This window comes from Rhinatrema bivittatum, chromosome 9, assembly GCF_901001135.1.
Source record: "Rhinatrema bivittatum chromosome 9, aRhiBiv1.1, whole genome shotgun sequence".
Taxonomy (NCBI): Eukaryota; Metazoa; Chordata; class Amphibia; order Gymnophiona; family Rhinatrematidae; genus Rhinatrema; species Rhinatrema bivittatum.
The window spans coordinates 34,389,492-34,508,929 of record NC_042623.1 but is presented as its reverse complement, the minus strand read 5'-3'; the positions used below and the strand labels follow the sequence as shown (position 1 = coordinate 34,508,929).

Genomic DNA, 119,438 nt, shown 5'->3' with positions numbered 1-119,438 from the left:
AGTGAGAGCCTGTGGGTGTGTGTGTATGAGCCTGCATGTGAGCCTGTGTGTGTGGGGGGGAATATGAACCTGTGTGTGAGAGCTTATGTGTGTCTGTGAGGGGGAATGGGAACCTGCATGTGAGAGCCCAAGCTTATATGTGTGTGTATGTGGGAGTGGGAACCTGTATGTGATAGACCATGAGAGAGCGAGAGCCTGCTTGTTGAGAGAGCATGTGAGAGGGGGAGCCTGTGTGTATGTGAGAGCATGCAAGAGTGGGAGCCTGTGTGAGAGAAAGCATGTGTTTGAGAGAGTGCATATGAGAAAGAATCTGTGTGTGTGTGTGTTATGAAGGAGGAAGGAAAGAAGACAAGCGGAGAAAGAAGAAACAGAATAAAAGAGATCCTGAAAAAGGAATTAGGTAAAGACGGACAAGGAGAACAAAGAGACAACAAAGGTAGTATTTTGGCTAGAGTGTAGTTTCTCAATAGGGATTTGTAGCAATTCTGCTTGTTCTGTTTGCCCACTATGTAGTGTATTAATGATCTAGGGCTTGGTGTAATGTTTGCCTTTGCTGCCTTTTGTAGATAAGGTTATTGCTGTTTGAGACCTGAGAGTTACTGCTGTTATGGTATGGCATGGGAATATTCTAGGTGGCGTTTGCTTTTTGTTTTTTTTTTTTTGTAGGGATTTGTTTTACTTCACATTGGAGAAAGTTTGTTTTGCTGTCATGGAGGTGGCACCAGCATTTGAATATATGTTTTTTTGCATGTTCTAGTTCTGTTCTGTTTTATTGTACCGTAGTTATGATATTTTCTGAATTTTTGGAAAGAGGATTCATAAAAGAATACATTGATATTTGTTTTATTATGTAATTGGATCTGATGTTTTTGTTAAACTTCTGTTACTTTTTACATGATGTGTATTTAAAATCTGTAATAAATATAAATTAAATATAGATTAATAAGGTATTTTTAATGTTGGTAAGTGCTTGAAATAATAAAATTAAAATATTTTAAAGCATCACTCATGATGAAACTACTAAGAAATCCATTGTCAGATGCACTCTAAGGCATTATTTATTGATAAGAGTACATGTAGTAGGGCCTAAACTTATATGTCAATTGCCCACCCATGTTAACCTTGGGCCCCCAAAAAATTCATTTCTGGCTACGCCAATGCTTATCGTAGTCACTTAAATCGCCATAGGCAGAAAGAGCAAAAAGAACTAGGCATTAAGGTTAAAACTTTAGAACAAAAACATAAATTGCAGGGCTCCACTACAATATTTAAAGAATTAACTTTAGCCAGAGACAAACTGAAGCAATGGCACATATTAAAAACAGAAAAGTTGCTTTGCTATTCTAAATAGAAGTATTATGAACATGGGGGGAAGACGGGGTCATTATTGGCAAAATTGATTAAAGGACGGCAAGAAGCCTCGGCCATTTATGGTATAAAAGATGCACGGGGGAATGTTCGACATTTACCTGTGGAAATTAATAAGCAGTTTGCTACATACTTCTCTGTGCCCAGCCTGCTCCAGATGAAGCTGAGATCACTGCTTTTTTTGAGCCCCTGGGGTTACCTAGACTCACCAAGGAAGACGCTGTTGAGATCTCGGCTCCGATTTTAGGGGAAGAGGTTCTACGGGCTATGAAGGCGCTAGCGGGTGGCAAGAGCCCGGGGCCTGATGACTTCCCAGTTGAGTTCTACAAGGCCTTTGCAGATCAGGATGTTCCTCATTTGGGAGATTTATTTAATCATCTGTGTAGACCTGGGGCAGATGTTGACAGAAGCTCTTATTGTCCTGATATATAAAAAAATCTACAGACCCTCTGGAATGCTCTTCATATAGACCAGTCTCCTTAATAAATACAGATGTGAAGCTTTTAGCAAAAACTCCTTCAGTTTAGATTGGAGGATATAATGCTAACCCTTATTCACCCAGATCAGACTAGCTTTCTGAAAGGTTGTTTATCAAATAATAATAACAGCATATAATTAATATCTTACATATGATGGCTAAAAAGAATTTGGAGTTATTTTATCAACGGATGCAGAAAATACATTTGATAGAGTTTTGTGGCCCTTTATGTTTCTGATGTTGAGACACTTTCGGTTTCCAGAGGCATTTATGTCCTGGATACAGGCTTTATATATGGGACCGAGAGCTTGGGTGGTCTCAGGTGGGGTTTTGTTGGACCCATTTGATATCAGCAGGGGGACGAAGTAGGGATGCCCCCTATCACCCTATTTATTTAATTTGGTAATCGAACCGTTGGTGCAGGCTCTTCATGGTTCTAAGACTAGGGAATACAATTGGGAGGAGGTCATCAAAAGATCTCTTTATATGCAGATGATGCACTTTTATATATCACTAGTAAACCACGATCATCTGAGAAAGAATGTTTTTGGATGGACACTTAGGTAGGTATGGAAAAATTTATATAAAAAGTACAGTTCAATTGCACTATCACATGTGAAATGAAAACTTTAAAAAAATATTGCATAGTGATTGACCTATGATTAAATGTAAGGCGGAGTCATAAAGTTGTTTTCATGACAAAACGATGAAGCCTATTATGAGGGTCAAACTAATATTGGTTCATTAAGGTATAACAATGAGATTTTTGGACTTTAAGGCACTTTTATAGATAGCAGATATTCCAAAATCTATTCCTGCCCTGAGGGAATTATTAGATCTTCATGGATCTCTGTCTGGATATACTATAAATTACTCAAATTCTGAGATAATGATGGTGGGGACAGCGGGTACAAACATTAGGGAGGTGGTTATGTTCCAAAAGGCACAAAATGGGTTCGGATATTTAGGGTTATGAATCTCAAGGGATCTCTCGAAGCTGTACAAGGATAATTATGACCCGTTATTAGCGAAAATAAAAAAGGATTTGGAGGGGTGGACCTAACTCCCTATTTCGTTGTTGGGGAGGGTTAATGCACCTGCCAGTGATGTGCCAGAGTCTACATTTCGAACTCTTAGGGGTATACTTTCTAGTTTTCTGTGGCAGGGAAAGCCTCCCCAGCTAAGACATACAGAATTAGTGAGGCATAGGGATGCAGGAGGCTTGAGCCTTCCCGAATTACAGTAGTATTACTGGGTGTGTCGATTCACATGCCTGGGAGTTAGGTTGGGAGCTGATCCATCACAGTCCTATTTTAAAATCGGTTGTCTGGGGGCATGGAATCAAAGTCCATATGGTAAGATTCTGGAGAGAGATCCAACGTCACCAGCCACTGCCAGAGGGAGCCGTATCTTTAAATTACTTTTTTAGTGAGAAATCCGCAGTGCATGTTCTCTCCTGACATGGAAAGGTGGGCAGTGGCAGGGGCCAGCTGGTGGAAGATGATAATCTAAAATCTTTTAAGGATTTAATGAATGAGTTCCAGATCCCTTCCTTCAATAGATATTTATATTTACAATTATGCAGAAGCCTTGCAAAGACATTGCCATTGGACTTTGTTCTGGAGGAATGTTAGGGGGTAGAAGGGGTATTATGTTATAAAAGGAGGGCGCAACACCTGATTCCGATGTTATATCTCTCTATCAGATTAGGGATGGGTAGGGTAGAGACTGCTAATGGTTTGATGTAACAATGGAACGTTGACTTAAGTACAAGCAGCTATGATGGAAAACATTGGAAATCTATCTGGAGACGTTCACATAAAATTACCATATGTCATAAAGGACAAGAGTTGATATATAAGCTGCTGCATTGATTGTATCGAACTCCTGTTTTCTTTGCTAGAATTGGTATGTCTGGGACAGATTGCTGGGGGGGGGGGGTGTTGTGGGAGGGAAGGAATGTATATGCATATGTGGTAGGGCTGTCAACTGGTACAATTCTTTTAGTCAGAGGATACGGATTGTATCACAGAAATATGCTTTGAAAGCAGGAACAATGCAAGGGGATTAGGTGCCCTATGCACCTCCTGCCTTGCGCCCGATGCCGCCATCCCCCCTCCCTGTGGTAGCGCAGGAGGTGGCGTTACCACTCCTATCTTCTTCTCTGTTTTTGGGGCAGCACACAGCCTGCGTAATCTCCACTCCTCTTTGGCGTCGCCACTCACAGCCCCACATGACTTGCACCCCCTATTTGTCAGCGCCCTAGGTCCAGGCTTAGTTCGCCTACTGCTTCCGCCAGCCCTGCCTGAAGGGGTGCAGCCGAATCCTGCATTGTATCTTCTGGTACAGTGGCCAGATTGGCACAGCATGCGGGGACATCGTAGGCTGGCGGGCTACTTTCTGCATGCGGCAAGGCTCACGCTGGCTCATATGTGGAAGTGTTCTCCGGTACTTACTTGCTGGAAGATATTGCTCAGATGGAGAAACTTACATGCCTGTTGAGAGATCCAGCGGATGCCTGTGATAAGGAATGGGACTTGTACTGGACCTGGCGAGAAAAAGAAGCTCTGTCGTGAGGACGGGCAAGCTTTCTACATCATGGGGTATGGGGTATTGGGGGGAACTGTTGGGGGTAAAAGAAGTATCATCCTCGATTCTTTTTGCAATTTACACTGATTGTTTGCTCTGTTTTGGTTTGAAGTGAACCTATTGTGTACAGTTGTGGCTTTAAAATAAAAAGGCCCCTGTATGCGTCTGCGAGGGACGCCCAGGTCAACTTTCTCCTATCCACCCCCAAGCAGGCGGTGTGGGGCTGGAGGCAGGTGAGAGGGCCGGGGGCAGTCCCCTGGAGTGCGGGGCCTTGTTTAAGGCCATGGTGCGCGCCCGGGTAAAAGCGGAGCACTTCTCTGCCACGCTCACCGGCCGGGTGGAGGAGGAATTCGCTCTGCTCCCCTCCCTCTCCTGCCCATTTCTCCTTAATCCTGAATATTTACTTTGGTTCTGTTTGATTCTTTTCCTTTTCCACTTTTCGGGTGTCCCCCCACCCCCTCCTTCTTCATTCTACTCTTTACCCCATTTGACCCCCCTTTTTCTTTTGAAATTGGCCGTCGGCGCACCCATCGAGGATGGAAGGAAGTGGGAGCGCCCCCCACCCCCCGATTCGGCCAGCAAACCCCCCTCCCCCCAACATAGAGAAGGAGAAATAGGGAACCAGATACATGGCGAGCGGTGGCTGCGAGATGTGAGTGCCCCTCACCCCCTGTCCCTACCCCCGTCCCTATACTTTAGGGAATCCCTGTCCCTTTGAGGCCCATCTCCCCTCCCTGTCCTACCTCCTCCCTGCCCAATGTCAGATTTAGGGTTTTGGCGCCCCTAGACACTGTTGGTGCTGTTGCCCCCTGTCATCTCCTTCTTGCCCCGCACCCCCAAAGTTGGACAGCAGGGGTCAGAAGGTCTAAGACACAATCCCTCCCCCCCCCCCCCTCAGTTTCCTGTGGCAACTCAGATGTGGATCCTGTGGCAAAAAATGTAAAAATTCAGAAGCAAACTGGCAAACCTTTTCCACCTTTTACATTACATTATGAAACTAAAGTAGTTTTACACTATATTTATTAGTACAATTTATATTATTTTTATTGGAAAACAGCGAATCTTCAGCCAGTCTGCTGCCCCCCCCCTGCCCCCAGATTTCTGCTGCCCTAGGCACAGGCCCGGTGTACCTACTGACAAATCTAGGACTATCCCTGCCTCATACTTTAGGGGTACTAAAAACAGGGGTGGAACTAGAGGCCCTCTCCCCATCCCTGTTTTAGGGGTGGCTTAGAATGCCCCCCATTTACATACAGATTCATTCAGACACAGCTGAGATAGGGTTTTTGTTCATTCTTTAATTTTTGTTTTTCTGAATTTCAAAGTCTCTGGTGCTGCTTTAGAAGGCGCCTGAGAAAGGTTGCAACACCAAAGGGAGTGGGATGGCCTTTGACCACCTGACCTCAGAACTCAAGCTTTGAAATAGAGCCTTGTCAGTCCCAAGATGCTTCTGCATTGAGTCACCCTTGACTCCTTGCCGTAGCCCAGTCCTGCAAACTCCAGTCTTCGAGTGCCACAAACAGGCCAGGTTTTCAGGATATCCACAATGAATATGCAGGCAATTGATTTGCATATAATGGAGGCAGTGTATGCAAATCTTTCTCATGCATATTCATTGTAGATATCCTGAAAATCTGGCCTGTTTGTGGCACTCGAGGACTGCAGTTCACCATCACTGCCCTAGCCACTCTTGCTTTGTGGCCTCCTGGCTTTCTGACTTAAGGCTTGCCTTGTGGCCTCTAGGCCTTCTGACCTCAGCCTTGCATGTCATGCCTCGTGACTTCCAGGCCTTCTGACCTTTTCTTTACCTTGCCTTGTGGCCCCAGACCTTCTGACCCTTGCCTTGCCTTGTGCCCTTTTGACCTTCTTGCCTCTTGCCCTGTTTTCTGACTCAAATAATCCTAGTCTTGATCTGTGGCCAGTCTAGGCCTCTCCTTGTTCTGCCCCTCGGGGCCTTCCTCTATCGCTGCCTTCAGGCTTTATGTTCCATGTTCTCTGTTGTCCTTGTCTTGTCTTGTCCTTTCTTGTCTTAGTCTGCTCCTGTCCAAACCTCAGTTCCAGTCTCACTTGCTCGTGGTTTGAGTCCTAGCTTCGGTTCCAGCCTTACCTGCACTCTGTTCCAGTCTAAGCCTTGCACCAGCCTTAACTTACCAACATGTCTAGGCCTTGCTTCAGTTGTTCCAGGCTGTCCAGGCCTTGCTCCAGCTTTACCAGACTGCCCAAGCCTTGCTCCAGCCTCGCCCTGCTGCCCCGTGCCAATCCGGGTCTGGTGTTCCCCATGCTCTGCCTGGACTGGAGCTTAACAAAAATATTGTACATGAGCTTTTGAGATCTCATAGGTCCCTTCTTCAAATGTCAATAATGTTTCTAATGTGACATCTGAAGAATAGACCTATGAGCTCTCATACAATATTTCTGGATAATTCTTACATTGATTTAAAAAAAGTAAATTCTTTGTTTTGTACTTGGTGTTTGCAACTTAAAATGACAAAATAGTATTTTTGTCTGTTTTTGTCAAAGTGGAGGTGCTGTTTAATGTGCTTTATTTGAATGGTGAAAAGTAAGGGGAAGGAAATGCTCTAGTGCTTCTGTTCTCCGCACATTTTTGGGAGAGTTTCTGCGGATGCAGAGATTTTCTTTTTTTTTTTTTTTTTTACAGACCCAGAGGTGCAGGGTATCTTCTGGAGTTCTATCCACAGACTTCACATCTATTCAGTCGAATTGATTAAATGAATCTATTGAATCATTTTAAATGTTTATGAAATTTATAACATTCACCAGAAAATTAACAACCTTGTAAGAAAGTTATTCATTATAGCTACAACATAGACAGCCACCAATATAGAGGAAACATATTATTAGCCATTTTGAATCTCAAGTCAACAATAAACTTGGGCGAGAAGGAGAAGAATATAGAAAAGGGTGTTGTGTCTGTGGACCCTTGTACTGAGGCAAAATTGATGACTCCTGCAGGGAGATCCACCTGCCAACAATGAGAACTGCAGGTTCTCATTGTTGGCAGGTGGATCTAGACGAAGCAGAGACCAATCAGGATCTTCACCTATACCTGCCCATGTTCCCCTAGGGTTGAACCTTTGGGTGCTGGGGCCAGCAGGACTTAGGTGCAGTCTCTGCTGACGGCAATAGAGAAGCTCCTCAGTGAGCTAGGGTCGTATGATGGTGGTAGTCAGGCGTATCCGAGGTCAGAGGCAGGTAGAGGTCCAGGGTATCCGTGATCCAGGCCAAAGTCAAAACCAGGTAACCGTCCTAAGGAGAAGGAGAGGGACAGATAGGCAGGGCAGCAGGCAAGGGCAAAAACAAGCAGGATGAAGACTGAGGACAAGCTGGAGCAATTGGTTCAGGAACCAACAAGAGAGGGAGCTATTTTAGATTTAATTCTTAGTGGAACACAGGATTTGGTGAGAGAGGTAACGGCGGTGGGGCCACTTGGCAACAGTGATCATAACATGAACAAATTTAAACTAATATTTATTTTTATTTTATTTATTTATATTCCACTTTTCACACTTTTTTCAGCACTTCAAAGTGGATTACATTCAGGTACTGTAGGTATTTCCCTATCCCAAGAGGGCTTACAATCTAACGGGCCAATACAGAAAAACGTGCGGGAGAGCCAGCGAGCGCCCGCTCTCCTGGCGCGCACCCAGGCCACTCTCCTGGGCGCGCGATTCAGCAGGGTGGCCTATGCAAATGAGGGCCCATGGTAAAAAGAGGCGCTAGGGACACTAGCACATCCCTAGCACCTCCTTTTTCACAGGAGCGGCGGCTGTCAGCGGGTTTGACAGCCGACGCTCAATTTTGCCGGCGTCGGTTCTCAAACCCGATGACAGCCACGGGTTCAGAAAATGGATGCCGGCATAATTGAGCATCCGTCTTCCAACCAGCGGGCCGATTTTTAATTTTTACTTATTTTTTTTACTTTTGCGGCCTCCGACTTAATATCGCTATGATATTAAGTTCTGTACACTTCCCCGGCGCCGGCAGAAATTAACGCCAGCCTTTGGGCAGCCAAGCCGCACATTTTACTTTCTGTATCGCGTGGGAATAACTAATAGGGCCATCAACATGCATTTGCAGGCGCTATTAGTTTCGTGGGGGTTGGACGCGCGTTTTCATCACACTTTTACCCCTTACTGAATAAGGGGTAAAGCTAGCACGTCGAAAACACGCTTCCAAATGCAGGTTAACAGTACTGTATCGGCCTGTAAGTTTGTACCTGAGGTAATGGAGGGTAAAGCGACTTGCCCAAGGTCACAAGGAGCGACAGCAGGACTTGAACGCTGGTCTCCTGGTTTATAGCCCACTGCTCTAACCACTAGGCTACTCCTCCACTCCAGGAGTGAAGGGGGACAATAAGTAAATCTGCAGCTCTAACACTAAACTTTCAAAAGGGAAAGTTTGATAAAATGAGGAAAATAGAAATAAACTGAAAGATGCAGTTGCAAAGGTTAAAAGTGTTCAACAGGCATGGGCATTGTTTAAAAATACAATCCTAGAGGCGCAGTCCATATGTATTCCACACATTAAGAAAGGTGGAAGGAAGGCAAAACAATTACCATCATGGTTAAAAGGTGAGGTGAAAAACGCTATTTTAGCAAAAAAAAAAATCCTTCAAAAATTGGAAGAAGGATCCATCTGAAGAAAATAGGATAAAACATAAGCATTGTCAAGTTAAGTGTAAAACATTGATAAGACAGGCAAAGAGAGAATTTGAAATGAAGTTGGCCATAGAGGCAAAAACTCATAATAAAAAATATATCTGAAGCAAGAAACCTGTGAGGGAGTCGGTTGGACCATTAGATGACCGAGGGGTTAAAGGGGCTCTTAGGGAAGATAAGGCCATTGCTGAAAGACTAAATGAATTCTTTCTTTCCGTGTTTACTAATGAGGATATTGGGGAGATACCAGTTCTGGAGATGGTTTTCAGGGGTGATGAGTCAGACGAACTGAACGAAATCATTGTGAATCTGGAAGATGTAGTAGGCCAGATTGACAAACTAAAGAGTAGCAAATCACCTGGACCGGATGGTATGCATCCTAGGGTACTGAAGAAACTCAAAAATGAAATTTCTGATCTATTACTTAGAATTTGTAACCTATCATTAAAATCATCCATTGTACCTGAAGACTGGAGGGTGGCCAATGTAACCCCAATATTTAAAAAAGGCTCCAGGGGCGATCCGGGTAACTATAGACCAGTGAGCCTGACTTCAGTGCCGGGAAAAATAATGGAAACTATTCTCAAGATCAAAATTGTAGAGCATATAGAAAGACATGGTTTAATGGAACACAGTCAACATGGGTTTACCCAAGGGAAGCCTTGCCTAACAAATCTGCTTAATTTTTTTTGAAGGAGTTAATAAACATGTGGATAAAGGTGAACCGGTAGATGTAGTGTATTTGGATTTTCAGAAGGTGTTTGAAAAAGTCCCTCATGAGAGGCTTCTAAGAAAACTAAAAAGTCATGGGATAAGAGGCGATGTCCTTTCGTGGATTAAAAACTGGTTAAAAGACAGGAAACAGGACAATTTTCTCAGTGGAAGGGAGTGACCAGTGGAGTGCCTCATGGATCTGAACTTGGACCGGTGCTTTTGAATATATATATAAATGATCTGGAAAGGAATACGATGAGTGAGGTTATCAAATTTGCGGATGATACAAAATTATTTAGGGTAGTTAAATCACAAGCGGATTATGATACATTACAGGAGGACCTTGCAAGACCGGAAGATTGGGCATCCAAATGGCAGATGAAATTTGTTTCCCTGTATGTGTTGCATACAGGGAAAAATAACCCTTGCTGTAGTTACACGATGTTAGGTTCCATATTAGGAGCTACCACCCAGGAAAAAGATCTAGGCATCGTAGTGGATAATACTTTAAAATCGTTGGCTCAGTGTGCTGCAGCAGTCAAAAAAGCAAACAGAATGTTAGGAATTATTGGGAAGGGAATGGTTAATAAAACAGAAAATGTCATAATGCCTCTGTATCGCTCCTTGGTGAAACCGCACCTTGAATTCTGTGTACAATTCTGGTCGCCGCATCTCAAAAAAGATATAGTTGCGATGAAGAAGGTACAGAGAAGGGCAACCAAAATGATAAAGGGGATGGAACAGCTCCCCTATGAGGAAAGGCTGAAGAGGTTAGGGCTGTTCAGCTTGGAGAAGAGACGGCTGAGGGGGGATATGATAGAGGTCTTTAAGATCATGAAAGGTCTTGAATGAGTAGATGTGAATGGGTTATTTACACTTTCGAATAATAGAAGGACTAGGGGGCATTCCATGAAGTTAGCAAGTAGCACATTTAAGACTAATCGGAGAAAATTCTTTTTCACTCAATGCACAATAAAGCTCTGGAATTTGTTGCCAGAGGATGTGGTTAGTGCAGTTAGTCTAGCTGGGTTCAAAAAAGGTTTGGATACGTTGTTGGAGGAGAAGTCCATTGACAGCTATTAATCAAGTTTACTTAGGGAATAGCCACTGCTATTAATTGCATCAGTAGCATGGGATCTTCTTAATGTTTGGTTAATTGCCAGGTTCTTATGGCCTGGTTTGGCCTCTGTTGGAAACAGGATGCTGGGCTTAATGGACCTTGGTCTGACCCAGCATGGCAATTTCTTATGTTTCTTATGTTCTTATGAAGACTGAACGCAGGGAAGCAACACGCACTACCAAGGAGTAGCTGGACTTGTTGCTGAGGCAGTAAAAGAAGGCCAGGGGGAACCCTTTATAGGGCTTGGAGTGTGAGCTCATCAGCAGGCGCTGTGAGGATTTTCCTGCCGCGGGTCCTTTAAAAGAAATAAGGTCAGGCGCGCAAGCACCTAAGGAGGAGCGTGGTTGGATGGGCCCAGCAGCGTCCTGCCACGTGCAGAGCTGGCGGCATCAGGCCATGGCTGGAGCCTATCAAGATGGCTCAGCTGGGGAAGTGAGTGCAGCGATTCATGGGGACAGCCTGTGAACTGACAAATGTTACAAAGGGAAGCCATTGAATCATTTTAATAGCAGTTTTACTGGTGAGTTGACACTAGCCAAGGGTTTCTGTATTGCATAGCATGAACATTTTCTTGCAATACCTTTATTACCAACTTACAGCTCCCAGATGCATTTGGAGTCACACCAAGGTATGCTAGAGCAACTCAAAATTCTTCTGTGATGACTTCTTAGCATTGTCACTATAGTGGCCCTAGTCTTGAACCATTTGAACTAGATCTCATGAGCTTGAGGGTGAAATCTGAAGCAGCTGACATTCAAGGTCAATACACAGGAACAGAAATAAGAAACAGAAGCATGGTCAGACAGGCAGAGTCAAGGCAGAGCTCGTTCAGGATTGAGAGACAGGCCAAAGGACTGGACAGGTAGAGTTCATACAGTGTTAAGAGTCAAGCAGAGGTCAGGGTAGGCAGCAGGTGAAAGAAGAATCAGGAGACAAGTAGGTCTCAGGAGGAAGTCAGGAACAGGACCAGCAACCCACTGCAACTCAAGGATCCAAACCTGTTGCTCAGGAATCTGCTTAGAGGACTGAGCTTCTTTTATATCAGAGCAGCAATGATGTCCTTAGGGCAAGCCACAGGATATCCTGGGTGCTGAACCTATAAAATTGCTGACTAGGAGGGGTCCCTTAGAGCAGCCAGAAGCAGCAGAAGATCAGGATGCTGGGCACCTTGATGGACTCGGGATCTTGAGATACAGCATGCCAACCATGGTGCAGTGCCCTGTGCTCAGCAGCATGTTACCATAGGATAGGAACGGTAGTGGAGGGAGTGATACCCCATTTGGATCAGTTCCTTATCTGAGTTTCCAGGAACGGCCAGGCCCCTGCTCCTTATAAATGCAGCCTACATCATTTCAGTATGGCATTTTGGTTAGGGGTCCGAGAGAGGAGTAGTGTTTTTCTTGAGTTGTTCCCCTGCTTGGAAGGGTTTCACAGCCTGAGCCAATACCCTAGTGCAAAGGGAACCTACTTTGGTGCTGCTTTCATATTTTTGGTTGTAGAGTTTTGGATGTTGTTGCCCTTTTTGGAGTTTCCTCCTGTGAGAGCTCTGGTACCCCGAGCTGGAGGATTTAGAGAGTCTGACAGGTTAGATCAGCAGGTACGGAAGAATCCACTGCTCTCCAGCCTACAACAAGGGGGTTGGCAGGAGGTTTCCAGAGTTTTGACATTTTTGCGAAGAGTTTTTTCCGAGTTCCCCGGAGGAAGTTTATGTCCTCCCTTTCTTCCTGAAGAGGGGACACCTGTAGAGAGAGATGCTATGTTCCCTGCTACTGGACTTCTCCTAAGAAAAATCCCATTAAGACAACTGAAGAGGAGAACTCTGAGTAAGACCTAAAATTCTACTAAGAATGCCCATGCCCACCTGGGAAATTTACTTATTCAAGCCCTGAAGAGTGAGAGTTTTTACTGCCTAATATTGAGAGAAACTTGCACAGATAAAATTGGAGAACTGTAAATTCCATCTGTTGTAGGGGTGGACCTTTAGCCCGAGGTGGAGTTGGCGCTTCCCGTGAGGAAGCACACACAGGTCCCCACTGTCAGGAGGCGGAGTTGAATGGGAAGCGGAGGCCAACTGGAGCTTCGTCAATACTAGCCCTCGTTCCCTGCAGGTTGAGCCCTTGGGTACCGGGGCCAGCTGGTCTTAGGCGGGCATCCGTGTGATTGATCCTGAGGCGAGTGTCCATGGCAAGGAGCCAGAAAGAAGCAGAGATGCAGGGTCCAACGGAGCTGGGCCTGGTTCCAGAAGCGCGGACAGGCTAAAGCAGCCTAGAAGCCAGGAACACGTTACGTCCGGGCTTGTAGGCAAGAGTCTAAGAAAGGCCAAGTCCAAAGTAGTCAGCTGAAGGCAGGGTCAGGTTCAAGCTGAAGTCAGGGTAGGCAGCTGGAGACAAGGTCAGGTCCAAGCCAGGGAATCTGTCCAGAGCGTGGTCAGGAACAAGCAAGGGTCAAAGCCAAGGAATCCATCCAAAGCGTGGGCAGGAACAAGTGAAGGTCAAAGCCAAGGAATCCGTCCAAAGCTAGGGTCAAAGCTAAGGAATCCGTCCAAAGGGTAGTCAGGAAACAGGAAGCTGGAACTGGAGCACAAGGACTGGAACAGGAACACAAGACTGGAACAAGGTCAGGTACAGAAACAGGAACACAAACAAGCAGCAACTAAGCACACGACAGGAAGCGTGGAGACCTGTTGCCAAGGCAAAGACCGAATGGAGGAGCCTGTCTTAAATAGTAAGGCCTGAAGACGTCATCATCTAGGGCCGTGGGAAGGTTTCCCACTGTGGCCCCTTTAAAGTCAGTGAAGGCGCATGCGCCTAAGGCGGACAGACTTGGAACTAGGTGATGGCGGCATCTCCCCTTCACGCATGTGGGGAGACCCGACTGAGACCGGAGGAAGCTGCGGAGCTGCCGGAGGAACCTGGGATCGTAGCAGGAGCACCAGCGAGTAGGCGACTCCCTACCACTGCCAAACAGGAAGGAGCAAGTCTAAAACCTGGGCATTGGGGGTGAGCAGAGCCGGTTGTGGGCCTGCCGCGGCCAGGAAATGCAATACCATCTTGTGCCAAGAACTGATGTGAACAGTGCCAATTTGCTATTTGAGAACTCTACAGTAAAGATTTATTGTTTGGGCACTCACTCTGAGCCTCCAGTATATTTTTTTGGCTTTCACATCCATTAAAATTGAAAGAGAACAGTTACCACCACCTCCAGTGCAGCAACTAAAGAGTCACCACCGTTGCCTTCAGCCTTGCAGGATTTAGTCCTTCCCCATTTGGAAAAGAACCCTGTCCCAGGATCTCTGGGCTGTTTGGAGTGGGAGTCTGCCCTGGAACCCTTGTGGGTCACTGCCCTCTTGGCCCCTAAACCAGAGAGGGGGGGTTATGCTTCCTTTTGAGCCACATGGCAGTAGCAAACTTTCTGGTGCGAAAACCATCTTAAGCAGTCACCTTATCTCACTGCTCCACTGCTGTCAGATGGGAATCGAAAGTAGACTGGGGTTTACTGGCAGTACATTTCCAGGAAAGTGAAAGCAAAGAGAGGGGCCTCACTTGGGAGGAAACTGCATGGAATATTTTCCCTGAGCCTGGCTTAATTCCAGCCTCTCTTGTATATATATTCTTAGGTTTGCCCAAGTCTGAAATTCTCCAGATCACATTCCACTGGGAAGAAGTCAAGGTAAGAAGTACTGTCAGCACAGGTGGAAGTGCCTGATGCATATTGACAGAGCAACCACTTTGCTTTCTTAAGGGCACACCCCAATCCTTGCAGGGAGCATAAAACAAAAGTTTGACTGCCACGTGCGGCCCACAGCTTGTTTTGCAGTAGCCACTGTCAGATGGCACAGAATTCTAGGAATGACTCAGTGATATACATTCTGGACTAGACACTCAGCTACAGCTAGGAAGAGAATAAGAATATCAGAGTGTATTCTTTTAAACTTAAATGTGAAATTTATTTTATTTTGTATCATTCGTAAATTCTGTATTAGTGTCTGCAATAATGTCCTGGTGTTCTCTCCTCTCATTACTAGTGCGGTGCGTCGCGCTCAGGCTCTGACTCTCCTGCAGAATACAGAAGTGGTGAGTGACGAGCAGGTGTGTGCCAGTATATGCAGATATGTGTAAATATATGTACATGCCTATATATCAAGGAATGTTCAGAAGAAAAGGTTGAAGTGCCTAGCTACTGCTTTTGTCTCTGAGCCTTGACTAGAATGTAAACTCTACAGAGCAGGGACTGGCTCTTGTGTGTCCTGTACGGAGCTGTGTACATCTGATGATGCTATAGAAATGATTACTAGACGTTCTGCACTGTCTTTAGTGCCGTCTCTTTGTCATTACATCTTTTGTAAAATAAGAGGGATTTCTATATAAACAGGGAGCTCCTGCCACCTGCATACTCTTCTGTCTTTACTGCTCAGGCTTAACAAATCCAAAGTGTTATTAGTCTGTGATGGTTTGCCCCATCCTTCAGTTGCCCTCCAGTAATTAAGAGTTGCATTTTGTGCTACAGCTTTATGCGTGCTTGTATATGGTGTGGAAGATCTCAGTGACAGCGCTGCACACACTGCCACGCTGAAGCCCTGGCTTCTAGTCCCAGGTCAGGGCTTCTGTTCCGCAGGTTAGCCAGGGCTGGGGATGCTGCAGAGGCAGCACTCATAGCCCCCGGGGGAGGGGTGGGAGTCCCTGTCACCATTCAGCGGGGATATATGTGTACCAGGTCCCCCTGCTCGACGGCTCTCACCTCAATGGCTGGGCTAAGTAAGCTGGGAGGAGCCATAAAAATAGGGAGAACGGTGCTAGTTGACAATGAAAGCTCATGGCTCTGTAGCCAACTAGAGTCCAGTTCAAATTGATCTGGAAACCCAACAAAACAAGAAGAAACTGCTGGGCGAAACTCCCCCAAACATACAGTTATTTTACTGAAAATATAAGCACTGAAAGCCAAGAACTTTTCTTTCAAAATGGTTTAGAGTTGTATTAAAAATCTCAGATTAAGCTGAATTTGTACCTGCCCAATGGACATGGAGTGTAAAGGAGCAGTCGCTTCCATCTCACTTTGTCTGCTATATTGTTGAATTTAATATAAAAAAAATAAGTGCACATCTCTAAAAAACACCAAAATCCCTGCCAGGAGTAATTTTGATCTTTGGTGTCTCTGTTTTAATTATCCTTCCTGTACCTGTCTCTTATTTTTCAGGTCTGGAGCACCAGTGGTAGCTTCTCTCAAATAGTGCTTTTTTTTTTTTTTATCCCCCAGGTCACGAAGGAGAATCCTTTTCACTTTCTTCCTGAAACCCAGGAAACTGACAGCAGTAAGGAATGTATGCATAGCTGAAGTCTAAGTGGCCGCATAAGCCAAAAACTAGAAAAACAAAAACAAAACCCAGCCCTTTCCTAGGTTATATCTGACAGTGCCCTTCCTTAAATAACCCAGAATCAGGCTAAGAGGCGGAGACCTGCACTCGATAGACCGATAAGGACTGCTGCTTCTCGCTGCCAGATAAATCGGTATTTATCTGGTGGCAGAGGCTGCCGCCACTTGTCAGGAACTGTCCTCTTTCCTTTCTTGTGTTAAAATGTGCGTTCAGCACATTTTTAACTCCTGATGTATTAGCACATCATTAGCTTACTGCACTGGGAGTTTAAAAAAAATGAACCTGAGTGTTAAAAACGTGCGCTGGAAAGAACTAAGTCTAACACCTTCCAATCAAAAAAAGGACTATGTAACTAGGGTCAATCATTTTTTTTTTTTTAATTTTATTTTATTAAAGTTTTGCAAACATACACCAGCTGATTAATCCCAATATCCCTACTCTCCCAAACCCACTGAAAGCCCTCACTTATCTGTCCACGAATGTCTCACTGTGATCCTTGTCCCAGGTTTGAAATAATGCCCAAACTCGAACATATGAGGATATCTTCTGCCTGCACAAGACTGTTAATTGCTCCATCTATTATATTCCCCACAATTTGACATAAAACCAAATCTTCCTCTTTTAGGTGGTTTACTGCAAAAAACACAATTCTAACTGAAAAAAAATATTTAAAAATCAGTTTGTTCATTATATACTTTTGATTTTACACCGTTGATGAATACATTATTACCCATCTCCTTGCATCATATTCTCATGACATCATCACTACATAGAGCCAATCAGGCAGGAGATTTATTCCTTCATATAAGGATATACTGATTAGTAATTAGTATGATGTAAGCTGTAATATGCCCCTGTCCTCCATTTTAGATCTTATCCTCCATTTTAGATCCAAGGATTTACCCTTCATCTTAGATGGAGCATCATGTGATGTGTTTCACTTTTTCAACAGAAAAATATGTTTCTCTTCTACAAAAAGGGGAGCAATTGTAGTTTCACAATTATCTAATACCCCAGGAGTGGGCTTAAAATAATTGTTGTTTTCAGACAGTTATGACTTAATCTTTCATTTCTTAATCAGATAAGACTTTAGACAGACGCAAAAACAAATTGCTTAGCCCAGCTATTTGTTACACAGCAATACTCTTCACATAATTGGCCTAATAATGAAGACACTAAGACATCCTTTTCTAATCTAATTCTGCAGTTCCAGAATCCTATCATTTTTGGACAAGCCCTCCATATGTGGCCCATAGTTCCCACTCTGTCACAATCACTCCAGCATTGATCAGAAGTCGTTTTCTAAATCCATTTCAATCTATAAGGGGTGTAATACTAATGATGATATACTTTAAAGGAATTTTCTGTTAATTGAGCAATCCAGCTCATTCTTCAGTTCCTCCCGCCTCCTTCCTTTCTTCCCCGACACAGCACAACTCCTTATACATCTTAGATATGAAACCCTTGCGGAGCAAACCATCCTTACCTTTTTTACGAGGAAGTAGCATAAAGTAACCCATTTTTTGCCCCCATTGTGCTTAATATAACGTTTTACCTGCAAGAACACATGATACACCTCTAATACATTGAATTTTTCCCTCAATGCGGTAAAGCTCAATAATCCTTGACAATTTAAAAGTTGCCCTAAATGTGTCAAACCAGCTATTTCCCATCTCTTAAAACTAAGCCCTTCATTCTCCACCTGAAATTCCCCATTTTACCTAAGTGGTATAAGCAGAGTATACTGTCCTCATGAAGAAATGTTATCCCTAATTAATTAATGTATTTGAAAATATTTATAGCCCACTACTCATAGTTTGGAGCTGGTTGCAAAAAGCATAGATATGGAATCCCACATTGCAATAGAGAATGGATTACACACTATTCTAGAACTGCACATTTTCTATAAAATCCAAGGGCAAAATGAAATAAGAGTTGCCCCCAAGTAATGTTGCTCCATTTGAACCCATTGTTTCATTGTCAGTCCCCCATGCCACCCAGCATAGCCCTCACCTGTGTCACCCAAGAATAGCTATCTACTTTCGGGACCCCCCAATCCCCTCTGTCCTTTTGGTAAATACAGAATTGTTTTGGAAATCCAAACGAATTCCAAAATATTTCTTCTGGATTTTATTTAACATGGTAGTAGGATTTGGCGTTGGGATCTTCTGAAACAAATAGTGCAATATCAACTGTTCTTCCCAGCCACGAAATACTGGTATTTGTCTGATGTAATTGCCTGTATTAAAGAAGCGTGACTTACTTGCGCCATCTGCTGATCACCCCTAGTAATCTTCAACCCTAAATATTTTATGTAATGTTGAGACCATTTAAAGTGAAAACTATTCTTTAACTGGTCCTCCAAAGATACAGGAATGTTTAAATTTTCAGATTTTCTTGTATTTATCTGGAATTTCGCCACCTTCCCATACCAATACAGTTCTGATATTAAAATAAATAAAGAGATGACAGGACGAGCCAAACTGAACATATCACCTGCAATGAAAGATATTTTATAAACCTCTACCCCATCCGAATACCCTGGATATCCAAATTTCTCCTAATTCTCTTCACTAATGGCTCCATTACTAAAGTGAAGAGGGGAGGGGATAAAGGGCATCCTTGCCTGGTTCCTCTATTCAGAGCGAAGGCATCTGGGTATTCACCATTGAACTTGATGCATGCTTGAGGGAAATCATGTATTTTCCATGTCCATGTACTGAAATTATCATCCAAAATCACCTTCCACAATACCCCATCCAGCCCAGGAGATTTATCAGCTTTTAAACTCTTACTAGCTGCTTGTATTTCAAAGTCTGTTATCTCCCTATTTAAACCTTCAAGCTGGGTAAATAAATTTTTAGCGGAGAATCATCAGTTTCCTCATCTCTTACAGAGTCATCAACTGAATACAGATTCTGATAATATTCCAGGAATTTTCCCAAAATCTGATTAGGTTCATTCACTAAGGATAACTCCAATACATGCGCAGGCACGCCAATGAACGGACGTAGAGGAGTGAACATGTGCAATCGGATGTGCACACTATATACAATGGGGTAGATCTTTAAAAATTACACGATCGCGTACTTTTGTTCGCGCACCAGGCGCAAACAAAAGTACGCTGGATTTTATAAGATACGCGCGTAGCCGCGCGTATCTTATAAAATCCGGGGTCGGCGCGTGCAAGGGGGTGCACATTTGTGCAACCTGCGCACGCCGAGCCCAGCGGCGCTGCCTGTTCCCTCTGAGGCCGCTCCGATTTCGGAGCGGCCTCAGAGGGAACTTTCCTTCGCCCTCCCCCCACCTTCCCCTCCCTTCCCCTACCTAACCCCCCCACACACACCTTTGTCGGCAAAGTTACGCCTGCTTTCAGCAGGCGTAACTTTGCGCGTGCCGGCCAGTAGCCCCGCTCCGTCCTCCGGTCCCGGGGGCTGGTCCAGAGGCCTCGACCACGCCCCTGGGCCGGCGCCAGGCCCCCGGGCCCGCCCCCAAAACGCCGCGTCATTTCGGGAACGCCCCCGAACACGCCCCCTCCCACCCCTTTTCGAAAGCCCCGGGACTTACACGCGTCCCGGGGCTTTACATGTGCCGGCAGCCTATGCAAAATAGGCTCGCCGGCGCGCAAGGGCCCTGCGCGCGTAAATCCGGAAGGATTTACGCGCGCAGGGCTTTTAAAATCTGCCCCAATATGCTTAAATCTACCCAACAGCATGTTCACATATGTAAAAGATACGCAGCATTTATTTTAAACAGAGTCGAATAAGTAGCATTTTTAATACTTATCTGGCTGTATTATTTAGCTGGATAAGCAGTGGCTTTTGAGGCTAATCTGGCTAAGTGGCAGCAAAGCCACCACTTACTCGGAGAAGTCAAAATTTATCTGGATAAGTGGCGCAAATCTCCTACAAGCGAGTATTTGTGTTCCCTATTTTAATCATTTATACATCGAGATTTAACGTGCAAAATTTCCTTAGCAATTGTCTGCTTTTGTGTGTATAAGTCATCAAATGTTGTAACATGCATGCATGAAGGAAGTTACCAGTTTTACCAGTTAGGCCACCAGTTTGTTCAGTCTATCTCTAGGTCATCAAGACCCTCCTTGTTCTTCAGCCCAAACTCCCCCCCCCCCAGTTTACCTTGACCCCTCACCCAGTCTGTATTTGGCTATAAAGAGTTTAATTCTGACTTACACCAGATAATTATCATATGTACGTGCATCGCTTTTGCAGGTTATAAATAGCAATTTATATGCATAAATGTTGGCCCCGCCCCAGAAAGCTCCTGTTCCATCACTTTTTTATACAAGCAGATTTATTTGCACAACCATTACTTGTGCGTGTACGGTTAAGGTTTATAAAATAGCATTTATGCGAATATGTGCTATTTGTGCTTGCAGCTGCTAATTTGTACGCGTGCAACTCTTTGAAAATTCACTTTTAACTGTCCTTCCCCATCCCTAATGTGATGTACTTGAGCTTGGGCAATTTGTTTCTTTAATTTAAAAGCTAATAATGTAGAAGCTTTGTCACCATGCTCAAAATAGGTTTGCTTTGCCTGCATCATTTGATTATATGGTCAACGATCAAAGTTTTTATTTGTACCCGTAACTGCTTTCAGACTAGAAAGGAAGGCTTATGAGGCTGCTGCGTGTGTGTCCCTAATAATCTTTTTCAGAACATAAGGGGGTCATGAGGACTCTGACAGGATTTTTTCTTTTTGGATCCATGCACACGCTTGTCCCTTAAAGTAGGCTCCTTTAGTTCTGTGTGGGATTTCTTGTTTCTTTTTTTTTAATCCGTGGTTTCCATCTCAGTTGAAATCAGACCTGGGACCTGGCACAACAAGTCTTCATTCACAATTACCTGGGAATGTTTCCTCTGTTTTTAGGGCCCCCTCCCAACATAGTTAGACTGACCACTGCAGTGCCAGTCCTTGACTGGGACAATGTACCAAAGCTCCTTCTGGAATTCTGCAATCATGGTTCCCAAATCCAAACACTAGGTGTCACCATTGTGCAATGTCTGGGATTCCCTCCCCAGCATTCCCAGCTCCAACCAACCAGGGGAGTGAAAGATCTGAGAAGAGAGTCACAACCAGGTCCCTCTGCCCAGCAGTGCACAGCACTGCCACTGAGCCAGCAGGCCATTCTGTTTAGGGTCAGTCTGATGTTGCAGGTCTATTTTATACAGAGATAAGAGATGTGATGGGGAAAACTGAAGTACATGAAGCATTACAAAAGAAATGTACCTACACAGTAAATGGATCAGTATAGTTTCTACCCCTTGTGGGAAGGGGAGAGACAGAAATAGGGCAGGGATTTCTAAACTACAGAGCATGGATGAATTTTATCCAGTTTATGGCAACAGGAGGAGAAGGATTAGGTTACATGCAACCTGTGGTGGAAGCAGGAGGAGAAGCCGTGGAATTGAGTTCAGTCACTCTGTCAGCTCTGACACCAGAAACCAATACTGGCACTTAGAGGACGTGCAAAAACTGGAAGTGGCATTACCTCTTGCAGCTGATCTCACGATGCATGAGGTCAGCAGAGAGAGGAAATGTGATTTGCAATTTTTACAGACACTCAAGTATAGTTGGTATTGGAGCTGTCAGAAGTGCCAAGGGGTTCCCAGCCCCCACCAAAAGGAGAAGATCAATGTGGCAGCAGTGGCACTGTAAATATAGAAGCGCTGAATCCTGATAGGGGTTCCCAACCCCCTCTGGCAAAAGCAAGAGACCTGGATAAGAGGAAGAGAAGGGTGTGTGGGAGAGGGTAGGGGAGAGGAAGGGAAAAGAGTGGGAGGAGGAGAGTGAGGAAGTGAGAGGAGAAAAAGGGAAAACAGAGAACGGGAGAAAGGGAGAGGGGGGTGGATGAAAGGATTGAGAAAGCAGAGGAAGTACAGATAGCAAGAGTTTATTGGGGGGGGGGGGGGGGCTTGTAAGTGCGAAAGTGTGTGACATGAAAACACACCACCCTGACATTCATGCACCCCTAACACCTCCAGGGGCAGATGCTGAGGCAGGGGGTAGGATTCCCGGGGGTGAGGTAGGATTACCAATGTCCCAGAAATATTTTTTACTGATTCCCTATCTGAAATACAAACATGGGAACCCTACACTCTGCCTCCCCCTTCCCCAGCATTTCATATCACAAAAAGGGCCAAATTCCAGGAGAGATCACCCTCCCTGCCACCTCCCCCCAGCCACCTTTCACTTAAAAAGATCGGGGACCCCTGTTGTAGGATGAAGGGGCTGGCTCTGAAGGGAGTGTGCAGTGGTAGAAGTACAGAGGGGTGGGGATGGGACACAGCTGATGCAATTTTAGCTGGGATGGGCTAGGCCTTGATCAGCTAACTCAAGCCCAGGTGACTCCCATACAGTATGAGAAATGCATGGGCTGAAATTAACTGAGCCACACAGGTTCCTCTTGATGGGTGCAGTCACTTGATTACTCCCCATCCCCCATTTCCTGGATCCTGTCATCAGAAGGACTCCACGCACCAGGTCTGCACCAGGGCCCAAATGATCTTTGCTCTGCTCCTGGAAAGATGAGATAAGGTAACAGAAGATCACATTGCAGGCTCCACTTCATGCACGCTGTCTTTATTAGAGCTTGATGTTTTCAGTCCCAAAATAGGAGTCTTCTGTCATGTATCACTACAAAATCTGCAGCATAATTCTTCTTTTCTAGTGCTCTGCTTAAGTGCTGTACATCCCTCTAGTAGTGGGTATGCATGCTCCTCAATGTATTGTTTCAGGGTTTCTCTTCGAGTTGCTCTGCTTCCCTTGCACTGCTCAGCAGGAGGAGCTCGGGCAGCATATGTAGGAGGGAGGCAGTGCTGCTCCTCTTCTGTGGCGCACTGCAAAGGCATCGAGCTGCTGAAGGGTTTTTAATATTTGAACTGTGCTCAGCTAAGGATGGAGAGGGAAGGCAGAGGGGACAAAGTGGATAAAAACATGACAGGAGGGAAAGGAGTGGAACAGAAGGGCACAGGGGAGAGAGGAGTGAAAGACAGAGGGGAACAGGGAAGGAAGAGGTAAACGGCAGGGGACATAACAGAGGCAGGGGAGAGTGAGAGAGGCACAGGGGGAGGGAAGGACAAATGACAGGGACGAAATGGAGAGAGGGCAAAATGAAAGGGAGGACAGAGAGGCAGAAGGGAGGGAGGGGAAAAGGACAGAAGTACAGATTATGTTCACTTGGAGCAATAAATTGTGGTTCCTGTGTTAGACGACTTGGATACGTGGAATTAAGGGTCAACAAACAAACTGCGAGTGATGCCCTTTTATTGGACTAACTTAATATATCTGTAACTAGTTTTCAAGAGTTATCCTCTCTTTTTTTCAGGTCAGTGAAGGGAGCATACAGAGAGAGAAAGAGGGCACCAGGTGGAAAAGGCAGAGTCCTGTAAACAGGAAGCTCGGATCTGAGGAGGAGCTAAGAGACAAGGAAAGATTGTGGTGAGGAGGAATAATCCAGGAGGAAGTAAAAGCAGGCGCTGGCTTCTTCTGCTACACATGATGGTGCTAGAACAGCTACTGAAAAACAGATATACATTTGCTCACTGGCGATATTTGTTGAATACCCTATAAAAAATATTCAGACAAGTTAAGGGCCTTTTTAGAACATTCATAAATGCTCTAAACTCTATGCCCTGTCCTGCTTTGTCAGAGTGAGTCACCTAAATTTATACATCAGACACAAGAAACAAACAAAAGGCAGGATTGTTTCCCCTCTACAGCAGAATACCTGGAAACATCTGGGTTTGTTTTTAGCACAAAGGTGGAGCAGGACCCAGAAAGAATATAGAAGTAGAAAAAAATAGCAGGACTGATGCAACTTGCTTGACAAAACCTAAATATCTTACTATTCAATCCCCTTCTGGCTGTAATTAATATGGGTGAATAAAACCCTGTTCCTCATCATCCTGTCAAACCAGTGCAGACAAGTGGGCTTGTCCTTCCTACCAGCAGATGGCGGCAGAGGGCAAACTGTTTTGTCTTACATCCCTCCCTATAAAGGCTGGTGCAGCAGGGAAGGTGTCAGTGGCTTCTTGGGGAATGGTAGGAAGCCTGTGCCTGAGTGGTAGGGAGGCTCAGATAGGGCTCTGGATGGGTCAAGAATGTTGCCAGTTGGATGGTTAAGAAGTAATTTCATAATTTTTTCTGTCAGAAACAAAGCACGAACAGAAAAGGATTCCACAGTGAGCCAGTGAGAATCAGAACCACCTGAAGAAGATGAGGCAACAGATGGGAGAAATCTAAGGCTCTTGGAAAGAGTCGACTAAACGTAACAGTAAAGAGTGACCTTTCTAGGAGAAATATATCCAGTTTCTTAGATCACCCGCTCCAATCTGCTACTAAGATGACAGCTAACATACGTCCTAGTACGAGCATAGGGTCTGTGTCTACCAGTGCTTCACAGCTGATCAGTATAGTTGATACTTTTGACAGAAAAGGTGCAGCCAATGCTGAGGGTATCTACACAGGAGCTGATGCATATGCCTACTGTGAGAATGAGCCAGGGAAGCGGATCCCCAAAGCCGGAGTATATGCAGAGGCTGGTGTAGGTAGGGCTTCAGCTAAATTCAGTATCTTTGATGCAGAGGCCAAAGGCCCCAATGTAAGAGCTGAAGCTCAAGCAAGTCTTTTAGGGGTAGAGGCTATGGTCAGGGCTGAAGTGGCAAGCGCATCTGCTAGTGCTGGGCCATTCAAAGCTAAATTAGGCTTGGGTGTTGACACTGGAGTCTCAGCTGGAGTGGATGGTCTAGAGGTTAAAATCCTGGGGACTGGTTTCAGTATTGGCACCTAAACTACTAGTGATTCCATTCTGGGTTCAGAAGTGCCTTGTAGTATCATGTGATCAGTAAAACGAGGGGCAAGCACACAGATTCTAAGAAATATTTTATGCCTGAAATTTTTATTGCCTACAGAGAATCCAGCTGCACTGATGTATACGGCCTTCCAAAAAATTAGCCATTACCAGCTTAGAAAATGTCAATGAACTAGTTATAAAACCAGCGGATAAAGAAGGGGCGATTGTAATTTTGGATCAGAAAAAATGTGACTGATATTGAAAGACAGTTATCAGATATAACATTTTATTCTAAAATTGATAAAAATCCCACCAATACAATTAAACAAGAAATTGATTCTGTTTTATCGATAGCAAAGTCCGCTGGTTTTCTTACTAAAAATAAAATAGCATTCTCACAGTAGAGCATCCTGTCATGCCCACTATCTATATTTTGCCCAAAATACATAAATCCCTAACAGAACTCCCCCCCGGGAGGCCAATAATATCAGCCATAGGATCTCTTTTAGAACCATTGTCAGTTTTTATAAATGTTTTTCTAAAATCTAATGTCCCAAAGATCCCATCGTATGTAAGGGATTCTTCTTATATTATTAAGATTTTAGAAAACCTTCCAACAATTCATGAAGATATTATGTTGGCCACATTTGATGATGAATCTTTATATACGAATGTTCCACAGAAAGAAGCTTTGGAAATAATTGAGGAATATATCAGCAATAGGAGTACACGCAAACGGATTCCCACACGCTTCATAATGGATCTGGTGACAACTGTCCTGACAAAAAACTTTTTCACATTCAATAAACAAGTCTTTATTCATATCAAAGGTGGGGCGATTGGGTCCGCTATGGCCCCCTCAAGTACAAATGTATATGTCGCTAAGTTTGAAGAATGCTATTTGAGAAATCATGCATATGCTAAGAACATCTTAGTGTGGAAAAGATACTTAAATGACATTTTTGTTATATGGAAAGGGAATGAAGAAAGTCTGTCTGATTTTCATGTATGGCTCAATAGTTTAGACCAAAATTTAAAATTCAATATGATTTTCAATAGAACAACAATTCTGTTTTTGGATATTTTGATAACCCACAGAGACGGCAGATTCAGTACAGACATATATAGGAAACCCACAGATATTAACACATTTTTAAAATATGAGAGTTGTCATAGCAGATGTCTCATTAACAATTTACCTTATTTTCAATTCTTAATACTTAGGAGACTTTGCACAATTGATTAAACATTTAATATTAGGTCAGCAGAAATGAAAGCGTGGTTCATTGAAATAAATTATCCTGAGATATGTATAGATCAAGATTTCATACGGGCATTAAAACAAAACAGAGAACTTTTGAAACCCAAATCAAAATCCCAGAATGATAACATTGTTTGTCCCATCACATTCACTCACATGTCCAAGATTATTAGGAAGATTTTGAAAAAACACTGGCTTGTTTTACAAATTTTACCAGTGTTCAAAGAAAAGTTGTTCCTACAGGCCGCCTGACAACCCGCCTGACAACCCACAGAGCTGCGGCTAGTACCTTTGCTCTGCATTACCTATTACAATATGCTACTAACCCCCCTCGTGTCTACAATTAGTTAGACTTCTCATGCTGTCCCTCCCTCCCCCCCCCGCCCTGCTAAAACTTTCTCTGAAACACTCCTCTGTTACCATTTTGATCGATCGAAATCCTGTAACACTCTTATGCCTACCCAGATACTCAATCATTCTATGGACTCCTTTTCTAACCAAATTATGGACGATATACCATTGAATCCTGTAAATAGTTTCTCAGTTATCCAGGTTATCTTGTTATTGTTAGTTTTTGTATGCTTTGTTCCTGTTCTATGTAAAGGCATTGCCAAATAGTTATGTTATATGTAAACTGATACGATGTGCAAACAGCTGTCGGTATATAAAATTCTCTAAATAAATAAATAAATAAATAAAAGGATATCATAATCGCTAATAAGCAAGAGAAAAATCTAACAGATTTAATGCCTCCTTCTGCATTACCAGAAACTTATGTAATGGATATAAGACTGGCAGGACACAGACCATGTGGATAATCCAGTGTATGTAATGTCAATATGAAAATTAGGGGCCGGATTTTAAAAGTTCTACACGCATAAATCACCTTATGTGCGCCGGGCCCATTTTCAAAAGGCCCTGCAACGCGTATAAATACCCAGGATACGAATAAGTCCCAGGGCTTTACTAAAGGGGTGGTCCGGGGGCGTGGCCAGAGGCCTCCAACACAGTGGCCATTTACTGCTATGTCAGAGGATCGCGTGAAGGCAGGCTGCCAGCGCGCGCAACCTGCGCCTGCCTGGAGGCAGGCGCAAAAGGTATGATAAGAATTGGGGGGGGGGGGTTAGAGTACGGCTAGGGAGGAAAGATTAGGTTAGGGGGAATGGAAGTTCCCTCACAGGCCGCTCCGATTTCAGAACAGACGGGAGGGAACGGGGGAAGGCGGCTCGGCGCGCACAAGGTGCACAATTGTGCACCCCCTTGCGTGCGCCGACCCCCGATTTTATGTTAAAAATGTTTTTTATTAGCATTTATCAAATACAAATACAACAACACGGGGATGCTGTGTTCTGATACATCCCCAGACCATACCACTGGAATGCTGAACCATAAAATTAGCCCCTAATTTCTCCCCCCCCTTCCCCACCCTCCCTTAGCCAACCCCCAAACAAACAATGCCTGGCATTCAGGTGCAAGAGCTGGTAAGAAATCCAAATCAGAAAAAAAAATGCAAAAAGACTTTAGTCATTCAGAATCCGACTCCTAGATCTGTGTGGAAGAGCTTGTATGTATGAGTCCCACGTAGATAAGAAACGCCTCCAGTGTAAAGGTGAGCTGCGAGAGAACAGATTATCCATATGCATCATAGAATGAAAATAATTCCTCCAAGTCCAAAAAGAAGGTGGGTCTTCGCTCCACTAACCCAAGAGAATCACCCTCTTCTCCACCAAACTTGCCTTCTGAATCAGCAGACGTGGACCCAGATCTCTAAAACGCAAGGGGGGAATACAGCCAAATAAGAGTCAAAGTGGAGCCACTGGTATGGAGACACCTAAAAGGCCTGCCATGTATCCAGCAATACGGCTCCAATAGCATTTGATAAATGGACAGGACCAAAAGGCATGTGACAAGGTTCCCACCGCCGTCTTACATCTGCCACATGAAGCAGAGGTGGAGAAAGTCAGCTGGTGGGCTAACTGAGCAGACACATAAGCCCTACCCAAGAATTTATATTGTAGCTCCCGGTAATACATATTAGGAGAGATCTTGGCCACTCTTCCAAAACAGAATCGAAGAATTGAGTGAGGTACAATAAACTCCCCATCCTTGTTCCATCAATCTACCATTATGGAAAAGACATCCACCCGCAAAGTATTCTTTACACATTTATAATAAACAGAGAGCGAGGGAGTCTGTTCCTTTTCAAAGCCAAATACTTATTCAACTGGTGGAAAGTCGATTGTTGCAGGAAAGCTGGAGGTAGTGATTGAAGATAGTGATGGATTTGTAAGTATGAAAAAGTATGTTGTCCCCCAAGTCCATACATAATTTGCAATTCTGCAAAGGACAGGGTCCTCCCCTCCCCCGTAATCAACTGTCCCAGTTGCGTAATACTGTTTGCCACCCATCCACGGAAAACCCAAGACTGAGAACCGGTCAACATTGCCTACAATGGGCAGTAAGTAAGCACAAGTCTGAGGTACATGCAGTAGTTTAGAAAGCTTCAACCATGCTTGTCAGATAGGCTTAGTAATAATAGACTGAACTAAAAAAGTTGGAAGTTTATTTGCCTCAGCTTGTAGAACACATTTAAGATCTATTCAGGCATTTTAAAGCCAGATCTGCTATTACATTGATATAAGAAGATTTATTTAGTAACCAGTCTCTGGCTATGCGCAGATTACTCGCCAAATTATATATAGCTAAGTCCGGGACCCCTAAACCATCCGCACCCCAATGTTCCTGCAACCACATAAGCAGTATACAGGCCTTTTCACCTTTCCACAGGAATTTCCGCAAAGACCGGTCTAGTAGAGACAAATCCTTGTGTGTGAGCTGAAGGGATAAGTTCTGAAGAATGTACAACCATTTGGGGAGAATTACCATTTTAAACAAGTTTCTCTGACACCCCCCCCCCCCCCCCCCCTCCCAAGGGCAGCAGTAAAGTTTTCCAATTATTCAATGTATCATATGTATATTGCAAAAGTTGTGGAATATTAAATTTGTATACCAGGCTGGGGTCGCTAGGTATTTGAACACCTAAGTTACGGATAGGCTTGCCTGCCCACTGCAGAGGGAAGGGATCTCTCCATCTCTCCTGCAGAGTATCAGGAAAAGCCAAGGCCGAGGATTTACCTTCCTTTAGGCGTAGCCCAGAAAAAAACTCAAAAAGCCCACAGCAATTGTAAAAGGGAGTACAAAGAAGTCAATGGGTCTGTGAGAAATATTAGGAGGTTATCGGCAAAAGCTGCACACTTAAAGACCTCTGAGTGAAACCGAATGCCCCTGACCACCCGATTTGCCTGTAGTGCTAACAACAAAGGCTCAAGCTGTAATATAAATAACAGAGGGGATAGGGGGCATCCCTGCCTTATGCCTCGCATGACGGGAAAGGGTTCAGATTGCGCGCAATTGGCTAGAATGGTCGCCATGAGATCACGAAATAAAAGCTGTATAACGTCATAAAAGAGACCTTCAAAACCCATTCACAGCAATATATAAATTAAATATTTCCACTCCACCCGATCAAACGCCTTCTCGGGATCAAAGCTAATAGCTAAGTATGGGGTATTCATTTGCTGACACATACCCATAGACGCCAGTACCCATCTTATGTTGGAGAGAGCATAACGCTTCCTCACAAAGCCCACTTGACTACTCTCAATCAACGAAGGAAGTACAGCAGCCAATCGATCGGCCATAATTTTAGCCAGCAATTTTTGATCAAAATTTAGCAAGGAGATCGAGCGATAAGATTCGGAAAGCAAGAGATCTTTGCCCACTTTAGCAATGAGAGTAATATGGGCAAGATAAGCAGTAACAGGATAGGAGCCAACTCTGATAAGTTCTGAAAACAAAGAAGACAAGGGGAATGCAAGTTTCTCATTAAGACATTTTTAAAACTCAGCAGAATAACCATCAGGTCCTGGGGTCTTAAGACGCTTGGACCAACGAATAGCCAGTCGGACCAACTCTGCTGATATAGGACAATTGAGCTCCTCCTTTTGGGCAGCTGTTAGGCACGGAAGTTTTAAGGAGGAGCAAAATCTTGCACATGCCACCTCACTCCAATCCTCTGTCTTGTAAAGATTAGAATAATAGTCTCTAAAAAGACGCAATTAGAGGGAGTGTTAGTCACCACCGGACCCTCCAGGGTCCACAGCCCTGGTATAAAGCGCATAGTATGGGCAGACTTAATCAAGTGGAACATCAACCTGCCCACTTTATTGCTATATTGATATAATTTGAATTGATAATACAAAAGGCTTTTCTTAGCCCGTGATGTAGTAAAAAAGTCAATGCACATTGTATGGAAAGATAATCCTCCCAAGCCTTCTGAGAGCTAGATTGAACCACCTGAGCTTTGGCACGATGTAATTGGTTACTGAGCATCAAGATACGCTGATTCAAAGTTTTCTGTCTGTGGACACTATAAGAAATTATGTCCCCCCGAAGGACCGTTTTGGCAGCATACCAAAATAGAATAGGTTGATCCCGATGTTCTTGGTTTAACTTCACAATTCCGACCACTTCCCGTCTAGATACTTATAAAAGTGCGCATCCTCAGCTACATAATAGGGAAATCTCCAAATCCGGGTAGCAGCTGGGGAATGCGCAAGCTGTAAATCGACTCAGACCGGGGCATGATCAGAAATAATAATGTCATCAATTCCCACTTCTTGAATATACGAAAAGGCATGGCTGCTTGTAAGGAAGTAGTCTAGCCTAGAAAAAGTAGCGTGGGCCCGAGAGAGATGTGTAAAATCCCTCTCCCCTGGATGCAGAGTTCGCCAAGCATCTACCAAATGTAGAGAGCTTTCCAACAAAGATGGACTCTGGCCTATGCTAGCTTCGTGACAACGATTATGAAAAGCTTCCAGCTGGGGGTCTCAGACAGTATTAAAATCCTCACCCACAACAATCATCTCGGCCATGTAGGGAAGCAAAATTTGATAAATCTCTCGAAAAAAACTGGGGTTATAATTATTAGGGGCATATAGATTACATAGTACCAGGGTGGTATTATAGAGTTCCGACACCAAAATGATAAAATGTCCCATTGGATCTTTAATTTCTTTTTGGATCTGGATCGGTAATTGCTTGTTACAGCAGATTTAGAAGTGGCTGATGCGTAGTGGACACCCCCATCCAATTCCTACCTAATTTAACATGTTCTGTCTGTATCAGTAAGATGAGTCTCTTGTAAAAAAAAAAAGCTGAATCTGCCGATTTCCTTTTTAATATAGTCAATATTTTGGAGCGTTTTATCGGTGAATTAATTACACACACATTCCATGATATTATCTGAGTCGGAATACTAGGAGTCCCAGATAGTAAAGATATACAAATGCAGATCTGTCAGGAACGTCTGAGTGACGATCCTCCCAGCATAGATCACCACTATCAACTTGTGCGTCTGATTTATCGTTGTACCTGCTCTAGTGCAATACTTACTTGTAGGAGCATAAGTGTCAGTTGAGAGTATTAACTCCTCTGCCCTTGTACCTTCCCTCTTCAGCCCCCCACCCATCTCCCCCCCATCCCATCTCCAAGCCTGAAACTTCAGAACAGAGAACACCACCATGCACTCAACCCCCTCCCCCACTTCCACCCCATCCACATCGCATTCCAAACAAAGGATTCAAGGTAGTCCACAGGACATAGTCACTGTAAATGTTCAAAAACAACAACAATAACAACAAAAAAAGGAAGTCCCAATGTTCCAGCAAATACCGCTTTTTTAAGATGAAAGAACCGCCTGCGCTAAACACGCCTGAGTTATGCACGCACGGTCCCAATCGAGGTATTCAAAAAAAAACCAACTTCACGAGAATTCCACAAAAATTTGAAGGACTTCCTCAACGAAATGCCTGTAACCGCAGTTAGGTTCCTGGTAATTCTCAAAAAAAAAGAAAAACTGAGCATCAGTCCTATCCAGAGGCATATGAGAAAAAAAATAAAAATGAACCAAAGAGGTTCCCAATGCACAGCAAATGTCACTGTTGACACACTAAAAAAAAAAACCTTGCGCGGAGCACGCCTAAAACAGGCAAGTCCTGTCAGACAATTATAATTCAAAAAACCCCAAAAATGTAAAGATCTCACATAATCTCGAAGGGATTCCGCAGTGGCATGCACTTCACCTCGATTAGATTCTCATTAGTCCCAAAAAACTGAACAAACATTACTGCTGGGTTGAAAGTGTAAGAAACAACAAAACTCCAGCTCCAACCTGCGCCATTCTCTCCCCTGCCGGAGGTTTCAGCCAGGCTCCTCCATCCCCGACTGGTCTGGGGCCTGTGTGAAGGTGCGTGCCTCCTCCGCAGTGATGAGCCAATGGATGCCTGTTGGGGTAGTGCAAGCGGGCAGGATAAACCAAAGTGACGCGGAGGCCCAGATTGATGAGTTTAGAGCAGAACGGGGCCATGACTCGGCATTGCGCAGACATTCCTGCCGAAAAATCTTGAAATACCAAGATTATTTGCTGATCATAAGTAAGAGACCGTCCCGTGCAAAGAGCTCTCAAAATTTCACATTTATGTGCTTAGTTAAGCAGTTTTGTGATGACAACCCTTGGGTGAGTGGAGTTTACCTTTTTAAGGCTGAGACGATGCGCCCTCTCCACCCGCATGGTCCCGTGCATAGCAGTGAGGCCCAGTTCCTCTTTCAGCCAAGTTTCTAAAAAGGATGGCAGGTCTTTTTCCTCGAGCGACTTTGGGAGGCAGATGAATCGCAGGTTAGACCTGCATGAGCAGTTCTCCAGATCTTTGAGGTGAGTCGCCTGTTTCACCAGTGATGCCCGCAGGGCCGAGATGTCCGCTTGCGCAGTCAGGAGGCCATCTTTGTAGGTCAGAGACCCTCTGCTCTACCTCGGAGAATCGAGTCTCATAGCCAGCCAGGGCAGCCGAGAGTTCCGATAATTTGCCAGAGATAACTTTTAGCTCTGGTCCCAGCACTTCGACAACCGCCTCATTTATATTAGCCAGCACTGCCGCCAGTAGAGTAGTCGCTAAGACATCTGCCTCTGAGGATAACGAGAGTTCTAGGCCTCATGGCTTCTTTCTATCTTTTTTATCTCTTTCTTCACTACTCGAGAGGTCATCGTCCAATTTATCACAAGCCGGAGTCTTAGATAAGCACCACGGGAGAAATTAAACTGCTAATAGCTAATTTTGTGGATGTGGATGGGGTTGGTTGCAGAGGCCAGGTGCTGAGAGGGAAACTTACATCTGCTTCTCTCGCTGCATCACGTGATCTCCCCCTGATTTTATAACATGTGTATGCATGTTATAAAATCTGGCGTACATGTGTGGCGCCGGGTAGCGCGCGCACATGTATGTCCACGTGCAACTTTTAAAATCTACCCCTAAAAGTATAACCATTAATACAACAAACAAAGAATTTAATCTAAAATGTTTTACCAATTGTCAAAGTGAGGGTGTTGTTTATACTGCTGTCTGCCCTTGCAAAAAGATATACATTGGTAAAACTATTAGAACCCTTAATAAGGGAATCATTAAGCACAGAAGTGCTGAGAACAGAAAAATTGAGGGCAAACCACTTGTTGAACACTCCATTTTAGCTCAACATAAACATTTTGTGTTATACTCAAACCACTAATTAGATGGAGAGGTGGCGACGTAAATAAATATTATTGAGATTGGATCAAAAATATTTATTTATTTATTTATTTATTTATTTATTTATTTATTTATTTAAGGTTTTTATATACCGGCATTCATGAAAACACATCATGCTGGTTTACATAAAACAGGAGTGCAATAGATACATCAAACTGGAACTGTTGTGCCGGAAGGTACAGTTACAATTAACAAGGGTAGAGGAACTGGGAGAAGGAGGAAATGAAAGGATAGATTAGTAGCGATTACACTATATACAAGCTATATACAATTTCAACACTATATACAAGCTATATATGATTTCAACACTCTGGTACCTCATGGTCTTAATCAAGAAATAGAGTTTTCTGCATTTTTATAAATGGTTCAGCTAATATTAATTAAATCTTATGTTCATATATAGGGTTATTAATTGTACTATGTTTTATTATGTCATAATGATTATACATAGATACTATATATATTTTCTTTTTGATATTTCAAATTTTTTCTTTTTTGATATTTCAATTTTATAATTTTATATTTTTATAATTTTACTAAATTATGAAGATATTTTATTCTCTACCTTTATTTACAATTTTAATTTTATATTATATATCCTTATGAGCATAATATTTTTTAATAACTTTTATATGTTAACATGGGCATTTCCCTATATATTTATATATTTCTTTCTCCGTTTTGCCTCCATTTTTAATTGGCTTCTTTTCTGGTATTTTATATGGTGACTAGCTCAAAATAATAGGGGTTAATTTACATGGAGTTCAGATTTCGATTTCACTAGCTTTTTTGCCTATAAATTGATGATTTTAAACATATAAAAGAGATAGGTTCGAGCTGGCCTTCAGTTCAAAAGAATACTTCCGGTTTTGCAGACCCTGTGATACGAGGATACAGCATCTGCCCAGTGCAGTTTAGTACAAAGTCTTTTGAACAGCACTGGTATTTTCACATTATGAGGTAGATTTTAAAAGGTGCACGTGGGCGTATATGTGCGCGCTCTACCCGGCGTGCACACATGTACGCCCAATTTTATAACATGCACGTGCAGGCGCGCACATGTTATTAAATCGGGGATCAGCATGCATAAGGGGGTGTACGATTGTGCACCTTGCGCGTACCGAGCCCGCTCCGAGCCACGCTACCTTCCCCCATTCCCTACCCCCCCGCCCCACCCTACCTCTCCCGCCCTTTCACCCCTACCTTTTTCTTGTTTTCGATTTTGTTCTAAAACTTACTTCAGCACATGGCATCACTTCAGAGCTTGTTCAATACTACTTTAGAAGGCACCTGAGAAAGGTTGCAACACCAAAGGAAGTGGGGCACCCTTTGGACACCTGACCCCAGAACTCAAGCTTTGAAATAGAGCCTTGTCAGTCCCAAGATGCTTCTGCATTGAGTCACCCTTGGCTCCTTGCCCTAGCCCAGTCATACAGACTCCAGTCCTTGAGTGTCATAAACAGGCCAGGTTTTCAGGATATCTACAATGAATATGCATGAGATAGATTTGCATATAATGGAGGCAGTGCATGTAAATTTATCTCATGCATATTCATTGTAGATATCCTGAAAACCTGGCCTGCTTGAGGCATTCGAGGACTGCAGTTCACCATCACTGCCCTAGCCACTCTTGCCTTGCGGCCTTCCCAGGCCTTGCCTCGTGGCCTCCTGGCTTTCTGACCTCAGTCTTGCCTTGAGGCCCCAGGCCTTCTGACCCTTGTCTTGCCTTATGCCTGTTGGACCTTCTTGCTTCTTGCCCTGCTTTCTGACTTTAATAGTCATAGGCTTCATCTGTGGCCAACCTAGCCCTCTCCTTGTTCTGCCCCTTGGGGCCTTCCTCTATTGCTGCCTTCAGGCATTATGTTCCATGTTCTCTGTTGTCCTTGTCTTGTCCTGTCTTGTCTTAGTCTGTTTCTTTCCAAACCTCAGTTCCCGTCTCACTTGCACGTGGTTCGAGTCCAAGACTCGGTTCCAGCCTTACCTGCACTCTGTTCCAGTCTAAGCCTTGCACCAGTCTTAACTTACCAACATGTCTAGGCCTTGCTCCAGCTGTTTCAGCCTGTCCAGGCTTTGCTCCAACTTTATCAGACTATCCGAGCCTTGCTCCAGCCTCGCCCTGCTGCCCCGTGCCAATCCGGGTCTGGTGTTCCCCATGCTCTGCCTGGACTGGAGTCTAACAAAAATATTGAACATGAGCTTTTGAGATCTCATAGGTCCCTTCTTCAAATGTCAATAATGTTTCTAATGTGACATCAGAGAGTAGACCTATGAGCTCACGTAAAATATTTTTGGATAATTCTTACATTAATTTTAAAAAAGCCAATTCTATGTTTTGTACTTGGTGGTTTGCAACTTAAAATGACAAAATAGTATTTTTCTCTGTTTTTGCCAAGGTGGAGGTGCTGTTTAATGTGCTTTATTTGAATGGTGAAAAGTAAGGGGAAGGAAATGCTCTAGCGCTTCTGTTCTCCGCACATTTTTGGGAGAGTTTCTGCGGATGCAGAGTTTTTGGTTTTTTTTTTTTTTTTTACAGAACCAGAGGTGCAGGGTTTCTATCCACAGATTTCACATCTATTCAGAAGAATTGATTAAATGAAGCTATTGAATCATTTTAAATGTTTATGAAATGTATAATATTCAACAGAAAATTAACATCCTGGTAAGAAAGTTATTCATTATAGCTACAACATAGACAGCCACCAATATAGAGGAAACACATTATTAGCCATTTTGAATCTCAAGTCAACAATAAACATAGAAGGGAAGGAGAAGAATATAGAGAAGGGTGTTGTGTCTGTGGACCCTTGTGCTGAGGCAAGATTGATGACTCCTGCAGGGAGGAGAAATGCCAGTTCTCATTGTTGGCAGGTGGATTTAGATGAAGTAGAGACCAGTCAGGATCTTCACCCATGTTCCCATAGGGTTGAGCCTTTGGGGGCCGGGGCCAGCAGGATTTAGGTGCAGTCTCTGCTTTAGGCAGTAGGGAAGGTCCGCAGTGAGCTAGGGGTGTATGCAGGTGGCGGTCAGGGGTATCCGAGGTCAACGCAATAGAATCAGGTAGAACTCCAGCGTATCTGTGGTCCAGGCCGAAGTCAAAACCAGGTATCTGTCCTAAGGAGAAGAAGTGGGACAGATAGGCAGGGCAGCAGGCAAGGGCAAAAACAAGCAGGATGAAGACTGAGGACAAGCTGGAGGAAGACTGAACGCAGGGAGGCAACACATACTACTGAGGAGTAGCTGGACTTGTTGCTGAGGCAGTAAAACCAGGCCATGGAGAGCCCTTTATAGGGCTTGGAGTGTTAGCTCAACAGCGGACACTGTAAGGACTTTCCCACTGTGGGTCCTTTAAAAAGAGTAACGTCAGGCACGCATGTACCTAAGGAGGAGTGTGGCTGGGTGGGTCCGGCGGCATCAGTGTTGGAACTGTGGACCCTTGAGCCAGCTAAAGAGCTGATGGATCCACTGATGGGAGACCCTCTAGTGGTTCTTGTAGCCGGGAGGCGGTGCAGGACTAGGAGACCTGTCAGGAGCTTCACCTATACCAGCCCTTGTTTCCCGCAGGTTGAGCCCTTGGGTGCCGGGGCCGGCGGGACTTTGGTGGAGGGAAATCCAGTAGGCAGTCCGCGTCGAGGCTGGCAGAGGTCCGTAAGAACGAAGACAGTCCAGGAGTCGAGGCAGGCAGCAACAGTGCAACACGTTAAGCAGGACAGAGGTCGGGGCAGGCAGAAGGCAAGCAGGAGCCAGAGAACACGCCAAAGGTCAGGACGGGCAGAAGACAGAAGAATCAAGATACTAGGCCAAAGTCAGAACCGAGGAGAAACCGAAAGCAGGGACAGGAGAAGGAGTGGAACCACAGGAGCAGGAACACAGAAACTCAGGCACTGGAACAAGCAAGAACATAGGAACGGAGACTGGAACAAGCAGGAACACAGGAAGAAGCAACTAGCTACTCTCATGAGCTGACCTGTTGCCAAGCCAAAGAAAAGGTGCCTGGCGTGGCCTTAAATAGGCCCCAGCTGATGACGTCCGATTTGGGGCCGGGCCGAGGTTTCCCTCTGTGGCCCCTTTAAGAATCGGGCTTGGCCGCGTGCACGCAAGTGCCTAAGGGGGCGGAGTCCATGAGGAGAATGGCGGTGTCTCCTTTGTGGGGAGGATGCTGCGGCAAAGCCCCGGAGCGGCCTGTGTAGGCCCGGAGAGGATTGAAGCTGACACTGGCGTCTGCCGGTAAGGGAAGGGGGACCGCGGCCGGGATTCCCAACAGCCAGGTCATGGCAGGAGCCCATCAGGATGGCTCGGCTGGGGAGGTGAGTGCAATGGTTTGTGGGGACAGCCTGAATTGCCAGATGTAACAAAGGGAAGCCATTGAATCATTTTAATAGCAGTTTTTCTGGTGGATTGACACTGGCCAAGGGTTTCTGTATTACATAGCATGAACATTTTCTTGCAGTATCTTTATTACCAACTTACAGCTCCCAGATGCATTTGGAGTCACACCAAGGTATGCTAGAGCAACTCACGAACAGGACCAGCAACACACTGGTACTCAAGGATCCAAACCTGTTGCTCAGGCATCTGCTCAAAGGACTGATCTTCTTTTATATCAGAGCAGCAATGATGTCCTTAGGGCAAGCCACAGGAAATCCTGGGTGCTGGGCCTATAAAACTGCTGACTTGGAGGGTTCCCTTAGAGCAGCCAGAAGCAGCAGAAGATCAGGATGCTGGGCACCTTGATGGACTCTGGATCTTGAGATACAGCATGCGAACCATGGTGCAGTGCCCTGTGGTCAGCAGCATGTTACCATAGGATAGGAACGGTAGTGGAGAGAGTGATACCCCATTTGGAACAGCTCTTCCACTGAGTTTCCAGGAATGGCCAGGCCCCTGCTCCTTATAAATGCAGCCTGCATCATTTCAGTGTGGCATTTTGGTTAGGGGTCCGAGAGAGGATTAGTGTTTTTCTTGAGTTGTTCCCCTGCTTGGAAGGGTTTCACAGCCTGAGCCAATCCCCTAGTGCAAAGGGGACCAGCGCCTACTTTGGTGCTGCTTTCATATTTTTGGTTGTAGATTTTTGGATGTTGTTTCCCTTTTTGGGGTTTCCTTCTGTGAGAGCTCTGGTACCCCTGGCTGGAGGATTTAGGGAGTCTGACAGGTTAGATCAGGAGGTACGGAAGAATCCACTGCTCTCCAGCCCACAACAAGGGGGTTGGCAGGAGCTTTCCAGAGTTTCAACGTTTTTGTAAAGAGGATTTTCAGAGTTCCCTGGAGGAAGTTTGTGTCCTCCCTTTCTTCCTGAAGAGGGGACACCTGTAGAGAGAGATGCTATGTTCCCTGCTACTGGACTTCTCCTAAGAAAAATCCCATTAAGACAACTGAAGAGGAAAACTGAGTAAAACCTAAAATTCTACTTTAGGGACTCCCATCTGGCATCTTCACCCTGGGAAGGAGACACTTTGGGGAGACTGTACAAAGACTAATCAGTTTGTGTCATCAGTAGTTTTGGAGGGGAACCTTACTTATCCAAGCCCTGGAGAGTGAGAGATTTCCCTGCCTAATACTGCACAGATAAAACTGGAGAACTGTAAATTCCATCTTGTGCCAAGAACTGATGTGAACAGTGCCAATTTGCTATTTGAGAACTCTACAGTAAAGATTTATTTTTGGGCACTCACTCTGAGCCTCCAGTGTATATTTTTGGCTTTCACATTCTTTAAAGTTGAAAGAGAACAGTTACCACCACCCCCAGTGCAGCAACCAAAGGGTCACTCCCGTCATCTTGGGCCTTGCAGGATTTAGTCCTTCCCTGTTTGGAAAAGAACCCTAGCCCGGGATCTCTGGGCTGTTTGGAGTGGGAGTCTGCCCTGGAAGCCTTGTGGGCCCCTGCCCTCCTGGCCCCTTTTTCAGCCACATGGCAGTAGCAAACTTTCTGGTGCAATAACCAACTTAAGCAGTCACCTTATCTCACTGCTCCACTGCTGTCAGATGGGAACCGAAAGCAGACTGGGGTTTACTGGCAGTACATTTCCAGGAAAGTGAAAGCAAAGAGAGGGGCCTCACTTGGGAGGAAGCTGCATGGAATATTTTCCCTGAGCCTGGCTTAATTCCAGCCTCTCTTGTATATATATTCTTAGGTTTGCCCAAGTCTGAAATTCTCCAGACCACAGTCCACTGGGAAGAAGTCAAGGTAAGAAGTACTGTCAGCACAGGTGGAAGTGCCTGATGCATATTGACAGAGCAACCTCTTTGCTTTCTTAAGGGCACACCCCAATCCTTGCAGGGAGCATAAAACAAAAGTTTGACTGCCACGTGCGGCCCACAGCTTGTTCTGCAGTAGCCACTGTCAGATGGCACAGAATTCTAGGAATGACTCAGTGAGATACATTCTGGACTAGACACTCAGCTACAGCTAGGAAGAGAATAAGAATATCAGAGTGTATTCTTTTAAACTTAAATGTGAAATTTATTTTTTTTAATCATTCATAAATTCTGTCTTAATGTCTGCAGTAATGTGCTGGTGTTCTCTCCTCTCATTATTAGTGCGGTGCGTCGCGCTCAGGCTCTGATTCTCCTGCAGAATACGAAAGAGGTGAGTGATGAGCAGGTGTGTGCTGGTAAATTCAGATATGTGCAAATATATGTACATGCATATATATTTATATCAAGGTTGAAGTGGCTATCTACTGCTTTTGTCTCTGTGCCATGACTAGAATGTAAACTCTACAGAGCAGGGACTGGCTCTTGTGTGTACCTGTACGGAGCTGCGTACATCTGATAATGCTATAGAAATGAGACTAGACATTCTGCACTGTCTTTAGTGCCGTCTCTTTGTTATTACATCTTTTGTAAAATAAAAGAGATTTCTATATAAACAGGGAGCTCCTGCCACCTGCATACTCTTCTGTCTTTACTGCTCAGGCTTAACAAATCCAAAGTGTTATTAGTCTGTGATGTTTGCCCCATCATTCAGTTGCCCTCCAGTAATTAAGGGGCAGATTTTCAAAGGGCTACGCGCATAACCGCCGAAAAGCTGCCCCTTCCACTCCCTGCGCGCGCCGAGCCTATGTTGCATAGGCTCAGCGGCGCGCGCAAGCCCCGGGACATGAGTAAGTCCCGGGGTTTTCCTGGGGGGGCGTGTCTGGGGCGTGTCGCGGCTGGCTCATCATCGAGAGGCGTTCCCAGGGCAGGGCCGTGGGTGTGGTTCCGGCCCAGGGGGCGTTCTGGGGGCGTGGACGTGGCCTCCGGACCAACCCCCGGACCGGAACATGGTGCGCCAGCACGTGCAAGTTACGCCTGCCTTGGGCAGGCGTAACTTTTGAAATAAAGGTGGGGGGGAATTAGTTAGGGCCGGGGGGCGGGTTAGTTAGGGGAAGGAAAGGGAAGGCAGGAGCTCTGGAAAGAAAGTTCCCTCTAAGGCCGTTCCGATTTCGGAGCGGCCTCGGACGGAACGGAGGCAGGGTGCGTGGCTTGGCACGTGCGGGCTGCCAATTTTGCGCAGCCTTGTGAGCGCCGACCCCGGATTTTGAAAGATACGCGTGGCTACATGCGTATCTTGTAAAATCCGGCGTACTTTTGTTTGCGCCGGTTGCGGCTTTATGCGTGCTTGTATATGGTGTGGAAGATCTCAGTGACAGCGCTGCACACTGCCACGCTGAAGCCCCGGCTTCTATTCCCAGGTCTGGTTAGCCAGGGTTGGGGATGCTGCAGAGGCAGCACTCATAGCCCCTGGGGGAGAGGTGGAAGTCCCTGTCGCCATTCAGCGGGGATATATGTGTACCAGGTCCCCCTGCTCGACGGCTCTTGCCTCAATGGCTGGGCTAAGTAAGCTAGGAGGAGCCATAAAAATAGGGAGAACGGTGCTAGTTGACAATGAAAGCTCATGGCTCTGTAGCCAACTAGAGTCCAGTTCAAACTGATCTGGAAACCCAACAAAACAAGAAGAAACTGCTGGGCCAAAACCCCCCAAACATACAGTTATTTTACTGAAAATATAAGCACTCAATGGCAAGAACTTTTCTTTCAAAATGGTTTAGAGTTGTATTAAAAATCTCAGATTAAGCTGAATTTGTACCTGCTCAATGGGCATGGAGTGTAAAGGAGCAGTCGCTTCCATCTCACTTTGTCTGCTATATTGTTGAATTTAATATAAAACAAAATAAGTGCACATCTCTAAAAAACACCAAAATCCCTGCCAGGAGTAATTTTGATCTTTGCTGTCTCTGTTTTAATTATCCTTCCTGTAACTGTCTCTTATTTTTCAGGTCTGGAGCACCAGTGGAGCTTCTCTCAAATAGTGCTTTTTTTTTTTTATCCCCCAGGTCACGAAGGAGAATCCTTTTCACTTTCTTCCTGAAACCCAGGAAACTGACAGCAGTAAGGAATGTATGCGTAGCTGAAGTCTAAGTGGCCGCATAAGCCAAAAACTAGAAAAACAAAAACAAAACCCAACCCTTTCCTAGGTTATATCTGACAGTGCCCTTCCTTAAATAACCCAGAATCAGGCTAAGAGGCGGTGACCTGCACTCGATAGACCGATAAGGACTGCTGCTTCTCGCTGCCAGATAAATCGGTATTTATCTGACTATGTGGTGGCAGCGGTTGCCGCCACTTGCCAGGGACGGTCCTCCTTCCTTTCTTGTATTAAAATGTACGTTTGGCCTGTGCTGAATGCACATTTTATAGTTTTTGCACGTTTTTAACTCCTGATGAATTAGCATATCATTATCTTACTGCACTGCGAATTAAAAAAAATGTACCTGGCTATTAAAAATGTGCACTGGAAAGGGCTAAATGTAACAGCTTCCAGTCAAAAAAAGGACTCTGTAACTAGGGTCAATCGTTTTGGTTTTTTTTAATTTAATTTTATTAAAATTTTGCAAACATACACCAGCTGATTAATCCCAATATCCCTACTCTCCCAAACCCACTGAAAGCCCTCGCTTATCTGTCCACGAATGTCTCACTGTGATCCTTGTCCCAGGTTTGAAATAATGCCCAAACTCGAACATATGAGGATATCTTCTGCCTGCACAAGACTGTTAATTGCTCCATCTATTATATTCCCCACAATTTGACATAAAACTAGATCTTTCTCTCTTAGATGGTTTATTGCAAAAAGCACAATATTAACAGAAAAAAAAGATTTAAAAAAAACAGTTTGTTCCCTGCATCTTACACAGGCAGCTCATTATATACTTTTGATTTTACATCGTTGATGAATACATTATTACCCATCTCCTTGCATCATATTCTCATGACATCATCACCACATAGAGCCAATCAGGCAGGAGATTTATTCCTACATATAACGATATACTGATTAGTAATTAGTATGATGTAAGCTGTAAGGAATGGCGGCTGATAATGTTAGGAAAATTATATGGCGGGTCCATAAAAAACATCTACCTACGGCTCTGCTTTCCATAGATGCTGAAAGGGCATTTGACCTTATCCATTGGCCTTTTCTGTTCCAAATGCTTAGAAAGATGGCATTATGCCCTTTTTTCCTTCAGTGGATCCAGAAATTGTATAATAATAATCCCAAAGCCAGGGTTAAGGTTAATGGGGGTAATGGGGCAGCCTTTGATATTGGCAGGGGCACTCTGCAGGGGTGCCCACTCTGTTTCTTGAGCCCTTCGCAGCCAGAATTCATTCAACATCCCTTATTCAAGGAGTGAGTTTGGGTTCTAATAATTTTAAATTATCACTATTTGCTGATGACATAATGTTTACCCTTACGAACCCAAGGCATTCTTTGAAAGGGGTCAAGCATGAGTTGAGATGTTTTAGTAAATTAAAATTTTTTTTTTTTACATGAATATCGGTATATAAAAAAAAAAAAAAAAAAAAAAAAAAGCTAAATAAATAAATAAATTCTGAGAAATCGGAATTGCTTAATATCAATTTGTCATCCTCTGAGGTCCAGGTGATTAAGGAGACCTTCCCTTTTAGATGGGCCAAATCCAGCCTTAAATATTTAGGGATTTATCTAGGATCCCATGTGGCAGAGTTGTACGAGCTTAATTATGTTCCCCTCTTGAGAAATATAGATAACGATCTCAGTAAATGGGACAGGGGTATGTTCTCCTGGCTTAGTCGGATTGCTGTCCTAAAAATGAATGTCCTACCGAAGTTTTTATATCTTTTCTCAACTCTACCAATGTACATTCCTGTCCGCACACTCTGCATTTCGCAGAAAAAGGTATTTGATTTTTTTTTTTTTTTTTATATTTTTATTAATTTCAAAAATAACAGAGGATATATACAGAACATACTGTTCAGATAGAATACATCCAGTATAGTTAAAGATTACAATAACTCAATAACTTTTAAAGGCAATATAATACAACAACCATAATCTGGATTAAGATCTAGGCAATCTGGGGGGACAAGAATGTTATACAAAGCAGAAAAACAAGGAAATAAAACAAAAATTTATTTAAAGCCTTAGAGTTAACTGGACTTCTCTCTACTATGCCTTACCCCCCCCTGTAGGTTCCTGTGAGTGGGAGTCTAGGAATACTCGTAACTGATTTGGTTCTCTAAAAATATATCTATCGTTATTAAATACCACAGCACATACACATGGAAAACGTAAAGAGTACTTAGCTCCCTTCGCCCTTGCCTCCTCTCTCATTTCAAGGAATTTTTTTCTCTTAATCTGAGTGTTCTTAGTGAAGTCGGGAAAAATTTTTATCGGATATCCATAGAATTTCAGTGTTTGATTTCGGAAAAAAGTTTTCAAAATTAAGTCTCTTTCTGAAGGAGTAGATAGTTGAACGAACAACGTTGCTCTATCTTCCACCACAAGATCCTGTGATTGTTCCAATATTGCGGTCAAATCAAATGTAGCTTCCTGATCTCGGCTGTTTTCTCCTTGATTTAATACAGCAGCTGGCTGTGTAAAGTAGTATATCTTTTCAATTTTTGGTAGATCTTTTTCGTTCAGCTTTAAATTATTCAAAAGATAATTTCTGAATAATTCTCGATGAGAAAGCAGACGCATTTTTGGGAAATTAACAATCCTTATGTTATTCCTTCTTAGCTGGTTCTCTATCACTTCCATTTTCTCTTTTTGAAGATTATCTGATTTTATTAAGTTCACTTGTATATTTTCCACTTTTGTAAGTTTTTTCTCCATTCCTCCAACTTCAGACTCCATTTTTTCCACTCTTCCTTCAAGGACCTGGTTTTTGGAAATGCTCTCTTTTACCATGGTAGTTAGGGATACAATTGCCTTTTCCATAGAGGAAATAGCTTTTAATATTTCTTCCAACGTTGTTTTCGATGACATGGATTTAGAGACTCCACAAATCACCCGGATACTCCCCTCGTCCCTCTCATCCTGCAGGGGGTTAGCACTCTCACCGAGTCGATACTGCGGCTCCCCCGGTTGTCCCCTGGGGCCCGATCTTTCTAGGCCCTCCGAGGGTAACGGGATATCCCCGTCCCCTCTCTGGGATTCAGCCTCACTGGGGGTTACCGGCTTCATTGCTAGCAGATCTGATGAAATTTCTATAAGATCTTCCCTTATACTCGGTGGGGCTGGAACGGGTGGGGCACCGGGACTTAGTGAGATCTCCGTGGCCAAGGAACTCAGCGTCTGCTCTTCGGTGAGATTTCCAGCGGCCGCACTCACCAGCTCTGAGACCAGTCCGGAAAACGCTTCGTCTATCCGAGGTTGTCGTACTGAGGAAATCGGAGTCGAGGTAACATTCTTTATTTTAGCTTTACGCTTGGTATGAGGCATTATGCACTAAGGAAATCGAGTTTGTCCAGGAAAATTTTCGCCAAAAGAAAGAGCACACCTCAGAGGCACAGCGTTTCCGTTCACTCTTTGGCGGCCATCTTGCCCCCCCCCCCCCCCGCTAAAGGTATTTGATTTTATATGGAAGCGATGCCCTCCCAGAGTTTCCCGACAATTAATCCTCTCTAGGTCACAGGGTGGACTGGGGGTACCTAATATTTCTAACTATTACGCTGCTTCCCAGTTAAGAGGGTTATTAGACTTTAATCGTCATATCTCCGTAAAACAATGGGTACAACGTGAGCGGTCAATAATTGGGGAGATGTCTATTCAAGCAATGCCCTGGCAGCCACAGGCATCCTAGCACCCTTTAATAAAGTTACTTTGGACAACTAGGACTACTTTAAAAGTCTGGACCCATTGGAAAAAAACATTAATGGGGACTTCCAATATTTTTATCAATCGTCTTTATTTCACAACATGCACTTTCCAGTGGGTTACCAAACTTAGGAGGTCATTTATCAAAATGCGCTAAGGCATTTTCACATGCGTTAAGGGCCTATCACATGCGAAAAGCCCCATTAACGCATGCGATAGGCCCTTAACGCATGCGAAAACGCCTTTAATGCATGCGATAGCACCATATTGTATTGTGCTTTGCAAATCTGAAAAAGAGGTGGAGTGGGCTGGGTTTGCCAGTCTGGAAAGTGCTATTACACAGACTTAATGCTGATTTTAACTACACCTTTTTCAGTAGTGTTAAGCTGTGTGAGAGCTTATGTTATGGGGTGGTAAGATGTTAGTGCATTTTTTTATGTCTCCTGAAAGGCCTGTGATGTCTCCTGGAGCACCAGCCTAGCCATCTGGGGGGGGGGAGGGGGGGGGGGGGGAGGGAGAGAGAGAGAGAGAGAGAGAGACACTGAGACTAGCTATAATGCCCTCTCCCTAGATAGGTATTTGTATCCCTATGGGAGGCCCACCTAGTAACTCGAGGTGAGGTTTAGGTATTAGAGTAGGGGTTAGGGGCCACTTTGACATTCAAGGTACGAACAGAACAGTGGTCTCTTGTGAAGATTTGATGAGCTACGGAGAGAGGAAACTCACCCAAAGATTGCATCAGTAGCATGGGATCTTCTTGGTGTTTGGGTACTTGCCAGGTTCTTGTGGCCTGGTTTGGCCTCTGTTGGAAACAGGATGCTGGGCTTGATGGACCCTTGGTCTGTCCCAGCATGGCAATTTCTTATGTTCTTATAATTAAACATCTCCTTCAGAGGTTGCACCCCCAAGCTGGCCAAAAGTTCCTTTTGGGCCCAACGAGCGTTCCGGCGCGACCCCGCGGGGAATCACGTGACGCCGCGTCACTCGACGTGGCGCCGACGTCACGTGCTCCTCGCAAAGGATTGCAGAAATGGCGTCCTCACTCCTCGCTGGATCACCAGGGAGTTGTGGTAAGTCTTTGGGGGGGGATTAAGGAAGGTGAGGGGTTTAAATTTCCCACATATCCAACATAGCTATGTTGGATATGTGGGAAATCCGATCGTTTATGTCTCATCACTTTTTTAAGTTAAAAAAAAAATATAAGTAGCGTTTTACATATGCGGTCAATACGAATGCACACCCCTAATAGGCACTCACGGCACTCCCACCACAAAAGGTCGGCAAAGATTCAGAACTCTGCTGCCCGTTTATTAACAGGAGCATCCATGAGACATCATATCACCCCCATCCTGTATGGGTTACATTGGTTGCCCATCAAGTTTAGGGTGAAATACAAAATCTTATCATTAATTCATACGTTAATATACGATCCGGATTCAACCTGGCTTTGCACCTCATTGCGGTTATACAAGCCTACTAGAAATCTTAGATCTACTTCTAAGTATCTGCTTGAGGTGCCCACAGTCAGATTGGCTAGATTAAATATAACAAGAGAGAGAGCCTTTTCAGTGGCGGGACCCATTCTTTGGAACTCGATTCCAAATTCCCTGAGATCAATTATGGATCACAAGGAATTCAAGAAGGCTCTAAAAACCTATCTATTTAAAATAGCTTATGCAGGAATTGAGGAAGTGAATACCTCTACTCAAAGCTCCTTATAATATCAGTATCGGTCTATGATACATATCTGGAGCTTAATAGACTATTTGTTGATAACTATATGATAATGAGGACCTTGGTTTTGTAATTCTTCTTAAATTTCTGACTTTTCTTGTTTTGTTAAAAAAAAAAATTTTCTTTTTAGTTAAGTTATGTAGAGTGTTAGGGATTATAATTATACAATGTATTTATTTTCAATCTTTACTATTTTCTGTTTATTTATTTTTGTTTCTATTTTTCTTTAGTATTATTATTTTTATCTTTATAATTTGAAGTTGTGAACCGTTTTGGTCGGATACTCTCCGTGAAAATCGGTATATAAAATGTTTTAAATAAATAAAATAAAAATAAATAAAGAGGAGTGCAACATGGGAAGTAAGCCCTTCAACTTCTAAATCACCCCATATACCAATTTCAAATACCTACTCCCATAGAGAGGTAATACAAGTTGCTTCCTCTAACGCTTCTACAGCTTCAGAGGATTCGATGGACATCATATGCGACAAAAAACAGAAAGACCATAAAGTATCCAGTACTTTACCTCAGAACACTCCAATGCAACCTAAAGCATGTGGGTCACAAGAACCAGATGATCATACAATAATGCCCCCTCGTACAAAAGAGGCATTTTATCAATTGTCCCAATCCTTAGCAGGATTTTATGAATCTCTTCAGTCATCATTCAAAATGACTAATCTTGCTTCTGTCAGTTCTCCGGAACATAAGACACAGACCAATAGAAAGCAGTCGGTGGAGCCTCCAACATCTCCCAGAGCAAACCGACCAGCTTCAGCAAATTATAAACAGGATATATCTTTTGATTCTCCTTTACCGCAAACATCCCCATCATCATCTACGGGATTCCCATCGGATCTGCAGGAACAACCTCAGAAACCGTATTCCCCTCCGGAAGACCTTACATATCCAAAATTTATAGAAAAATTGGATTCAATACTGCATCTAGAGGTCCAAAAAGAGACAGACCCTAGATCAGAAACTCTCGGTCTCCTAAAGATTTTCGATACTCCAGGAGAACCAACATCTCTTCCACCACAAGAACTCCTGCATTCAGTCTTACAAAAATCCTGGGAAACTCCAACAGATGCAGATATGGCACTTGTTGCAAAGTCTGAAAATGTTATTGCAATTCATGCTAACTTAGCTCTTCACATAGGTAATTAGCACAAATTGCAATAAACTGTATATTAGCATAAAACACACCCCTTTTGCTATCGTATGTGATACAAATCACATTTTGATAAATCCAGGCCAAAGTTATTCCATCAGTAGTATAATAAGGACCTCATCACAATTGATCACTTAATGTCGAAGGGTAACTTATCAAAAGCAGAGTTTGAGTGTCCTTATCAATTTGATTCTACAAATTGTTTGGCATTCGCACAAGCTTCACATTTTGTAAACTCAATAAGGAAGGCGAAAACTTTACGTAGCAGTAGGTCTCTTTTTGAATACATGTATGTAAATGCTGACTCTATTCATGGCTCTATATCTAAAATGTATAAATTATTGTTTGATACAGAACCATGACTTTTCTCTCATATTGCAAAATGGGAAGCTGATCTGGGACGGAAAATTGAGGGGAAAGAGTGGGAAAAAATTACACACTCAGCTGATAAATGCTCTATATCTGCCAGTTTACAGGAGAATTGCTATAAAATGATCTATAGATGGTACTTAACCCCCAACAAACTTCATACAATCTACCCTCATCTTCCCAACATGTGCTGGTGTCTCTGCAGAGAATTAGGATCATATTCCATACATGGTGGAGCTGTCAGCGATATCCCCTTTTGGACAAGCTATTTGCATGGCTTAGTGAAGTGTTGAATGTAATGATAACTCCATCCCCAGAGTTAGCATTGCTTAACTTGCCTGCTGCTGAATTGAGTAAGCATCAGCAGAAGTTTTGCGCCCAGGTTTTTATTGCAACGCGTAGCGTTATAGCCTCCAGGTGGAAAAGTGCATATATATCGTGCATTAAGGAAGTTATCCAAAAATTACATGTAAATTATCGCCTAGCTTCCTTAACCGCAACTAAACACAAGCGGATGTCTTCTTTCTTGCTGATATGGAAGCCCTTTTTGGATTTTTGTCTGTAATAATTATGATTGTTAACAGGTTCAACTTATCTGCTTTCCTAATTGAAGGGTGTATTGGACATCATGTGGCAATCCCTTGTACCCAGAAAGTATATTTTCTTTCCTTGTAACTGGTCTTACATTTTTATGTTTATGTTGTGGGGATATTTTCTTGGATCAATGTCTGATCACTGGAATCCGAGTTTTGTGCGCTATTAATGGACTCTGTTAGGGTTGTGAGGGGAGAGAGGACTACTTAAGAATCAACGTTGTGTATTAATGCATGGCCTGTGTTTGAAGGCCTTTGTTTGTACAATTTAACAAATCCAATAAAACTTAAATTACAAAAATAAAAATGTAACATCTGTATTTAATAATGATACTGGTCTATAAGATCCACAACTAGTTTTATCCCTGCATTCTTTTTCTACACTTTTTTAAAAGTAAAAAAAAAATCTCTGCTGGCTGCTTTTAAGACTGACTGATGCCGATATGCTCGGCATCAGTTTTTCATGAGCCGACTGCAGTAATGAAAACCGATGCCGACTGCTGTAATGGAAAGCGACCCTAGCACTTCTTTGCTAGCACCACCCCCTAATTTGCGTATTCCATGGTGCTCCCCTTGTGGGCGCCATGCGTGCGTTAAGAAAGCGGGTGCTGAAAAGTCAGCGCCTGCTTTCCGCGAATAATATTGCATTGGCCCCATTGGCTTTACTAGAGCTTGATATATTCATTCCCAAAATAGGAGTCTTCTGTCAGGTACCACTACAAAATCTGCAGCATAATTCTTCTTTTCTAGTGCTCTGCTTAAGTGCTGTACATCCCTCTAGTTAGTGGGTATGCATGCTCCTCAATGTATTGTTTCAGGGTTTCTCTTCGAGTTGCTGTGCTTCCCTTGCACTGCTCAGCAGGAGGAGCTCGGGCAGCATATGTAGGAGGGAGGCAGTGCTGCTCCTCTTCTGTGGCGCACTGCAAAGGCATCGAGCTGCTGAGGGGTTTTTAATATTTGAACTGTGCTCAGCTATGGATGGAGAGGGAAGGCAGAGGGGACAAAGTGGATAAAAACATGACAGGAGGGAAAGGAGTGGAACAGAAGGGCACAGGGGAGAGAGGAGTGAAAGACAAAGGGGAACAGGGAAGGAAGAGGTAAACGGCAGGGGACATAACAGAGGCAGGGGAGAGTGAGAGAGGCACAGGGGGAGGGAAGGACAAATGACAGGGACGAAATGGAGAGAGGGCGAAATGAAAGGGAGGACAGAGAGGCAGAAGAGAAGGAGGGGAAAAGGACAGAGGTACAGATTATGTTCACTTGTAGCAATAAATTGTGGTTCCTGTGTTAGACAACTTGGATACGTGGAATTAAGGGTCAACAAACAAACTGCGGGTGATGCCCTTTTATTGGACTAACTTAATACATCTGTAACTAGTTTTCAAGAGTTATCCTCTCTTTTTTTCAGGTCAGTGAAGGGAGCATTCAGAGAGAGAAAGAGGGCACCAGGTGGAAAAGGCAGAGTCCTGTAAACAGGAAGCTCGGATCTGAGGAGGAGGTAAGAGACAAGGAAAGATTGTGGTGAGGAGGAATAATCCAGGAGGAAGTAAAAGCAGGCGCTGGCTTCTTCTGCTACACATGATGGTGCTAGAACAGCTACTGAAAAACAGATATACATTTGCTCACTGGCGATATTTGTTGAATACCCTATAAAAAATATTCAGACAAGTTAAGGGACGAGGCTTTAAGAAATGCTTAATAAATGCTCTCAACTCTATGCCCTGACCTGCTTTGTCAGAGTGAGTCACCTAAATTTATACATCAGACACAAGAAACAAACAAAAGGCAGGATTGTTTCCCCTCTACAGCAGAATACCTGGAACATCTGGGTTTGTTTTTAGCACAAAGGTGAAGCAGGACCCAGAAAGAATATAGAAGTTTGTAGTACAAAAAAAATAGCAGGACTAATGCAACTTACTTGACAAAACCTAAATATCTTACTATTCAATCCCCTTCTGGCTGTAATTAATATGGGTGAATAAAACCCTGTTCCTCATCATCCTGCCAATCCAGTCCAGACAAGTGGGCTTGTCCTTCCTACCAGCAGATGGTGGTAGAGGGCAAAATGTTTTGTCTTACGTCCCACCCTATAAAGGCTGGTGCAGCAGGGAAGGTGTCAGTGGCTTCTTGGGAAATGCTGGGAAGCCTGTGCCTGAGTAGTAGGGAGGCTCAGATAGGTCTCTGGATGGGTCGACGATGTTGCCAGTTGGATGGTTAAGAAGTAATTTCATAATTTTTTCTGTCAGAAACAAAGCACGAACAGAAAAGGATTCCACAATGAGCCAGTGGGGATCAGAACCACCTGAAGAAGAAGAAGACGAAGAAGCGTCAACAGGATGGGAGAAATCTAAGGCTCTTGGAAGGTGTGGGCTAAAAATAACAGTAAAGAGTGACCTTTCTAGAAGAAATATATCCAATTTCTTAGATCGCCCGGTCCAATCTGCTGCTAAGATAAGAAGGACAGTTAACAAACGTCCTAAGACGAGCATAGGTTCTGTGTCTGCCAGTGCTTCACAGCTGATCAGTATAGTTGATACTTTTGACAGAAAAGGTGCAGCCAATGCTGAGGGTATCTACACAGGAGCTGATGCATATGCCTACTGTGAGGATAAGCCAGGGAAGCGGATCCCCAAAGCCGGAGTATATGCAGAGGCTGGTGTAGGTAGGGCTTCAGCTGAATTCAGTGTCTTTGATGCAGAGGCCAAAGGCCCCAATGCAAGAGCTGAAGCTCAAGCAAGTCTTTTAGGGGTAGGGGCTATGGCCAGGGCTGAAGTGGCAAGTGCATCTGCCAGTGCTGGGCCATTCAAAGCTAAATTAGGCTTGGGTGTTGACACTGGAGTCTCAGCTGGAGTGGATGGTCTAGAGGCGAAAATCCTGGGGACTGGTATTAGTATTGGCCCCAAAACTAGCGTTTCCATTCTGGGTTCAGAAGCGTCTTGTAGTATCATGTGATCAGTTAAAACAAGGGGCAAGCACACAGATTCTAAGAAATATTTTTTGCCTCAAATCATTTTTATTGCTGACAGAGAATCCAGCTGCACTGATGTATATGGCTTTCTTTGAGGCAGAGATCTCAGCTCTAACTCCTGCTGCTTGTACTCTGAAGTGAAACCAAGCACGTCATCATGATGCATTATTCTTATATTATAACCACATTCCTTCTGAATTACTATAAGAATAGGATAAGGTAGGTCAAGATACTTGGTTTGTCTTCCCTTATACTTGAAACCTGAGAGGTAGTCCTGAAGAAGAATATTAAAGAGACTTTCAGTATGGCACATTCCACGATACGCAAACAGGAGCCTAACAAGACAGACGGAACTTGAGAGAGAGACCAGTGGCTACCGGTACCCAGTCAAAATTCCTTCAACATTGCACATACTGGGGGGGAGTGGGGGGGCACAAACTCCAACAGATGCAGATGTGGGACCCAAGATAACAGGCACTCCTCCCTGGTACCAAGGGTTTGTCAATCAATTTGAGGTCAACAAGGCACTCCATCCAAGCCCCACCAATCCATGAAGTCAAGAAGGTACCATGTATAGGCTGCCAAAATATCCACTAATGAACTAAGAGACAGTGTAGCATAGTGAGCGAACATCTATAAATTAAGGAGTTTTTGGGAAGCAAGCCAATTATTCAACCACATCTCCAGCTGCCAACAGCAGATACACCAGATGTTAAGAATATAAGAAATTGCCATACTGGGTCAGATCAAGGGTTCATCAAGTCCAGCATCCTGTTTCCAACAGTGGTCAATCCAGGCCACATGTACCCAAACACTAAGTACTACTACTGAGGCCAGTAATAGCAGTGGCTATTCCCTAACTCAACTTGATTAACAGCAGTTAATGATCTTTTCCTCCAAGAACTAATACAAACCTTTTTCAAACCCAGCAACACTAACTGCTCTAACCACATCCTCTGGCAACAAATTCCAGAGCTTGAGTAAAAAATAATTTTCTCTGATTCATTTTAAATGTGCTACTTGCTAACTTCATTGAGTGCTCCCTAGTCCCCTATTATCCAAAAGAGTAAATAACCAATTCATATTTACCTGTTCTAGACCTCTCATGATTTTAAAGACCTCTATCATATCCCCCCTCAGCAGCAAACATGACCCTAACCCCTAAGAGGCATCTCAGAGTGCCAGGTGCAAGGACGACAAACCAAGAGGGCATTAGAGAGTGAAAGCAATGGGATAGATAAATATAAGAGGTACACTGTATCCATTTGATGAAAATATAGAATAAATTGCACATAAATTATTCAAGGTGTGAGTGCATGTGTTTGCTTGTATGAGCTGCAGCATCAGTAGTTGCTCATACGTTTTCTTTGTCCAGTACACACATAAGTCGGTCCACCAGGTGCTTGTTAAAGGAACCACCTACCTGATATTGCCTTCCCCATATAATTTTTCTATGGCAATATGGGAAAGAGATTTGTTTGCCTTTCTCCCCTTCCTCAAGTTGCTTTTTGTGTAGAGGATTGGAAAGCTGAATGACTGCCATTACTCCGGCCGATTCTGGTTCCGATTCACATCTCTAATATTTAAGTCTTCCCAAAATGTTAACTTTATCTTAATGTTTATTTATTTATTTATTTATTTTAAAACTCGTCTATGCCGTCGTTAAGTTAGATAACCATCACAACGGTTTACAGAAAGGCACGATAAAGAAAATTATAAATGGTATAGATTACAAATTAAACATGTGCCATCATAGTACGGTAACATATTTTAATACAATAAACTATGTGTTTAAGTTAAGTCTATATGTTGGTTAGGAAACTGTTAAGCGACTCAAATCTAACATTAATATGCATTTGTAGGTAAAAAACAAACAACTGCTTGCTTGGTGCGTCTTTATCAACTGTTTTTCTCCTTCTCTTTGTCTTTATAAAAAGCTTGTTTAAAGAGCCAGGTTTTCAGGTTAGGTTTGAATATTTTCAGATTTCTCTGCAGCCTTATCTCGATTGGCATATCCAGGATATTCCCTAATTGAGGGGAAGAATAATCTTCTGGGTCCAGTGCATTGGTTAAAGTTCAAGCCCATATTAAAAGTCAGTGTAAACAGCACTGATAATCTCCTGGTTGTAAACAGCAGTAATAAGCATGCTGGAATTAGTCATAGTTTCCAACATAACGTTTTCTGATGATTTATCTATGTGATGAAAAGGTTCTTTACAGCATCAAAATGCACAGTTTCTAATATTTAATAAATGTATTACCATTATCTTTCATTCAATTGATTTTTGTTGTTTACCAGTTGTCAAATATAGTCATTCTCCTGGCCAGTCGGATAGTGGGGCTGAATTCCCTCCCAACAGGTGGCGGGCAAATCCTCTAATCAATCCATCAATCCAAGTGAATTTTATGAAAAGGTCCCAGTTCTCATATGTCCTCTGTAGTTCTTTCTTCTCCTCCTTCCTGCTAGTGATACTTGTGACTTATCTAGTTTTACTCCTCTTTTTCTAAAATCTCCTTGAGATGAAATGGATCACAGAGTGGGTCCCTGAGGTCTTATCTCCCATTTCACTCCTTCTCCCTTAAGATGACTTCAATGTCATCCTTCTTAGAGAATGCTGATGATCTTTCACTCTTTCTCAGTGAAAGACATTCTGCCTCTTGATGTTGAATAAAACTGATGAATCCCTGGGCCTCAGGGTACTCAATAAAAATATAACTCCTTACTAAAACAACAAAACCAAAAATGCAGCATGGAAAGGGCAGAAAATTTCCCCCTCAGGAAAAGAAAGGTGTCGAAAAGGCTTAGTATTTAAATGGATACAGGTGCTCTGTCTCCATCCTCTACCCAGGCCTCAACCACTGAAACCTCAGTCTCCTCTTCCAGTAAAATAATTAAAAAACAAAACAGGGATCAGCAAGGGACATGCTGCCCCGGTACAGTCAAATCAAGCTTCCATGTCTTAAAATGGTGGCAGGTTGTTTTTTTTTTGTTTGTTTTGGTTTTTTTTAATCTTCTAGGAACCCACCATCCTAGGCTCTCACATGGAGGAGCTATCCACTCCCTCTCACACTTACTAACTCTGTCTCCCCACCTACTTTTTTGTTTTTTCAGATGAAACCATTATTCTGTGGTAGAGAACCTTTAGAATCTCTACAGTTACATAGTAACAGCAAATGATGGCAGATAATTGCCTCTTATTCCCAGTTTTGTTTTCTAGTCTTTTGCAAATAATTTCTAACATCGTGTTTGTGTTTGGCTGCCACTGCAGAATACACTGAGGATTTTATTTTATTATTTATTTTATTTAAAGCTTTTCTATACCGGCATTCATGATACAATCATAACATGCCGGTTTACAAATAACAGAGGGTGCAATAATTTTGTTCTTTTAACCAGTGCAGAGGAAGCAAAAAGTTACAATATAACAAGGTTGTTGAAACTGGGGGGAAGAAGACAAGAATAGTCAAGAATATAAATCTTTACAGAGGTAGATTATTTACATTGTGCAGTAATGTCTCTTTATGGATATTATTTACATTGTGCAGTAAGGTCTCTCAATGGATATTAGACTCTGGAGGGCTTGATTGCCATAGGATCTCTCCTTGGATATTAGACTTGTTTAAATAGCCAAGTCTTAAGCCTTTTTCTGAATGTTAATAGGCAAGGTTCAAGTCTGAGATCAGGTGGTAAGGTATTCCAAAGAGCGGGGCCCGCTGTAGAGAAGGCCCAGTCTCTGAGTGTAAATGTAAATAATTTCAGCCTAATGTCCACAATTTACTGTACCTGAAAGTGACTCGCCTTGAGCTACCAATGAAAAGGCATGAGCTAAGTTTAAAAAATGTCTTCCTATTTACCCTTTCAAATAGTACTAGAACTAACTGACCAGAGGAAATATTGGCTGAATCATCTAGGGTAGCAGAGGTTGGATATGTAGGAAAGGGGGAGAGTGCTGGGGTCAAGAATGGGAAGGGGGAAGGGAAAGAGAACTGGGATCGAGCCTTGTGAGAGGAAAGCGGAAGAGTGCTGGGTTCAGGCCTGGGGAAGGAGGCATAGGGGTAGAGTGCCGGGGGGGGGGGGGGAATACCTGGAGGCAGAGTAAGACCCATTGCAGGGGTAAACAGCACAGGTGGCCGCTGTTTAGGAACAGGAACCCCCTTCAATGGCACTGTTGGTCTCCAAGAACGGAAGTTATTTCTAAAAGGGAACGTAAGCTCCAACAACCGGACAAGAGGAGCCATGGGAGCTGAAATGACAGCGGTGGTACCCACCCATCATTCCCCAGCCTGGCGTTGAGAGAAAGTGGGTGTGGGTGGGTGGGTGGCAAAGAGAAAAAGTTGGTATGCACATGCAAGTCCTCCCTCTACCCCATGCTAATCCACATCAATCTCAAGGTGACCAGAACTCAAAAGTAACCAAGTAATGGAGGAATCTGCGGATTGGTAGTTATGGAACGTGAAGTTAAGTAAAGGAGGAGCTATGCTCGGAAGGAATGTAGGAGGAGGGGGGGCGTGCTGTGGATAGGCAAAAAAGAAAGAGAATGTGAGCCGATAAAGACGGGGAATAAAGTAATTGGGCAATGAGAGAATTGTGACGGAAAAACAGATTGAAGAAATAACGGAATTTGGAACTGCAAGAAGGCGCCAAAGTCCGGAAGATTTCAGTCTGTCCCCCTCCTGCCTGTTGGTGACGCCCCAGCGCGCATAAGAGTCGGAGAGCGCATGCGTGGTTTCCAAGTTCCGGAGCGGCGTGCTTCGCTGTTGCTAGGTAACGGTTGGCAGGTGCCGGGAAGATGGTTGCTAGGAGAGATGTAAACAATGGTGCGGGTAAATCTCAGCGCGTGCACTCCGCAGGGACAGTGCAGCGTCCGCCGCCGCGCGCACATCCGGGGCACAGAGACCCTGCGCCGAAGAGCGTTCCGCGGACCCTGCTGACAGGTGAGTCCCCGCGGCTGCCTCCGCTCCCGGGCACGTTCTGCAGCCGCTGTCAGTCCTCATGCACTAACTGTCCATACCTCTCCCACTGTGCCCGTGCAGGACTCTCAGCATCTCAAACTGTCCCATCGCCCTGCTGTGCCACTGTCCCCACCAAACTGAAAGGAATTGAAGTGCCAGGTTTCAGCTGTCTGCACAAACTCCATGTAAAGCCAAATAAAACAAATCCCGCTTCAAGATAGACATGTTACCAGTTTTCAGTTAGCACCGACTAAAAGATAACAAAAACATATCACTTCAGCAAACTAGGCTTATCCACTGATTTTTTTTTTTCCAGAATTGGAAGATCCAGTATTATCTTTACCACATTGCATGCATGGATTGTAGTTCTGATTTCTCTGTTGATGTTCCCTATGATATGCAGAACTGCAAGTCCATGCATTCCTCGCGTAAAGCCAATACTGGAAAAAAATTGAGCCAGTAAAGGTGACCATAACCCAAACTACTTTTAGGGTAAGATATATCACTACAATTTCTGTAGGTATGTGGAAAAATATGTGCATGTATACTGGATAAGTGATAGCTTAGACAGAAAGGGATGAATTAACACAGGTTTGTGTTGATATATTTCTACTGATTTCACAAGGATTTTTGTAAAGAATTTCCAATTAGTGAATATAAATTAACTTGTCCAAAAGGATACTACTACCATAATTGGGTAATACAATGTATCTATTAATACAACAATAAAGGTTATAATAATTACAGCACCTGTGATACATAATGATCTACTAGTTTCCAGATTTCCTGAAAGTTTCAGCATCTATTAGATGTAGATATTATTCATTTTATGGGTACAACAATTTCATATTTGATGCCATTTTAGGACACTTACCACAGTCACAATGTTTAATAGAGGTGTTGAATTAAAGCACGTAACATGGATTTATCATCAGTAGTTTTTGATGAAAAAAATAGTAGATTCAAGGAAATATTAATTATATGGAAGGCATCACCTCAGAGGGATTTAGTTTCCTAGCTGTATCAATGAACTGAACAGCTGTTGAATGAGTAATACTGAGCTTAAGGTGATATCATGGAATGTCCGTAGTATTAATTATCCCATACATGAACCAAGATTTATTATATAAGCTAAATCTAGAGAATGAGTCCCAGACTCAAAACTGCCATATAATTGACCTGGACACAATAGTCATAACACTTATTTAACAACTAGCATTGATTAAAAACTTTGTTACCGAACCTAATGGCACCTGTGTAAACTGTTAGATTTTAATAAAATTACTTTTTGTGCCTTACTGTAAACCGTTGTGACGGTACCCACCTTAATGACGGTATAGAAAAGATTTAAAATAAATAAATAAAATAAATATTTAAATTCTTTGTGCACAGATGTCGCTTTCATGCAGGAATCCATTGGACAGGGCTGAACTTGTTAAACTGAAGCACAAATGAATGAAACACGCTAAGAGCATTCCTTTACTTTGAAGCAAAGGGGTGTAGCTGTTTTGGTCAGGAAGGGGGCATGTTTCAGATTCAGAAAATCTTTACTGCTTCTGAAGGGGAATGAGTGGCTTAGTAGCCAGAGAGCAATATCTGGTGATTGCATGCTAGTGCCTTAATATTGACTCTGTAATCTGATCATGAAACTGAAATGTAATGCTAGGATGTGACTTGAACAAGGTAATGGATCCTTATCTAGACAAGTCTGCTATTACAGACATTATTGCTACTGCTTATCATTTCTATAGCACCAGGGGTAGGCAACCTCCAATCCCTGTGGACACCAATCTGCTTGGGATTTCAGGATATCCCTAATGAATATGCATGAGATATATTTGCACACTGGCATATTGGCAGCTGTGGTTGTATTTATCCCGGGGAGATTTGGCGTCTGTGATCCATGCGTTTATTGTGGATAGAATTAATTAGTGTAATTCATGTTATTATCATGGGCTGCCAGCAAAACCTCTTAAACATCTGCAGCTTCTTCAGAGTACGAACGCTAAGCTGTTAGTTGGGACTTGGAAGTATCATCATGTTACTTCAGAGGTAAGCAATTCCAGTCCTGGGATGCCACAAAGAGGTCTGGTTTCCAGGATAACCATAATCAATATGCATGAGCTATATCTGAATATAATGGAGGCAGTGCATGCAAATCTAGCTCGTGCTTATTCATTGCGGATATTATTTATATCCTGAAAAACCAGACTGAAGTTGCCCATTCCTGTTCTTTAAGAGCTTTACTGAATATCAGAAGAGGCTAGGATCAAAATCACTGATTTTTAAGTGCGTTCATCAGAGTCTTCCTGAATAGTTGGCCAACGCATAGACTAGGCATGAGCCTGTTTGGGTGCTAAGGTCTTCCCAGCAGACTTTGTTAGGGCTTCCTGCTTTGGCTGATCTTAAATTGATCCTTACCCACTGTACAAATTCGGTATTAAGGCCCGGTGTAGGTAACCGCTGAGGTAAGGACTCAGCTGAACTATGTGAAATGTAGGAAATCTATTTATTTAATTATTTTAAAACATTTTGTGTACCACTGATACAAAGTGAGATCTAGGCGATTTACAGAATGTAAACATACATAATTAAAAACATAAAATAACAATACGAAGTTATCATAACAACATAGGACTTGCTATACTTTTTAAATAAATGACATAAAAAGAATATCAGTTGGAGTGTGATGTGTTAAAAGCAATGGACCATAGATGGGTTTTTAATTTTTGTCTGAATTCTTTGGAGTCGGTCAGGAGTCTTAAGGACGCTGAAATGGAGTTCCAAAGAGATGGACCTGCTACTGAGAAAGCTCGTTTTCTGGTTAGGTCAAGCCTAGCTGTTTTGGCTTTTTGCTTCAGTATTTTTAGGGGAGTAAGTCGGAGATGGAATGCAGGCTTGGGGTGGTCTTAGGGAAGTCTTGAGTTTTATCTTAAGTGAAGTTAGTGCAGTGAAGAGGTCCAGTTCAGCAATGTTGTAGCTGTGTTTTGCGTGTATGTTTTGTTTTGCAAGTTGTTTATATGATGTTTGTGTTATTTTAAGAGATGTACATACTTTGGATGATTTATTGTAATCTGTAAAGTGATTCATAAATGCTTTTAAATAAATAAATAAATAAATAAATAAATAAAATACATATCCTGAATGCAGTGTTGTTATTTTTATGTATTGATATGATTGTTTTCAGTATTTTAAGACCATACCTCCTGCTGATGTCTTCAGGTGAAGGTCAAGTAACCGTTATATAAATGTAAGGAGACCCCCAGATTTGCCTCTTACTAGAGTAGTTGCCCTAGGTCGAGTGGAATCAGTATAGTCTGGACTGACCCTGCCCCGTGAGTGATGCCAGATTAGAGTAGGGAGGCCTAGAGAAGTCTTGACTCTCCCCAGTGAGAGGTGTCTTAGGTATGACAAAAGTCCTTGGTTCAGTGAGTGCAGGGGGAATCCGGAGAAGTCGGAGTGATGCTGGTGTGGACGTGGTGAGGGGGTGCCTGAAGATGACGTGTTCCTGTGCCAGGAAGGTGGCTGGCTCCCAGATCTTGAAGGAAGGGGGAGGAGCCTTGGGTTGAAGAGAGGGAATTCCTAAGAGACTGCTCCATCTATACCATTTTCTAGGTTTTTGAGACAGTATGATAAAAAGTGTGTGTGTCTGTGTGGGGGGGGGGGGGGGGGGGGGGGACATACAGCTAGGCGTGGGTGACTGATCACTTTCCAGTCTCTTTGTAGTTTAAACTGATCAGCATACTTGTGTTGTCTAGATGGAATTTGAACCGCCAGCCTTTTTGAGGGCAATTTTCAAAAGCCATTTGCTCGTGTGAATGGCTGCTTAGACAGGTAAATTGGCTATTTGAAAACTGCCCAGCCTGTATGCAGGTAACTTTACCTGTGTTTTCCTGGCGTCGTTCCCAGGGTTAAACTGGTTGAGGCAGTAACATGCAGGGAGGATAACTTTAAAACCTAAGGGGTAGATTTTCAAAGGGGTACGCGCGTAAGATACACGCGTACCCCCCGAAAACCTACCCAACCCCCCTAAGCCCGCTGAGCCTATTTTGCATAGGCTCGGCGGCGCATGCAAGCCCCGGGACGCGCATAAGTCCCGGGGCTTGCATGGAGGGGCGTGTCGGGGGCGTGTCGGGGGACGTGCCGGGAGTGATGCGCCATTTCGGGGGCGTGTCGAGAGTGACACGGCGTTTCGGGGGCGGCGCCGCAGGCGTGGTTTTGGCCCGGGGGCATGGCCGCAGCCTCCGGACCAGCCTCCAGACCAGAACATGGAGTGCAGCAGCCGGCCCGGCGCGTGCAAAGTTACGCCTGCTTTCAGCCTAACTTTAGATAGGGCCGGGGGGATGGGTTAGGTAGGGGAAGGGAAGGGAAGGTGCAGGGGGTGGAAGGAAAGTTCCCTCTGAGGCCGCTCCGATTTCGGAGCGGCCTCGGAGGGAACGGAGGCAGGCTGCACGGCTCGGCACTCGCAGGCTGCCGATTTTGGGCAGCCTTGTGCGCGCCGACCCCGGATTTTAATGGATACGTGCGGCTACGCACATATCTATTAAAATCCCGCGTACTCTTGTTCGCGCCTGGTGCGCGAACAAAAGTACACATGTGCGCAGATTTATAAAATCTGCCCCTAAGCACGTACGCCAACATACACATATATATGGGCATGCGCAAATCTACTGTAGTATTTTATAACCTGCACATATACAATGGGCCGGATTTTAAATGCCCTGCGTGCGTAAATCCGGCCGGATTTACGCACGCAGGGCCCTTGCGCGCCGGCGCGCCTATTTTGCATAGGCCACTGGCGTGCGCACAGCCCCAGGATGCACGTAAGTCCCGGGGCTTCGTAAAAGGGGCGGGAAGGGGGCGTGTCCAGGGGCGGGACCTGGGGCATGGCGCTGGCCCGGGGGTGTGGTCGAGGCCTCCGGACCAGCCCCCGGGTCGGGTGATGGTGCGCCAACAGCCCGCTGGCGCACGCAGATTTACGCCTGCTTTCAGCAGGCGTAAATCTGGCAACAAAGGTAGGGGAGGTTTAGATAGGGCCGGGGGGGTGGGTTAGGTAGGGGAAGGGAGGGGCGAAGGAAAGTTCCCTCCGAGGCCGCTCCAATTTCGGAGTGGACTTGGAGGGAACAGACAATGCGCGCCGGGCTCGGCACGCGCAGGTTGCACAAATGTGCACCCTCTTGTGCGCGCCGACCCTGGATTTTATAAGATACGCGCGACTACGCGCGTATCTTATAAAATCCAGTGTACTTTTGTTCGCGCCTGGTGCGCGAACAAAAGTACGCCCTTGCGCAAATTTATTAAATCTACCCCAATGTATGCAGGTTATAAAATACACATAAATGTACTCAGATACATACACTGGATATAAAAACTACGCAAATACATTACTTCACTTATTTGGACAAGTTCCGAGTTATGCAGCTAAGTAGGAGCACTTATAAGAATAAGTTCTGATTTATCCAGCTAAGTAGTGACAAATCCACTACTTATCCAGATAAGTCTAAAACGTGCTATTTATCTGGCTGAGTCAGATAGCCAGAAAAGTCTAAAAAACGCTACTTATCTGATTATCTGTCCTGATGGATAAGTAGCATTTTAAGGCTTATCTGCCTATGGTGAATTGGAACTTGTCCAGATAAGAGCCATTACTTAGAAGGATAACTCGGAATTTATCTGGATAAGAAGAAGCAAAGCCGCTACTTAGCTGGATAAGTCAGAATTTAGCCAGATAAGTGTGAACAATTGGTAAATCCATGCATTTTTACTTCCAATTTTAAAGTTATATGCGAGTAGACACATAAATTAGATGCATTTACCCCCATAAGTTGGCTTTTATGTGCATAGGATGGAGAGATTTTCTAACATGCACACAGCAATGAAATAACAAGTTTTAACATTTAGTCTGCTAGTTTTCACAGTCCATCTGCAGACCATCAAGACCCTCCTGGCTCTTCAACTTGAATTCCCCCCAGTTCACCCAGACCTCCCACCCAGCCAGTATTTCACTTTTATGGCATTTATGATCACTTACTTCAGATATTGAGGATTAAATATACGTGCATAAGCTGCCTGATTTACATGTGTAAATTGTTTAAAAAATAGCAACTTACTTGCGAAAATGTTGGCCCCACCCTGGAATGCCCCAGTCCATTCCTTTTTTATTCGTGCACCCTTATTTATGCATGCATGTTTGAGATTTATAAAATATCATATATTCACATATATGCAATTTCACATGTGTGCAATTTTTTATGCATGCAACTTTTGAAAATTCACCTTTTTTCATGAGAAAGGTACCCACAGAGAAAGCAAACGTCAGTGGGTCCTTTGTCTTGGGCACTTTTCAGAGGGAACGTGCACGCTTACAAAATTCCGCTGGGAAGAGTTTGCAACAGAACACAGAGTTTTCAAAAATTGTCCTCATGATGAAATCTTGCAGTAAGAGATAAGATAGCGGAAGGACTGAGATATTTCCAGGAGAACGACACTACCAGGTGTTCTGCACAAATGCTGTGGGATTCCAGCAAAGTGGCTCTCATAGGAGCAGTGACTTCTCAAGCTTCCGCTGTGATTAAAGGTTAACACGGCAGCCACACTACTTAAGAAAGCTACAGGTCCTACTTTGGGCCTGAGATCAGAATTGTAAAGTTTAGAGAAGCGTTTTAGGAGGGTCCCTTCTTTTGCCAACCTTCAGCCTTCAGAAACCGAGCAAAGCTAAAATTTGAACTGAACAAAATTTTTCTTTCTTAAAACTGAATTATTAGTGTGCTATAGCAAAAGTAGATTTTATCCCCACGAGAAGAGCAGTAGTAAAATGTTATCCCATTCGATGAACAATTGAAATGTGGAGAGATTGATTGCTGCTTTTAGGGGCTTGATTACCAACCTGAGCTAGTCAGTGAAGAGTTTGCTGGTCCCTGAATGTGGCAGAAACGCCAAGAGGTAGATAAAGGGCCTTACTGAGTTTGTTAGAGCACTTCCTTCCCTCTCCATGAGGAGAACTGGCAGTGGATAATCCCAGTTGCAGCTCCACAAACTACTAGTGTTATTAACAAGCTATCAGATCCTGAGATCCCCAGGATCTCATTCCTGCAGCATGTTGTAAACATTTCAGGGAAATTCGGTGCCAAAACGTGCAGGACTGTATAATGAGAGTTTGGAGAGAGGGGAGCTGCCTGACTTTACCTATCAAGCCATGATAACTTTGATACCATAAAAACTCAAAATTATAGACCTGTTTCCCTTCTGAATGAAGGGTGTGCAGGTCTTTGTTTGTTTTGTTTTCATTTCACTGGTAGAGAGGGCTCTGTTTCATTTTTTTAATTTTTGTTTTAGTGCATGCTATTTTCCAACAGCAAAAGATAAAAGTAGAGAGATCCCCCCCCCCCCCCCCAGGGCTTCTCCCCACCCCAATACCCATATGTGTGTGAGGTCCAAAGGGGGCAGGATCGAAGCCCCAGTCACTCTAAATGGCGCCAGCTGGACCTCCGTGCTATTTTGGAATTCAGCACTGATGGGCCAGCAGCAACTGGGGATGGCCCCGCCCCCTTTGGACTCCGCCCTGTGGGTAAGAAGAAATGGGGATAATGCAAAGTCTGGGGGCTTTGTCTTTAACTTTTCTAGTGGGTTTAGTCGGTGGGGGGGGGGGGGGCCTTTGAAAATACAACAAAAAAAGAAAAAAGAAAAATATTTAATTCATTTTTCTTTTATTTTGTTTACAATAATGAAACAAAAACACATCCATATTCTGAATGTGGATCTAAAAATGTTTAGACCAAAATATTAGCAGAGAGACTTCACAGAATGATCAGATCTGTGTTATCCACTCAGATTAAATGGGATTTATTTAGTGGACAATCCTCTGTTGATCAGCTTTCTTGTGTGAAAGGTCTCTTCTTTCATAGAAAAAAAGAGGCTTGGTATCATTAGATGCAGACAAAACATTTGACAAGTGGAATAGGCATTCCTGGACAAGGTCCTAAGGGACATTTTGTTTAGGTATTCAGGGCAAGTAATCTGATGCAAAGGTAGTAGCAAATGTTCCTCTCTAAGGTATGAACCCAAAAGATGAAACTCACCAACAAAGTGAAAAAATATATAAATCTAGATGGGATCACTCTGTAAAATTATTTCTCTATATGATGTGAAGGGAAAACATCATACTGGTTCTGCCTTTTTTTTTTTCACAATAGAAGTTGCTTGATATCATTTATTTTCCTTTATAAATCTTTAGTTTTTTACTTTAAACCACAGTGTGCCCCCTCACCATGTATTTTTCTGTGCTGTAAGGACACACCACATTTCATCTGTGTACAGGTACATGCTATGGGTGTCTGCTTTCCCCGCTATTATTTGTAACTCCTATTGAACCACCAGTTATAGGAGGAAAAAAGGCTCCAGTAGGAGGGGTAGATGATAAGCTATTATTGTATGCAAATAGCTATACTTATATAGAACTAGAATATTGCAACAGATAAGGACTGCAAGGGCCATCTGGTCTGCCCAATTTACTTAAGGACCCTCAAGATTCAGGTAGAATATTTAAAGAAGCTTGTAGAAGCTTTTGGGGACATCTCAATTTATAAAGTTAGCGAGTCAACCTCTGACGTTCTGATGCTGAACAGGGACTCAGAGTGGGTTGTTATTCTTAACCTGGGTACGGCTAGGATGGTGTCCAAACTGAAATATACAAGGGTGAACATAAGTGAGAATAATAGACCAAGGTAGGTTGCTATGGAGCAAGAGACTTTAAAAGCACAAAGGTTGCAGTTGAAAAGGTGGGTGGGAGAATGTTATGTTTGATAAATATTGAAATTGTAGAGTTGTGTTTTATGTGTCGGAATTGTAAGCCAACTTATGAATTATTGGGAAAGGTGGTGATATCAAAATGAATAAACCCTTTTAACACTTTTAGACAGGATCTGTCAAGACTAGAGCACACAGGGACAGGGTTGGAAGTCTGGCCATTGGGGCCTCCCAGGAAAGATGTAAAACATCTCAACCCCTCATGTCTCCCTGTCTTCTCTTGTCAGGAGGAACCTTCATTTGAAAGGATCTGTGAATAAGCTATTGCAAGTATTAAGCATTTCACACCTATTTTCATTGATAATACTCTTTAATCCTTCTAGGACCTACGAGGGGAATTTGACTTGGCTGCAAGAAATTTCTGAAGATACTTGCAGCTGAAGAGCCTGCCTGGCCAAAAGGGGTTTTCTCAGGAATGTTTCCTAGCTTAAAACAGGCTTGGATACATTTGGGTTTTGGGGAGATTCTGGGATTGCTTTAAGGGATTACAGTCTCTTGGGGTGAGGATCTGAGAATGTGGGTCAATTGAAGTTGGTATGGGAGGAGTAAGGGGAGTAGTTTTAAAAAGATTGGGACAGGCCATTGACAAGGTGAATGGACCATACGAGAGTGTCAGATACTAAGATGGTGTCTTATAAATGTTTTCCTGTACTTTATTGGAACAGAACTCATATTAACAGGATGCTAGCCTAGGACTGCTGGAGGGGATGTGGACAGAGTGGGACTTACATTTATATGGTTTGGTTTTGCCCACAGGTTCAGAAGTTATGGGAAAAAGTTGTTAATTTTATGGCGCATTTGGTCTCAGAAGAGATCCACAGAGAACCAGGTCAGGCCCTAATGAGTACTGATACAGAGGGAAGGGCCAAGGGACAAATATTCGGCAGTGGTTTGTTACGCACATTCTTTGCTGTAATCTACTGCACTAATTGTTTATTTATACTAATGTGCATCGCATGATAAAGCCACTACATTGTACTATCTCAACAATTCTATCTGCAACACGTCTTGCTGGAAAAGCATGTTGTAAATAAACAGTGATGATGATACCACTATTATTGGTGCAGAGAATATTTCTGAGAAACTGGAAGGTGATCAGGCTGGACTTCTTCAGAGATGGGCAGATCATGATATCACTAACTGCTTCACTGGAAGAGCCCATTACATATGTGAAAAATTTAATTAATTTCATTTCACAAAGTTTGGGACAGAACCTTATATGTCAGAGGACTCATTGGTCCCTCTGGATTATGCAGTAGATTTAAGACGTGCATTATCCAGGTATTGGGACTGTGTGCACGTGTTGGTGTGTGTGTGGGTGGAGGAGGAGTGGGTGGTGGGAAGAGGTTCAGGAGAAGGGCTTCTGTAGTGGAGATTGCTTTCTCTTGCTTCTTTGCATACATTGTTCTGGAATATGCGACTGGTACAATAACTCAAGATGTGTATTGGAGCAATTTTTTTCTTCAATACAAATTATTGATTATTAAAAAAAAAAAAAAAAAGTCAATTTACCATACTATTCAAACGAACAGAATGGCTGCTAGGCCCCGTGTGCTCCATATGATCCAGCAACAGCAGCCCAACTTGTGCAAGCACCGTCAAGCTCCTGTGCTGGTACCTCAGGTGTGACGAAGGAGGAAATCTGGAGCACTTCAGCATCAATAATGTAGTAATGGTTCCGAGCATGGGTCTTGGGAGATCAGCACCATGCTCGTTGCTATCACTGTGCTGCTCCTGTTTGAAGAACTTGGAGCTCCCTATAGCCTGTAGCTCTGGTGCAGGAGAGGCACAGTTGCTTGCACAAGTTGTAGTGGTGTTTCTTGGAACTTTCAAGGAGCTGATGGTGGTTAGAGGTGCAGTGATAGCCTGCTTGCCCATCCCCAGGCTTGGTAGGCAGAGAAGAAGGAAAAGACAGAGGTGGGGAAAGAAGAGAAGACAGAGGGCTGGGAGCAAGTGTGAGAGAGGGAGAGAGAGTGATAAAGGGATAAGAGAAGGGGAGAGAACGTGATGAGAAGCAGGGATGAGATGGGGAGAGAGCATGATGGAGGACTGGGGCTATGAAAAATGGAGAGGTGAAAGGCTTTGAAGGGTATAAGAGGATGAAAAGTCAGATAAAGGCGATGGAGAGTGATGTAGAGCTAGGAGGGAGAAAGGGATAAATGGCGTGCTGGGAGGTGATATCAGCGAGAGGACAGAGAGAAATGGAAGGCTGAGAGAAGAGATGAGGAATATGGGTAAGATAGATAGGACAGAGTGATGAGGGCTGGGATAAGGGATGAAAGACAGGGTAGATTAAGAAATGGGGTTTGGATGAGAGTCAGAGAGAGGATTTTTTTGTACAGATTCACAAACTTCTGCTTGTGTCTTAAAAACGAACTTCTCACAGGCAAATCAACAAATGTTGGTTGATAAGGATTGTGCTAGACTAGAGGACTAAGACAGATGTCTCTCTTGTTTGGTCGCAGTCACAGCCTTCATGCTGAGCCCCTCAGTCCCTACCTCGCCTGCAAGCAGATAAATCCAGCAGAAATACAGCATGGGCACAGATCCTTGGGTGGGAACATGGAGGCCTCACCGGGCCAGAGGGCCCATTGCGGCTATGTACGGCAGCCCAGGACCCAAGTACGGCCTTCCTAGCAACACAGGTGAGTGCTGCAGCCAAAGCCGATGCTGAGGGCTCAAGGAAGGGATTAAGATGTGTTTTACGAATGCCGGTATATAAAAGCTATAAATAAATAAATAAATAAGATATCCTGTTCTTGCACAAGATCTCTCTCTCTCTCTTTCTGTCGCGACCCCTCTCTGTACGGCTTTCTTTCATCTAGTGTTGCCAACTCCTACTTGAAGAAAGCCACTAGATCCACTGTGAAAAATCTGAAAATTGGGTAAAAAGTAGCTGAAACCATGCTCTTGCTCTCTCAGAAACAGACACACAAATATTCACAATCTCTGTCACACACACTTCCTTAGAAACCCTCGGACACACACGCGCTTTCTCAGATACTTGGACATGCGCACACTGTCTCGGACACACACACTTTCTCTTTTATTTCTGACACACACACACACACACATCTACTATTGCTCATGTGCTCACTTAGTCCTTGGACGGGCTAACAGCATCATCATGTAAAGTTCTGTGCTTGCCGCCAGTCCTCGCCAAGCCTGCAGCAGGCACCTTTACGCTTCCTCCTCTCTCTTCAGGACATTCACGGTGGGGGTGTCCGTGGCCCACTGGACTGCCCTGCTCTGACTAGTATGACAGAAAACTTCCTCTCACTACCAGCAGCACAGCAAAAAAAAAAAAAAAGACTGAGGATAAAACATAGCTCTTTCCTTGTCTTCTGTTCTTCTGCTGCTGTCCGTCTGTCGTACGGTGATAATAAAGTTGCTGCAGCTCTTGGTTTATTTGTGTTTTTTTTCTTTCTCCTTCTAGCAGAGAGAGAGAGCTGGGCTGTTCAGATTCTCCGGTGGGGGACAGAGGAGAGACTGAACCAGCAGAGCCTGTTCTGAGGTGTGAGGGGCTGTGGTGAGAGGAGAGAGAGTGGAATCAGCCAGCATTACACTCTATAGTCAGACGAGGTCTCGCTCTCGTGCACTTTCCTGCCCCGTTCTAGACAGAGGAGGGCTCACGCTCCTGCACTTTTCTGCTTCCAGATATGCTCTGTAATTAGGGAGCCAGGTGGAAATTTTACAGCTGTGAAAAAGTCCCTAGACTTGTGGCTAAATTGTCCAAAAATAGCTAAATTAGCTCCCTGTCTCATTCACAGTTCAAAAATCTCCATTTGGTTCAAAATGTCGCCAGCCAAATTTAGCTACAAAATAGCTAAAGTGGCAACACTTCTTTCACCCTCTCAGTCTCTCTCTCTCTCTCTCTCTGGTGCAGATTCAGGAAACTCTATTGGCATTACAATTTGTGTTTGTATTGTGAAAGTAATACATAGAGGGGTAAATTTTCAAAGACCGAGGGCGGATTTAATAAGCTTTTCCCCCCTAGAGAGTAAATCAGATCCTCAGTCACCTTTTACCTGGGTAAAACTAGAATTAACCTGCATACGCCAGGCATATTGTGAATTTTCATTCACCTGCACGTACACCCGTCCTTTCATAACCTGCACAAACCTGGCTGGAGGTGGGGAGGGGGCAGGCATTGCATGGATATATGGGTTGGATGTACACCCCTACCTCACATTTTCAAAAGGTCTGCACAGAGAGACAGCCTGCCACGAACACCCCCAACTTCACACTCCCATTTTGCAACCTATACATGGATAAAGCGGTGCGGCAGCTGTGTTAGTCCACCTGAATGCATGCGAATACAGGTCAATTAAATAAAAATGGGTATAAGGTGATATCTTATTTATTTATTTATTTATTTGTTGCTTTTATATACCGACATTCGATCGAGATCTCACATCGGTTTACATATAACTAAACAAATAAGACACGATCTGCTTATTTTACATTGTAACATGGTAACTGATAAGAACGAACATATGACTAAACAAATAAGACACGATCTGCTTATTTTACATTGTAACATGGTAACTGATAAGAACGAACATATGACTAAACAAATAAGACACGATCTGCTTATTTTACATTGTAACATATCTTATCATCGGCTTGTGTGTTCAGACAAGGTCATCTTTTGCTCTAACCTCATTTTATTTTGAACTGAGGAAGGGAGTATTAGCTCCCAAAAAACTAGTCAAGAAATGGATTAAATTAGTGCAATAAAAAGATATCGCCTTATTTGGGGGGTTTTTTTGTTTATTGATCTTTATTTCGTCCCACCAACATCAGATTAGATTTAGCATAATTAATTAAAAATCCAGAGACTGCCCCAAACCTCTCTATGAGGTCCATTAATGCTGGTAATGACCCCAACAAGTTAGTCAAATATAATAAAGCATCGTCTGCATATAGCAAAATTTTATGAGAAATGTTACATGTAAATCCAACAATCCTCTTCGAGTTTCTAACAGCCTGAACCAATGGTTCTATTGCAAGGTCAAATTATAACAGGGATAGGGGCATCCCTGTCTTGTTCCCCTACCAATTATAAAAGGTGCCAAGACAATTCCATTAGCCAATACCCTTGCAGTAGGAGTCGTATACAATGCATGTATCCAAGAGATAAACGTCTCTTGAAGGTCACGGTGTTTTAAAACAGCGAACAAATATGATCAGGAGAGGTGGTCGAAGGCCTTATGTGCATCCACTGAATTCACAGCCCCTGCTACTGCTTTTTGAGAGGCCAGATGTAATATATTAAACAATCGCCTTGTATTATTTGTAGACACCCTCCCCTTAATAAACCCCGTTTGGTCCTCAAGGACCAACGTAGGCATAATGCCTTCAAGTCGATCCTGAGAGATTTTTGCCAGAAGTTTGATATCATTATTAATTAGTTAGGTCTGTAAGAGGAACACTCCAACGGATCTCTAGTTGCTTTGCAAATCAAGACTATGAGGGCTTCCATGAGGGTACCACCCCTGGCTCCAGGGGTCCTTAGATAGTTAAATAACTCACACAGATAAGGAACCAACTCATCTATAAATGCCTTATAAAATTCTAATGGATAATTAACCTGGCTATGTTGCCTTTTCTCTCTCCTGGGTCACCTGTAACTCGGAGGATTTGCCAGTTGAGCTCTATATTAGCCAACACCCTGTTTTTGGGACTCTCCCTATTGCACCTTTGTTTGAAAACCCAATTTGGGGGGGCGCTGTTTGCATCCAATGTGAGAGGACGCATGTCGGCTCAGCTCCGTCCCCTCCGGGCCTGTTAACACCCGAAACAAGCTTTAATTACCTTACTTTTTTGGCGATTTAACTTTAAAGAATAACTGCTCTTCACAACTAGCTCTCGCTATGACCAGCAAGCGGAAACCGACAGATCTCCGGCAGTTTTCCTACAGGAAACTCTCCCCTGACTTAGGCCAAGATGGCGCCGAGAGCAGGGACGTGGACCTGGGCTGCGCAGGCGATTCGGCAGATGGGGTGCGTGATCCTCCAGAAAATGAACCGGGTACTTCAACCTCGGCACTTTCCCACGAGGAAGCCAGGCGTTGGTTTATGGAATTGAGAGCCGACATGAAGCAATATAAAATTGATATAATGGCGTCGGTGGCCGACCTTAAAGAGGATCTAGCAGCCTTGGGAAATCGGGTAGACGAGACTGAAAATCGTATTGATGGCCACGGGGATGCCATCAATAGCCTGGCGACCCGACAAGACAAAGCTACCGCTGATTTAAAAGCGCTACAAGACAAAATTGAGGACTTGGACAATCGAGGAAGGAGGAACAATGTGAGGATCAGAGGGGTCTCTGAAACCCCCGAGTATGCAGAAGCGCAGCAGATTGCCGCACAAATCTGCACCTTTATCCTTAATGAGGGTGAAGAGGGCCAGCCGGGGAGCACGGATGCCCCTTTAAAAATCAGTTTTGAACGCGCTCACCGAGCGTTGGGGCCTCGCAGGGACCAACAGCCCCGTGATATTGTTCTTTGTTTCTCCAGCTTTCCATTAAAGGAATGTGTCCTTAGAGAGGCAAGGCAACTGAAAACTATCCAGTGGCATAATTGTCACATTTCTCTCTTTCAGGACTTAGCACCCCTCATGCTTAAAAAGCGATATGAACTGCGTGAAGTGACAGCTGCTTTGAGAGATCGGGAAATCCGCTATCGATGGACATATCCCTTCGGACTAACTTTCCAATACCAGGGAACTACCTACTGAATTGTTTCTCTAGAGGACGCAGCAGCAATCTTCCATAAGGCCCAGCTGCCTATATCGTTTACCACTTCCAAGATGGCGGACCGTCCACCTTCTCGTGACACAGCTCCAAGATGGCAGAGAGCTGGGAAGGGCGGCAAGAGGCTGCGCTGCTAGCCAGAGGGCACGGGATCACAAACCTCTGAACCTGACTGAAGGAGAACTGCTTTTACAGTCATCACTCTTCTCAGAAGTGTTATAACAGTTCTTGTACACTACCTGATGCATATCGCTGCAGGTCTGGAGTATGTAGTGCACGTTCTTGTTTGATTACAGTTGTGCTGGTTATTCATTATGTATAGCTCATACATAGCATCCATGATGTGCGCCAACAGCACTGGGGGGTTTCTCTTTGTGATTCTATATCAATATTAACAGGCATGGGCTCGGAGGGGGGTGGGTGGGATTTACATGTTTATTCCTCTGCTTGGATGGCCGCAGATCCTCCAGATTTAGTATTCCATAGCAGGACTTGGAATACAGCAGGATGTACAGGGCTCATGACCGTTCACATAGGTAGCGATATTAGTGGGAAGCATGAGAGGTTGAGGTTTGGCTATCTTTGGTGGGAGTTTGCAGCACGAGGGGTGGGGGAATCTGGGATGCTTGAATGCAGGAGGGGTCTGTGCGATACAGAGGTTACAACCTTACCATATTATGGCGTCTAAACTATTGTCCCTGAATGTAAAAGATCTTAATTCCCTCCAGAAAAGGCAGTTGTTCAAGAGAGAACTTACTAGGCAGGCAGCTGACATTATTTTTATTCAGGAAACGCATGTTAGAAAATCACATGAACATTTGCTAAAATTTCCACGCTTTTCTACCTCTTTTTGGGCTGCTAGTACGCCTGAACATAAATACACCGGGGTGGGTATTTTGTACTCCTCCTCATTTGTCCATGAGCAGATCCTGGTGGTCACGGATCCTCATGGCAGATATATACTTAATAAGATCAAAATTGATAAACGGATCTTCACTATTCTCAATGTGTATTTCCCCAACCATCACCAGGTGTCTTTCATAAACCAACTGTGTACATTATTGCATCGACATGCAGAGGGGGAGGTGGTCGTAGGAGGCGACTTTAACTTTGTATTGGATCCCACTAAGGATTCCAGCTCTGGTATTCAGTCCCATATAGCGGCACGGCGAGCTTGGTATGGTGCTCTGGATAAATGGGGATTGGTGGATATCTGGCGGACTAGACATGACCATTCCCGCTCGTATACGTTCTATTCCAACCCCCACTCCACGTATACTCGCATTGACTATATCTTCCTATCTGCCTCTATGCAGGCTAGAGTACAGAAAACTGATATCGATAACATTACATGGTCTGACCATGCCCCTGTCTAGGTGGTTTGCAATCTGGAAGATCTAGGCGGTGGGCTTCGCACATGGAGACTCAGTGACAGTCTCTTTAAGGACCCTTCCTTTACAGCAGCCATCTCAAAACAGCTTCAGGATTATTTTAGTATTAATCAAACGGAGGGTATGTCACCCCTTACAGTCTGGGAGTGCTCTAAAGCAGTAAGTCGGGGTTCTTGCATTGCCCGGGCGACTTTCTGCAACAAAGAGAGGGACGCCCGTAGGGCTCAACTAAACCTGGAACTCACTGACTTAACTAGGCGGCATAGCAGCACCCAATCAGGGCGGCTCTATCAAAAATGTCTGGCGGTGCAGGCTCAGCTAAGGGCGTTGGAAGACACGGCTATTAGCCACTATTTTACCCTTCTTAAACAACAGTATTTTGAGGGAGGTAATAAGGCGGGCAAGCTGCTGGCTAGATAGCTGCGTGCAGCCCAAGCTCAGACGATAATAGCCAAGATAAAGGACACCCAGGGCCAGGTCGTTACCTCTTCGGAGGATATACGCCAGTCATTTACCGACTTTTATTCCAAACTTTATTCCTGTGACAAGACCATTGCTCCTGATACTATTGACGATTATTTATCATCTATCGCTTTGCCCCAGCTTACCCCTTTACAAAAGGAGGTCCTAGATAAACCCATATCACAGCTGGAAGTGTTAGCAGCTATCAAGATGCTAAAAGCTGGGAAGGCCCCAGGGCTCGACGGCTATACAAGTATCTACTATCGTAAGTTTGCCCAGATATTAGCTGGCCCACTGAGCCTAGCGTTTAACTCCCTACTGGAGGGTTCAGAATTCACCTCAGACGCTAATACAGCGGGCATTACAGTGTTGGCCAAACCGGGTTGGGACCCCACTCAGTGCAGTTCATACAGGCCGATATCCTTAATTAATATTGATTTGAAGATATTGGCCAGAATATTGGCCGCCCGGTTGAATGGGGTTTTGCCGGGACTCATACACAATGATCAAGTGGGTTTTGTCCCGGGAAGGCTAGCAGCGGATAATGTCCGCAGGATAGTGAATATTATAGATCTGGTACACCATGAAGACCTCCCAGCTATTCTCCTTGCACTGGACGCTGAGAAGGCCTTTGATCTTGTCCATTGGGACTTCCTTTTCCACACATTACAGGTCATGGGATTTGGGACCTCCTTTATTGCTTGGATTCGTAAAATGTATGCTCATCCCGCGGCCAGAGTTAAGGTAACGGGAGCTAATGTCCTCAGTTTATGATTCAGAGAGTGACTAGACACTAGACAGGGGTGTCCTCTCTCCCCTCTCCTGTTTGCCATCTTTCTTGAACCGTTCGCTAGCCGCATTAGAGGCAATGCGGGGATACGGGGAATTTCCAAGGGTGGTGCCCATTTTAAAATCTCCCTCTTCGCTGATGACGTTATGTTCACCCTCACTGATCCTGAAGTGTCGTTGCAGGGGGTTATGGATGAGTTGGGTGAATTTACCGCACGTTCAGGAATGAAAATCAACTTTGAAAAGTCAGAGATACTTAATCTCTCTCTGTCTCCTAATGTAGTCAAGGTCCTACAGGAGAGGTTCCCTTTTAAATGGGCCATCACATCTCTAAAGTATTTAGGGGTCCATTTGGGACCGCACACTGACTTATTATATGAATTAAACTATCGTTCCCTGCTTGTTAAAATTCAGAGCGACGTGGATAAATGGTTAGAACATACCCACTCCTGGTTAGGTAGGTTGGCCATTATTAAGATGAATGTGCTGCCTCGTTTTCCTTATTTTTTTACCACGATCCCTATATATCTCCCTGCCATTCTGCTCCGCAAATGGCAACAACTACTGGGGCATTTCATATGGCAGCGTTGGCCCCCTAGGATAGCCAGGGCCACCCTGTTTCAGGCCAGAGCTCGGGGGGCATTACAAGTGCCCAACCTCGTTTGGTATTACGGTGCAGCACAACTCAGGGCGCTAGTTGCTTTCCATGCCCGAGGCGATATCCCGCAGTGGGCTAAGTTGGAACAAGCATACTTGGCTCGCTTCCCAATAGATGCCCTTCCCTGGCAACCCCAGTCACTTTGGGTAGATAATCTACCCATGACATATGCTCTGCGCACTACCATGAAGATATGGCGACGATGGAAATCGGTGCTGGTGGGTCCGGAGCGTTTCTCCATGATGACCCACCTATTTACTAATGTAGTGGTACCTCTGCGGGACTGCTCCATGGCCCACCAGCAGTGGGTGCGGGTGGGGGTTTTTAGACTGGGACATGTTTATCAACAGGATGCCATGGTTTCACATGAGCACCTACGTGATGTGCATGCTCTCGATACAGTTGACTTTCTTCTTTACGCCAAGGTATATCATTTCACGCTTAAGGGGATTCGGGAGGGACTGATCAGATCTAAGGGCACGCTTTTTAAAATGTTTTGTAAAAATGCCTCCACCCTGCGGGGAGTGATTTCCAAGATAAATGCCCTCCTAAATAACCGAAAGCTAGGTTCGCTTCGGCACCAAACTTTATGGGAAGAGGACTTTCAGACCTCCTTGGACGATGAGGATTGGGAACAAATCTATGCAGCTGCACATAAGTGCTCCATTTCCACGGGACTTCAAGAAAATTGTTATAAACTGATATACCGGTGGCATTACTCGCCAGTCGCCCTCCATAAGTTTATCCCAGACATCCCCGATACTTGTTGGAGAGGGTGTACCACTAAGGGTACTTACTATCATATTTGGTGGCAATGTCCCATCGTAGCCAAGTGCTGGAAGGAGGTGTTTGCCTGGTTGTTCCAGATTCTGCAATACCAGCTAACAATTGAACCTTGGCATGCGCTGTTGGGTTTACCACTAACAGAAACTTCACAATCCGCACAAAAATTGGCTTTACAAGTTTTTATTGCAACACGAGCGGAGAATGCTCTCTATTGGAAGCAAAAAAACACACCACCCTTAGCTAACATTATGCAACGCTTACACTCCTACTATCAGCTGAACAAGCTTACAGCCTTACATCAGGATCGCATATTAGCATTTCAAAGAATTTGGAAACCTTACTCGGACTGGCTGGAGGCTCAGAAGGTCTGTTTGACGTAAGCTACAAGAGATCACTGGAGCAGCTGGAGGAGCATACCACGAAATTCCTGGAGATGGTTTTCTGCCCACACTTTCGAAAACAGTGACTCCTCACACCCCATTTGAATATCATATCTGCCACGACTGCCTTTCGCTGGACACTCCCAAATTGCCACAAAGATGAGGACTGTTACTTCTCGTGCTTAGACTTTAACTATTTTCATATTTACTTTTCAGTTTGCAATGTTGTTTGGCTAAAAATCTTGCTGTGCGCTGCCCTGTGATCTGGTTATGGGAAAGGGAGGGGAGGGTATGAAAGGGGAATTTTCACTTAGGAGAGTGAAACAAGGTATACCAGTTGCATACATTACCCATGATCAATATAGTACACTGTTTGTTACGTGTGCCTTATATAGTGGACATTTTCATATGTTTTCGGATGCGTATTCTGTGTTATGTTGTTCACTACTGGTTACCGATAAAAACCGTTTAAATACAAAAAATAAAAATAAAAAAGAAAACCCAATTTTATCCAGTTTTACCTTTTCCCCAACCTTTTGGAATTGGAGGGATAAGGGCTTAGTCTTTGTCTCTCAATTGTGGGAGGTCGATGCTTTCATAGATTTTTCTGAATTAATGGAGGAATATGATGTAGACCTAGGCTTGAGGGCTAACTTTCTTCAATTAAGAGAAGCTTTAGCGCAACATTTTAATCTGGCTGACCCTTTGCAACCCTTGACTGGAGTGAAAGCTTTTCTGATTGACCCTGGAGACAATCATATGGGGATAGCTATGTTTTATAAAGGCCTTTTAAGGGGAAGGTATGGCTCTTCCACTGTGCCCTCCTTGAATGCCACGTGGAACAAGGATTTGGGATTGGAACTGGGTACTCAAGCCTGGAAAAGTATCTGGCTATCAGCTCATCATATAAATATTTGTGCCAGAAGTACTGAACTTATGGTTAAGCTGCTCCATAGAACATATCGTACGCCAGTGTACTATTCTAAGTTTACCTCTGATTTGAGTTCTGTGTGTTGGCAGGGTTGCGGACAGATGGGAGTGTATGTACATATGTGGTGGTACTGCCCTTCTGTGAGTCAGTTCTGGTTACTGACATTCTCAATATCCCGGTTCATTTTATGCCTTTGTTGGGTTTGTTGGACAGATGGACAGGTTCGCTTCTTCCTCAAAAATTTCGTAAGCTGGTGTTGCACTCACCAACCGCGGAACCCCTAGGCTGGCTCCATTTGCCCGGCAACGCCTCCCTGCCGTGGGTCTTTGGCTTCAGTGGCCTGCCTTTCCTGTTCAACTCTGCTCGCACTCTCGGACGCCAGGGCTCTTCAGCCTCACCAGCGCATGGGACACCCCCAGCTTCCGGACCCGCCCAGGCTTCCCCTGGGCATGCGCGGATGGTGCTGGCCGCAATTTAAAAGGCCAACGACGGCAAACCTGTGCCTGCCCCGGAGGATGACGTCATCATCTCGGGCCTATTTAAGGTTTGGGCCATACCCAGACAGCTTGGCAACGAGTCTCCTGCGTTGCTTCCTCTCGTGATCCTGCGCTACTTCTGGAAGGACTTCGATTCCAGTTCCTGACTCCTGTTCCAGTTCCTGACTCCTGTTCTAGTTCCTGGTTCCTGCTCCTAGTATCTTTTCCCCTCGGACGGATCTCTCTGTCTTCTGGACCTCGGATCGGACTTCACCTTGTCTGCTAACCACCAGCCATTGGCCCTCGGTCTGGTCGTCACCTTGCCTACTAGCCACCAGCCATTGGCCCTCGGTCTGGCCTTCACCTTGCCTACTAGCCACCAGCCATTGGCCCTCAGTCAGGCCTTCACCTCACTTGCTAGCCACTGGTACCTGGACCTTGGTCTGGCCCTTACCTTGCCAGCCAACCATCTGCCTTTGAACCTCGCTCCGGCTACACCCTCGGACCCTCTGAACTTACGCTAGTGTATCTCCACAGGGGCCCACCTAAGACCAGCCGGCCCCGGTACCCAAGGGCTCAACCTGCAGGGGACGTGGACTGGTATTGGCTAAGCTCCAGCTGGCCCCTGTCTTCCTCCAGCTTTGCCTCCTGACGTTGGTGACCTGCAGGGGGTTTCCCCCTCAGGTAGCGTCAACACCAAATCAGGCTAAGGGTCCACATTCTACGTTGTGGTTCCTACAGTTGGTTGGACAACTGTTGCTGGCAGCACAATTGCAACTTTTTGGAAATTTCACCCTAACATGGCTCATTGGAAAGCACATGTGCGAGAGATGGCTGATTTGGAAAAGATTCTGCTTGCCTTAAATGGGGAATCTTTTAAATATGAGAATGTTTGGGGTATATATCATCAGTATTATGGTCATTCCAGGTCATATCTACTCATTGTAATATACTGTGAATAATTTGAAATATCTTCTGGGATTGCTTTTGAAACTCTGTATGTGCTGCATTCTTTTCTCTCTGTTGTATGCCAAAACATTATGCTAAATAAAGAGTTCTAAAAAAAAATAATTCTAACGGATATCCAGCGGGGTCAGGGCTCTTCCCTCCCATCAGCACCTTTATGGCCCGTGAGACCTCATCTAGAGTGACATCTACGAATAACAAGTCTGCCTCTTCTGCCTCGATACAAGGCAGCCCCAGAGGATCTGAAAAGGATGAAATCACATGTTCTTCCTGATCAGGTTGCGCCTGGTAAAATCTAGTAAAATGTGATGCAAACAATTTATCAGTGTCTGTGGGAATTTGCTTAATAGTCCCTTGGTTAAAGCCAAATACCACATATTATGGAACTATCCCTCCCAGCCTGTATCACCTTGGCCAGCAGTGAACCTGCTTTACCCCCATGTTTATATCTTTGCCATGAAAAACGCATTCATTTTTCAATAGCATCAACTTGCAATTCTTTGAGTTCATTCCTCGCCAGGCCCAATTTTTTAAGTGCCTTACGGGAGCAGTCGGATTTGTGTTTCTACTCCTAAAACTGGATTTGCTTTTCCAGCTCTGCCTGCTTAAGTTTTCTCTGCTTATATTGATAGCTCGCATATGAAATCATATGCCTTCTGAGCACGGCCTTCAAGGATGCCCATCTCAAAGTAGGATCGAATTCTGATGAGGGGTTCTGCACATCAAAATCTGCGACAATCTTGTCTCTGAAATCTTTCTTTCCCAACAAGGATACATTAAGCCTCCAAGGTCTGGAGGTACTCATGGGACCACAGGATTAAAATGAGAAACTGCATGATCTGAGATTGTACACATTAAGATATCAGGTTCTAAAACAGAAACAGCCATCAACCTATTGCAGAGAAAAAAATCAATCCGGCTGATGTTTGATATCTAGGGGAGTAAGATGTGTAATTTCTGCTATTTGGGTTCTTCTCCCTTCAAATGTCTATTTATTTATTTATTTATTTATTTATTTTTATATACCGAAATTCTTGTAGGGACTACAAATCACTCCGGTTTACATAAAACGAAAACGAAAAACTGCCCAACAGAGAGAGGGGCTTTACATAGAACAGTAGCACCGATGGAACAATATAACTGGATGACAATTAAACATATTAAACATAGTGATAAATAAATATTATAGCTTAACATAGTAATAAATAAAAATTATATTATATGATATAATCTATACAGTCTACCAGATTAAACATATGCATTAGGTCCTAAAACCCACTCCCATGATCAGTTTGATAGCCCCTCACTCCGGATCTGTCTAAGACTCTACACATAAGTTCAGTCCCCTCCTATACATAACCTTCTTGTGTCATGTCCCACTAGGACTTTCCATATTTTGTTTTAGAAGTCTGCCTGGCCTACATTGGGCCCATAGATATTAACATAAGTAAACAATTGCCCATATAGGTTCCCCTCCAAAATCTGGATCACTTCAAGTTCTGTGTACCTGCAAGGATAGACTTTTATGTACCAGAATGCAGACATCTTTACATTTAGATGAAAAAGAAGCAACATACACCTGGCCTACCCAAGCTATTTTAAGCTTCTCATGTTCGTGGTCCATTAGATGTATCTCCTGCAGAAAAGTTATAGCTTCCCCTTTCTGTTTTAGAAATTGCAGTAACCTGCATCTTTTTACGGGGGTAGCTATTCCACGAACATTTAGAGATATAATTTTAATATCAACCATGTTCAAAAATCTGTATTGTAATAGCATACAATACAGACAGAAATTGTAAGCCCGTAGTACCACTGCTTTGTATCACTCTCACAAAACATGTTGAAACTGAAACAATATCATCATAGCTGGACTTTGAGCAGGTGCTTTCTTTTAACAAGTCTCCTTTCCCCTTCCTGACTCCCACCTCTATCTTACCCCTTTTAACATCCCCACGTCCCCTCCATTTTTTTTCTCTTCCCCACCTACCTTTCACACCAGAACCCCCTCTTAATCCCCCTTTACTCTGTACCAACATTTTAGTAATCATATTGCCAACATCCTTCCCTTCCCCTCTCTATCCCTTAACCACCGTTCTTCTGCTGCAGTCCCCCCCACCCCAACTCTTCCCCCTGCTCCAACAACCCTTCCAATTAACCCATGAACCTATTAAACTTTTCCCCTCATGTCACCTTCCCACTCAGAAAAGGGCTCTGGTGACTCGCACAGATCTTATTAATAACCTTGTCAAAAAAGGTACATATATCAACATATATAATAACTAAAATTGACAAAGTATAATGATATACTGCAGCATTCCCTAGAGGCGAAAAGTGGGCCTGGGGGTGTGCTGCTCGCCAGCCAAGCTAAAAAGAAAAAACTAAGGTAAAACAAAAAAGAAGAGTGCAGAACATCATATTTAGTTTCTGGGTTTTGCAACGGCAGTACTCTGAAAACAAAGTCAAAGGTGAAATCAAACTTGCTAGCACACTTTCCCACCACATGAAAAGTCTCTGCAGCAGAGAGCCAGTCGCTAGCGTTAGGCTGAAATACGTTCCGCAGTCTGATGTAATCAATATGTCTGGTATCCAAAAATATGACTCTCCTTCTGCACCAGACAAAAAAAAATGTTCATTTGTCCAGAGTTCGTAACTTTCGAGGCTGCTCTGGTTATAATGTCCCCACAAAAACGCTGCTCCATTAGTGAAAAAAAAAACATTTTTGTAATCAAGCGGTTGCTCCAGAGCTTCACCACCAAAAAAAAAAAAAAAAAGACCAGCGAAATAAAAGTAGATCTACGGTTTATCTCATGCAAGGGGGTCATGCAGCATAAATCAGTTATGCACTCTTGCATATCTTTGCCCCCTCGGCTACGTGCTTCATCTTCCACGCTCTCACATCTTACCGGCCATTTGAACATCCGTTCTTTTCCAAAATTCCCACATTTGCCTCTGACAAAAAGTTTTGGGCTGCTTCTACTGTATCGAGAAAAAGAGTTTTACTGCCTGCTATCACCTTCACATGGACGGGATAGAGTAGCGGATAGGAATATCCTTTTGCCTGCAGGCCGCATTTCACCTCCTGAAAGCCTGTTTGTCATCACTTATGAGAATCAAATAATATTTCTTTCTGGTGACCTCACTTTAGCCATAATACGGGCTTTATCAAGAAAGCTATCCATTTGGTTAATAACTGCCTTTGGTCTGCTGCCAGATTCAGGAGGAGGTGCCAACGCCTGGTGAACCTGCTCAGTCTTCATAAGGCCTTTCTGGGTCTCCATGCTTAAGACCTCCGGCAGCCATTTTGAAATAAAAGCAACCGGGTTTTTACCTTTGACATTTTTGGGCAGGCCGATTATATGAATGTTCTTTCTCCGGCCGCAGTCTTCAATGTCGTCTACCTTTCTCAGGCAGCGCAGCATATTTTTTCTCTAAAGCATCCTCTTTGAACGAGGATAAGTAATCAGGATTTCTACCTTCTCTACTCTGTCCATAGTTTAGCTGATGCAAGTTGCGTTTTCTTGAAGAGGACACTAAAGTCACCACCATGTCCACCACCGCTGCCAGTTTTGCATTAATATTATCAGTCAACTTTTGTGAAAATTTGCCAAACATTTTTTGCAGGGATTTCATATTATGGATCGGGGTTGCCAAGGCCGGCCAGTTCTCTTCTGACCCCGCATCCTCTGCCTGACTCTCCTTATCCGCTGCTGTGTTTTGCAAAACCTGCTGGGAGTTACCCGGTTTCTCAGTCCACATTGCCAGTATTGACTTCTTAGACATATTAACAATATTTCTTTGTTGATGTAGCAGAGGAGAACTATAAAATAATAAGCAACAATGATTCAAACTGAAGGAGCTAAGCCAAAGCACGTCTGTGTCTTAGCTGAGCATCATGTGATTCCTAAGTACATTTCTCTTTGACTTTCTTCAGTGTTGCACTGCATGCAGAGTCCGGCTTCTTGAGGTTTCCAGTTCAGTTTGTATCTGCATGCTTCTATTTCCAGCTTGCAGTCACTTGTTCTGTATTTGGTGAGGGTCTGACTGTGCTCTGCATGTGTGACAGAGGTGAGGTATTCTACTGGTGTGTATGTTCTGTGTAGAGATAACTAACATAGAAACATAGAAATGGCAGCAGAAAAGGGCCAACTGGTCCATCCAGTCTGCCCAGGAAGCTTCTTATGGTAGTATCTGCCATGCCGTGCAGGTTGCCCCCATGTTTCTCTTAAGGGTAGCAACTGCTGCCCTATACAGTTATCCCAAGCTTACGGATTTGGCCATAGAAGCAGTCCTGCGTTTTTTCTCTTATGTCTGCACATCAGTACCACAGGCTGTAACAAAGTCATGGATTGTGTTGGTTGTCTCTGAATCTAATTTCTCTTTCCCGCCACTCTCCTCCTCCTCCCTGTTGAAGCAGAAGGCGATGTTGCAGTTGTATCAAAATCATCAAGGCTTATTGGTAGTAATCCCATGTGTTCTATAAAGGGTAATAGCTGCTGCTCCATGCAGGTTACCCCCATGCTCATCAGATGCCCAGACCGTAAAGGTCGGAGCCCTCGTTGCTTGCTGTCTGAATCCAGTTCCCCTATTCCCCTTGCTATACACCTTGCTGTGTTTTTCAATTTGCTCCTCCCCATAGAAAGCATATTTTGAGTTACTGATGAAACTCAGATGTAACTGCTATCAAATAATTTTAGTAATAGTTTTGCTTGTGGGTTGCAACTGGCCAGGATATTCCTCATTGCCTAGAAGAAGACACTCATAACTTTTTCTTGTAGAGCCTTTACAACTCTCAGATTCACCTCCTGCATCTCTCTCTCTCTTCTGTGTGTCACTCTGTCTCGCTCCCTCTCTGGATTGAACTCTTTCATTTCCTGCACACACAAACACTCTCTCTCTCTATTGCTTTTTCTCTACAGTGCTGTCCGTATCACTCATGCTTGTTGACTTCCTGCGTTAATTTTTCTGCATTGCTTTCTCTGCATTGGTTTTCTCTCTGCATTGCTTTTCTCTGCATTGCTTTCTCTCTCTTTCCGTATGACACAGTCCACTTAATCTGTCTCTGGGTGGAAGTGCTCCTCTCTTCTCTCCAGCCTCTCCACCCTGCCTTACTTTGTTTCCCCTCTTGTCTGTTGCAGGTTATACAGGGCATGATCCATCAAAGAACCGAGCACCAGCATACAGCATTGCCAGCCGACATATAAAGTTTGTGGAAGACTGCTCGCCAGGGCCTGGGTATCTAGTTCCACCTCACATGACAATGAGGGGAAAAGATGGGATCCCCGCCTATTCCCTTTATGGTCGTCCGAAAGACATCAGCCCATTCAACACTCCTGGTCCAGGTTTGTGCTTCATGTTGTCTATGAGAAGTGTGCCGGACTGTCAACTGTGGGGAGAGAGTGCCCAAGTGCTGGACATGAAGAGGAGATGGTGCAGCATTGCTGGTTGGGGAGAAAGGCGGAGGGAAGAGAGTGCAAGAGCCTTGACAGTAGGGGAAGAGGGAGCAAGAGCACCGACTGCGAGAAGAGAATGTCAAGAGAACCAGCTTTGAGGATGAAGGTGCAGAAGTGCCAGCTGTGGGGGGAGAGAGAGCGTGGAAGAGGCAGCTGTCGAAGAAGAGGGTGCAGGAGCACAGACTGTTGAGAGAGAGAGGATGGTAGGACTGCTGGCTGTGAGGTGAAAGTGCAGCAGCAGCTTTTAGAGGAAAGGGTGCAGGAGGATTGGATGCATGGGGGAAAAGTGCAGGAATGATGGATATGGGGAAGACTCTCCCATAGCTGGCACTCCTGCACCCTCTCCCCTTTCATCCAGAAAGCTGGTACTGCTTCTGCACCCTCTCACCCCATAGCCAGCATTCCTACATCTTCTCTTTCAACAGCCTGTGGCCTTGTACCCTTTCTCCCTGCAGGAGAGGGAGGGTGGGGGCGCACTAGCTATAAGGGGAGAGGGTGTAATAGTGCCAGCTGTTGGGAAGGAGGATGAAAGACGGGGAAGGAGATGGAGGAGTGCTGATTGTAATGGGAGAGAGTGTTACAGCAAACGGTTCAGGATCACCAACCAGTGCATGAAGATGCATATATCTGGAGAATTCCTAATTTGGGGTACACAGAGATCATCCTTATCTGCCCCTTCCTCCAAGATACACAGTCCTTTGTCCATAGTTATGAAAAGCTGAAAGTAGGATGTCCCAAGCACTGAAACCAAATACAGATCCACCTAAGTCTTCCCTGCCCTATTTCACGATAATTTGACAGTGCACCTACATATAACTGGCCTAGTCTTCTGGCGGGCACTTTTCAAACGGATCCAGCTGGGTTAAAACAGAGTAATGCAGCTAGATGGGTCATTTGATAGTTACACCCCCTGGTGAGGGTGAAAGTTCGGGCGCCGTCTCACCACTTGCGTAATTTCGCCCGTGCTAGAAAGGGGCAGGGTTGTAGGCGGGGCTAGGGGAGGAACGGGAGGGTATGCGTGGAAGTTTCGTTTTGAAATCCCTGTGCATGTGTTACCGGGGGTATTGTAAAGCGGGTATAAAATTCCGCATTTTCAAAGGGAAGGGCTGCAGGGAATTTTCCCCTTAGAAAATTAATCTGCAGATTGGTGGGCATGAAGTAGCTGTGGACCTAGAAGACAGTTTTCAAAAAGGGAATCTAGACAGCTAAGGAGCTAGTCGGCTAAATCTTTTTGGGGTGAAACTCATTCCTCAAACTATAGGCAGCCCGAGAGGTGGGACTGGGTTAGGGGAAGATGTTAGCCGGCTAACGTTGAAATTTCAGCTCTAGCTGACTAACTTGCATGACTCTCCCTGTCTGCAGGGATACGAATGCAAACTGAACCGGCTTTGTTATAGCCAGCTAGATTGCGGCTGAAAATTTGCCTAAACCTAGGTGACTAAGTCAGCATAAAACATCATACTGAAATCTGCACCCCTCCGCCTTAAATTTTTGTTTTTTTAATTATGGTACTGGGATGTACAGCATTTGGCAATGCAGATTACTTCCAGCATTAGCAGATAATTGTTTATTGTGCTTTATATGATAAGCTTGGTCTGTGTTTTTATGATTGAGCGGGTTATAAGTATTTTAAACAAATAAGTACAGTCACTATTTACAATACATCTGAGGAGCAATCTCCATCCGTGGCCACAGTAAGGGCTACAAAACTCGCCCCTTCCTGCGGAATTTGGCCAGTCCTGGCCAAATTGCTGTGGGAGACCGGGAACCCTCTCAAAAACAAGATCATGGGTGGCAGTGGACAGCACATTTCCCCTCTTCCTCCCGCCCTGGAAGTGAATCATGGGTGGCGGGTGGGACGGTGCCATTCTTTCACTAACCACTCCTGCAGCGAAATAGGAAGAGGAGGATGGCAGCCTGAACGTGCCCCGGACGCATTCTCCTCCTCTTCTCCTGCCAGGCCCGGCATTATGTGGTGAACCACGCCGTTCAAAGCATGACGTTTGGGCCCCGCAAGGGAAGAGAACACACCCAGGGCACCGTTAAGCTGCCATCCTCCTCTTCCTGTTTCGCTGCAACAGCAGCAGCAGTTAGTGAAGGGAGTAGACAGGAGAGGGAGTGAAGAGAGTGAACCGATTGGGGGAATGGAGGGTCGGAGGTGGGTGGGAATAAACTGATGGGGAATGAATGGAAACCACAATGAGGGGTACGTGTGGGAGGAGGAGGAGTGAAACTGTGAGTGAGGGGTTCATGGCGGGGGGGAGGAAAGGAACCAGGATGAATGAGGGGATCAAAGGGGCTTTGAAAGGGGGATAAGGGAAAGAAGAGAATGATGGTGTGAATTGCAAACATATGCAAAATTATGTAAATTTGCCACGTAATTGCTGCAGAATTTTTAAAAATCCTCTACAGAATTTGCCAGCTCTTGCCGCAGAATCTTGAAACCCCTGCTCGCAGGAAACCGGGGGCAGTGATAATAACTCACTCTGGACCATGCAGGAAGGATAAGAAAGAGACATTGAAGGAAGCGTTAATAGAAGGGATTCGACAGCTTGCTGCACAGCTGCTGGTGTGAGCAGAAGATGGTCTCCCTGCTCCCAGTTGCTGTGTTACCGTGCAGCGGCTTGCAGTTTTAGTGAGAGCGATTGCAGCATTGGTTTTATCGCTCTGTGTGTGCTCACCTTTCTTAACTTCTGTCCTCTGTAGGCACTTATTCTCCAGAGCGCTCAGGGAAGTCGGCCTACTATTCTCCCCCCATGTATTCAATGGCTGCTCGGACGAAGGGCTTAAGTAGCGACCAGAGCCCAGGTGAGAGTTTCTTGTAATGATTACACCCCAGGCAATATCTCGCAGTATTAAAAAGACCCCCAGGTGAGAGCCTTCTGTAACAACCACACACAATATAAGTGCCTTCAGCAATGACCATACACCCAGGTAAGAGATTTTAGTAATGAGCAGACCCCAAGTAAATAGCCTTCAGTAACTTCTCTACATAATGTCAGAGCCTCTGTTAATCGCCAGACCGTAGGTGAGAGCCGTCAGTAGATCCACATTCTCCAAGGATAAGTGGGTGACGTCATCTGATGGTGCCAGCTCAAACAAACTTCCAGATAGTTCTGGAGGCTTTTCTTGGGCATGTGTGAAATTTTTCATACACTCACCGCCTTACGGAGCCCCCTCAGTTTGTTTTTGTCCACAGCAGCAATTGGAAAGTTTATCTCCCGTGGCGGATCATAGAGAACGTTTTTTTTGCAGTTTGTTCCCTCAATTGTTTTTTCCCTCTTTTACTCCCGTAGTGTTCACCGTTAGACTAGGTGTTTTTTTGGCTCTTTTAAGGTCTTGGATCTTTTACAAACTGGCCGTCAGGCTCTGATCCCATTTTCTTTGGCATGGCCTATCTGTTATGGCCTCAGCTGACATTTTTCCCTGGAAAAAAATGTGTCATTTGATTTTGCATCATTGATTTTGCTCAGAATGCTGAAAAGAAGGCCAGTGGCATTAAGCACTGCCCCCAATGTGATTTCAAGAGGTCCATAACTGACCTTCATAAAGTCTGCATCCATTGTCTGGGACTGCTCACAGATGTCACAGAGTGCCATCAAATTCCGAAGATTGAGACTTCAAAATATCCAAATTCAAAACCCTGACACTGGCTTCGAGAAGAGCTGGACCTCTAGATACAGACAATCCAGGCCACTAAGACCCCTCATTCAGGGTCTCCGTCAACCAAAGAATTCAAAAGAGTGGCTACCCACCAACGATCTTTCGTAGAAGCAGCCTCCTGCTCTATGGAGTTTCCTCTGAGAAGAGCTCCACCAAATGCAAAACTACTCCCACTTCAAAAAGCAAGTAAATGCCGGCCTTTTTCTCCAGGTTTTTAGCACAAAATACCCCCTAGAAAGCGATAAGAACTTGCACCCACCAATGTCTGTGATAAATTGCTGGCCCCTTTTGGAGTGTCTGAACATACTTCTATACTTCTGTTGTTTTTTTGCTGAGATGTTTATCTATCTTAAGATTAGTCATTAGTCAAATTTAGCCCTAAATGCACCTTATTCAAACTGGTTCCTAGCCTTGCGTCTATGGGAGAAAAGCTTAGTGAATTAGGCCCTCGATTTGTTAAGCTGCTGTTGATCTCTATCTGTATGCACCATTTTTAATTTGTTGTATCCTGTCTTGGGTGAATTGCTTAATTCCAATATGTCGGTAATACATCCAAATTGTTATTAAATAAATAGATAAATACATTTTTTCTTCCAAGAAAAATTCTGGTGCAACTCCATTGGCAGCATAGGCATCAAAGTCGAAAGACCTCAGAGTTATACCGACAACAGGCAATACATCAACACCAAGGAAGCTTCACTCAGCATTTAGATCAAAGTGTAGGTCCAGGAGCTAAGAGCCCTCCCACATTATCGCTTGGCACCTGATAGTAGTTCCTCAAGATTGGGTCTGGAGCCCAGGAGATATGATACCAAGCAACATGCAAAGGCTCTAAAGCACTGGATGTATCCCCTTTAGTGCAGGGATCTGAGAGCAGAGAGATTTCATCTGCTTCTACCTGCCCTCCCAAACAGCTGCCTCGGGACCTGTGCTCAGCCTCCCAGACTGAAACTCAGCCAGGACAGATTCCAGAGTCAAGAAAATTGCCATCAAGACTCCTGCTGATGCCACTCTGGTGCTGGCTTCAGAAATGGTGGAATGAGAACCAGAGAAGAGACACCTTGAGGCCCTATCTCAGTTCCAGATGCTGGCATCTCAGCTCCACCTATGGTGCTGACTGAACTTATCTTGAGACCTATGCCCTGGCAGCAAACAAATCAGCACTGATGCCTGTGTCGACACTGAGACTCAGTGTTGATATCATTCACATTGAGTCAAAGCAGAACCACCTCAAGGAGAGAGGTTTCTGCAGCTATGCAATCTCAGTCTATCTCAATGCACAAAGAGAGAACTGGGAAACCTACTGAGGTAATCTGGATTTAATTTCAGCATCTGAGTCTGAAGATTCTTAGGGTCTTGCTTATAGTTGTGGAGATTTTGGTTCTGAACAGGAATATTTTCATGATTTCACCTTGGACCCCTTCACTCCTCAAGTGAGGAAATAGGTGCCATCCAGACGTCCTTTCACAGTCATCATTTATACAAAGAATGTCTGAAACTGAAAGCAAATTATTGGGCAGACTGGATGGACCATTTGGTCTTTATCTGCCATCGTTACTGTATTACTATGTTAGTTTAATGTGGAAGAAGGATGAGCCCAGGGCACCTGTACTTGGCTTCCTCAGATTCCTGGATGCCCGCAAGTAGTTGGTGGCAGTACTCATCCACCAACTCCTTCAGGATGTACAGAAATGTATGGTGGAGACCCAACTTAGAAGGAAGACAGACACCAAGAATCATGTCCAAGCAGCAACAGGATGCAGGGAAGTCCAATTACCAGACCAATCTTTAGTTGTTGAAAAGTGCCAAAAGGCCCAGGCTCACACTGTACTGCTTGGACATTAGTCACACAGACTTTGGAGTTTTATGGAAGAAAGTTCTTCCAGAATGCTATGCTCCGTTCCTGCATAGATCCTACTAGATCTTTATAATCAAGTATTTTCATTCTGTACAGGAAAGGGCACAGACGTTTTATGAATTTCTCCCTCAGGTAATATGGAAGACGTTGTTCACCTACAAAACAACAGTAAGAAATGTAAGAAGCATCTGGTTTGTGCAAAGTATGGTGCTAAGACAGCATCGAGAACCTCCTCCATGGCCATCGGTGCCCACAGGCTCTCATGGTTGTGGGCCTTGAGTTTCAGGAAGGACAGGCTTGCAGACATGCCAGTCAATATAGAAAACCTTTTTGGAGATAAAGGAAGTGACAGATCTTGTAAAAGACAACTATTCAATGCTTCAAATGCTCTCCATTGCCACCTCTGAACCATCCTTCATCTCAAGGAGGTACCGCAGTGGACTGTTGGGAGATGGGTTTTTCTCAGCAAAGGCAAAGTCCTAAACCCCAAACAGTCAAAACCAGGGATGAATTTCTGACTGGATCCAAAGTGCATGGCCAGCACGCCTATCTCCATTCTGGATGACTTACCTGTGGGGGGAAAAGCTGAGGTTTTATGTAAATCATTGGTCAGATGAGATCTCCAGATTATAAAGTAAGGGAACAGATAATGTTTTACTGAGAATCCCACCACATTGCCTGCCAAAGGAGATTTTTCACTCCCTTTCTAAGCAGGAATAACTCTATGGGCGGACATAATAGCTAAGTGGAATTGGAGTTGGATTTCCTTCCCAGATCTTCTGCTCTCTGCATCAGCTGAGGCTGAGAATACTGCAGAGATGGTGTTTTCAACCTTTGTGGGTGGGGGAGACATAGTCATTGTGCAAAAGTGATACCTAGTGGCTGGCTCATTATTTCAGGGTTCTGGAAGGCTCACTGGTGCATAGCCTCTGTAATGACAGGACTACAGTAAGCTGGATAGGAATACAAAATAGGGCAACAATTCCTGGGCCATAGAGGTGAATGTGCCATGCATACTTTGGATTGCAAGAGAGAGGCTGCCTTCTATTTGGAGCGGACCATAGCCCTTGGAAGGTCCGCCCAACATTTTAATTCCTTTGACTCCAAAAGGCCTGGCCTCACTGTAACTAAACAAATGATCTCTAATTGGACAGCAGATTGCATCTCCTTCGGTTATGCCCAGGTGAATCAGATTCCAGAAGGGCATGTCACGTGTCATAATGTTAGAGCCATGGCAACATCGGTGGCCCACCTGAGATCATGCAAGGCTACGTCATGGAGTTCAGTCCTCCGTATTCACATCCCATTAATATGTAAATACTGTCTCCTGACATGGAGGTGAATTTGGTAAGTCAGTCCTTCATGTTGTGTTTGGAGAGTAGAGTCCAACTCCATTCCCCCTAGGATTCTTTACCTTTATTTTGGGTTATTCTTTAAACAAACAAAAAAAAAGCCCAAAACCTACATATACCTAGAGGCTTTTCACCCAATACCTGTTAGCAGTTGGTTGTTGTTATTTCCTCCTTTTTTTGTTGAAGGGTTGTCCTTAGCTAGAAATTCCCGCTTGTCTAAATATATCCTGCTTGTTCTCAGAGAAAGCAAAGCTGCTTACCTGTAATAGATTTTCTCTGAGATCAGCAAGATAATCATTCACACAAAACCTACCACCTCTCTTTGTAGAATTGTCTCAGAATAAGCCGTATTAGAGGTCTGAAGGCACTCCATGAGGTGGCGCATATGCAGGAAATTGTATGCATGCCTAGAAAGAACTAGAAAAGTCTCTGGGAGACAATCCATGATGGTGTCATCAGATGATGTCACCCACTTGTGTGGATGATCATCCTGCTGACCTCAGGGAACACCCGTTATGGGAAAGCAACTTTACTTTCTAGACACAGATTCAGTATACCTGTACATGCTCTTCCTTCTCCTGTATAACCCCCTGATGCTCCTCCTCCTGTTAGCTGGAGACATCCAGAGACCCAATGTCCTTCTTTCTCCAGGATCCCCACTTTTTCCATCTGATTCTGAGACCATCTGATGCCTCCTCTCCTCCTGTCCCCAGGGCCAGCAGCATATATGCTTCCCAGCATGCTGGGGCCAAAGGTTGTGAATAAGAGCTCCGCTCCCTACTATTCAGTGACAGGACGCAGCAAGACCGGGAGCTTCCACGAGGACCTGCAGAAGGTGAGACCTTCTACCTAGGGGCTGCGCGCAGACATTTTGCTCATTTCGTTTCATTCTTTTTTTCATTCGTTTCAATTGTTTTGTTTCGTTTCATGTATTTAAAAAGTAAAAAGAAACAGAGGAAAGAAAGAAAAGAAATGATTAAAACAACAACAAAAAAATGTCAGGCCCCTGCTGCTGCAGCAAAATCAGGTGTGGGGGGGGGGGGGCTGAGGAGGATCGTAGGTGGGCGAGGAAAGCCTGGGAGGGACTTTTTAGGTTTTTTGTATTGGTAACTGCATAATTCTTTTTCAAATGAAACTTTGTTCGGTTTTCTTTTGTTTTAAACCAAACTGGAAAATTGTGTTAACATTTCCCATTTCAAAAGAATGCGTATCCCTATTTCTTCATGGCGATCATTTACACTATACATAATCCTTGCTGATACGTGATCACTCATACCCAGTTATCACTCACGCATACTCACGTGTGTATTGCTATTTATTTTATGAATTAATCTATTGGTACTTGGCTGGTCAACAGTTTTGAATTCAGTCTGCTGGTGGGATCCCTAGTTTCCCCAGCTAGTCGCCAAGTATTCCTGGTGTTCTTCAATCCTGCTTTATGAGGTACGAACCGGAATGTGACATGAAAGCTGATCCATCGTTTATATATCATTCACAATTTCCTAATACAATGTATAATGATTCGCTTGGATCTTTGCATAAATAATTGTACAAAGGATTCATCAGAGCCAGCGTAAAGGCTTTGCTTAGTTGCAACTGGCATGTTATGACGGTTATATCAACCAATGAGTATGCATCTTTTTTTCTCTTATAATACGGGGAGAACTATTTTCAAAGGCATTTAGCTGAGTTAATAATGATTAAATTGCCTCATTTGAAAATTGCCCTCCTGCTAAAGTGGCCAAAAGTATTTTACTTTTAGCCAGAGAAAAAAAACGCACGCATACATGGGAGTGTTCAAAAGAAGCGTGCATGGGTGCCTGCCCTTTGAAAACCAGGTACACTGACTTTTGCACTGAGGCAGAAAGTTTGAAATTGCCTCCATCGCCATATTAATTACACCTGCCCTCCTTGTCATTGCTACCTCCTGTTTCATTCTTCAGACCCCGGGCCCTGGAACTTATCGTGTAGTGGATCCTGGAGTTTATAAATACAGACCTCCGCACTACAGCATGACAGCACGGACTTTCATGCCGAGTGACACTACCCAGAAACCAGGACCAGGCGCGCACAGTCCAGAGAAAGTAAGTGATGAGGGTGTGGAGGAAGGGATGGGTAGGAAGCAGGGAATGCAAAGTAGATGATAGGGGAATGGGCGAAAGGAGAGAAGTAGCAGGGGAGAGAAGAAGAGTCATTGATTAAGGAAAGTGGGAGAAACAAAATGTGATCTGGGAAAGGGAGAGAGACAGGAGAGAAACATGGGAAGGGGGAGAGATGGATAGGCAGTTGGAGGAAGAAAGATTGGTGGGTAGAAGGAGAACGTAAAGAGATGCAAGAGGTAAGTGAAAGAAGAGCGATGAGTCGAAGTAGGGGAAAAGAGAAAGATGGGCAAGGGAAAAGGAAGAGATACAAAAACAGGTGGGAGTAGAGGATAGGGATGTGAATCGTTTTTCAACGATTAAAATTATCGTCCGATAATGTTTATATCGTCTTAAATCGTTATAGAACACGATACAATAGAAATTCTAACGATTTATCGTTAAAAATCGTTAAATCGTGTTAGTGCGCACTAACTCGAGTTAGTGCGCACTAACTCCCCGTTAGTGCGCACTAACTCGATTTAGTGCGCACTAACTGAAAATGATACAAATAAACACTTTCCAGGTCACTGAAGGTCAGTTAGGAATGAATATGTGTTCCTATTGGCTGGCTGCCCTCTTATCTATTGATGTTACCAAGGTTACCACTGAGGTGATGGTTGGGGGGATGGGAAATGGAACTGGAAACTAATGAACACCAACAGAAAATGAAACAAAGTGTTCACACTTCCCAGGTCAGTAAAGGTCACTTAGGAATGAATATGTATGTATGTATTCCTATTGGCTGGCTGTGCTCTTATCTATTGATGTTACCAATATGGTTGGGGGGATGTGAAATGGAAACAGTTGGAAGCTTGACAAAAAAGCCTGACTAGAACTTGTTTGTTTATTATTTTTGTTAGCAGGCACCTGAAATGCTAGTGCATGTTGAATTTGCCAATCACTGTGCATTTTAGAAAGGTGGTCCTGGCTGGAACTGTACACAGTTCAAATATATGTAATTGATTGTTGGTAAGTGTATTTTTTAAGTAGCCACACTGGCACCAGTATGTTTACTTTTCCTCCTACTTAACTCACTAGCTCAGCTTTGTAAGAAGGGCTTCTCTGCTTGTGTGTTGTTTTTGTTTGGTGTGAGGAGAGCAGAAACATCAGATCTTTATTCAATCTACTACAGTCATCTCTTACAGTGCCCTATCCCTATTAATACCAGGAGTGTTGTGATCTTCCTGCACACAGTGCCCTAACCCTGATACCAGTCTGAGACAGCTCCCTCCCTGCATTACTAGTGAGAGGCTGGCTTCACAGACAGGGGGGAGCTGCCTGACCCTCACTCCTGACTTCCCCCATGTCCCAGCTAGTGAATGGTGTGTGGGTGAGGGGGGGGGAGGATGGTGAAGTCTGAGACAGCTCCCTCCCTGCATTACTAGTGAGAGGCTGGCTTCACAGACAGGGGGGAGCTGCCTGACCCTCACTCCTGACTTCCCCCATGTCCCAGCTAGTGAATGGTGTGTGGGTGAGGGGGGGGGGGAGGATGGTGAAGTCTGAGACAGCTCCCTCCCTGCATTACTAGTGAGAGGCTGGCTTCACAGACAGGGGGGGAGCTGCCTGACCCTCACTCCGGACTTCCCCCATGTCCCAGCTAGTGAATGGTGTGTGGGTGAGGGGGGGGGAGGATGGTGAAGTCTGAGACAGCTCCCTCCCTGCATTACTAGTGAGAGGCTGGCTTCACAGACAGGGGGGAGCTGCCTGACCCTCACTCCTGACTTCCCCCATGTCCCAGCTAGTGAATGGTGTGTGGGTGAGGGGGGGGGGGGGGAGGATGGTGAAGTCTGAGACAGCTCCCTCCCTGCATTACTAGTGAGAGGCTGGCTTCACAGACAGGGGGGAGCTGCCTGACCCTCACTCCTGACTTCCCCCATGTCCCAGCTAGTGAATGGTGTGTGGGTGAGGGGGGGGGGGAGGATGGTGAAGTCTGAGACAGCTCCCTCCCTGCATTACTAGTGAGAGGCTGGCTTCACAGACAGGGGGGGAGCTGCCTGACCCTCACTCCTGACTTCCCCCATGTCCCAGCTAGTGAATGGTGTGTGGGTGAGGGGGGGGGGGGAGGATGGTGAAGTCTGAGACAGCTCCCTCCCTGCATTACTAGTGAGAGGCTGGCTTCACAGACAGGGGGGAGCTGCCTGACCCTCACTCCTGACTTCCCCCATGTCCCAGCTAGTGAATGGTGTGTGGGTGAGGGGGGGGGGGGGGAGGATGGTGAAGTCTGAGACAGCTCCCTCCCTGCATTACTAGTGAGAGGCTGGCTTCACAGACAGGGGGGAGCTGCCTGACCCTCACTCCTGACTTCCCCCATGTCCCAGCTAGTGAATGGTGTGTGGGTGAGGGGGGGGGGGGAGGATGGTGAAGTCTGAGACAGCTCCCTCCCTGCATTACTAGTGAGAGGCTGGCTTCACAGACAGGGGGGAGCTGCCTGACCCTCACTCCTCCGGGGTATTGTGATCTTCCTGCACACAGTGCCCTATCCCTGATACCAGGGGTGTTGTGATCTTCCTGCATGCAGTGCCCTATCCCTATTAATACCAGGAGTGTTGTGATCTTCCTGCATGCAGTGCCCTATCCCTATTAATACCAGGAGTGTTGTGATCTTCCTGCATGCAGTGCCCTATCCCTGATACCGGGATGTGTGCAAGAAGATCACAACACCCCCGGTATCAGGAATAGGGCACTGTGTGCAGGAAGATCACAACACCCCCAGTATCAGGAATAGGGCACTGTGTGCAGGAAGATCACAACACCCCTGGTATTAGGGATAGGGCACTGTGTGCAGGAAGATCACAACACTCCTGGTATTAATAGGGATAGGGCACTGTGTGCAGGAAGATCACAATAACCCTGGTATCAGGGTTAGGGCACAAGTTCTAGTCACATTGACTGATCACATTACTTGTTTTGTCAAGCTACCAACTGTTTCCATTTCCCATCCCCCATATACTGTCAGTAGGAAACTTGGTAACATGAATAAATAAGAGGGCAGCCAATAGGAATACATATTCATTCCTAAACTGACCTTAACTGACCTGAAAAGTGTCAAATTGTATCATTTTCAGTTAGTGTGCACTAACTCCCAGTTAGTGCGCACTAACTCCCGTTAGTGCGCACTAACTCGAGTTAGTGCGCACTAATCGGAAAAAAACGATTTTTAACGATTTTTTAACTAAAAAATCGTGCCTAAGACGATTTTCTTGCCCTTCCACACGATTTCTATCGTTAAGACGATATGGAAAACGATTCACATCCCTAGTAGAGGAAAAGAAAAAGATAGGTATGGAAAGGGGAAATGGGAGTAGGCAGGGAGATTGGTGAGAGAAAGGGCCAGTGCTTCCTTTAGGAAACATCAAACATTTTAGGGATGAGAAAATCCCATCAGTGTGAGGCTCAGAGGGGGGCTGTGTCAGAACCAGTACTGATAAAGAAGGGAGTGCTATACTGGAGCTGCCACCGAGACGTAAGCTGAGAGAGGAGGGTGCATGACCGAAGGTTCACCTAGGGTGCAAAATACTCTTGCACCAGCCCTGGCGGGAGAATACAATCCTGAGATAAAGGCAGGGTAAGTGAAGGATAGGAGGGGTAAAGTAATGGGAGGGTAGGAGATTGAAGACAGAGGAAGGGCTAGATAGATGGGCGGGGGTGTATGATCACAAGAAGATGAGTGGAGGTGTACAATTTCAAGATGGCAAGAGACTGGGGGGCAGATGAAGGAACAAAGAGAAGGGTGTGGGAGTCTATATATCCTCAGGATGATAGATTAAGAGCAGAGTACAGGATAAAGAGATGGTTGGAGATGCAGAATCATGGGATGGTAAGAGGCTGAGGAGCAGGACTGGAGGTGACTCCATTCCTGTGTCATGTAATGAATGTTGTCCTCTGCCTCACTTCTTGGTTGTTTGTAGTTACTCAGGCCTGTGACTTGCTCATTTCTGTCACATTGGTGCCCTCTTCTATGATGAATCAGAAATTTAGCTCCAGCCAGGAGCAAGAACAAAGGACACCAGGCATCCAAATAACGAACAAAGTCCTTCACCTCACAATAGAACCTATAGGCTATAATGTAAAAAACAAATGGAAAAACAGTGTACTCATAAGTGATTTTGGGTCTCTCTGTTAGCACTACTGTGCTTAGGAACAGAAAAAAAGACCTAATCATCTCCCAGAAAAAATTACAAATACTTTAATCAAACTCATTTCCACCATGGATCTCAACTCTCATTATTTGTTTGCAGGACATACGCAATATCTGTAGTCCATTATTTTCAAACATTTCTTTTTGCAGGACAAATGTCCCTAAGTTCTGTAGTAACGGTAGGGAGAACTAAATTTGTTTGTGAATCCTGTGTTTTTTCTGCATATTTATTTGATTATTATTTGATTACTATGGGTTCTGTTGAGGGATCAGGGACTTTGTTTATCCTCTAACATGATTCTGGTGACACAGTCTGACTGGTGTCCATGCTCCTTAGTGTGTTGCTAAGTTGGATCTTAGGTGTCATTCTTCCATATTTTTGGTGATGATTGAGATCCCTGTTCCTTGAAGTTGTGTGGTGATTTAGATTCAAGGGCTTGAGCCTCTGTGCCATACATTTGGCTTCACGTGTTAACTGATGTCTGTCTTCCTAGATGTAGCATAGAGATTTGTGTCACATAGTGCCACCCGCGACCGTGCCATCTCCATTGCCGGTCCGGCCCTCTGGAACTCCCTGCCTGTCCACATGCGCCTTGAACCCTGTGCAATCAAATTCAAAAAGAAACTAAAAACACTTCTGTTCAACCATGCCTACACAGAATAGCTTTCCCTCCTAGTCCGTAGCCCGCCCCCCCCCCCCTCCAGGTGACCGCCCTCTCCTTATATTAAGGAGATATTCAATGTAAATTGTAAATTGTTAATTGTTATTTCTCTGGTTATGACTTACTTGTTTTTCTATCCTTCATACTGCCTATTGGTTACCCCCGCGCCCAGTTACTCTCCCTGTTGAAATGTACTTTCCAAGCTTGCAGTTATTATGTGAACCGGTATGATGTCCCCCCACAAATACCGGTATATAAAAGTTTCTAAATAAATAAATAAATAAATAAAATAAACATAGTAAATCATGTCCATTCTCATGTTATCACATGATGATTTGGATTCTTGATCTTGTACCCATCCATGTCATGTGGTGGCTGATACTCATATACCTTGGTGTCACTTGGTGTGGAGTATCCTTACTCTTTGGTCTCACATGGTAACTCTGGTACATGCTTCTTGGTGTCACTTAGTGACTTGAGTCCTTGCTGTATGGTTTCATGTGGAGAGCTGGATCCTAGGTCTCAACTCTTCATGTCATGTGGTGACTGGTATTCAAGATCCTTGGTGACTGGTGTCCTTCTCCTTGGTGTCACATGGTGACTGATGTTCATACTTCTTAGTGTCATGTGTTGAATTGGATTTTGATCTTGAATCTCCATTTTATGTGGCGACTTGTGTCCATGCCATTTTGTGTCCTTCGTTACTGGTGTCTATCTTCCTCGGTGTCACACACTGGCTAGTATCCCCATGGTGACATGTCCATAGGCCGACTGGTGTCATCGATCCTTGGTGTCACATTTGATGGACTGCTCCTTGGTGATCACATGTGATGACATTTTCCTTGATGTCACATGGTGTTTGATGTCCTTGCTCCGTGATACCAAGTGATATCTGATGTCCATTTCTTTGCTGTCATGTGGTAAAATACCATTTGTGTTTCAGGTGCTTCTAAACAAACGACAGGCTCCTAACTTCTCATTTGGAATCAAGCACTCAGACTACCTGGCCCCACTTATTGTGGATGTGGCAGATTAACCAAGAAATGCTCCCTCACATCTGAGAAATCCAAGTTAGATGCTACATCTGACTTCATTGGCCTCAAGATGCTAGCGAGAGAAAGGCAGGAGTGAGGGCAAAAGAATGACGGTGTTTGTTTTTAAACTTCTTTTTCCTGTCTAACTCTATGCTTTGATGCCTTTTTCCTGTCATTTCTCTTAGCCTTTTCTCCTATAAACAATACTCTGGGACCTGTCCTGGTAGTGATAGGCTCCCTTGTACTGTAGTCTCGGGTCTACTGGGTCTGTTGCTAAGGAATCTTGAGCCAGAGAAAATAATGTCTAGGAGTACACATTTTTGTCGTGCATTCCACTAGGATCAGGTGACCAAGATAACTCATGCCAGTAATGTCAAAGCATTCTGGGATCTGTAGTCCTAATTATCCTGTTGTTAGGTTAGAAGGGTGACAGGCTCAGAATACTTTGCAGTTAAAGTTTATGGAAGTCAAAAAAACGTGACGCCCTCCCCCCACACAACCACATTCCCCAAAAAAAGTAGGATTGAGCAGATGATGAAGTTACTTACAGTGCCAAGGAATGGGGGGAATGGGACATGGACTCAGCTAATCCATATACTGTATTGCTGATGGGACACTCATGGAGAATCAATAGACTCTGAGTATTAGCCACATACAGGAGAGCTTCAGTTTAAACACACACACCCACACAGATCTCGTTGTTAGAGAAATTATTCATACAAATCACAACTCAGCCAAAGCCAGGGGAAACTAAAAGTTTGCACTCCTCAGACTGTCATCGTGGGAAAAAATAAGTGAAGAACCTCACTGTCCCTTCCTAAGTGGTTCTCAAGGACCCATCAGACTTGGCCTCTCTCCATGCTCCTTTACATCAAGATCTCATGAGAAAGCTGTCATTAGCAGACACTCTTTGCACTCCTTCCCATCTGTCTCTCATCAGGAAGCCACAACTTTTCTCATTATTCCTCATTCAGCTGCCTTCTGGAAGGTGTCATGAATGGCCTCCTTCATACTCCTTCCATTTGACTCTCATTATCGTTTCTCCTTATTCCTTTTTTACTTCTTCCCATCTGACTTTCATCAGGAAACAGACATACACAGCAGTTGTCCTTAAGTCTTCCCATCTGGCTGTCAGCAGAGATCTATCATGGTTTCCTGAACATACCCAGATAAGTCCAGACCAGTGGGTTATGCATCTCTACCAGCAGATGGAGTCAGAGAACAAAACTTTGAGCACTGCTTCACTATTGAGAGTGCCACCCGCAGTCCCTCAGTATTTCTCTGAGTCTAGCAGATGGTAGAGGTGCACTCCTGCAGTCCGTTAGATAGTTTAAAAAAAAAAGGACAGGGAAAGTTTCTCCTTGCAGTTAGATTAGTTAGTAGTGAGTTGTACAGCTCCCTGAGATGTTAGGCACCTTCGTGAGCCATCCCTCAGTGGAAGCCGGGGGGTAGGACGTCCCTGCATGAATCTTGTCCACAACGGTCCGGTGGCTTCGATAACCAGGGCCTTCTGATTCCCTCGATCACCGAAGCTGCTCCTTCTTCTCCCTGATCCTGCAGACTTCGGGGGTAGCTGTATAAAGTTACAAAAAAAAAAAAAAAAAAGAGCACTCAAGGCTGAGTAAAGCGGAATCTGTGCCGGGGATGGGTCATGTCAGCTTAGTGGCAGGCTAGTGGGAGAGTGTGGAGCTAGAGACCTCGCGGGACTCGTCGACAACCCAGGTGTCCGGACAGGTCAGCGGGGAGGGGGGAGGAGGCCCTCGAGGGAGAGGTAAGCCGCATTTGTGCGGCGCGAGTTGCATCACGGACCCTGGAGAGCGAAGTGACCCGCCTTGAGGGAGCTTTTATTTTTAGCCCCGGACGACTTGCGGAGGGGCCCTACAGTCTCCTTTTTGCAGGCGACCGCATGGCTGCATGGGAAGGGCAATGACGCCACGATCCAAAATGTGGCACAACGGGGCCGGCCCTTGATGCTAATTCCCTCTGTTCTGACTGTAGCTCTGGACAGGAGGGATCTTCTGCGGGTGGAAGGACCGGAAAACAAGGACCCCAGTCGACTGGGCCGTTGTCCTCTTTCACAGGTGGGGGTGGCCCGTGTCAGAGGCTGCGGGAAAAGGAATCCCCCTCCCCCCCCCCCCCCCCCATTTTATCCCCTGTAGAGCAGGATTGCTCCTTTGGGGATGACCCTGTGCTGCACGAACCCCCTGCTGAGGGAGGTGAGGTCCCAGGTGAGTTCTCCCCAGAGTTTGTTCTTCCGCTTCACCAGGCCTTCCTGGCCAGGAAGCAGGTGGTGTTGAAGAGAGCAGCACGGCTGGAGGATCTGTCGGAGCTTCAGCTCAAGCGGGCGTCCAGGGGGCCCTCGGATCTCCAGCAACATTCAGGGGACCATCAGGGGCTGGGAGTCGAGAATAGGTTTCTGGTCCCGCAGGGGGAGCCCCAGATTCAGGGGTGGATCAGGATCCTGGGCTTGATCATGATCTGGGTGATGGGACCCAGGACGACCCAGATCTGGATGAGCTCCCATCTTTGGAAGATGATGATCCCAGCATAGTGCACTTGTTTAAGCGTGAGGAGCTCCAGCCACTTATCCCCCAGGTTTTGGAGGTCCTGGGAGTCAAGGTCTCTCAGGATGAGTCTGACAGCGAAGGGGTTAACATGGTCCTGGATGGGATTCAGGGGCTGATGATGTCCTTCCCTTTGCCGAAGAAGATCCACAAGCTGGTGAACCGGGAGTGGGACTCTCCAGATGAGGGCTTGAAGGTGAGCAGAGCAATGGCAAAGATTTACCCCTATCACAGGACATTTTGGATCTCCTTAAGGTCCTGAAGGTAGATGTGGCTGTGTCTGCCGTGACAAAGAAGACCATCATTCCTGTGGCCAGGGCTGCCGCGTTGAAGAACATGCAGGACTGCAAGCTGGAGATCCAGCAGAAATGGGTTTTTGAGGTCTCCGCTCTAAGTCTTTGGGCGGCCGTTTGTTCCAGCCTCATGCAGAGGGCATGTCTGTGTTGGGTTCAGGAGGTCTTGGCTGCTTCAAGTACTAGCGGTAGTGGGCCCTTGCAGGCCGCAAGTGGGCATTGCATATGTGGTGGACGCTTTGTATGATTTGGTGTGTACCTCCGCACGTAGCAGGTTGGCTGAGGCTCCTCTGGTTGCGAAATTGGTCAGTGAATTTATCTTCCAAGTCCCAGCTTTGTAACCTCCCCTTTAAAGGCAAGCTTCTTTTCGGGGAGGATCTGCACCAGTTGGTAAAGATACTGGGGGAGTCGAAGGGCAACAGGTTACCAGAGGATAGGAAGCCTTCTAGGAAGGTTTTTCCCCCTCAAGCTTGTTTCGGTATTCGTGCAGATTTCAGACCGGTAGATTTTTGGCTCCTTCTGTGCCCAAGCAAGCCCCGGGGCACCAGCAGTCCTTTCGTGGTGGCCGTTGCCCAGGCAGAGAGACTGCTGGCCATGGCTCAAGGAGTGGGAAGCCCTCCCAATGAGGCCAGGGGCACCCATTCCAACGTAGAAGCTGTTGGAGGCAGATTGTCGAGCTTTTACGTGGAGTGGGCAAGGATTACCTCGACTGGTGGGTACTGGAGGTGATCAGGGAAGGTTACGCTCTTGAGTTTTCGCACCCGGTTCGGGCGGCCTTTGTGGAGACCTGTGTTGTCTCACACGGCAAACGAGAGGCGGTGCAAGGGACTCTACAGTGGCTTCTTGATCTCAGGCCATAGTCCCCGTTCCCCTTGCAGAGCAGGGTCAGGGAAGGTACTCAGTGTACTTTGTGGTTCCCAAGAAGGAAGGCACCTTTTGTCCCATCCTAGATTTGCAGAAGGTAAACTGGTGCCTTCAAATCCCCCGTTTTCGCATGGAGAATGTGAACAGTGGTGGCCACATTGTGCAAAGGGGAGTATCTCACGTCTCTGGATCTCACCGAGGTGTATCTGCACATCTCGATCCGGCGGGATCATCAAAGGTTTCTACAGTTCATGGTACTGGGCCAACATTTCCAGTTCTGGGCGCTACCGTACGGCCTGGCAATGACTCCACGCACCTTCACCAAGGTCATGGTGGTAGTGGCGGCAGCCCTTCTTAAGGAGGGGATTTTGGTTCACCCTTACCTGGACGATTGGTTGATTCAAGCGAAGTCGAGGGAGGACTGCGAGAGATCAATCCAGAGCGTGATGTTCACCTTACACTCGCTCAGCTGGATCATATAGAAGAGTCACTTGGAGCCCTCTCAGTCTCTGGTATACTTGGGAGCGTGCTTTAATACCTGTCTAGGCAAGGTCTTCCTGGCAGCGGACTGTGTGACAAAGTTACAATCACAGGTCAGGACTCTCCTTCAGAGAGAGGTCCCCACGGTTTGGCATCACTTGCAAGTCCTGGGGTCCGTGGCCTCCACTTTGGATTTGGTTCCTTGGGTGTTCGCTCACATGCAAGTGTTACAGCATGCTCTGTTGATGAGGTGGAGTCCTGTGTTGGAGCAGTTCCATTTACCGTTGCCTCTTCTTCCAGAGTCCAGAACCAGTCTGTCGTGGTGGCTCTTACACAGTAATTTAGATCAAGGTATGGATTTGGACCCACCAGACTGGGTGGTGGTCTCTAAGGATGCCAGTCTCTCAGGCTGGGGAGCAGTTTGTTTAGACAAGTCCGCTCAAGGTCATAAGAACATAAGAAAATGCCATACTGGGTCAGACCAAGGGTCCATCAAGCCCAGCATCCTGTTTCCAACAGTGGCCAATCCAGGCCAAAAGAACCTGGCAAGTACCCAAAAACTAAGTCTATTCCATGTTACCATTGCTAATGGCAGTGGCTATTCTCTAAGTGAACTTAATAGCATGGTTGCCAAGGGAAAGGTCCTGGTCTATCAACCATCTCAAGTCAAGAGTGGTCCACCTGGCCCTGCAAGTGTTCCTGCCCCTGGTCAGACACAGAATGGTCCGGGTGTTCTCAGACAATGCCACGACAGTGGCTTACATCAACAGGCAAGGCGGGATGAGGAGTCACGCAGTGGTGTTGGAAGTGAGGCGCTTGTTCGCCTGGGCGGAGTGCCATCTCAAAGAGCTTGCTGCGTCGCATGTCGCAGGGGTGGAGAATGTGCAAGTGGATTTCCTCAGCAGGCAACAGTTTGATCCGGGAGAATGGGAGCTGTCTCCTGAAGCATGGGACCACATTTGTGCCAGGTAGGGAGTGCCTCAGTTGGATCTGATGGTGACACGAGCCAATGCAAAAACAGATCGCTTTTTCAGTCGACAAAGAGAAAAGGGCTCGGTGGGCATAGACGCATTGGTGTGTCCTTGACCCACAGGAATTCTTCTGTATGCATTCCCTCCTTGGCCTCTCATCGGTCGTCTTTTCCAATGCATAGAACTGCATCCAGGAAGTTTAGTTCTAGTAGCTCCAGAATGGCCACAACGACCATGGTTCACAGATCTGGTTCAGATCGCCCTGGAGGGTCCCCTTCAGCTAGCTCACCTTCCTCGCCTTCTCTGTCAGGGGCCCATATTTTCGAATCGGGAGGATCACTTCTGTCTCGTGGCTTGGCTTTTGAAAAGCAGTGATTGCGATTGAAGGGGTATTCACAACAAGTCATTTCCACTCTTCTTCAGGCGCAACATCCAGCTACTTCTATGGCCTATGTAAGAGTCTGGAAACTTTTTGAAGGATGGTGCCTTCAACGCTCCTTAGACCCTCTATCGATAGATGTTCCCTAGGTTTTGGATTTCCTACAACAGGGTTTGACTAAGGATTTGGCGTTCAATTCCCTTCAGGTCCAGGTGGCGGCTTTGGGTGCCTTATGGGGCAGGTTTCTCAGTCACTCTCTGGCTGCTCACTCGGATATTTCCCGGTTTCTTAAGGAGGTCAAGCATTTATGTCCACCCATCCGTCTGTTGTGTCCGGACTGGAATTTGAACTTGGTGCTTTGTGGAGCCCTGTTTGAGCCTTTATGCAGAGCACAGTTGAAGGATTTGACCTTGAAGACTGTTTTTCTAGTGGCCATTTGTTCTGCTTGAAGGATTTCAGAGTTGCAGGCCTTGTCTTGCCAGGATCCTTTCCTTCAGATCTACGATGATAGGGTTTCCTTGTGCACGTTCCTTCCTTTGTCCCCAAGACGGTATCTGCCTTTCATATCAATCAGGCGGTTGAACTGCCAGGGTTTCTGCAGTGGTCCCAGGATTCCCCTCAGGAGAGGGACCTTCATCTTTTGGATGTCCATCGGGCACTCTTGCGCTATTTGGAGGTTACCAATGATTTCCGTCGATCGGATCATCTGTTTGTCTTATTCGGAGGTCCTAAGAAGGGTGGCAAAGCTTCTAAGGCTACAATCTGTAGGTGGATCAGGGAGGCAATTTGCTCCACCTACATCGCCCGAGGGCGTCAGGCGCCCTTGGGTCTGAGGGCTCATTCCACTAGGGCGCAGGCCACAGGAAATCTGTAGGGTGGCGGTTTGGTCCTCCCTTCACACTTTCACCAAGCATTATCGTTTGGATGTTAGGGCGCAAGATGAATCGTCCTTTGGTGAGAGTGTACTGCGCGCGGGTCTTTTGGGTTCCCGCTCAGTGTAGGGTGGCTTGGGTACATCCCACTGGTCTGGATTGATCTGGGTGTGTTCAGGAAAGGAAAATTGGTTCTTACCTCCTAATTTTCATTCCTGTAATACCACAGATCAGTACAGAGGCCCATCCCCTTTTCAGATTCCGAAAGACTGCCTTGAGATGTAATGATTTGCTGAAGAAAATTTCCTATTGCAGATGCTCTTGAAGGAGCAGGTTCCGAGGATGTCAAATTGTTTTGTTGTCCTGTTCTGGGCAAGTGGGTTGACTGTTGTGTTTTGGGTTCCAACCCCCTTCACCCGTTAGTAAGGTTAGTTGTCTGGGCTTGGGTACAGGTCAATACTGAGGGACTGCAGGTGGCACTCTCAGATATGTAGCAGTGCCCAAAGTTTTGTTCTCTGACTCCATCTGCTGGTAGGAATGCATAACCCACTGATCTGGACTGATCTGTGGTATTACAGGAATGGAAATTAGTAGGTAAGAACCAATTTTCCTTTATCTCCTTCAATCCTCCCATGGAGCAATCATGGGTGACCTCTTTCCTCACTCTTCTCTGTCTGATGTTCATTAGGAAATTGTCATGCATTGTCTCATGCCTTACTCCTTCCTATAAGGCTCTTCTCAGGGATCTGTCATGCATGGTATCTATCTTTACTGTTGCCTATCTGGCTCTCATTAGAGACAGATGATCAGGGATCTATCCTGCAAGGCTCATGTTTGTACGGGATATAGCAGATGCTACAGCATCATAGGATGCAGTTACCATTTGTAGACTGAAACATGAGTTGCATCCACTGGGTTCACCCTTCCTCTGGTTGTTTGTTGCAACAGATCTGACTGGATGTTATGTCACCATATCCATTAATACATGCACGCTTATGAAATGGTCCAGCTTCCTCTTAGCTATGTGAATGCTGCATGCACAGCCTTCCTAAGCAGAAAATCCCATAACCTGATACCCGTAACATAAAATTAAATTCACTTTTTTTATAACCTCAGAGAATGTTCTTTATCTGTGCCTTTTTACCCATTGTAATTGTATTTTCTAACTAGTCCACAAAGCAATCTTCCAGTTATTTACAGACAGTGATTCTATAACCTTGCAGTTTCCTTCTCTCAAGTGGAAACATTTCTTGCCACACCAGTCTGTATTCCTAGGGCAAATGTTCCAGTTCCCTAATTAGCTTAATTGTTGTTTGCTGTAATTTTTCCAGCTTTTTTTCTAATCTTCTTACAAAAAGGAAACCAAAACAGTACTCCTCGATTCCTATGTGATCTCACTAGGACCAGATGCAGCTGTATCCCATATTCCAGTAGAGGATCTTAGGATCTAACAGAGCTGTATCCCACACAACACAAGGAAAGTTTTCAAAGCCATTTACCTGGGCAAAATGGCTTGGCTGAAATTTTTACCCTCCCATGCCCAGCTAAAAGTATGTGGAGGCTTCAGAGCACCTATACTTTTAGCCAGCTTAAAAAGAGATGGGCATAAGGGCATGCTTAGATCAGGAGAGGAAAACAGAACGGGAACATTCAGTTTGTAAATGCACGCGTGCTGTGCTGTGCCCCTCACAAATAGCAGGTAAAAAAAAAGTAGGAGACCGCTTGTGATGCCCAAACCTTGATGGCTGCTCTTTGTCTTAAGGGAAACCACGCTGGTGATTTCTCTTTGAAAACTGGCTGCAATGCACGTGGGCTAAAAATGCGTAGCTAGAACCTCAGAGAATTCTTCTGCTTAGTTCGGTGTCACCTACAAGTATTGTTACTTAATTGGTTAGATTGATGGAAGTCCAGAAACCCATTGACTCCAGCCTTCCTTTGATTGCTTAACGCGTCCTCTTTTGTGGTAACCCAAGGTAAGGCAGAGCAGTTAAAACAATTTCTTTCTTATCCCAAGTATGATGATTAGATTGAGTCCCCCGGAGCAGAACCTTTCCCTAAAAAATGTAATTATCATTATATCCACCAATATCTTTTAGAGTTTTCGGCCTGGCAGCTTCTTTCTTACACCTTTCAGCTCAATCAGACCTGTCCTTTTAATCTTATTATTATTATTATTATTTTTATAATCCTCTTCTTCCCATCTAATCCAGCCATCCTAGTGGTAGTCCAGAAACCACATGGGCCATTAGGCCCCGCAGAACCCTGTACGTGTGCTCCCAGAGCCTGGCCACTAGATGTCGCTATTGCATGATGACAGACCCTCCCGCTGCAAAACGTTCTCCCTGCTGGAGCACCCAGGAAGGCCTCCCGCATTGCAGCTTCGCTGGGTCATTGTGCCAGCCCACCAATATCTTCTTCCTCTAAAAACTTGTCCAGTTTACTTTTGAAGTTACTTAGCCGTGACTGCCTCCAATGGCAAAAATATTCCACACGTTCACCTTCTTTTTGAGTAAAGAACCCCTTCCCATAAAGGTGATGAAATCCTATAGCCTTAGAGGTTAGCCTTTGTTCTGTTTGTTGCTCTTGATCATTGATTTGTGTGGTCACTGTAAATATTCTCCCCTCAAATACTTTCTGTCTAAGGTAAACAGCTTCAGTTTGGAAAGCTCTTGTATCCCTTTTATTAGCCAGTCAAAGTTTTATTGTTTTGTTTTTTGGTTTTTTTTTTGGGAGGGGAAGGCGGGAGGGAGTGGATGTTTCCTCCTGCTCCTTTGAGCTTCCAGATAACTTGGAACCAGAGCCGGGATCTGGCGCCAGGAGCCTTCAATCACGACTCCCCGTGGGGTTTTCCCCCCCAGTTTTATATCTCCTTTCAGCTCACTTAGCCCAGTCATGACGTCGGCAGTCTGTGACCAGAAGGCCATGCACCAGGGCTGCTTCTGGAACTCTGCAATCAGGGATCCCGAATCTGACCACTAGGTGTCGCCGTGGCACAACACCCCAAGCCCCAGAAGACTCGGATTGCAGAGGCCTTGACCCATGGATTGACCCAGGTCTTCTGCATGGCAGCGCACAGCACTGCCACTTGGACAGCCCTTGCGCATTTCCAACATGAATATCCTTTTAGAGGAAGAGTTACAATCTCTGTCCTTGAAAATTATTATTATTATTATTATTTTTAATTTTTATAAACCGAAGTTCTTGTAGGAACTACAAATCAATCCGGTTTACATACAACTTTTAAATGCCCAAAAAGAGTAGTGGGCTTTACATAGAACAGTTGAACAATAAAACAGGTAAAACAGGTAACAATAGAACAATAACAATAATGATGGAACAAATAGAATAGATAACCAATTAAACATAGTAATATAGTAATAAATATTATATAGAAAATAAATATAAAAGAGATAGAGTAAATGAAGTGTGAGTACTGTATAAATACAAAAGATGAAAGAGCTTTTATTACATCTGCCCGGTAACATCTGTTTATAATCACTTACTGCTTGCATCCGTCTGACCAATTTTCAATCCACTCACATAAGGGGGAATTTTCAAAAGGATTTACACACTTAAAACTGGGTTTTACACTTGTAAATCCATAGGATTTACGCGCGTAGGGGGGGTTACGCACGCCGGGCCTATTTTACAAAGGCCCGGCAACGCGCATAAAGCCCCGGGACGTGTCTAAGTCGCAAGGCTTCGAAAAAGGGGAGGGGGCGGGGCCAGAGGCCTCCGGCACAGCGACCATTTGCTGCTGTGTCAGAGGATCGTGTGCCGGCAGGCTGCTGGCGCGCGCAAGAGGTAAAACAAAGGTCAGGGGGGGTTTAGGATAGGGCTAGGGGGCGGGAGAAGGGGGCTAGGAAGTTCCCTCCGAGGCTGCTCCAAAATCGGAGCGGAATGGGAGGGAACGGGGGAAAGGCCGCAGGCGTTGGCGCACGCAAAATGCACTAGTGTGCACCCCTTTGCGCACGCCGACCCATGTGTGCGCGCCCACGCGTAGGTATTAACATCTACCCCATTACGTGCACTCAGGGATGGTAACGTAAAATGAGCGCATGAGCGCCTATACATTTGCCTTCTGGTTCTTCAGCCTGCCACTCCTCTCCTTTGACCGAGACCCCTCACTCAGTTGTTTTAGGCCTGAACAGAGATTTAAGCAGACTTAACCCTCATCAAGAGCAGAAGTAAACATGTGTGATTAGCAGCCTGCCTACGCACTGCAACCACCGAATTTAAAATTCGGACTGACGTGCGTAAATGTTGCCCCCTGCCCCGGAACGCCATTGACACGCCCCCAACAATGCCATTTTTAAAAAAAAACTCACGCACACGTACATACGCACATAATTTGCGGCTTTTAAAATGTTTCTCATGCACGGTCTTTTAATGCGAGCCAACGCTTTTAAAATTCATCCCAAAGCACGTAAATAGCTTTTGAAAATTGCTATGATAGTATGTTACATTTCCATGCGTAACTCTCTTGAAAATTACCTTCATATTTTTCCACATGGCCCTCTTTTTCTAACCCTCTTTGACGACTCCTATGAATCACAGTATCAGATGCTTTACGGCAATCCAAGGGCATAAGATCAGTTGAACTCCCAATGCTCTTTTTCCTATGTAACAGCGCAGTGGGCCGCTCTGTTGTTGAACCACTGGGGATGGCCTCCTCTCATTTTATGACAGGAATAATCCAGACAGGCCCAACAGATACCCATAGCTATTGGTCCGAGGGCTTTCATCTCCCCTTTGGCTGCTTGGCTCTTTGAAGTATTGGATCAAGTGTACAGTAAAACAAATTTGAGAAAGTATTTTTGCACTCAATGCACAATTAAGCTGTGGAACTTGTTGCCAAAGAATGGGGCGAAGGCTAACAGTATAGCCGGCTTCTGGAGGATAGGAGACGGTCCCATAAATAATTATTAGCCAGGTAAACTTGGCTGTCTCCACTGCTTACTTCTGGGTGTAAGCAATAGGAAATAGACTTTCCAGGTACTTCATAGTAACTTAGACTGGCCAGGCTGCTATTGGAGACAGGATGCTGGGCTCAGCGCACATTCGATGTGATCCAGCATGGCACTTCTTATGTTCTTATACTAAGCATAAGCAAAAGGCTTGGTCTGTGTCCCAAGCTCCATTTGTATTTAATATTTTTCTAGAATTTTCTAGAGGAAATCTTTCTTCTGCTGTGTTCCTGATTCTAGTCTTTGATCTCGCCCTCTGTCTTCTGTCTGTCACAGCATCGATGCTGGAAAGGCAGAGCATCTTTTCCTTGCCCTCCTCCTTCCCAGATCATGTGCCCTCCTATCTTCCTCTCCAACAGGAATCTGTTGGTTTGGACCCCTCACTGTCTCTCTCTCTCTCTCTGTCTATTCCCGCATGTCTCACCTCAGGCCAGAAGCTAACGCTTTCACTCTTACAGCATTTCAGAACATTTCCAGATTTCTCACACGTGACACAAGTCAGAGGCTACCACTTGCACTTGCTGGGCTTTTATAATTCCCTCCCTGCTGCTGTCTCTTGAACCAGTCAATATTACATTCCAGAATGGGAGATGTCTTCTTTTTACCTCAGCTTCCCCTGCTCATGGCTGAGATCCACCCGATTGACAAACAGGAGCCAAACTAGTGAGCTGCAGCTCTCCACCTTTAGTTGTCATTGGGGCCGTAGTTTGGGGCTATGCTACATGTGCACTCAGGTTCAGAGGTGTGTCCCACCCAGAGCGCTTCCAGACTCCAGGCCCCTGTCTTTCGCCTCCCCACTGGGTCTCTGTGCTCTCAGTGGCAGCTTCTACCTCACTTCTTCCTTTCCCCGTTGTCCTAAGTCTATCTGCTTTGCATTCCTCCTCAGAGTTAATGCACTACAGGTTTTCATGTGTCTCATTAGGGTGCTATTATTCAAAGAGTATTGTATTATGTTAACAAATTATGATATTGGTGACGACCACTGTGACGAAATAATGATAAATCCGTGCCTTCCTCCAGCGTCCCCCAATTCTTACCTCTGTGATTATGTACGAACATGCTCTGAAGTTTTGTAATGAAATCATTTGAATAAATTCTCATCATTTGCAGCTGCGTGTGTGGGTCTCCTCCGTTCTCAGGATTGTAGAGCTGCAGAATGTTTCTGAACATGTGTGTCAGGCTCACACCAGTCGGTCTCTTTCCAGACACACCACATGGGCTTACGGGTTGCACTCTGCCAACACTTAAAGTTTTATCTTTGTTACCCACCTAGAACCATATATCCTGGATTGGATGGGATATAAAACACGTTAAATACATTTTGCATGTATGTGGAGCTGTGAAGTGTCCCGCATCTCCATGTGTGTGGTGTATTATGCTGTTCTTTATGTTGAAACAAAAATAAAAAAAGATTTGAAGTAAATAAATCTTGAAGGAACCATAATGCTGGACAAGCAGTTTCACGCAGCCTGTTCACCCAGTAGTCCACTCTCCCCTGGTGAGGTCTGGCTTGCTTGCTTCAGTAGTTGCTCTGCTCTGTAACCCTCATCTTGGGATTCCCCATGCATAATGGCTAATTCATGCCAGCTTGTCAATTATGAAATTAAGTATAGACAGCAGGATGAATTAGCCATGCTTAATAGCCACCCACCTCTGTGGAAAGTTGACTCTCTCTCTAAAGCTTAAGCTCTAGAACAGTCTGAGGGACTCCTGAGGCAACACGCATTCGCAGGACTCCCATGCATGCTCAGTGAAGTCACCCCTACGTTATGGCTAATTCATCCTGCTGTCCAAGGAGAGCCCTGTCGACAGGTAAGCAAACTTGCTTTACACCAAATAGCATCAAGTTTCTATCCCTCACCCTGGAGACAATAAGCCAGTCTCTCAATAATAACAGTTTCCTGAGACGGTCTGCACCAGTGCCTGATCTTAGGAGTATGCTTCCAGTGCAAAGCAATTACAACGGGCTGCATGGGGCTATTGGGGAAACCATTGCTCTGTAGTGCAAGGGAAGGTTTTCCCCAACATTAACCTCCCCCCCCCCCCCCCCCCACCACCACCCCACTCCTGTCTAGCCCAGCTATCACAGCAGCAATCCCTCCAGGACCCATGAGCAAAGGTTTTACAGCATTACCAGTTCCAGCTGGCCTGCAGAGCAGAAGCTGGGAAGCTGGGTTGAGAGCTGGGTTGGTGGTGGTGGTTCGTACTCTAAGTTCAGACAAAGTCACACTGACACTGGTGTGGATTCTCTGATAGGAAGTGATGTTAAACCTCCAGGGCCTAAGGCACAGGGTGAAAGTCTTTCAGTGGGGGTAATCTCTGATCTCTGGTGTCTGAATAAATCAGATGGGACACTCAGGATGGGAGTTCTAGAAGAAAAGCGTTTACTGCGTCGCTGTTTTTTGTCAGTTGACAGCAGGCACATTTCCTCACCATCACATCCATGTTCAGCACAAAATCCATATCCATTTGATCTGCGTAAGTGTCCCGGGATATCCTCCCCTCCAGGGCATGGAAAGAATGGCTCCCTGGGATGGAATGCAGTCTCCTGTCCTTAGTGGCTCACCCTTTCTCCAAAATATTGCCAGACCTGCACCGATGGGCTCCACAAAATCCAATCCTCTCAGGTTTTTGTTTTCCCAGGGCAGGGACTCCTATGTCCTTCTCGGTGACTCCCAATGCTCCTCTTCAATAGAAACTGGATCTTTCAAACTGAAAATACCAAAAATCAGCACAGCAATGAAAAACACACCCTTCACTTTTCTCCACTCCGGGGTTGGAAGGGGAGGCACAAATCTTCCGAAAAAAAAATTCACAACCCCCCCCCCCCCACCACCAAAAACTTCAGAAAAAGCAGAGAAATATCCCATTCCAACCACTGCATGTGAATTGCAAAAACTGAACTTCTCTCTTCCTAGCCTTTCCCAGCTCAGGGTGTTTCCTATCTTGAAGCAGGACTAGGGGAACCAGAAAAAAAACAAAACAACAAAAAACAATCTTTAAAAAAAATTTCAAAACACCGTGACACCCCCACCGACACAGGGTGTGGCCAGCAATGAGCTGTCCCAAATCCTATCCTAGGTAACCTGCGGTGTGAGTTCCAGCCAACATAGGAACAGGGGAATAAAGAAAAAGATCCTCGCTCTTCAAACCCAAACAAGAATCCCACACTCATCCCAGGCAGGAAGCTGTCCCTGCAGCAGCCTTACAGGAGGTGCTGTGGCAAGGTGGCATGCTCCGGCTTTCTTTACAGGGCCTAAATCTGAGCCAGATTCTCACGGGGGAGAGATCTCTATATGTGCAGCAGCGTGGGATTTTACCACGTGCGTTAGCACAACTAACACATGATTTACTAAAGGGTATAAAGCACATTGTGACTCGCACATTAAAAGCACTGACAATGCGTGCATTAAAATTTGCAGATTAATGTGCATGGGATGTTTAACACAAAATACTTAACTGCACCTATAGAAGGGAAGTTACATTTCTTGTTGAGGGCCGGGTTTACACGTAGAAACACATTAAGACAAAATGTGTTACATTTAGATAAACTGGTTAGCATAATTTTGCATATTAATCATCTCATAAAAATGTAACAAATCCACATTAACTGAAAAAGATTGCACGTTACTGTTAATGCAAAGGCATTAACACTACCGTACTTTAATGCACATTCAGCGCTAATGCAGGGGTTTAACACATTTTAACGCCCTTTAGTAAACAACAGGCCCCTTAACTTGTTACAGATTAAAGTGATATTGAGAATCACCTATGAAACATAGACGTTTTGCTATTCCCTGGTGTAACTGATGCTATGCAGAGCACATACACAATAGAAAAGGCAGGCAAAGCAGGCCCATCCTACATCTCTCTCCCTCATTTCCTGGCGTGCAAGAGAGGACTGTCCCAGGAGGCAGGGCCTGTGGGCGTTGTACCGTACAGCATGGCAGTAGGGCAGGACGGAGCCCTTGTGTGCCTGCAACCCTGGGAGATGAGCACAGAGGAGGGTCGGGGGGGGCCTCCTAGCCCTGGAGAGGCAAAGGAAGGTGGCCACTTTCTATCTATTGTAGTGGGACCCCAGTCGGCTGGCTGGGGTCCCACTACAATAGATAGAAAGTGGAGCTACAATGCCGAGGGGAGCTACAATGCCGAGGGCCTTCCCCTAAGTCCAATCCCCTGATCTCAGCTGCTGTGCAGCAGGAGGTTCTTCAGAAGGAGCCAAGAGAACAAAAATAATAATAATAATAATAATAATAATAATAATAAAAAATGACAAGTACACTCCACTCACTGTCCTAATGCCCAGTTAGAAGAGAGAGTCACCCGAGTCCAGCAATGGTGTTCGACCCAATTTACTTACGTTTAAAAATCAAAATCCATACAAGAATAGAAAAAAATATGAAACAGAAAAAATCAGCGTTAGAAAAAATCACGGTCTCCTTGTCCATGACACTCCTCCGCGAGGTTCTTCTCTCCCCCTGCCCTCCCCCCACTGCACCAGCATCCATCTCCCTTCCCTCTGAAGGGTAGGATGGTCTCTTTGTAATTGCAGCATACACAAAGCTGGGAAAGGTAGCAAGACCCTTGTTCCCAAAACGAGCCTTCAGAATCAGATATATCCAACAACTCCTGCTGGAATGTCCAAAATAGTCAAAACCCTTCACACTCTTCATCCTGGCTGCCGACTCGGAGCAAAAAGCAAAAAGAAACAGATAGCGGGGGGATGGTGGGGGGGGGGGGTTCCCTTGTTTCAGATACTGGTTCAGATCCACAGATCTATAAAAACGGCAAAATCTTCTAATCTTCCAAACTCCGCTCCTTAGGTCACGTCCCCTGTAAAGCAGAGAAAACCCTCCCCCCCCTGGTCAGTCCACCTGGTGGATGGCAAAGATCCAAAACACCTGCTCCGGGGGATTTTATAATCCCCAAGAAGCCTTCCCACAAAAAGATAAGCCAGGAGGAGGATTCCAGATATGCCCACCCCCTTAACTAGGCTAGAAAAACTGAGCAAAATTATAGCGACAGGCAAAGCCCGGTCACACCATAGTCGTGCAAGGGGGCAGCTCAGATGCTGAAGGCGAGGATGCTGGGTCGGCAGAGGTAGATGTGGGTTGAAAGATAGATCCAGGAAGAATGGTGAGAGGATGAGTAGGAGGGCCCATCAAACATTTTGCTGGTATTATTTTATTTATTTATTTGATTCATATTCTGCTTTTTTTCAGGCACTTCAGGGTGAATTACGTTCAGGTATTGTAGGCATTTCTCTGTCCCAAAAGGGCTCACAATCTAAGTTATCCATCTGTATTTTTTTTTTTTTTTTACTAATCTAAAAATACATTTGTGATTTCTTCTGGAATGTGTGATGCTGTAAGATAATTTTCCTTGTAAAAGACCTCCTCTTCCAAGAAGAAGCACTTTGGCTGTGACGAAGCTGCAGGCAGTAAACAAGAGCAAAGTCATGAATTTCGGTCAAGTTTGGGCAGTGTTTTGGCTTCATGCCCGTCCTCCACACTGATATCAGCTGCTGATGCAACACCCACGTGCTACTAAGTCAGAACTCTTTTGCAAAAAGAAAAAAAATTAATGGAGGGTAGAGTGTAAAAGCTTGTTACTGTGCCATTAAATCTGGTCATCTGCTGGAGGAAGTGAGTCCCTCTCATGAGGAGAGTGAGAGTTTGGGAGCGAGACTGCTGAATTTGTGCACCAGTAACTAAACCCTGTGATTCAACATCTGAAAGCAATCCAAGATCCAGGTGTTACACTGGCGAGTTGGGACATCCCCAGAATTCCAGAGGTGCACGATGTCACATGGGGGGGAGGGGGGAGGGGGAATACTTATCCAAAGGGGAAGGAGGGAGAAGAGAGAGGCCAGCACTCTTAGAATGTGAATTTGTTTTGCATTTGCCGATTCCCTCTGAATATCCCTGTGCGTGATTTTTCGAATGGCGCCCAAGTTAGCAGAATGGAGGCCCCCGTTCCCATTGGACAGTGGCCTCATGAATGCTTTGGACCATGGTCTGGCTGCCTCATTGGGTTCCTGCCTGTCGTCTGTCACAGCCTCACTTTGTGTCACAATCAATTGCCTTTCATCAGCAGTACTTCTCTCTCTCCTGTGCAATCACACTATAAGTTCTGCACATTTCCACATCCGTCCATCGGATGGATCTGCAGCTTCACCACTCAGTGGTGCATCTACAGTATGTATATTGAATGTTAACTTGTTATAGATTAAAATAGGTATTTCTTGATGATGAAGGTTATCTAATCACAGATAGGAAACTTTCTGGCTTCTGCTTTAGGGGTGACCCATTTCTTTACCCCCAACTGCTAGATCGCCCCTTTCTTGCAGGAGACATGGTCTCTTCTGCACAAAATCCCCCTTCTCCATGCCAAAGACCCCATGAGATCCATATTCAAATGCTAGCTGGATAAATTATCAAACAGCGGTCCTAAAGTTACCTGGACAACATTGCTGGGATATTCAGCGGGGCACTTCCACCACTGAATACATCCAGTTATGTCAAAGTTAACCAGATACATTTATCTGGCTAATTTTAGGGCTGCTCTTCCATAGGCCTATAGTTATCTGGCTGCCTTTATCCTGCTAACAAAGCTAGACAGATGGCTCCACTCCAGAATGCCCCTGCCCCATCCCAGAGCTAGGGCCTCATTTTCCAATATTGCATTAAGGGGTGTTTCCCATGCAAATGAGGCTTTTTTTGTGCAGCAGGGAAACTTCGCATTTTCGGAAAACATCTTGGTGGGGGGGGGGGGGGGGGGGGGGGGGAGAGAGAGACTTGCAGTTGCTATAATGTCCACTCCCTAGACAGGTATTTGTATCCCTATGGGAGGCCCACCTAGTAACTCGAGGTGGGGATTAGGTATGAGTGTAGGGGGTTGGGGGCCACTTTCACATTCAACATGAGACATACGAACAGAACAGTGGTCTCTTGTGAAGATTTGATGGGCTTCGGAGTGAGGAAACACACTCCAAGATGAGATTTGGGCAATGTTCTCTCAAACTAGCTTGATGGACACACTCCTCACTCCGACACACTCCTCACTCCGACACACTCCTCACTCCGACACTCCGACACTCCTCACTCCGACACACTCCTCACTCCGACACACTAGCTTGATGGACACACTCCTCACTCCGAAGCCCATCAAATCTTCACAAGAGACCACTGTTCTGTTCGTATGTCTCATGTTGAATGTGAAAGTGGCCCCCAACCCCCTACCTCGAATTACTAGGTGGGCCTCCCATAGGGATACAAATACCTGTCTAGGGAGTAGACATTATAGCAACTGCAAGTCTCTCTCTCTCTCTCTCTCTCTCTCTCTCCAGCTGGCAGGATTCTGGAAAATGACCCCCCCCAGCCAGATAAACACTTAGCTGAATATGG

The 119,438-nt window shown here is 44.8% G+C and overlaps 2 protein-coding genes and 1 long non-coding RNA gene across 7 annotated transcripts; all 3 read left to right on the top strand.

Annotated features, from left to right (window-relative positions):
• Nucleotides 1-14,223: 14,223 nt before the first annotated feature.
• Nucleotides 14,224-27,049, top strand: LOC115099424. 2 transcript variants are annotated; one of them, XR_003858772.1, is made up of 4 exons: nt 14,224-14,617; nt 14,973-15,021; nt 23,668-23,780; nt 24,493-27,049. It is a non-coding gene; the product is annotated as an uncharacterized LOC115099424 (long non-coding RNA). The 2 variants fall into 2 exon arrangements; XR_003858771.1 differs by having other exon boundaries at nt 14,973-15,036.
• A 12,994-nt stretch (nt 27,050-40,043) lies between these two features.
• LOC115099469 lies at nt 40,044-53,790 on the top strand. The gene is made up of 4 exons (XM_029617140.1): nt 40,044-40,216; nt 40,570-40,618; nt 51,429-51,518; nt 52,267-53,790. Exon 4 carries the CDS (start codon nt 52,298-52,300, stop codon nt 52,970-52,972), a length of 675 nt encoding a protein of 224 aa, XP_029473000.1. The 5' UTR covers nt 40,044-40,216; nt 40,570-40,618; nt 51,429-51,518; nt 52,267-52,297; the 3' UTR covers nt 52,973-53,790.
• A 4,008-nt stretch (nt 53,791-57,798) lies between these two features.
• ODF3B (outer dense fiber of sperm tails 3B) lies at nt 57,799-102,247 on the top strand. 4 transcript variants are annotated; one of them, XM_029616637.1, is made up of 9 exons: nt 57,824-57,923; nt 67,070-67,246; nt 67,503-67,575; nt 69,212-69,391; nt 85,480-85,683; nt 88,501-88,602; nt 93,381-93,502; nt 94,611-94,751; nt 100,552-102,247. In XM_029616637.1, the coding sequence occupies exons 4-9, from the start codon at nt 69,283-69,285 to the stop codon at nt 100,642-100,644; spliced, it is 771 nt and encodes a 256-aa protein (XP_029472497.1). In that variant the 5' UTR covers nt 57,824-57,923; nt 67,070-67,246; nt 67,503-67,575; nt 69,212-69,282; the 3' UTR covers nt 100,645-102,247. The 4 variants fall into 4 exon arrangements, with proteins under 4 accessions (XP_029472495.1, XP_029472497.1, XP_029472500.1 ...); XM_029616640.1 differs by lacking the exon at nt 67,503-67,575; XM_029616636.1 differs by lacking the exon at nt 67,070-67,246 and having other exon boundaries at nt 57,829-57,923.
• The last annotated feature ends 17,191 nt before the right edge of the window (nt 102,248-119,438 follow it).

What these genes read in the sequence shown, in the direction of transcription:
- LOC115099469 (XM_029617140.1), top strand. Translation starts at nt 52,298, where the DNA reads ATGAGCCAGTGGGGATCAGAACCACCTGAAGAAGAAGAAGACGAAGAA.
- ODF3B (XM_029616635.1), top strand. Translation starts at nt 69,283, where the DNA reads ATGGGCACAGATCCTTGGGTGGGAACATGGAGGCCTCACCGGGCCAGA. An exon ending in ATTCAACACTCCTGGTCCAG is followed by an intron (nt 85,684 to 88,500) that starts GTTTGTGCTTCA and finishes TGTCCTCTGTAG; the next exon opens with GCACTTATTCTCCAGAGCGC. An exon ending in TCCACGAGGACCTGCAGAAG is followed by an intron (nt 93,503 to 94,610) that starts GTGAGACCTTCT and finishes TTCATTCTTCAG; the next exon opens with ACCCCGGGCCCTGGAACTTA.